Here is a 144179-nt window from a genome sequence, read left to right on the forward strand (position 1 = left end):
CCTGGCCATAGAGAGGCTTTTATTCTCTATTTTGGTTAGGCCAGGGTGTGACTAGGGTGGGCATTCTAGTTTCTTTATTTCTATGTTTTCTGTTTCTATGTTTTGGCCGGGAATGGTTCTCAATCAGGGACAGCTGTCTATCGTTGTCTCTGATTGGGAATCATACTTAGGCAGCCTGTTTTTCCACCTTAGTTGTGGGTAGTTGACTTTGTTAGTGGCCTGTATAGCCCTAGTAAGCTTCACGTTCGTTTTTGTTGGCGACATTCATAATAAAAAGAGCTGTACGCTCACAACGCTGGACTTTGGTCCGGTCATTTCCCTGACGACGTTCGTGACAGAACTACCCACCACAAACGGACCAAGCAGCGTGGTAAGGAGGACTGGACATGGGAGGACATCCTAAATGGGAAAGGATCCTGGACATGGGAGGAGATCCTGGCGGGAAAGGATCGCCTGCCGTGGGAGCAGGTGGAAGCAGCGAGGAAGGCGGAGGCAGCGAGTAAAAGGGCCCAGGATTACACAGGGTCACGGCTGGCACAAAAGACCGGGAGGCCACTCCCCAAAAATGTTTTTGGGGGACACACGAGGAGATTGGCTGAGTCAGGTTGGAGACCTGAGCCAACTCCTCGTGCTTACCGTAGGGAGCGTGGTACTGGTCAGGCACCGTGTTATGCGGTGTCTCCAGTGCGCGTTCACAGCCCGGTGCGCTACATTCCAGCTCCCCGCATCGGCCGAGCTAGAGTGGGCATCCAGCCAGGACGGATGGTGCCGGCTCAGCGCATCTGGCCGCCAGTGCGTCTCTACGGCCCAGGATATCCTGCGCCGGCTCTGTGCACTGTGTCTCCGGTGCATCTGCACAGCCCAGTGCGTCCTGTGCCAGCGCCCTGCCTTTGCCGGGCGAAGATAACCATCCAGCCAGGACGGGTTGTGCAGGCTCTACGCTCGAGACCTCCAGTGCGCCTCAACGGCCCAGTGTATCCGGTGCCTGCTCCAAGAACCAGGCCTCCAGTATGTCTCCCCAGCCTGGTGAGTCCTGTGCCTGCTCCCAGAACCAGGCCTCCTGTATGTCTCCCCAACCTGGTAAGCCTGTGGCAGCTCCACGCACCAGGCTGTCCACACGTCTCCTCACTCCAGTGATGATCCATGGCACGAAGCCTCCAGTGATGGTCCATGGCCCGGAGCCTGCAATGAGGATCCATGGCACGAAGCCTCCAGTATTGATCCGTGGTCCGGAGCCTGCAGCGACGGTCTCCAACTACGGTCTCCAGTCCGGAGCCTCCAGCGACGGCCTCCAGTCCGGAGCCTCCAGCGACGGCCTCCAGTCCGGAGCCTCCAACGACGGTCTCTAGTCCGGAGACTCCAGCGATGGTCTCCAGTCCGGAGCCTCCAGCGACGGCCTCCAGTCCGGAGCCGGCAGCGAGGGTCACCAGTCCGGGGCCTGCAACGAGGGTCCCCAGTCCGGGGCTTGCAACGAGGGTCCCCAGTCCAGAGGCGCCACCAAAGTGGGGGGAGCCAGAAGTGGAGCGGGGTCTGCGTCCCGCACCGGAGCCGCCACCGAAGTAGATGCCCACCCGGACCCTCCCCTATAGAGTCAGGTTTTGCGGCCGGAGTCCGCACCTTGGGGGGGGGGGGGGGGGGGGGGGGGGCTACTGTCAAGCCCTGGCCATAGAGAGGCTTTTATTCTCTATTTTGGTTAGGCCAGGGTGTGACTAGGGTGGGCATTCTAGTTTCTTTATTTCTATGTTTTCTGTTTCTATGTTTTGGACGGGTATGGTTCTCAATCAGGGACAGCTGTCTATCGTTGTCTCTGATTGGGAATCATACTTAGGCAGCCTGTTTTCCACCTTAGTTGTGGGTTGTTGACTTTGTTAGTGGCCTGTATAGCCCTAGTAAGCTTCACGTTCGTTTTTGTTGTTTCTTGTTTTCGGCATTCATAATAAAAAGAGCTGTACGCTCACCACGCTGCACCTTGGTCCGGTCATTTCCCTGACGACGTTCGTGACATGTGAGCATACGAGGCGTTCTATATTATACTACATCAGTCTAATTGAATATGGATGTTTTGTTGGTTGAATGTTCCAGGCGGTTTCAGAATTTTCTTAATCTGGTGAACCGCTTCTTGTGTTGGTTAATGGCATCTGGTTTAGCAGGCTTTGGCGATGTTGGCAGGGATGTTGGGTTTGGGGGGCTGTGACTCTGGCTCATTGAAGGACAACCATCTGGTCATTTCTGCGCTCCACAGCCAGGTGGACAAGCGTCTAGTACACTTTCTTCAGCACCCACTGCTTCGACCTCTTGCAGAGGATTTGTTTGTACAACAAGACTCCTGGAAAAACATGAATACTGATGATGAGGATGTGAAATGAAACCATACAATAAACCATGTTCTTCTGTAAATAAAAAAGGGTACAGCAGACTGGTATGTGTTTTGTTGCACTCAGAGTCAGTAACGGGGCATTGAGATGGGCTGTTAGCAAAGATGTGAAAATGTTGAGGGGGGCTTGACATGTAGACAGTCTAGTCGTGTATTGTTGTGTATGAGAACCTACAGTTGAACTGTTGAGTAGACCTACACTGCCAACAATAGCGTGAATAGGCTAGAAGAGTATACCAACAGCCCCTCTCCCCAATGCCAAAGTACTGAATGCAATGGTGTGAAAGGTTTGAGGAGCACAGTTTAGTGTATTAGTGATTCCCCCCACGCCCAACAGACACCAGTCAGTCACCCACACCATCCCCTCCTTACTAATACCTAATTGTCTCTCATTTAGACTGCATGAACAATCAACTAAGCTTCCATAATAATGACAAAACTACAGCAGAAGTTGTAGCGTACTTGTAAACACACCAACTATGACAACAAGACCATGTTTATGCTTAGCTCCAGTATATTTATTTGCTCATCATGGACTGACTCATGGAAAGATTTAGTAGATTTTAGAAGGTGACTTACACTAGTTCCTGGTGCTGAGCTTGATGTTGCGGCACTGCAGATGTTGATGGGATCAGTCTCTAAATAGAACACATATAGTCACGTTAGCCTCTACGGTAGTTAGTTAGATAACTAATGGTTAGCTAACGTAACCTAACAAAGCTAATGTTAGCTTGCAAAGTTACAAATCGCATCGCCAGATAGCAGCTGGCTAATTACATTGATATCCTTTGGAATGTCTAGCCAGTGTATTATGAAAGCTAGCTAGCAAAATGTTGGTTTAGATAAACAAATGTAACTAGCTAGCTAGTTAGTTAGGTAACGTTAGCTACCTTACCTCAGCATGTCCTATTTTCTTCTGTGATGTTGGCTGATCGGATGCCTTCCTCTTTGAAGTGGAAGGGGAAAATCGATGTAATAGCATCACTTTTCAACGTTCGACGACATGCCAACCCCATCAGTTGAAACTTCAGTTCTGTTTTGAAATCCTCTGGCTGAAAGTGCTGGCTACAAACACAGTAGTTTAGATATACTACATGACCAAAAGTATTTGGACACCTGCTCGTCGACTATCTCATTTCAAAATCATGGGTATTAATATGAAGTTGCTTTGCTGCTATAAAAACCTCCACTCTTCTGGGAAGGCTTTCCACTAGATGTTGGAACATTGATGTGGGGACTTGCTTCTATTTAGCCACAAGAGCATTAGTGAGGTTGGGCACTGATGTTGGGCGATTAGGCCTGGCTCGCAGTCGGCATTCCCATTCATCCCAAAAGTGTTTGATGGAGTTGAGGTCAGGGCTCTGTGTAGGCCAGTCAAGTTCTTCCACACCGATCTTGTCAAACCGTTTCTGTACGGACTTAGCTTTGTGCACAGGGGCATTGTCATGCTGAAACAGGAAAGGGCCTTCCCCTAACTGTTGCCACAAAGTTGGAAACACAGAATCGTCTAGAATGTCATTGTAAAGAACCTTTTCCAGTACACGACACACTGACGTCACACACGGAAGCACGCGATTCTTGGCGGCAGTAAGAACGCTATCGCCATCTTTGCCCATTCAACGTAGCCTATATTTACACTTTTATTACTTCTAACAAGATAACTTTTTGTTGGTTCTTATACGCTTACAATTCTGTTTTGATTCTTTCTTGAACAGCTAAGATTATATTTGGTTGTGATCTTTGCTAAATAACTATTTTGGATGCAGCAAAATGTGTGTGTGAACTAGAATGCTAATGCTCATTGATATAGGATATGTAGCAAAAGCTAGCCAAAGAGCCATTTTACTGGCTGAAGTGTTTTTTGTTTATAATGCAGTTGATCTGCGATGATGACACAAACATTATATTGAGCAGGACATTCATACGAGCCTTAAAATCCAGTTATAATCCATCCAAAAGTAATGTTAAATGCACTCATAAGCAACATGTAAATAGAGGCTTTTTTTGCTGGCATTCTATAAGAACTTCCCATTGTTCTGCCACCAATGTGCGCACATCACCTCGTCCGGCATTGTTTGTGAACACAGAAAGGGGTCTATGCTGTAGCGTTGAACTAAGGGGCCTAGCCCCAACCATGAAAAACAGCCCCAGACCATTATTCCTCCTCCACCAAACTTTACAGTGGGCACTATGCAATTGGGCAGGTAGCATTCTCCTGGCATCTGCCAAACCCAGATTCGTCTGCCGGACTGCCAGATGGTGAAGTGTAATTCATCACTCCAGAGAACGCGTTTCCACTGCTCCAAAGTCCAATGTTGTCGAGCTTTACACCACTCCAGCTAACATTTGGCATTGCGCATGGTGATCTTCGGCTTGTGTGTGGCTGCTTGGCTATGGAAACCCATTTCATGAAGCTCCCAATTAACAGTTATTGTGCTGATGTTGCTTCTAGAGGCAGTTGTTTCCAGAGGCCATTTGGAACTCGGTAATGAGTGTTGCAACCGAGGACAGGTGATTATTACGTTCTACAGCACTTTGTGGTCCCGTTCTGTGAGCTTGTGTGGCCTACCACTTCTGCTGAGCCATTGTTGCTCCTAGATGTTTCCACTTCACAATAACAGCACTTACAGTTTACCGGGGCAGCTCTAGCAGGGCAGAAATTTGATGAAATTTGCTGGAAAGGTGGCATCCTATGACGGTGCCACGTTGAAAGTCACTGAGCTCTTCAGTAAGGCCATTCTACTGCCAATGTTTGTCTATCTCAGATCTCCCCAAGGAGATGTGGGTGTGGAGTCAGGCGCAGGAGAAACAAGTTCCGAAGGAAAAGGGCGTTTATTTAAAACAAGCTCAAAATAACAGAACACCGGACTACAGCAGTAGCAACACAACCCCACTCAGACACAGTCCAGGGAAAAACCACCTGTTCAATATGAACTGAAGAAAACGCAACCCAAACTAACTGACAGTCAAACGAAAACAATCCCGCACAAAAACCCAAAGGAAATGTCGAGATAATACCCCCCTAATTAACCAAAATGAAACCAGGTAAAACACAAAACAGACATAACCAAAAGAAAAGGAAAAAGGATCGGTGGCAGCTAGTAGACCGGTGACGACGACCACCGAGCGCCGCCCGAACAGGGAGAGGAGCCAACTTCGGTGGAAGTCGTGACAGTCTATGGAGATTGCACAGCTGTGTGCTCGATTTTATACACCTGTCAGCAACGGGTGTGGTTGAAATAGCCAAATCCACTAATTTGAAGAGGTGTCCATACTATTTCTCACATACACCTCCACGGGGCAGTCCTCCACATTCTGAAATCACTATGCATTTTGGATTTTGTGGTTTGCTTACAACCAGGAAATGTAGTTGCACATTTCCACTGAGGAACTGCAGAATCTTTGTATTTGCATGTAGTGAGGAAATTCTCAATTTTTATGACACATATGATATATTAATAATATATTAATGGAGATATAAAGTGAACTAGAGCAGCGGTGAAATGTCCTTTTAAGTCAGTATCATTTAATGTCATCTTGGTAAGCAACTCCAGTGTATATTTGGTGTTTTGTTTTAGGTTATTGTCCTGCTGAAAGGTGAATTTGTCTCCCAGTGTCTGTTGGAAAGCAGACTGAACCAGGTTTTTCTCTAGGATTTTGCCTGTGCTTATCTCTATTCCATTTCTTTTTTTTTACTCCCCAGTACTTGCTGATGACAAGCATACCCATAACATGATGCAGCCACCATTATGCTTGAAAATATGAAGAGTGGTACTTAGTGATGTGTTGGATTTGCCCCAAACATAACGCATTCATTGTGAAGTAACTACAATGTTGTTGTTCCTTCCTCAGCTTTCTCCTATCCCAGCCATTAACCTGTCTGGCTCTGGCGTTCCGCTAGCGGAACTCCTCCCACATTCCACTGAAAAGGCAGAGCGTGAAATTCAAAAGATATTTTTTTGAAATATTTAACTTTCACACATTAACAAGTCCAATACAGCAAATGAAAGATACACATCTTGTGAATCCAGTCAACATGTCCGATTTTTAAAATGTTTTACAGCGAAAACACCACATATATTTATGTTAGCTCACCACCAAATACAAAAAAGGACAGACATTTTTCACAGCACAGGTAGCATGCACAAAGCCAACCTAACTAACCAAGAACCAACCAAACTAACCAAGAAACAACTTCATCAGATGACAGTCTTATAACATGTTATACAATAAATCTATGTTTTGTTCGAAAAATGTGCATATTTGAGGTATAAATCAGTTTTACATTGCAGCTACCATCACAGCTACCGTCACAAATAGGACCGAAGCAGCCAGAGTAATTACAGACACCAACGTCAAATACCTAAATACTCATCATAAAACATTTCTGAAAAATCGATGGTGTACAGCAAATTAAAGACAAACATCTTGTGAATCCAGCCAATATTTCCGATTTTTTAAGTGTTTTACAGCAAAAACATAATATAGCATTATATTAGCTTACTACAATAGCCTGCCACACTACCGCATTCATTCATCAAGGCACGTTAGCGATAGCAATAGGCACGTTAGCGATAGCGAATAAACCAGCAAAAGATATAATTTTTGACTAACCTTGATAAGCTTCATCAGATGACAGTCCTATAACATCAAGTTATACATACACTTATGTTTTGTTCGAAAATGTGCATATTTAGAGCTGAAATCAGTGGTTATTGTGCTAACGTTTGTGCTAACGTAGCATCTTTTTCCCACAACGTCCGGATATTTTTCTGACACTTTTTCTGACACACATATTCTGACCAAATAACTATTCATAAACATAACTAAAAAATACATGTTGTATAGGAAATGATAGATACACGAGTTCTTAATGCAATCGCCGTGTTAGAATTCTAAAAATAACTTAATTACGACATCCAGCTTAGGTATAGCGAGAGAGTGCCCAAACTCTGGGCGCAAACGACTAGTTCACATGTACGACAGATATATGAAATAACATCATAGAATGGGTCCTACTTTTGCTGATCTTCCATCAGAATGTTGTACAAGGGGTCCTTTGTCCAGAACAATCGTTGTTTGGTTTTAGAACGGCCTTTTTCCCTCTCGATTTAGCAAGCACACTTGCCAAGTGGCGCGAATCTCTCCATCGTCAACAAACTCAGAGAACGGAACACGGCAAAACTCCCGAAAAAAATTCAATAATCTGATTAAACTATATTGAAAAAACATACTTTACGATGATATTGTCACATGTATCAAATAAAATCAAAGCCGGAGATATTAGTCGTCCATAACGACAGCTTATCAGAAGGCAAATCCAGGTCCCTTCTCGCGCTCTCCAGAAAACAGGAAACTGGTGACACGTCATGCCAAGAGCTATTATTCGAGCCCAGATCAAGTTACACACTCAATTTCTTCTCTCACTGCTTGTCGACATCTAGTGGAAGACGTATGAAGTGCATCTAAACTAATAAATATCAAGGACTTTAATAGGCAGGGCCTAGAACAGTGCATCGATTTCAGATTTTCCACTTCCTGTCAGGAAGTTTGCTGCAAAAGGAGTTCTGTTTTACTCACAGATATAATTCAAACGGTTTTAGAAACTAGAGAGTGTTTTCTATCCAATAGTAATAATAATATGCATATTGTACGAGCAAGAATTGAGTACGAGGCCGTTTAAATTGGGCACGATTTTCCCCCAAAGTGAAAACAGCGCCCTCTGTCCTCAACAGGTTTTAAACTCTGTAACTGTTTTCAAGTCACCATTAGCATCATGGTGAAATCCCTGTGCGGTTTGCTTCCTCTCCGGCAACTGAGTTAATAAGGACACGTGTATCTTTGTAGTGACTGGGTGTATTGATCCACTTTGTGTGCAAAGTATAATAACTTCACCATGCTCAAAGGGATGTTCAATGTCTGCTTTTTTTCACCCATCTACCAATAGGTGCCATTTGCGAAGCATTAGAAAACCTTGCTTGTCTTCGTTGTTGAATCTGTGTTTGAAATTCACAGCTCGACTGAGGGGCCTTACAGATACATTAATGTGTGGTGTACAGAGATGAGGTAGTCATAAAAAAATCATGCTAAAACACTATTACTGCACACAGAGTCCATGCAACATATTATGTGACATGTTAAGCACATTTTTGCTCCTGAACTTAATTTAGCTTGCCATAACAAAGGGGTTGAATACTTATTGACTCAAGACATTTCAGACTTTCATTTTGAATGAATTTGTAAAAATTGGTAAAAACATAATTCCACTTTGACATTATGGTGTGTGTAATTCATTTTAAATTCATGCTGTAACACAACAAAATGTGGAAATTGTTTTATTTTTTAGTTTAACCAGCAATCATACCACACATAAAATCATTCAAATCTGCACCGATTTTCACTAAAAATCCACAAGGAAATAAAGGAATAGCTGATAGGCAGAGGAGAGGCCATGTGCGCCATCGCACATGAAAGAACTTTCAAAACATGAGACACGCAGCTCAAAAAGCTCTCCTATTGATCTTAAGCCATACTCATTTAATTGACTGTATAACGGATTCCCCTCATATTTCTCAAAATAGTAAAAAATAAAATAGTGACTCATTTAAGTCATATTAATTTATTATTTTTGATTAATTGAACGATGTGCTTCGCCATTGTAGAGGTTAGGGTTTAGTTAAATCACTGAGAATCGAATCATGGGAATCAGTAAAACATCATTTTTTTTGCTGTAGCCTTCCTTTCGAATTGTGTTCCTGCAAAACTAATTTTGTAGATACTTTAAGTTGATTTGGACACACGGTTTATGGGACATTGCAACTCAGTAGAAGCTAGCAGTCACCCTGACGTAAAAACTTCTAAAGGAAAGATACACTGAGTATACGAAACATTAGGAACAACTTTGCCATCAGAACAAAACATTAGGGACAACTTTTTCCATCAGAACAGCCTCATTTCGTCGGGGCACTCAACAAGATCATATCAAGTATGCGATCTCGCTAATGATTATTGGGGTAAACAGTGCAGATGAGCAACCCCATGCTTCAGCCATGTAGCCACGATGCTGCATCAGGCTACATGTGATAATGTTTATTGTTAAAATACCACACCTGCCTGCAATATGGACCATGTAAAGGCCATGAAGATATTACTTTTCTTCAATATGTTATTGGGCACATTTCTGGGAGGGGGATATTACATTTTAAAAGGTTTCATATGTTAAGGCTATACACTGAGTGTACAAAACATTAGTAACAGCTTCCTAATATTAAGTTGCACCCCCTTTTTGCCCTCAGAACAGCCTCAATTCATCGGAGCATGGACTAAAATGTTTCGAAAGCGTTCCACAGGGATGCTGGACCATGTTGACTCCAATACTTCCCACAGTTGTCAAGTTGGCCCGATGTCCTTTGGGTGATGGACCATTCTTGATACACATGGGAAACTGTTGAGCTTTAAAAACCCAGCAGCGTTGCAGTTCTTGACACAGTCAAACCGGTACGCCTGGCACTTACTACCATACCCTGTTCAAAGGCACTTAAATATTTTGTCTTGCCCGTTCACCCTCTGAATGGCACACATACAGTGGTTCGTCCTTTAAAAGTTGCAGGGTACTGCGGCGCAGCTTGCATGGTGCCGCAGAATTCTATGGCACGTTATTTAAGTGTGAACCACTGGTACCATTAATGCTAGTTAGTGCTATTTTGACCACCAGAGGGCATCTTTGAGAAGCATTTGATAGCCTTCAATAGTGGCTGTAGTAAAGATTTTATAACTTTTTTTGTAAGAACATAGTAAATGGGACTGATTTTAAGAAATGTTGCTTAATTAATTAATGCTTGATTAATATTATGGTGTTTTTATTCCAAGAAAAACAAAAATCTCTATGGGTTTCCGTTAGGATGGAATGGAAAATATGGCGCTGTACAACGTGACAGTCGGGAGTAGGCTACAGTATTGGGCTATTTAGCTAAAGAATCCCTGTGTCGTTCGCGCGCGGGGGCCAGTTGAGTATAGTCGTAACTGAAATTTTGGTGACCTTATTTGACCTTTTCTGCTGCTTTTGAGACACAGTTCTATCCCTCCTTGGGGCACTACTAGATTGAGTAAATAAAACACTCAACAATCTCATTACAGTAACTATTGGTCACTCTTTGTATTATTATTCTAATATGTATTCATTATAGAATTGTGTCAGTTATTAATGATAAATCTTAGGGATCTGTGGACAACATCCGGTGAAATTGGAGGGCACACAATTCAAATAAATAATCGTAATATTAAACATTCATGAACATACAAGTATCTTATATCATTTAAAAGCTTAGATTCTTGTTAATCTAACTGCATTGTCCGATTTACAATATGCTTACAGCGAAAGCATACCATGCGATTGTCTGAGGATGGCGCCCCACATCAACATATTTTTCAACCAGCACAGGCTTCACAAAATCACAAATAGCAATTAAATAAATCACTTATTTTTGAAAATCTTCCTCTGTTTGCAATCCCAAGGGTCCCAGCTACAACATGAATGGTCATTTTGTTAGATAAAATCCTTCTTGATATCCCAAAAAGTAAGTTTAGTGGAGCCATCGATTTCAGTAATCCACTCGTTCAACATGCAGACAAAGGAATCCAAAAAGCTACAGCTAAACTTCGTCCAAACAAGTCAAACGACGTTTCTATTTAATCCTCAGGTACCCTACAATGTAAATAAACTATAATATTTCATACTGAAAGTAGTATGTTCAATAGGAAAGTAAAATTAGTAAGCCTTCCGCGAGCGCCATCTTCCTCACGCGCCGAAAGACTGATATTGTTCAGGTGGTCTCTTCATAAAAACTCAAAATTCTTGCTCGTTTTTGAAGAAACAAGCCTTAAACCTTGGATAAAGACTGCTGACATCTAGTGGAAGCCATAGGAATTGCAATCTGGGAGCCGGAATTACATAGGAACAATAGCTTTCCATTATAAGAGCCTGGGACCTCAAAAAGAAAGGAGATTCCGGTTGGTTTTTCTTCGGATCTTTGCCATATCAATTCTGTTATAGTCTCAGACATTATTTTACCATTTTTAGAAACGTCTAAGTGTTTTCTATCCAATGCTACCAATTATATGCATATCCTGGCTTCTGGGCCTGAGTAACAGGCAGTATACTTTGGACACGTCAATCAGGCGGAAATTCAGGAAAATAGACCCTAGCTGCACTCTTCCTCCCCTCGCTTCCTATCTCTCCCCATTTTTCAGCTCTAGATGACAAAACCTGCACATAGTCCAATTGTTGCAGGTCTGCCGACTTCCTTCTGGTCACACATTGTATTCCGAGAAATATCCATGAAACCAAAGACATTGCTTTAACTGTGAATGTACTTTATTGCAGATATTTTCCTCAAATAACATGGAGCATACATACGTTATTAAAATGTATTTACATTGGGTCTAATGTGTGTGTGAGAGGGAGGCATGTTTTTCAACTCAGAAAAAAGCACACAGAATTTCCTAAAACTGTACACCTTAAGCAATAGTCTTTTATGATATTACCAATCACACTTCGATTTGATAGATATTTAGAGTAATTATGTAGATATTGAGAATGGATATGAAGGAGTAGATATCTCAAATCCCCCAAAAAATGGAGCAAACATTAAATAAACAAGTAATTACAACTTATTTACATTGTGGATAATGAGTGTGCGTGTTCATGTTTTATTTTTCCTTGTCAGCCACCCATCTCTGCTTTGTCAGTCTTGATAGGCCCAGTGTGTGCACTTCTGGGTGAGGCTGTCAGGCAGTGGTGGAGAGCATGGCAGAACTGAAAGAGAGATGCACAAAGTGACAGTAAGTATACAACTCAACAACATGTCTGTGTGTACATCTGTTAGTGGGAATCCTCAAAGGTTTCTCCCTCCACAGCCAGTGTAGAAGGAACTGGTGCAGCCGGTTAATTAAATACCACAGCAGAGGACAGCTGTGACTGCAGCTGAACTGCTGGGGGTGGCATTTCTAAAAGAGAGAGGGACAATTTTCTTAACTGACAATAATCATACACTCATTCAGTCTTTTTAGTTGTAAGGTGTTAACCGGCGATAGCCTACACCCGCATAGCTAATGTTTTGGCGGTGTCTGAGGTGTAACTCTGTTGGATCTGTCAAAATCGGTAAGCAGCAGCTCATGATCATTGTCACAAAACTACAGCCATCCTACTCGCGTTATAAGTTCAGAACGAGAAAGAGTAGGTTATATATAAATAATCACGCTCAAATTCAAAATCATTCAACTAAATAATGAGGATTTCTATCAGCCTATTCGAGGTGTAGATATCAAATTCCAGTGTTCTAACTTGTAAGCAGGGCTGCATGAGATTTCTGTTAATGCGACTACGTGCAGCCAATGGCAATGTCCGCTTTAGGTATAATGCCAGGAGTCACTTGTGAATTTGACAGCTCTAACACAGTTCCACCTCAGACACCGCCAAGACAACCACTATGTGGATGCCGGCTAAAGCGGACGTGATTGAATAGAGCCACAAGTGAGGGAGAGTGTGCATGTGTGTATACGTGCATGTGATAATTACCTGTATCACCTATCGTGGTTGGCGTTGCCGATGCAAACGACTGCAGCTGTGAAGACTGTGGTTGAGCTAATAAGGGTGTCAGATCTAAAAGAGAGAGGAACAATTTTCTTAAGTTAAAATAATTATACAACAAAACAGAGTGAGTGATTTAGTGAGTGTGTAAACATGTGTTTGATAATTACCTGGACCACATCACACTGCTTCAGGTCTACATGCCTCTGGAAGTTCCAGCATGCCACTCCAGGCCTGGAACAGCTTGGTGGAAAGCGAGCAGGTTAGCAGATCTGAAAAATGGGCATAATATAATTTTAATGACAAAGCCTTGATTACACACTAACCTAAACCGAACAGACTATGGGAGGTGCACAGTAGTACATAGATCCATGACTACATGGAACTCTATTCCACATCAATTAAATCACGAAAGCAGTAAAATTTGATTTAAAAACAGATAAAAATACATCTTATGGAACAGCGGGGACTTTGAAGAGACACATGCATACACACGATAACATACGCACTGTACACACACGTACACAAGGATTTTGTGTTGTAGATATGTGTAGTAGTAGTGGCCTGAGGGCACACACTTAATGTGTTGTGAATGTATTGTAATGTTTTTAAAATTGTATAACTGCCTTAATTTTGCTGGACCTGAAGAAGAGTAACTGCTGTCTTTGCAGCAGCTAATGGGGATCCATAATAAATACAATACAACAAACTAATTACGTGTGTGTGTGCGTGTGCCTGTGCGTGTGCGTGTATGTGTGCGTGTGTGTGTGTGTGTGTGTGTGTGTGTGTGTGTGTGTGTGTGTGTGTGTGTGTGTGTGTGTGTGTGTGTGTGTGTGTGTGTGTGTGTGTGTGTGTGTGTGTGTGTGTATCTGGCAACCCACGCAGCAGACTTCATTTTCCCAACTGCTCATTACACTTGCCCTTGCAATCTGATGTGTGTGTGTTCTATGTTATTATGACTTAGAAGTCTCAACCTCAACCTCAACCTGACCACATCCTTGTAGTAGGCCATTCAGTGATTAGCTTGGGAACAGTGTACAGTGTACAGTACAGTAAAAAGGATATCAAATATTCAGATCTGGATTGACAAGAAGGCTAAATCATGTAAAGTTACAAACCTCTAGGGCTTAGTCTACACTTAAGTGAAATAAAAGATGCAGGACATGAGCTCTAGGACCATACCTCAGGACTACCTGGCCTGACGACTCCTGGCTGTCCCTGTCTCCAGGCCACCTAGTCATGCTGCTGATTCCGTCTTTGCTCTTTCTGTCTGCAGCTATGGAACCCTGACCTGCTCAAGGCTCACCAGAGGTACTAACTTGTCCCAGATCCGCTGTTTGATCCTGTCTCTCTCTACCGGACCTACTGACTCAACCTCTAAATGCTCAGCTATGAAGAGCCAACTGGCATATACTCCTGAGGTGCTGAACTATTGCACCCTCTATAAACCTCTATTATTTGACACTGCTGGTCATCTATGAACAGTTAAAAGTCTTGAAGAATAATCTGGCTAAATGGCTGTACTCTTTTATAATCTCCACCAGCACAGCCAGAAGAGGACTGACCACACCTCAGAGCCTGGTTCCTTTCTAGGTTTCTTCCTAGGTTCCTGCCTTTCTGGGGAGTTTTTCCTGTGCTTCTACGTCTGCATTGCTTGCTCTTTGGGGTTTTAGGCTGGGTATCTGTATAAGCACATTGTGACAACTGCTGATGTAAAAGGAGCTTTATAAAATACATTTGATAGATGGCTTGTATATGCTTCTATTCATGTAAATAACTCTAAATCTAAATATAACATTGAGTTGTCTTACATTTCCTCAATAGGAAGTTGTACCTTAAGCCAACACTTTTTCCTGGTCTTTCCTGCTCGGGACAGGGGGCTTCGGGTTTGGGAATGGAGTGCCTAGAGAATTGGAATATTAATAATTAGTGTCCACATTTATGAATGAATGAAATTCAATATGGGTTAGCTGTGTATCTCATCTGATTGAGAATTGCTGATGATATACAGTATATGTCTATTTTCTTTTGAAAATCTGCCACCAAAGCACACAATTCCATCTAGTGAGAGTGCACATAACCATTAGCTTGTTTTACCAAGTCAAAAATAACATAATTTGGTCAAGGGACCCAACGAATAACAACGACGCTAGCCTACTGCACCCCATATCAATCAACTAGTAGTGACAAGGCTATATTTTTGTCATTCAGTAATACTGTAACGTTACTGTAGCCTACTACACATCACATTATTATCCACCTAGCTAGCTAATGATAGGTTAGCTAGCTCCAAAGAAACAACCAATGAATGACAACAGGCTCTTTACGTTTTTCTTGGAATAGAAACACCATAATATTAATCAAATTAATTAAGCAAGCACCAGTAAAAAGTTTAGACACAGCTACTCATTCCAGGGTTTTTCTTTATTTTTACCATCTCTACATTGTAGAATAATAGCGAAGACATCACAACTATGAAATAACACATATGGAATTAGTTAAGAACAAATTCTTATTTACAAGGACAGCCTTCCCCCTCAGGAATTGAACCCCGGTCTCCCGCGTGCGCGTCATTGCGCGCGACCGGCGTTCAATTCTTCGATGGAAGGAGTAGACTGTCTTGTAAATAAGAATTTGTTCTTAACTGACATGCTTGTCTCAGAGCAGTGCGAAACGGTGCTAAAATAGTTGTAGGCTATTGCTTCAAATCCTACTGCTTTTAAACTTCAATATTCTCTAAAATAAATAAGACCTACACCACTTTTAACAGCACATTACTCAACACTAGTGAGACTCATGTCGTCTACGGTAGGCCTACAGTATATCGAAAAATATGACGTGACTATCCGCAAATAATTACATACAGAGGATTGGAGGATTCTAAATTAAAACCAGAAGCCGCCTCATGGGTCTCCCGGTGGCAGCCGGCACGGGTATCGAACCTGCAACTGCGAACCTTCATCGGTTTGCACTGCGAGAGCCACCATCCACTCTGGAGCCCCCATCCACAAAGTATCAAAATACAGAGAGATGTTGGTAAAGGTATATTGTCCTGCTAATAGCCCATAATGGGCTATTATAATACTGTACGTGGTGTCCAGGTCAGGATAACCAAAACATTTCTATATTAAAGACTATCAGAAACAATGTTGGTACTTATTTTGATCCAAATCCATGAATGAGTGAGTCGCTCAGCTTTATGTACTGTAGGTGCCGTCTATTTGACTGCGCCATCAACTTGATAATATATAACGATATTTTGGAGGTTATTTGGTTTTCAAAAAAATGAAAGTGAGCGATTGTAATCTGAATAAAGGCCAAAATAATATTTGTGAAGGCCAAAACATTTATTTCTGTTTTTAGAGGCAGAGAAATTCTAGAATTCTACCCCTACCCTCCTTCTTGGCAAGTATATTGTCCAGCTACCTGCTAATAGCCATAATGGCGCTGTACAACTTGACCGTGTTGTGTTTGAAAGAGTATTTTCCAGTAAGCAACAATTTGTTTACCTTCATTAGACAACTTTGTTCCAAAATTTCTGTAATTCAGTGATATTTATTCCCATAGTAATTCGTTATGGATCCATAACTAAATAAACATCGTCATTTTGAAAGAGTATTTTCATCATTATTTTATTACCAAAAGCATAAAGATGCCATTATTAGTTACATTGTTTTAGTTGGAACGTGCAGACTGGCACTAAGAACAGCGAGAACATTTCTCTAGTCAGCGCCATTATTAGTGCAATGCCCCTTAACCTGTTTGGGGCTGCAGGGGCAGTATTGAGTAGCCGGATAAAAGGTGCCCATTTCAAACGGCCTCGTACTCAATTCTTGCTCGTACAATATGCATATTATTATTACTATTGGATAGAAAACACTCTCTAGTTTCTAAAACCGTTTGAATTATATCTGTGAGTAAAACAGAACTCATTTTGCAGCAAACTTCCTGACAGGAAGTGGAAAATCTGAAATCGATGCTCTGTTCTAGGGCCTGCCTATAAATGTCCTTGATATTTATCAGTATACATGCACTTCATACGTCTTCCACTAGATGTCGACAGGCAGTGAGAGAAGAAATGAAGTGTATAACTTGATCTGGGGTCGAATAAAAGCTCTTTGTATGACGTGTCACCAGTTTCCTGTTTTCTGAAGAGCGCGTGAAGGGACCTGGTTTTGCCTTCTGTACAGCTGTCGTTATAGACAACTAATATCTCCGGCTTTGATTTTATTTGATACATGTGACAATATCATCGTAAAGTATGTTTTTTCAATATAGTTTTATTCGATTATTGAATTTTTTTGGGGACGTTAGGCGTGGTGCTTTGTCTGCGTATGTTCAGGAAGGAGAGCTTCGCGCCACTTTGCTAGCTTTCCATGCGAATTGACTGGAGAAGAGGACATTTTAAATCCAAACAACGATTGTTCTGGACAAAGGACCCCTTGTACAACATTCTGATGGAAGATCAGCAAAAGTAGGACCCATTTTATGATGTTATTTCATATATCTGTCGTACATGTGAACTAGTAGTTTGCGGCCAGGTTTTGGGCAAAGCTCTCGCCATAACGTAAACTGCATATCGTAATGAAGTTATTTTTAGAATTCTAACACGGCGATTGCATTAAGAACTAGTGTATCTATCATTTCCTATACAACATGTATTTTTTAGTTATGTTTATGAATAGTTATTTGGTCAGAATATGTGTGTCAGAAAAAGTGTCAGAAAAATATCCGGACGTTGTGGGAAAAAGATGCTACGTTAGCACAATGTATAACCACTGATTTCAGCTCTAAATATGCACATTTTTGAACAAAACATAAGTGTATGTATAACCTGATGTTATAGGACTGTCATCTGATGAAGCTTATCAAGGTTAGTCAAAAATGATATATATTTTGCTGGTTTATTCGCTATCGCTAACGTGCCTATTGCTATCGCTAACGTGCCTTGATGAATGAATGCGGTAGTGTGGCAGGCTATTGTAGTAAGCTAATATAATGCTATATTATGTTTTTGCTGTAAAACACTTAAAAAATCGGAAATATTGGCTGGATTCACAAGATCCTTGTCTTTCATTTGCTGTACACCATGTATTTTTCAGAAATGTTTTATGATGAGTATTTAGGTATTTCACGTTGGTGTCTGTAATTACTCTGGCTGCTTCGGTGCTATTTGTGACGGTAGCTGTGATGGTAGCTGCAATGTAAAACTGATTTATAGCTCAAATATGCACATTTTTCGAACAAAACATAGATTTATTGTATAACATGTTATAAGACTGTCATCTGATGAAGTTGTTTCTTGGTTAGTTTGGTTGGTTCTTGGTTAGTTAGGTTGGTTTTGTGCATGCTACCTGTGCTGTGAAAAATGTCTGTCCTTTTTTGTATTTGGTGGTGAGCTAACATAAATATACGTGGTGTTTTCACTGTAAAACATTTTAAAAATCGGACATGTTGGCTGGATTCACAAGATGTTTATCTTTCATTTGCTGTATTGGACTTTCGCGCCCTGCACTTGAAGTGGCTGTTGTCATATTGTGCCCGGCTTCGGGCTTGCAGCCCAAAGAAGTTAAGAAACTTATGACTTAGTTTTGTTAGGATTGGATATTCTTCCAACTGGAAGACACTTGACTGATTACATGTTATTTTACAGCAGTTGCTGTAGGGACCGTAATTTGGCTATCATTATGAATATTTCTGTGGCAGGAGGCCAGGTATTTGAGACAGAATGTTTACATAGGGCTGTTATTTAAATATTAAGAATTAGTGATCTTGCTATAAGAAGAAAGTATGTTGTCAGGAAATAACCCATGTGTTAGTGTGTATGTCCTCAGGAAAAAACAGCACATAAGAAGCCAGAAATAACCAAGGGCATGGGCTGAATTCTGGAGACTGAGTGTACATCAAGATACACCAGGCTGGGGGTATACTTCTTACAGCACCTGCAGTGGTAAAGATCGTCATGTCTCTCTTCGGTGGGTGCATAATTCTCACAAGAAGTAAGGTCCAGCTGAATAATGGGTGAGCTTGAAAACACCATGACAGAGGACGTGGAACCAGAGAGAGCGAGAGAGAGAAAAAGATTAGATTCCACTGTAGACATACTGGGTTGAGTTTGGGGGCTACTTGTTTTATTTGTTAATGCATCATGTGAAAAAGGATAGATATTAGGGTAATTGTACTCTAAACAACATGTTGAAGGAATTGATGTGAAAGCATATACAGTGTTGAATTACTTCAAGAAGAGATAATGTTGATTAAGGTTATGCACATGCTTATCAGTTGAAATAGAGTAGAATTGAAACAAAGTAAAAAATGACATGATTTGGGAACACCTCTCAGAACCTGAGGCCGAAAGGGGAAGACTGGGTGGAAGCATGGGGAAGCGTTTTAGGGCTTTTATTTTTGTGGAGTCCAGCAGAAAAGTATCCTGGAGGCATAGAGTCAGGTGAAGAGAGAGTGGGAATTGTCATGATCTCAGATTTCGGTATTCATGAATATATTTATGCATAACATATCACATTGTCAATACTGTTATGTTTTGTTTTTTGCTTTCCAAGTCTTATGTTTAGAAACCAGAAGGAGAGGGGTTCGCCAGATTCAGCTGGAATGTCAGTTTGTTTTGTGTTGAGTGATGGAAGTAAGAGGGTGTATGGTGTAATCATAGAACAGAGGCCATAAGTCTCAAAGTTTGAATGCCTCACAGAAAAAAGGCAGAAACCTGAACCAGGACCAGAGGTTCCACGTCTGATGATCCAATGTGACCAGGTCCGAGTGTTCCGGAGGAATGGAATGAGCCAAGGTCCCTACAAGGTGGCTCGAACAACGTTAACTGCTGTCCAGGTGAAAGGAAGCAACACGTGGTACTATCTAAACCACTGTACCAAAATCCCGTCGGAAAGGAAGAGACAACCACTAGGTCATGAAGACGCAGAGAATGCTGATACACAAGGTGGGTGTCCAAAGGGAACGGGAACAGAGGAGATCGAGATGCCGGGGAGGAGCCAAGAAATCAGCAGACCAAGTGGAAACCTGGATACGACGAATGCACTGCTTGATGCACCCAGAAGAGAACGAAGGAGAGACCACGCTGGAGAAAAAAACCTGCAAACAACCGACATTCTCTCCTGAGGGGCCAGAGAGTCCAGGGTTGGGGGAGAGAGACATGCCTGCTACTCCTAATGACCGACCTGGTGTGGCAGACCTCCCTGACGGAAGCCCTCTGCAGTGGGACCCCGAAGTACCACCTACAGAATGGGAATGACTCTTCCCTGAAATCAATGTCTTTCCAGATGGAAGCCCAGTCCGGTCAGAGGAGGGAACAGAAGGGGAAGGAACAGAAGGGTAGACCCCACAAGGAGAAGGAAAAGTCTCACAGGCTGAAGAAGAGGGGGATTTCCCCACAATTGACTTTTCAGCTCTTGAATGGTCCCCTTAACAGACAATTGAAGTTAGAACAACAAAAGAATAATGACATTGACATGACAAGAGCAACAGTGAACACTGGTACAGAAACAACAGACTCACGCACAATCAAGAAGTATGGTGAAAGCAGGAAGAGAAGAAATTGTAAAATCACCTCCCACTAGAGACTAGTACACCAACTAAGACAATAGCAAGACCACAAGAAAGTGGGTTGATGCAGAAAATCTGGACATCTGTTAACTGCCATAGTGAAGAAACTACCCCAGAATCAAACAAAGACCAAAAATTTAGAAAAGCAGTAAAGAATGACTTGTATAAGTGGGCTAAGTACACAACAGCTAAACATAGGATGGACAATTGCATTTTGTGTAGCAAATCACCTTTGTCTGATCTTTTGATAGTACCTGAACTTGCATCATTTGAAGAATGTGTTAAATGGAAAATGTTCAATGTATTCAGAGAAAATACTACATTCCTTTGTGTAACATAGAATGCAGTCTGGCATTAGGTAACACTAAAGGCAGAAGTGAATTAAACCTAAATATGTTGGGAGAACATGAATGTGCAACATATGACACAAGAACTGAATTGAATGGTCCTCATAATGATAGGTTTACTATTGTAAAAAGTAAATATGAATGTTTCTACAGCTATGGAGATAATGGGATGGATGTGGGAAACACTATAGTTAATTGTTAAACTATTTGTGTGTTAGAAACTGCAGGAGTTAGTAAATTTGATAAAGGAATGATTGTGAATCACAAAGTTAAATGTGGTAATATAACTCAAGTAACATTATCTCTTGAAATGTTAAAGCTACTTTGTATTAAAGTGTATATTGAATTCACAAGTTCTTGTAAGAGTATTATATTTCTGAGACAATTCTCCACGACATTAGTTATTTAGAATTATTTATTTCTGTTTTTAGAGGGAGAGAAACAAAAAACCTCATGGGTCTCCCAGTCAAGGCCGGCACGTGTATTGAACCAGAATCTAGTAGCAGCACAGCTTGCAGTGTCTTAGACCATGGCGCCATGGCGCCGGTTACTGTACAATGTAACCGGTCAGGAGTGGGATACATTACTACAGTAAGAGCAAAATTATCCTAACAAAATAAAATAATAAAAACCTTAGTGTAACAACAGTTTTGGTAAGTAATAGTGAAGTCGTGAACATTTATCAGTTTCTATTTAGGTTTATGTCGCCCATTCATTGTCACTTAAAGACACTGTATGACCCAAAAGCATAATCAGTGTTCTAATTCCCCTTGCGCTGGTTTGGAGCAATGACGTGTGACGCAGGGTACCATACTAAACCACAAATTACCTCTAAATCCCGCAGCATAATAGCAAAACTTTTAGCAGAGCAAACACTGTACACAATCCATGTCAATTGTCTCAATGCTTAAAAATATATTTTTAACCTGTCTCATCCCCTTGATCCACACTGATTGAAGTGGATTTAACAATTGACGTCAATAATGGTTCTTAGCTTTCACATGGATTCATCTGGTCAGTCTATGTCATGCCACCATCATTACACGCACCTGAGCTTCATGAGACTCACCCGGACTCCATCACCTTCCTGATTATCTCCCCTATGTCTGTGACTCCCTTTGTTTTTTCCCCCAGGTGTTATTGATTCTGTTTGTTTCATGTCTGTATGCTACGCGTGGTTGTGCCATGTTTTTTTGTTGTTTTTTTTGTAACTTCTGATGGTAATGTTCTGTCTGTTGTCGATCATCCAACTACCTCATCCCCATATTTTTTTGCTCCTTTGCACCCCAAAATCTCTACTTGCACATTCATCTTCTGCACATCTATCACTCCAGTGTTTTAATTGCTAATTTGTAATTACTTCGCCCTACAGCCTATTTATTGCCTTACCTCCCTAATCTTACCTCATTTGCACACACTGTATATAGATTTTTTTTCTATTGTGTTATTGACTGTACGTTTGGTTATTCCATGTGTAACTCTGTGTTTGTCTCACTGCTTTGCTTTATCTTGGCCAGGTCGCAGTTGTAAATGAGAACATGTTCTCAACTGGCCTACCTGGTTAAATAAAGGTGAAATAAAAGGAATCATTCTCCAAAGTCGTCCTATATAGTGTGGCCACGTAGGCCTATGTTCCTAGCAGGCCCAGTTATTCAGGAAAGCTTAATTGTCGTTCTGCCTCCTTTCTGATCCATGCGGCTATTCCTCGAATATTACGCTTCAATATACCCTAAATATTTGTAATTTAACTTTTAAAATGTATGTGATTTTATGTGTAGCATAAACGCTACCAGTCACAATGTTTTAATCTGATCAGGCTACTTCAAATGTCTCCTGTAGGCTATCTGCGCACATTCATCCACTCCACGCTAATATAATTCCAGCATCCAATCAGCGCACCCGCCATTCGATGAATGGAATGAGACTGTTACAAAACACAAACGTTTACTGACATTGAGATTGTCAAACCAACCCTTCGATGCTGAATAGGGAGGTGTGTATTGTCTGTGTCGAGCTTGACATACTCTATTTGATTGTAATGTTAACTCAAACCATGATGAAGCGCTCAATGTCGGTAAAGTGTTACTTATTGGTTGTGTGTGTGTGGTGCATAGGCACAGAAAACTATAGGTGGAAAAACAGGCTGAAGTGGTCAAGTCGATATCCACATTTACACTGAGTATACAAAACATTGACGACTGACCAGGTGAATTCAGGTGAAAGATTTGATCCCTTATTGATGTCACTTGTTAAATCCACTTCAATCCGTGTAGATGAAGGGGAGGAGACAGGTTAATTGATGACTTTTAAGCCTTGCGATAATTGAGACATGGATTGTGTATGTGTGCCATTCAGAGGGTGAATTGGTCAAGACAAAATATTTAACTGCCTTTGAACGGGGTATAGGTACCAGGCACATCGGTTTGTATCAAGAACTGCAACGCTAATGGGTTTTTCACTCAACAGTTTCCCGTGTGCATCAAGAATGATCCAGCCAACATGACACAACCGTGGGAAGCATTGGAGTCAACCTGGGCCAGCATCCCTGTGGAACGCTTTCGATGCCTTGAAGAATTGAGGCTGTTCTCATGGAAAAAGCGGGCGGTGCAACTCAATATTAGGAAGGTGTTCCTAATGTTTGGTATACTCAGTGTATAAACAAGATTGCTACAGTTATTTGTGGTGTTTATCATACATTTTGTTATTTTTATGAGGGGGGAGATTTGTGATTTTATTTTTTTACAGTACAAGGGGAGGGTAATGTGAAAATATTTTTTACATTTGGGAGGGAGGTGCATTTATTTTTCAATGACACCGGGAGTTGGGCCTATTATCTGCATTGGGGACTCAAATATATACTTCTGTGTTTTCTGCATTCACCAGAGATGACTCTGCACAGTCAATACAATCCAATTTCTTTTGAGATCATCTTTATGAACCTAATTAAATGTTGATTATACATGTCTAGTAATTTACCTGTGTTATCTAACGTTCTATTATGTGCAGGCACATTGTTTTGTGGATAGGCTCCAGTAATTGTTTTAAAAAGTGTCAGTGAAAACATCTACACAAAAAAGCGAGTGCGTAAAAACATTTCCCCTAAAAAGAGGTAGGAAATCTAGAGACCCACCTACGCCTGTCTCGACGAGCGTGTTGTGTGTGTGGCGATACACAAAATGCAGCGCATCTCGGGAGGAGCGAGTCTATGCCACAGTGTGTTCTGAGCAGTTGAAGCAACATTTTACAATGAGGAGGCTGTTAAATATTTTTTTATTTTACTAGGCAAGTCAGTTAAGAACAAATTTGTATTTTAAGTGAACAGTGGGTTAACTGCCTTGTTCAGGGGCAGAACGACAGATTTTTACCTTGTCAGCTCGGGGATTCGTTCTTGCAACCTTTCGGTTACTAGTTCAACGCTCTAACCACTAGGCTGCCCTGCCGCCACACTTTTGTCCTCCTATAAGAAGCAGCAAAGATTTTCACCACTCTGACCATCACCTGACCCCAGGATGCCCGGGACAAAGAGAGGCCTTGTGGAACCACAAAATACGTTCTTGGGAAACCTTGTCCAGTGTACAAAAGGTAAGCAATGAAACCAGAAGAGAAAGCTAGTTTGGATGATTGTGTTCCTTTTTTTGGTCAAAAATAATTCGTCTTTTTTTCATTTTCTTTTACACGACTTGTCTTTAGTTTGTAAAAAATTATGTTGTTTGTTTTCAAAGTTTATTCCACAATGTATATATATTGTTTTAGTGATGATATGTAACTATTTACAGTTCATACATACAGTACTAGTCAAACGTTTGGACATCTACTCATTCCAGAGTTTTTCTTTATTTTTACTATTTTCTACATCAGCCTGTCTTAAAGTATGGATCGCGACCCAAAGTGTGTCGCTGACCTGTTAGTGGTGCGTCACGACGTGTCAGAGTAAATGTATAATTATTTAATGAATTGATTTGGCCAAGTGCAATTACGGTGTCCGTTCACTGCGCTCTCTGCTTAGCAGCGGTCTGCTGTTTGGCAGCTGCGCGAGTGGGAGAGAGAGATGCACGTGTGCTTCGCGGTTTACCAGATCTTTTTTTCTGGAGTTCTGGAAGTGCTTAGTAATGAGTCAATCAAAACGAACAAATTCATATAACGACACGTCCTAACCAAATATCCACGGTATACGCAGAGACCTAAAGATTTTGCAATTGTTTTAGACGCCATTCCATCAGGTGTTGCTCTGTTATTCAGGAACGTGTCAAGACCTGACCCTCAGAGCCTACCTTCTATTGACCCTGTTGACTCATCAGTAGGAAAGATTTGTTTCTCTTTTGGCCCATTCAACAACAGAGCGATACGAACATTGTTTCAGCAGGATGTTGTATCTATACCTTATGTCATGCCTTATTGGAATGGATTTATTGATAATATCTGTTGGAAAAAAGTTTGGATGTTGCCACACACATACCTACTGGTTAACAAAATTAAGGAGGTTTCCTTTAAAATTATTCATAAATATTACCCTGCCAACCACTATATGAAGAAGTTTAAGGAAAACATAAATTCAAATTGCTCCTTTTGTAATGACCACCCAGAAACAGTGTTGCATCTTTTTCGGCATTTTATACATGTAAGAAAACTGTGGCAAGACATCAGTAGATTTATAATTGAACACATTTATGAAGACTTTACACTATTGTGGAGAGATGTACTGCTTGGATTCTTTACATACGATAAAAATAAGCTGACACATTTTTATGTAATTAATTTCATTATTCTTTTGGCCAAATTTCATATACACAAATGTAAATTTACTAACAAAAAAACACATTTTCTTACCCTACAAAAATAAATTGAACTGTATTTTAAGACTGTTAAATACTCTACTAACAAACAAGCTGTTAGAATTGTAAGTGTATGTATGATGCAGTTGTAGGCTGTTGTAAGGATAATATTGCTTGTTATTTCTCTCTTCAAGTAGAATTAACCCCTCTACTACTTGTTTATCAGACATCAGTAAAACTGCTGCAGCTGATGCATAGAATCCCTAATGCAGAGACTGTCATGGAGTGGGCAGTAGAGTTCATGCATTATATGTGCTGTAAACTCCCTCTCTGAATGATGGCATTTGTGTGTGGTAGTTGGAGGAGTTGGTGGAAAACATTACAATAAAATAAAGTTTCCTTACTAATCGTACTGGATTCCAAGTGTATCAACCAATCACTAATCTTAATTCCAATGAAGCATGATTGTTGTTGCGGACATAGAATAAGCTACTGAATGTAGTGCCGTAATTGTGTAGAACAAAAAACAGACATTTGAGGGATACGTCATCACTGTATTGGACTACATTGTGTGGGGTCACTCACCACACATATCACCAATGGGTTGTGCCAACCCATCTGAATATTTCAGCCATTTAACACCAGAGCCCTCACCACACACCTGTTTCCCTGACCTCTCTTCCCAGAGACCAGCTTCATCCTGGGGAATGCCCGGATCGTGGAGTGGCCTGTAGTCTACAGTAATGATGGATTCTGCAAGCTCTCAGGGTTCCACAGGACGGAGGTTATGCAGAAGAGCAGCACTTGCAGGTAAGGATGGTTGTTGTATAGCAGTATAGTAATCATTTTATTTTCCCCTTTGTAGGTGTAATGTATCTGCTGTTATAGATGACCACTAAACCACTGTAGAATGCTTTCAAAAGGTCCTTCATGAAGTGAAGTAATTCTGAACATCACATTACAAGAGTCACTGAAAACCCCTTGGTATCTGGTGTTCCACTAGTACTGAATGAGGGCCTGTACTGCCTGGTGATCATAGAAATGGTTTCAAATGGAACCAATTACCAAATCCAAATCAAATTTTATTGGTCACATACACATGGTTAGCAGATGTTATTGCGAGTGTAGCGAAATGCTTGTGCTTCTAGTTCCGACAATGCAGCAATCTAACATGTAATTTAACAATTCCACTACATACACACACATCTACAGTTGAAGTCGGAAGTTTACATACACCTTAGCCAAATACATTTAAACTCATTTTTTTTCACAATTGCTGACATTTAATTCCATGTCTTAGGTCAGTTAGGATCACCACTTTATTTAAAAAATGTGAAATGTCAGAATAATAGTAGAGAATGATTTCTTTCAGCTTTATTTTTCTTTCATCACATTCCCAGTGGGTCAGAAGTTTACATACACTCAGTTAGTATTTGGTAGCATTGCCTTTAAATTGTTTAACTTGGGTCAAATGTTTCGGGTAGCCTTCCACAAGCTTCCCACAATAAGATGGGTGAATTTTGGCCCATTCCTCCTGACAGAGCTGGTGTAACTGAGTCAGGTTTATAGGCCTCCTTGCTCGCACACGCCTTTTCAGTTCTGCCCACACATTTTCTATAGGATTGAGGTCAGGGCTTTGTGATGGCCACTCCAATAATTTGACTTTGTTGTCCTTAAGCCATTTTGCCACAACTTTGGAAGTATGCTTGGGGTCATTGTACATTTGGAAGACCCATTTGCGACCAAGCTTTAACTTCCTGACTGATGACTTGAGATGTTGCTTCAATATATCCACATAATTTTCCTGCCTCATGATGCCATCTATTTTGTGAAGTGCACCAGTCCCTCCTGCAGCAAAGCACCCCCACAACATGATGCTGCCAACCCCGTGCTTCACGGTTGGGATGGTGTTCTTCAGCTTGCAAGCATCCCCCTTTTTCCTCCAAACATAACGATGGTCATTATGGCCAAACAGTTCTATTTTTGTTTCATCAGACCAGAGGACATTTCTCCAAAAAGTACGATCTTTATCCCCGTGTGCAGTTGCAAACCGTAGTCTGGATTTTTTATGGCGGTTTTGGAGCAGTGGGTTCTTCCTTGCTGAGCTGCCTATGTATGTCGATATAGGACTCGTTTTACTGTGGATGTAGATACTTTTGTACCCGTTTCCTCCAGAATCTTCACAAGGTCCTTTGCTGTTGTTCTGGGATTGACTCGCATTTTTCGCACCAAAGTACATTCATCTCTAGGAGACAGAACGCGTCTCCTTCCTGAGCGGCATGACGGCTGCGTGTTCCCATGGTGTTTATACTTGCGTACTATTGTTTGTACAGATGAACGTGGTACCTTCAGGCGTTTGGAAATTGCTCCCAAGGATGAACCAGACTTGTGGAGGTCTACAATTTTTTTTCTGTGGTCTTGGCTGATTTTCCCATGATGTCAAGCAAAGAGGCACTGAGTTTGAAGGTAGGCCTTGAAATACATCCACAGGTATACCTGCAATTTACTCAAATGATGTCAATTAGCCTATCAGAAGCTTCTAAAGCCATGACTTAATTTTCTGGAATGTTCCAAGCTGTTTAAAGGCACAGTCAACTTAGTGTATGTAAACTTCTGACCCACTGGAATTATGATAAAGTTAATTATTGTCACGCCCTGACCTTAGTTATCTTTGTTTTCTTTATTATTTTGGTTAGGTCAGGGTGTGACATGGGGGATGTATGTGTTTTTGTCTTGTCTAGGGGTTTTGTATGTTTATGGGGTGTTTACTTGTCTAGGTGTTTGTATGTCTATGGTTGCCTAGATTGGTTCTCAATTAGAGGCAGCTGTTTATCGTTGTCTCTGATTGGGAACCATATTTAGGCAGCCATATTCCGTTGGGTATTTCGTGGGTTATTGTCTATGTGTAAGTTGCCTGTGACTGCACTTATTGATTATATAGCGTTACGTTCGTTTGTTATTTTGATAGTGTGTTTAGTGTTCTTCGTTTCGTTAAATAAATAAGAAGAATGTATGTATATCACGCTGCGCCTTGGTCCTCCTCTTTTCCACATTACGACGAACGTGACAGTTATAAGTGAAATAATCTGTCTGTAAACAATTGTTGGAAAAATTACTTGTGTCATGCACAAAGTAGATGTCCTAACCGACTTGCCAAAACTATAGTTTGTTAACAAGAACTTTGTGTAGTGGTTGAAAAACAAGTTTTAATGACTTCAACATAAGTGTATGTAAACTTCCGACTTCAACTGTAATTAAAGGAATGGAATAAGAATATGTTCATATAAATACATGGATGAGCAATGACAGAGCGGCATAGGCAAGATGCAATAGATGGTATAAAATACAGTATATACATATGAGATGAGTAATGCAAGATATGTAAACATCATTAAAGTGGCATTATTAAAGTGACTAGTGATCCATATATTAAAGTGGCCAATGATTTCAAGTCTGTATGTAGGCAGCAGCCTCTCTGTGTTAGTGATGGCTGTTTAACAGTCTGATGGCCTTGAGATAGAAGCTGTTTTTCAGTCTCTCGGTCCCAGCTTTGATGCACCTGTACTGACCTCGCCTTCTGGATGGTAGTGGGGTAAACAGGCAGTGGCTCGGGTGGTTGTTGTCCTTGATTATCTTTTTGGCCTTCCTGTGACATCGGGTGCTGTAGGTGTCCTGGAGGGCAGGTAGTTTGCCCCCGGTGATGCGTTGTGCAGACCGCACCACCCTCTGGAGAGCCTTGCGGCTGTGGGCGGTGCAGTTGCTGTACCAGCCAGTGATGTAGCCCGACAGGATGCTCTCATTTGTGCCTCTGTAAAAGTTTGTGAGGGTTAACGTTGACAAGTCTGGGACCGAGTGACTGAAAAACAGCTTTTATCTCAATGCCATCAGACTGTTAAATAGCCATCACTAGGCTGTTTCCACCCGGTTATGTAACCCTGCACCTTAGACACCTTTAGTATTTCCTCACAGCTGCCCATGTCCCTTAATGTTTATGATGTGGTTGTTACTGACAAGAAGCACATGGCTGAGCTCTTTAACCTCTAACGCCTCACAAACCCGGATCCGGGATCCCCCCCATCAAAAAAGCTGACTAGCATAGCCTAGCCTAAAGCCACAGGGATATCATATAATAAAATGTTCATGAAATCACAAGTCCAAGACACCAAATGAAAGATACACATCTTGTGAATCCAGCCATCGTTTCTGATTTTTAAAATGTTTTACAGGGAAGACACAATATGTAAATCTATTAGCTAACCACGTTAGCAAAAGACACCACTTTTTTACTCCACCATTTTTTTACTCCATCAGTAGCTATCACAAATTCGACCAAATAAAGATATAAATAGCCACTAACCAAGAAACAACTTCATCAGATGACAGTCTGATAACATATTTATTGTATAGCATATGTTTTGTTAGAAAAATGTGCATATTTCAGGTATAAATCATAGTTTACCATTGCAGCCACCATCACAACTCTCACCAAAGCGACTAGAATAACTACAGAGACCATCGTGTATTACCTAATTACTCATCATAAAACATTTCTTAAAAATACACAGCGTACAGCAGATGAAAGACACAGATTTTCTAAGTGTTTTACAGCGAAAACACAATATAGCGTAATATTAGCTTACCACAATAGCAAACATCACAACAGCATTGATTCAAGGCAAAAATAGCGATAACGTATAAACCACCAAAATATATAAATTTTTTCACTAACCTTCTCAGAATTCTTCAGATGACAGTCCTATAACATCATATTACACAATGCATATAGAGTTTGTTCGAAAATGTGCATATTTAGCGGCACAAATCATGGTTATACAATGTGATTAGTGGCCAAAACTTCAAGCAATCTGTCCGGCGCCATCTTGGAGAGGCACCTATTCTAATCGAAAACTATTCATAAACTTGACTAAAAAATACAAGTTGGACAGCAAATGAAAGACAAATTAGTTCTTAATGCAATCGCTGTGTTACATTTTTAAAATTAACGTTACTTCAAGCATACAGCGTGCGCTAAAGCGAGACCGCACCGAAATTCATGGCGGAATTATTATTTGACATTTGTCAACATAAATACGAATTAACAACATAAAGATTGCTTACTATTTGCCGAGCTTCCATCAGAATCTTGGGCAAGGTGTCCTTTCTCCAGAACAATCGTCTTTTGGTTGAAAGATGTCCTCTTCTCATGTGGAAAAAGCAGCTAACGATAGCCACCCACTGGAGAGGTGCCCAACTAGTGAAAGCGCGTCACAAAGAAATTCAGGAAAATCGCAATAAACTGATATAAACTGCTATAAGTCGGTTTAAATTAACTACCTTATGATGTCTTTAACACCTATAACGAATAAAAACATGACCGGAGATATAGAACTGCTAAAACGAAAGCGTTTGCAGGACGCCATTGTGATGTCCTCTTGCGCCAGATGTCCCGTTGAAAAGAATGGTACTTCCGTTCCATGATCATTTATAGTGGCCCAGATTGCGCAATCCACTCCATTCAAATTCTCCCCGCTTACTGACATCTAGAGGAAGGCGTATGCAGTGCATGTAGCCCGATGGCTTACATGGGGACTTATAAACTGACCTCAGAACAGGGACCTCGATTTCTGAAATCTCACTCCCTGACAGGAAATGTGCTGCAGAATTCTGTTTCACTCAGAGAAATAATTCAAACGGTTTTAGAAACTAGAGAGTGTTTTCTATCCAATAGTAATAATAATATGCATATTGTACGAGCAAGAATTGAGTACGAGGCAGTTTAATTTGGGAACGAATTTTTACAAAGTCGAAATGGCGCCCCCCTAGTGTCAAGAAGTTAATCACCATTTCATTAAGTCAGGATTCCTATTTGACTCAGCCATGCCTCCTTGCCCGTCCAACATTTCTTCATCTCCCACCCCTTCTAATGCGACTATTCTCGATGCTTCTCCCTCCTTTTCCCCCTGCCCCGCTACAAAGTTTCTCCCTGCAGGCAGGCACTGAGTCCGAGGTGGTAAAGGAGCTCCTTAAACTTGACCCCAAAAAAACATCTGGGTCAGAAGGTTTAGACCCTTTCTTCTTTAAGGTTGCTGCCCCTATCATCACAAAGCCTATCTCCATCCTTTTTAACCTGTCTCTCCTTTCTGGGGAGGTTCCCATTGCTTGGAAGGCAGCCACAGTTCATCATTTATTTAAAGGGGGAGATCAAGCTGATCCTAACTGTTATAGGCCTATTTCTATTTTGCCCTGTTCATCAAAAGTGTTGGAAAAACTTGTCAATAATCAACTGACTGGCTTTCTTGATGTCTATAGTATTCTCTCGGGTATGCATTCTGGTTTTCGCTCAGGTTATGGATGTGTCACTGCAACCTTAAAGGTCCTCAATGATGTCACTATTGCCCTTGATTCTAAGCAATATTGTGCTGCTCTTTTTATTGACTTGGCCAAAGCTTTTGATACGGTAGACCATTCCATTCTTGTGCGCCGGCTAAGGAGTATTGGTGTCTCTGAGGGGTCTTTGGCCTGGTTTGCTAACTACCTCAAAGAGTGCAGTGTATAAAGTCAGAAAATCTGCTGTCTCAGCCACTGCCTGTCACCAAGGGAGTACCCCAAGGCTCAATCCTAGGCCCACGCTCTTCTCAATTTATATCAACAACATAGCTCAGGCAGTAGGAAGCTCTCTCATCCATTTATATGCAGATGACACAGTCTTATACTCAGCTGGCCCCTCCCTGGATTTTTGTGTTAAATGCTCTACAACAAAGCTTTCTTAGTGCCCAACAAGCTTTCTCTACCCTTAACCTTGTTCTGAACACCTCCCCACTATTGTGATTACTACCTCTGAGGGTTTAGAGCTTGAGGTAGTCACCTCATACAAGTACTTGGGGGTATGGCTAGACGGTACACTGTCCTTCTCTCAGCACAAATCAAAGCTGCTGGCTAAAGGTAAATCTAGACCTGGTTTCCTCTATCGTAATCGCTCTTTCACCCCAGCTGCCAAAATAACCCTGATTCAGATGACCATCCTACCCATGCTAGATTACGGAGATATCATTTATAGATCAGCAGGTAAGGGTGCTCTCGAGTGGCTAGATGTTCTTTACCATTCTGCCATCAGATTTGCCACCAATGCTCCTTATAGGACACATCACTGCACTCTATACTCCTCTGTAAACTGGTCATCTATGTATACCCGTCGCAAGACGCACTGGTTGATGATTATTTATAAAACCCTTTTAGGCCTCACTCCCCCTCTATCTGAGATATCTACTGCAGCCCTCATCCTCCACATACAACACCTGTTCTGCCAGTCACAATCTGTTAAAACCTCTACCGCTTCTCTCTCCCGGATCCGGGATCCTCCTCATCAAAAAAGCTGACAAGCATAGCCTAGCCTAACGGGACAGGGATATCATATAATATAATTTCATGAAATCACAAGTCCAATACAGCAAATGAAAGATAATCATCTTGTGAATCCAGCCAATATTTCAGATTTTCTAAGTGTTTTACAGCGAAAACACAATATGTATTTATATTAGCTCACCACAATAGCCAAACACACAAAGCCATTTATTCACCGCCAACATAGCTTTCACAAAACCCAGCAATAGAGATAAAATGAATCACTAACCTTTGGACAACTTCATCAGATGACAGTCTTATAACATCATGTTATACAATACATTTATGTTTTGTTCGAAAATGTGAATATTTAGAGCTGCAAATCGTGGTTTTACATTGTGAATACGTAGCCACAATGCACCAAAATGTCCAGAGATATTTTGGACAGTCACCTAATCTAACCAAAGAACTCATCATAAACTTTACTAAAAAATACATGTTGTACAGCAAATGAAAGATACACTGGTTCTTAATGCAACCGCTGTGTTAGATTTTTAAAAATAACTTTAGTACAACATACAGCATGCGATATTGTGAGACAGCGCTCACCTATTCTCCGCCTTGTTGGAGCCAACATATTACACAAAAATACGAAATAACATCATAAATAGTCTCTTACTTTTGATGATCTTCCATCAGAATGTTGTGCAAGGAGTCCTAGTTCCAGAATAAATCGTTGTTTGGTTTTAGAATGTCCATTTCTTCTGTCGAATTAGCAACTTTGGCTAGCCATGTGGAGCTCACGTGTCCAAGAAATCGTTGCGCCTGGAACGAAAAATTCCAAAATTCCCAATAAACGTCGAATAAACTGGTCAAACTCGGTTGAAAATCCTACTTTATGATGTTCTTCTCATATGTATCCAATAAAATCAGAGCCGGAGCAATTCGTCGTGTATACCGAACGCTTTTCAGAAGACAATGTGAGGTTCCCCGGCGCGCAGTTGAAAACTGACTAAAGAGCGGACCTGTCACTCCAAAAGCTCTCATTCGGCCTCACATCAAGCTAGACACCCCATTCAACCTTCTACTGCCTGTTGACATCTAGTGGAAGGCGTATGAAGTGCATACAGATCCATAAATATAAGCCAGTTGAATAGGCAGGCCCTGACACAGAGCCCCATTTTCAGAATTTTCACTTCCTATCTGGAAGTTTGCTGCCAAATGAGTTCTGTTTTACTCACAGATATAATTCAAACAGTTTTAGAAACTTCAGAGTGTTTTCTATCCAATACTAATAATACTATGCATATTGTATGATCTAGAACAGAGTACGAGGCCGTTTAATTTGGGCACGATTTTTTCCCAAAGTGAAAACAGCGCCCCCTATTAAGAAGAAGTTAAATAAAGGTTGAATAAAAATAAGAAAAACGTGGGTATACGACTTACAGTATACCTGCGTATACCCTCCACTGCACCACTGGCCCTTTGTGTTTTGCAAAAAGTGCATTCTCCTAAATGAGTGCACTGGTATTACGGTTGCTGTCCTTTCAGAATAACAAACCTGTCACACACTGAAAGCCTATGGGTTCGCCACTGCGCAAACATGTCTATAATAAACTCAGCAAAAAAGAAACGTCCTGTCATTGTCAACTGCATTTATTTTCAGCAAACTTAACATGTGTAAATATTTGTATGAACATAACAAGATTCAACAACTGAGACATAAACTGAACAAGTTCCACAGACATGTGACTAACATAAATGGAATAATGTGTCCCTGAACAAAGGGGGGGTCAAAATCAAAATTAACAGTCAGTATCTGGTTTGGCCACCAGCTGCATTAAGTACTGCAGTGCATCTCTTCTTCATGGACTGCACCAGATTTGCCAGTTCTTGCTGTGAGATGTTACCTCACTCTTCCACCAAGGCACCTGCAAGTTCCCAGACATTTGTGGGGGGGAATGGCCCTAGCCCTCACCCTCCGATCCAACAGGTCCCAGACGTGCTCAATGGGTTTGAGATCCGGGCTCTTCGCTGGCCCTGGCAGAACACTGACATTCCTGTCTTGCAGGAAATCACGCACAGGTGGAATTGTCATGCTGGAGTGTCATGTCAGGATGAGCCTGCAGGAAGGGTACCACATGAGGGAGGAGGATGTCTTCCCTGTAACGCACAGCGTTGAGATTGCCTGCAATGACAACAAGCTCAGTCCGATGATGCTGTGACACACCGCCACAGACCATGACGGACCCTCCACCTCCAAATTGATCCCGCTCCAGAGTACAGGCCTCGGTGTAACGCTCATTCCTTCGACGATAAACGAGAAACTGACCATCACCCCCGGTGAGACAAAACTGCGACTCGTCAGTGAAGAGCACTTTTTGCCAGTCCTTTCTGGTCCAGCGACAGTGGGTTTGTGCCCATAGGTGACGTTGTTGCCGGTGATGTCTGGTGAGGACGTGCGTTACAACAGGCAGACAAGCCCTCAGTCCAGCCTCTCAGCCTATTGCGGACAGTCTGAGCACTGATGGAGGGATTGTGCATTCCTGGTGTAACTCGGGCAGTTGTTGTTGCCATCCTGTACCTGTCCCGCATGGTGTGATGTTCGGATGTACCGATCCTGTGCAGATGTTGTTACACGTGGTCTGCCACTGCGACGGCAATCAGCTGTCCGTCCTGTCTCCCTGTAGCAATGTCTTTGGCGTCTCACAGTACGGGCATTGCAATTTATTGCCCTGGCCACATCTGCAGTCCTCATGCCTCCTTGCAGCATGTCTAATGCACGTTCACGCAGATGAGCAGGGACCCTGGGCATCTTTCTTTTGGTGTTTTTCAGAGTCAGTAGAAAGGCCTCTTTAGTGTCCTAAGTTTTCATAACTGTGACCTTAATTGCCTACCATCTGTAAGCTGTTAGTGTCTTAACAACCGTTCCACAGGTGCATTAATTGTTTATGGTTCATTGAACAAGCATGGGAAACGGTGTTTAAACCTTTTATAATGAAGATCTGGTAAGTTATTTGGTCCTGAAAAAGGGACGTTTCTTTTTTTTGCTGAGTGTAGATAAGGCAGTTAAGATATTAACGTTTCAGAAATATAATGTAGGCTATATATTTGGCCTGGCAAAACATTGTTTTATGCGTTGACTTAATGGAAGCTGATAATTATTTTTTTAATCCGCTGGTCTCGACTGGTCTCGGGAAGAAATTATAAGACCTAGTCAAGACCAAGTACAAATAAATGTATCCGACACCGAAACAAGACCAAGACACTCAAGATGTGGTCTCGAGACCGGACTTGAGACCGAGACCAGTCTTGAGTACTACAACACTGCCAATTACTGTCCAGTCAGTCCCAGCGTGAGGCCATCCGGGTCTCATTCAAATGTTTAAAAATATGACTCCTAAAGCCAAGGGCTCTTCTTCACTTGATGTTTTCCTGGCCTTCGCGCAGGTCTAAGTGTTTGCTAAGCTAGGGGCTAAAGCCGTACTTAGACAGTGTAGCACCTATTTCTCAATGTCAGAAATGCATATAATAGTAATTTAGAGAGCATCCCAAGAAAACATTCACAAGTGACAAACTCTTTAATCAGTTGCTATAGTATTGTAATGTTGTTCTAAAAGTTGGGTTTGAGGTTTTCTCCAAATTAGCTCTAACTTCAGAAACAATCCCACAATACCCTGTGGTCAGTGTCACATGGTAAATGAAATACAGTCTTCCAGTCATTGCGATAACGCTAGTTAGCATTGGATCGTGAAACTACCTCATTGCCAAAATCCTGAAGTATCCCTTTCAGGGTCATATGTCAGATGACTAATCCTTTTGATTTTATTTGTCACTTTTCTTCCAGTTTTATGTATGGAGAGCTGACGGACAAGAAGACGACAGACAAAGTCAAAGAGACCTTTGGTTCTTATGAGTCCAACTGCTTTGAGGTCCTTCTATACAGGAAGAACAGTGAGTGTTCCAATTTAATTGTTGACATTGTATATGTACTGTAGATTATTGTATAGAAAGGAAAATGTAAAGTGGACCTTATGAGAAAAGCAATTGTTAATACTACATTGTAAAGAATATTTTCTGTCTGCAGGGGTACCAGTGTGGTTCTACATGCAGGTGGCCCCCATCAGAAATGAGAAAGACAAAGTCGTTCTCTTCCTGTGCACCTTCAAAGACATCACTGTCGTCAAGCAGCCCATCGAGTACGAGTCCACTAAGGATAAGGACGAGTCCACTCTAGGTAAGTGTCTCTGTGGCTATTTGCTTGTTATGAAGAGCCAGTTTATGAATTACTGGAGATGGAATGGTCTTGTGGCTGATGTGGTCAGAAGTGGGTGTTTTTCCCCTTTCCTCCTATATGAGTGATGTACAGTGCCTTCGGAAAGAATTCAGACCCCTTGACTTTTTACACATTTTGTTACGTTACAGCCTTATTCTGAAATTGATTAAAACTATTTTTCCTCATCAATCTACAGACTATACCCCATAATGACAAAGCAAAAACTGTTTTTTAGAATGCTTTGCTAATTTATTAAAAACAGAAATATGACATTTATATAGGAACCTTTACCCAGTACATTGTTGAAGCACTTTTGGCATCGATTAAAGCATCTTGGAAGATTAAGTCTTCTTGGGTATGACACTACAAGCTTGGCACACCTGTATTTGGGGAGTGTCTCCCATTCTTCTCTACAGATCCTCTCAAGCTCTGTCTGGTTGGATGGGGAGCGTTGCTGCACAGCTATTTTCAGGTCTCTTCAGAGATGTTCAATTGGGTTCAAGTCCGGGCTCTCGCACATTCAGAGACTTGTCCTGAAGCCACTCCTGCGTTGTCTTGGCTGTGTGCTTAGGGTCATTGCCTGGTGGAAAGTGAACCTTCACCCCAGTCTGAAGTCCTGAGCGCTCTGGAGCAGGTTTTCATCTCTCTGTACTTTGCTCCGTTCATCTTTGCCTCGAACCTGATTAGTCTCACAGTTCCTGCCGCTGAAAAACTTCCCACAACATGATGCTGCCACCACCATGCTCCAATGTAGGGATGGTGCCAGGTTTCCTCCAGACGTGACGCTTGCCATTCAGGCCAAAGAGTTCAATCTTGATTTCATCAGAATAGAGAATCTTGTTTCTCATGGTCTGAGAGTCTTTAGGTGACTTTTGTCAAACTCCAAAAGGGCTGTTATGTGCCTTTTTACTGAGGAGTGGCTTCCGTCTGGCCACTCTACCATAAAGGCCTGATTGGTGGAGTGCTGCAGAGATGGTTGTCCTTCTGGAATGTTCTCCCATATCGACAGAGTAACTCTAGAGCTCTGTCAGAGTGACCATCGGGTTCTTGGTCACCACCCTGACCAAGGCCCTTCTCCCCCGATGGCTCAGTTTGGCCGGGGGGCCAGCTCTAGGAAGAGTCTTGGTAGTTCCAAACTATTTCCATTAAAGAATGATGGAGGCCACTGTGTTCTTGGGGACCTTCAATGCTGCATAAATGTTTTGGTACCCTTCCCCAGATCTGTGACTCGACACAATCTTGTCTCGGAGCTCTACGGACAATTTCTTTGACCTGATTACTTGGTCTTTGCTCTGACATGCACTGTCAACTGTGGGGCCTTATATAGACAGGTATGTGCCTTTCCATATCATGTCCAATTAATTGAATTTACCACAGGTGGACTCCAATAAAGTTTGTAGAAACATCTCAAGGATGATCAATGGAAACAGGATGCACCTGAGCTCAAGTTCGAGTCTCATAGCAAAGGGTCTGAATGCATATGTAAATATTTCTGTTTTTGCAAACATTTCTAGCAACCTGTTTTTGCTTTGTCATTATGGGGTATTGTGTGTAGATTGCTGAGGATTTTTTATTTATTTAATCAATTTTAGAACAATGCTGTAAAGTAACAAAATGTTGAAAAATTCAAGGAGTCTGAATACTTTCCGAAGGCACTGTGTGTTGTTAGGTCTTGGCCCTGGGCTCTGTTCTTGCCAGAGGGCACAGGGGCACATGCTCCCTCAGATTTGTTCTGTTTAAATTAGAGGTCGACCGATTATGATTTTTCTACACCGATACCGATACTGATTATTGCAGGACCAAAAAAGCAGATACAGATTAATCTGACAATTTTTTAAATTTATTTGTAACAATGACAATTACAACAATACTGAATGAACAGTTATTTTAACTTAATATAATACATCAATAAAATAAATTTAACCTCAAATAAATAATGAAACATGTTCAATGTGGTTTAAATAATGCAAAAACAAAGTGTTGGAGAAGAAAGTAAAAGTGCAATATGTGCCATGTAAGAAAGCTAACGTTTAAGTTCCTTGCTCAGAACATGAGAACATATGAAAGCTGGTGGTTCCTTTTAACATGAGTCTTCAATATTCCCAGGTAAGAAGTTTTAGGTTGTAGTTATTATAGGAATTATAGGACTATTTCTCTCTATACGATTTGTATTTCATATACCTTTGACTATTGGATGTTCTTATAGGCACTTTAGTATTGCCAGTCTAACAGTATAGCTTCCATCCCTCTCCTCGCCGCTACCTGGGCTCGAACCAGGACCACATCGACAACAGCCACCCTCGAAGCAGCGTTACCCATGCAGAGCAAGGGGAACAACTACGCTATTAGCGCTCACCCCACTAACTAGCTAGGCATTTCACATCGCTCAGTGCCTACCATCGCTCAGTCAGACTGCTCTATCAAATCATAGACTTAATTATAACATAATAACACACAGAAATACGAGCCTTAGGTCATTAATATGGTCGAATCCAGAAACTATCATCTCGAAAACAAAACGTTTATTCTTTCAGTGAAATACGGAACTGTTCCGTATTTTATCTAACGGCTGGCATCCATAAGTCTAAATATTCCTGTTACATTGCACAACCTTCAATGTTATGTCATAATTACGTAAAATTCTGGCAAATTAGTTCGCAATGAGTCAGGCGGCCCAAACTGTTGCATATACTCTGACTCTGCGTGCAATGAATGCAAGAGAAGTGACACAATTTCACCTGGTTAATATTGCCCGATAACCTGTATTTCTTTTAGCTAAATATGCAGATTTAAAAATATATATATACTATATTGATTTTAAGAAATGCGTTGATGTTTATGGTTAGGTACATGTTGGAGCAACGACGGTCCTTTTTCGCAAATGTGCACTGCATCGATTACATGCAACGCAGGACACGCTAGATAAACTAGTAATATCATCAACCATGTGTAGTTATAACTAGTGATTATGATTGATTGATTGTTTTTTATAAGATAAGTTTAATGCTAGCTAGCAACCTACCTTGGCTTCTTACTGCATTCGCGTAACATGCGGGCTCCTCGTGAGGCAGGTGGTTAGAGCGTTGGACTAGTTAACCGTAAGGTTGCAAGATTGAATCCTTGAGCTGACAAGGTAAAAATCTGTTGTTCTGCCCCTGAACAAGGCAGTTAACCCACCGTTCCTAGGCCGTCATTGAAAATAAGAATGTGTTCTTAACTGACTTGCCTAGTTAAATAAAGGTGTAAAAAAAATAATGTATATATATATATGCAAAATCGGCGTCCAAAATTACCGATTTCCGATTGTTATGAAAACTTGAAATCAGCCCTAATTAATCGGCCATTCCGATTAATGGATCGACCTCTAGTTTAAATTATATACCTGGCCTCCACAATTTACATTTACATTTTACATTTTAGTCATTTAGCAGACGCTCTTATCCAGAGCGACTTACAGTAGAGTGCATACATTTTATTACATTTACATACTGAGACAAGGATATCCCTACCGGCCAAACCCTCCCTAACCCGGACGACGCAATGCCAATTGTGCGTCGCCCCACGGACCTCCCGGTTGCGGCCGGCTGCGACAGAGCCTGGGCGTTAACCCAGAGACTCTGGTGGCGCAGCTAGCACTGCGATGCAGTGCCCTAGACCACTGCGCCACCCGAATCACCCGACCTCAACCCAATTGAGATGGTTTGGGATGAGTTGGACGGCAGAGTTAAGAAAAAGCCACCAACAACTGCTCTGCATATGTGGGAACTCCTTCAAGACTATTGGAAAAGCATTCCAGGTGAAGTTGGTTGAGAGAAGTCCAAGAGTGTGCAAAGCTGTCATCAAGGCAAAGGGTGGCTACTTTGAAGAATCTCAAATATAAAATGCCTTTTGATTTGTTTAACCATTTTTTTTGTTAGTACATAATTCCATATTGGTTATTTCATAGTTTTCATGTCTTCACTATAATTGTACAATGTAGAACATAGTAAAAATAAAGAAAAACCCTTGAATGAGTGTGTCCAAACTTTTGACGGGTTATGTGGATATATACATTTTTTGTAAAATTTGTTGTTGTTTCTCTGTAATACGAATTTGGCTTTTGCTAGCCCAGATAGGTTCCCAATTTCCCAACCGCATAACTAGCTACCAAGAAGCCTTTTTAGGCTATCAATCAAGGTAGAGTAGCTAGCTGGCATGCCTACTGGCAAGGTTGGTAGACTTTAGAAAAGCAAGCAAATACTACATGTACTGAATAAGGCATTCCTTTCAATCTTTTACCCAGATTTTTGCAAAGCTGCAGGGAAGCATATTAAGTTTATTTAAAAACAACCAGCAGTCAGGAGAATACAGACAGCTGATGAGGTATGCTTAGATATGCAGAAACATATTTTTTTTACATAGATTTAAGCATAAAGATGATGGCTCTGGATTGCATGAAAAGCTATTTCATGTGTTTGAAAAATTCAAAATTCTTCAACTTCCAGACGAAGGGCATAGCCCCCATACAGACCACCCCACAGCAATCCTCACATACGTTATGCTCCACAGAATTTTGGGGTGCATTGACTCCCTTGAGTGGGTGTGTTTTCCCTTTGGTCCTCCACTCTTTGAATTCCAAATTTTCCATTATTACTGTATTTGAGTAGAAAGTATTTGATTATCATATAGTTTTTTTCGGGGGTAATGCTTTGACTTGGTTCTTACTATTTGTAGAGTCGTCGCATTGTATTTGGTTGTCATGGTGTTCTTGTTCTGGTCAGGTCGTTTTCTCTTTGTGTTCTCTAAAGCTAGTAGAATGTGCATTAGCCTGTTTTACAAGGCTCTTTTGTGCTGTTAAAGTACAGATTGGGGGCTCTTTACATGGTCAGTGTGGTGTTGCTCTGCCCTGGTGACACAATGAGTTACACAACTCCTAACCGTCTTTTCATCTGGGAGAAGTCAATTGTATCTGTTGCAGTGCCATAGAGAGCAATATAAGAATATAGGCCCATAGGAATAGCCGAACGAACCAGAGGTAACTAATTTCTGTTTTTTAGGACTACAAACTGGTGAGCTTTATTGCGAGGAGGCTGCCAATGTTGCCTGTATGGGTCTCTGCCACCGGTCTCCTTTCACCTTGCTGTACTTTGGGGAAAATAGCTGAATTAATCTCCCTTAGAGACAAAGTGAAAGAGGATCTGAGGTTAGAGACCCTGGAGCTGAGGGCTATTTCAAAGCCCTATTTCTCTCTCTGGTATTTATTTCACCTTAATTTTGGGGCTCCCGAGTGGCACACCTGTCTAAGGCACTGCATCTCAGTGCTAGAGGCGTCACTACAGACCCTGGTTCGTTTCCAGGCTGTATCTTAACCGGACGTGATGGTGAGTCCCATAGGGCAGCGCACAATTGACCCAGCATCGTTCGGGTGAGGTTTTGGCCGGGGTATGCCGTCATTGTAAATAAGAATTTGTTCTTAACTGACTTGCCTAGTTAAATAAAATTTAAATAACTTGTTTTTAACCAAATAAGTCAATTGAGAACCAATTTTAATTTACAATAACAACGTAGCCAAGAGGTATAACATTGCAACAGTGAACAGGAGAACACACAATACCATTTAAAGGTACAAATTCATCAAATATACAACAATAACAAATATTCACAGTGGGTTAGAGCAGAAAAGTCCAAGTCAACACAACATACTTAATAGTCACCAGGTAAATTGATCAGATAGCAGCACAGTTTATGCTTTTTAAGGAGTGTGGTGGGATAATATTGTCAAGTTTAAGGGTCTTTTGCAACTCGTTCCCTGTGTTGGTGACGGAAAACTGGAATGAACGCGACATAGAAGGTGCAGGCTTTGGGAATGGCCAGTGTATTCAGAAAGTATTCAGACCCTTTCCCTTTTTTTATGTTACAGCCTTATTCTAACATTTTTTTTTATCCATCAATTTACACACAATACCCAATAATGACAAAGCTGACAGGTTTTTATAAATTTTTGCAAATGTATGAAAAAATAAAAACAGATACCTTATTTACATCAATATTCAGACCCTTTGCTATGAGACTCGAAACTGAGCTCAGGTGCATCCTGTTTCCATTGATCATCCTTGAGATGTTTCTACAACTTGATTGGAGTCCACCTGTGGTAAATTCAATTGATTGGACATGATTTGGAAAGGAACACACCTGTCTATATAAGGTCCCACAGTTGACAGTGCATGTCAGAGCAAAAACCAAATAAATAAGTCGAAGGAATTGTCCGTAGAGCTCCGAGATAGGATTGTGTCGAGGCACAGACATGAGGAAGGGTACCAAAACATTTCTGCAGGATTGAAGGTCCCCAAGAACACAGTGGCCTCCATCATTCTTAAATGGAAGAAGTTTGGACCCACCAGGACTCTTCCTATAGTAATCGGGGGAGAAGGGCCTTGGTCAGGGAGGTAACCAAGAACCTGATGGTCACTCTGACAGAGCTCCAGAGCTCCTCGGTGGAAATGGGAGAACCTTCCAGAAGGACAACCATCTCTGCAGCACTCCACCAATCAGGCCTTTATGGTAGAGTGGCCAGATGGAAGCCACTCCTCAGTAAAAGGCACATGACAGCCCGCTTGGAGGTTGCCAAAAGGCACCTAAAGGACTCTGACCATGAGAAACAAAATTCTCTGGTATAATGAAACCAAGATTGAACTCTTTGGCCTGAATGCCAAGCATCACATCTGGAGGTAACCTGGCACCATCCCTACGATGAAGCATGGTGGTGGCAACATCATCCTATGGGTATGTTTTTCAGTGGCAGGGACTAGGAGGATCTAGGGAAAGATGAATGCAGCAAAGTACAGAGAGATCCTTGATGAAAACCTGCTTCCAGAATGCTCAGGACCTCCGACTGGGGCTAACATTCACCTTCCAACAGGACAACAACACTAAGCACACAGCCAAGACTGCGCAGGAGTGGCTTTGGGACAAGTCTCTGAATGTCCTTGAGTGACCCAGCCAGAGCCTCAGCTCACAGTTCAGTGCTAAACCAGGGGCTGTAGCAGTTTTTGGTTCTAACTTTCTTAAGCAGACCATGTTTATTTAAAGACTGTGAGGGAAGAGGTTTAAAATAGGACCAATGGCACCTGAAAGGGATTGACTGATCGTGACTGTGACTGTTTTGTCTTGTACTTTTACCCTCCAAGCAATTGTATTTAATCCTGGACAGTATCACACTATTATGGTTTGATCAGGCAGTGAATTAAGATGGCGCCAAAGAACATGGCTGGCGTTTTACATTCTACCTAACCAATTTAGCTATTTTGTTAGATTTTTAGGGTTTTGTGTAACTTCTTTTTTAACTTCTTTTGTACATAAAGTCTGTTCAACGCTGGTCCGACCAATCGGGTTCCACGCTTCAAGATTGCTTCGATCACGTGGACTGGGATATGTTCCGCATTGCGGCGAACAATAACATTGATGAATACGCTGATTCGGTGAGCTGGTTTATTAGCAAGTGCATCGGCGATGTCGTACCCACAGCGTCTATTAACCTCTGTTAGGATTTATGTTTAGCCTGTTAGCATATTGTTTGAAGATGAATATTGTTTTGTTACACACACACACAAACAATACAGATAGGTGTGTAAGGACTGACCAACACAGGCCATAAAAGCTGTGGTCAGTCTGGAGAGGGGAGGGGTGCATCTCTCTAGGCCAACCAGGAGGTTAGATTACTGGACAATACCATATTAGGAACTGTTTCAATGTAGAATCGACAGACACAAGACTGAGCTAATCTACCCAGCAACCAGATGTGGACAAAGAAAAGCGCCAAAGGGCTTGGACAAGTCCGAGGGCCAGCAAAGGCGGGGCAAGTCTAAACCGCTCCCAGCCTCTACTGTGATAGGCCAACAGACGCGTTGGAACTACGTCATCACGGTATAAGAACAGCTGTTTACGTACTTCCTGCCAGTTCCCTGTTTACCCTGCGCGGTGATACAGCGAACCCGTATATACGAAAATTGCATTTGCCATTCATTGTTTGCGGTAAATAAACATAATTAAAGAAAGTTAGCAGACCTTTCTTTTTATTTATCCTGACACCGGATGTGTTACACGCAGCGTTCACACCTCTTGACGCTAGTGGTCATATTTTTTTCCTTTTTTGTTAAATAACGTTCCCAAGGTAAACGGACTATTTCTCAGGTCCAGATCGTAGAATATGCATATAATTTACAGATTATGATAGAAAACACTCCAAAGTTTCCAAAACTGTCAAAATATTGTCTGTGAGTATAACAAAACTGATTCTGCAGGCGAAAACCTGAGGGAATCTAACCCGGAAGTGATTTTTTAAATTTTAAATCTGTGTTTCCTGGCCCGTCTTTCTTCCATTTAAAGGGGTATCAACCAGATTACTTTTCCAATGGCTTCCTCAGGCTGTGACCAGGCTTTAAACATAGTTTCAGGCTTTTATTTTGAAAAATGAGCGAGATTTTTCAAAACTAGTCAGGTGTCCTCTGATTAGTTCCTGCGCGCGAGAGGGGTAGCTCTCCATTTTCTTTCTCTCTTTTATTGAATAGGTTACGGTCCGGTTGAAATATTATCGATTATGTTTGTTAAAAACAACCTGAAGATTGATTATAAAAAACATTTGACATGTTTCTACGAACATTACGGATACTTTTTGGAACTTTCGTCGAACGGAACGAGCCTTTGGTTTTCTGAACATAACACGCAACCCAAATGGTGTTTTTTTGCTATAAAAGTAATATTTATCGAACAAAAAGAACATTTGTTGTGTAACTGGGAGTCTCGTGAGTGCAAACATCCAAAGATTATCAAAGGTAAGCGATTCATTTGATTGCTTTTCTGACTTTCGTGGCCATGCTAATTTGGGGCTAGCTGTTGTAGCATTGATTGATACACTCACAAAAGCTTGGATTGCTTTCGCTGCAAAGCATATTTTCAAAATCTGACACGATAGGTGGATTACTTTTTCCTTTAACGAGTCCGACAAGAAGGATATCCTGCTTTCACTTGAACAGGCCCAGATCCCTGCCTTTTGCGTGAAGAAAAGACGCAGGAGAAGGGGCCGCAGATTGGACAGCCTTCTGTGAATCCGTAGACGAGCGAGTAAACTCCCACTGCCATCCGTTCTTCTTGCTAACGCGCAATCATTGGAAAATAAAATTGATAACCTACGATTAAGATCATCCTACCAATGGAACATTAAAAACTGTAACATCTTATGTTTCACCGAGACGTGGCTGAACGACGATACGGACAATATAGAGCTAGCGGGATTTTCCATGCACCAGCCGAACAGAGACGCTACCTCTGGTAAGACGAGGGGTGGGGGTGTGTGTCTATTTGTCAATAACAGCTGGTGCGCGATGTCTAATATTAACCTGTTTGAGCTGCAGCCCGACACCGGTACACTTATGACAACATCCAGCTCAAGTGCAGGGCGCGAAATTCAAAAGATATTTTTTTTAAATATTTAACTTTCACACATTAACAAGTCCAATACAGCATATGAAAGGTACACATCTTGTGAATCAAGCCAACATGTCCGATTTTTAAAATGTTTTACAGGGAAGACACAATATGTAAATCTATTAGCTAACCACGTTAGCAAAAGACACCACTTTTCTTACTCCATCAGTTTTTTACTCCATCAGTAGCTATCACAAATTCGACCAAATAAAGATATAAATAGCCACTAACCAAGAAACAACTTCATCAGATGACAGTCTGCTAACATATTTATTGTATAGCATATGTTTTGTTAGAAAAATGTGCATATTTCAGGTATAAATCATAGTTTACATTGCAGCTACAGTCAGAAATTGCACCGAAAGCAGACAGAAAATTACAGACACCAACGCCAAATAACAAATACTCATCATAAAACATTTCTGAAAAATACATAGTGTACAGCAATTGAAAGACAGGCATCTTGTGATTCCAGACAATATTTCCGATTTATCAAGTGTTTTACAGCGAAAACACAATATAGCGTTATATTAGCGTAGCCACAATAGCCAGAAACACTTGGGCGCCGACGACCAGTTCACATGCATGACAGATATTAGAAATAGCATCATAAAATGTTTCTTACTTTTGGTGATCTTCCGTCAGAATGTTGGACAAGGTGTCCTTTGTCCAGAACAGTCGTTGTTTGGATCTGGAACGGCAAATTTCCCTCTTGATTTAGCATGGGCACTTGCCAAGTGGCACGGATCTCTCCAACGTCAACAAAGTCAGAGAACGGAACACGGCAAAACTCCCGAAAAAATTTCAATAATCTGATTAAACTATATTGAAAAAACATACTTTACGATGATATGGTCACATGTATCAAATAAAATCTAAACCGGAGATGTTAGTCGTCCATAACGACAGCTAAACAGAAGGCAAATCCATGTCCCCTTTCGCGCGCTCCAGAAACAGGAAATGGACGGTCACGTCATACAAAGAGCTTTAATTCCACCTCAGACCAAGATAAACACGAAATTTCTTCTCTCACCGCCTCTTGACAACCAGGGGAAGGTGTATGAAGTGTACGTAGACTCTTACGTATCATGCCCATGTATAGGCAGGAAGTTGAACAGAGCATCAATTTCTGACATTCCACTTCCTGGTCAGGAAATGTGCTGCAGAATGAGTTCTGTTTCACTCAGAGAAATAATTCAAACGGTTTTAGAAACTAGAAAGTGTTTTCTATCCAATAGTAATAATAATATGCATATTGTACGAGCAAGAATTGAGTACGAGGCCGTTTGAAATGGGCACGATTTAACTGGCTACTCAATACTGCCCCTTGCAGCCATAAGAAGTTAAAGAAGTCTCGAGGTATTGCTCGCTTGAGGTAGAGTACCTTATGATAAGCTGTAGACCACACTATCTACCAAGAGAGTTTATCTATATTATTCGTAGCCGTCTATTTACCACCACAGAACGAAGCTGGCACTAAGACCGCTCTCAACCAACTCTATATGGCCATAAGCAAAGAGGAAAATGCTCACCCAGAAGCGGCGCTCCTAGTGGCCGGGGACTTTAATGCAGGCAAACTTAAATCAATTGGACCAATTTTTTACCAGCATGTCACATGTGCAACCAGAGAAAAAAAAAATCCTAAACCACCTTTACTCCACACACAGAGATTCATACAAAGCTCTCCCCCGCCCTCCAATTGGCAAAAATGACCATAATTCTATCCTCCTGATTCCTGCTTACAAGCAAAAACTAAAGCAGGAAGTACCAGTGACTCGCTCAATACGGACGTGGTCAAATGACGCGGATGCTACACTACAGGACTGTTTTGCTAGCACAGACTGGAATATGTTCCGGGATTCATCCAATGGCATTAAGGAGTACACCACCTCAGTCATCGGCTTCATCAATAAGTGCATCGACGACGTCGTCCCCACAGTGACTGTACGTACCCCAACCAGAAGCCATGGATTACAGGCAACATCCGCATCGAGCTAAAGGCTAGAGCTGCCGCTTTCAAGGAGCAGGAGACTAGTCCGGACGCTTATAAGAAATCCTGCAATACCCTGTCACGTACCGGCTCAAAGCCCGTAACAAAAGGGAGACAACGTGGAGATAAGGAATAACAAAACATATTTATTAACTTCTTCTGGCTGCAAGCCCGAGGCCGGCCACAATATGACAACAGCCACTTCAAGTGCAGGGCGCGAAATTCAAAATATATTTTTTAGAAATATTTAACTTTCACACATTAACAAGTCCAATACAGCATATGAAAGATAAGAGTAATTACAGACACCAACGTCAAATACCTAAATACTCATCATAAAACATTTCTGAAAAATACATGGTGTACAGCAAATGAAAGACAGGCATCTTGTGATTCCAGCCAATATTTCCGATTTCTTAAGTGTTTTACAGCGAAAACACAATATAGCATTATATTAGCTTACCACAATAGCCAGAAACACAAGCCATTTACCAGCAGCAAAAGTTAGCGATCGTAACAAACCAGCAAAAGATATATAATTTATGACTAAACTTGATAAGCTTCATCAGATGACAGTCCTATAACATCAGGTTATACATACACTTATTTTTTGTTCGAAAATGTGCATATTTAGAGCTGAAATCAGTGGTTATACATTGTGCTAACGTAGCATATTTTTCCCACAACGTCCGGATATTTTTATGACACTCACATATTCTGACCAAATAACTATTCATAAACATTACTAAAAAATACATGTTGTATAGGAAATGATAGATACACTAGTTCTTAATGCAATCGCCGTGTTAGAATTCTAAAAATAACTTCATTACGACATGCAGTTTACGTTATGGCGAGAGCGTGCCCAAAATCTGGGCGCAAACTACTAGTTCACATGTTCGACAGATATATGAAATAGCATCATAAAATGGGTCCTACTTTTGATGATCTTCCATCAGAATGTTGTACAAGGGGTCCTTTGTCCAGAACAATCGTTGTTTGGATTTAGAATGTCCTCTTCTCCAGTCAATTAGCACGGAAAGCTAGCAAAGTGGCGCGAAGCTCTCCTTCCTGAACATACGCAGACAAAGCAACACGCCTAACGTCCCGAAAAAATTTCAATAATCTAATAAAACTATATTGAAAAAACATACTTTACGATGATATTGTCACATGTATCAAATAAAATCAAAGCCGGAGATATTAGTCGTCTATAACGACAGCTTATCAGAAGGCAATACCAGGTCACTTCTCGCGCGTTCCAGAAAACAGGAAATCACGTCATGCCAAGAGCTTTTATTCGACCTCAGATCATGTTACACACTCCATTTCTTCTCTCACTGCCTGTTGACATCTAGTGGAAGGCGTATGAAGTGCATGTATACTAATAAATATCAAGCACATTTATAGGCAGGCCCTAGAACAGAGCATCGATTTCAGATTTTCCACTTCCTGTCAGGAAGTTTGCTGCAAAATGAGTTCTGTTTTACTCACAGATATAATTCAAACAGTTTTAGAAACTAGAGAGTGTTTTCTATCCAATAGTAATAATAATATGCATATTGTACGAGCAAGAATTGAGTACGAGGCCGTTTGAAATGGGCACCTTTATCCAAGTTACTCAATACTGCCCCTGCAGCCATAAGAAGTTAATGCAACCGCTGTGTCAGATTTTAAAAAAACTTTACGGAAAAAGCACACCATGCAATAATCTGAGACGGTGCTCAGATATAACAACATTTCTCCGCCATGTTGGAGGCAACAGAAATACGAAATTACATCATAAATATTCCCTTACCTTTGATGATCTTCATCAGAATGCACTCCCAGGAATCCTAGTTCCACAATAAATTGTTGTTTTGTTCGATAATGTCCGGTATTTATGTCCAAGTAGCTACTTTTGCTAGCACGTTTAGTAAAACATATCCAAACACTCGCGCAGGTCCAGGCGAACTCGGACGAAAACTTCAAAAAGTTATTTTACAGGTCGAATACACTGGTCAAACTAAGTAGAGACTCAATCTTTAGGATGTTGTTATCATATATATCCAATAACATAATATCATACAGTGGGGCAAAAAAGTATTTAGTCAGCCACCAATTGTGCAAGTTCTACCACTTAAAAAGATGAAAGAGGCCTGTAATTTTCATCATAGGTACACTTCAACTATGACAGACAAAATTAGAAAAAAAAATCCAGAAAATCACATTGTAGGATTTTTAATGAATTTATTTCCAAATGATGGTGGAAAATAAGTATTTGGTCAATAACAAAAGTTTATCTCAATACTTTGTTATATACCCTTTGTTGGCAATGACAGAGGTCAAACGTTTTCTGTAAGTCTTCACAAGGTTTTCACACACAGTTGCTGGGATTTTGGCCCATTCCTCCATGCAGATCTCCTCTAGAGCAGTGATGTTTTGGGGCTGTTGCTGGGCAACACGGACTTTCAACTCCCTCCAAAGATTTTCTATGGGGTTGAGATCTGGAGACTGGCTAGGCCACTCCAGGACCTTGAAATGCTTCTTACGAAGCCACTCCTTCGTTGCCCGGGCGGTGTGTTTGGGATCATTGTCATGCTGAAAGACCTAGCCACGTTTCATCTTCAATGCCCTTGCAGATGGAAGGAGGTTTTCACTCAAAATCTCACGATACATGGCCCCATTCATTCTTTCCTTTACACGGATCAGTCGTCCTGGTCCCTTTGCAGAAAAACTGCCCCAAAGCATGATGTTTCCACCCCCATACTTCACAGTAGGTATGGTTTTCTTTGGATGCAACTCAGCATTCTTTGTCCTCCAAACACGACGAGTTGAGTTTTTACCAAAAAGTTATATTTTGGTTTCATCTGACATTCTCCCAATCTTCTTCTGGATCATCCAAATGCTCTCTAGCAAACTTCAGACGGGCCTGGACATGTACTGGCTTAAGCAGGGGGACACGTCTGGCACCGCAGGATTTGAGTCCCTGGCGGCGTAGTGTTGTTACTGATGGTAGGCTTTGTTACTTTGGTCCCAGCTCTCTGCAGGTCATTCACTAGGTCCCCCCGTGTGGTTCTGGGATTTTTGCTCAACGTTCTTGTGATCATTTTGACCCCACGGGGTGAGATCTTGCATGGAGCCCCAGATCGAGGGAGATTATCAGTGGTCTTGTATGTCTTCCATTTCCTAATAATTGCTACCACAGTTGATTTCTTCAAACCAAGCTGCTTACCTATTGCAGATTCAGTCTTCCCAGCCTGGTGCAGGTCTACAATTTTGTTTCTGGTGTCCTTTGACAGCTCTTTGGTCTTGGCCATAGTGGAGTTTGGAGTGTGACTGTTTGAGGTTGTGGACAGGTGTCTTTTATACTGATAACAAGTTCAAACAGGTGCCATTAATACAGGTAACGAGTGGAGGACAGAGGAGCCTCTTAAAGAAGAAGTTACAGGTCTGTGAGAGCCAGAAATCTTGCTTGTTTGTAGGTGACCAAATACTTATTTTCCACCATAATTTGCAAATAAATTCATTAAAAATCCTACAATGTGATTTTCTGGATTTTTTAAAATCATTTTGTCTGTCATAGTTGAAGTGTACCTATGATGAAAATTACAGGCCTCTCTCATCTTTTTAAGTGGGAGAACTTGCACAATTGGTGGCTGACTAAATACTTTTTTGCCCCACTGTATATATTCCAACCGGAGAATTCCTCCGTGTCTGTAGAAGTAATGGAACGCAAGGTGATATCATGTGGAATGCGCGTGACCAGGAACGGGCAATCTGCCAGACCACTGACTCATTCCCCTCTCATCCGGCCTCACATCACAGTATAAGCGTCATTCAACGTTCTACAGACTGTTGACATCTAGTGGAAGGCGTAGGAAGTGAAAACAGATCCATATCTTACTGGGATTTGAACAGGCGATGAGTTGAATATCGACCAGCCTCAGAATTTCCACTTCCTGTTTGGAAGTTTGCCTGCCATATGAGTTCTGTTATACTCACATACATAATTCAAACAGTTTTAGAAACTTCAGAGTGTTTTCTATCCAATAGTAATAATACTATTGTCACGAATCCCGCTTCCTGAGTCTGTTTTTGCCTGTGTTCTGTCCTGGAGTGTTTTTCCGGTGTCCTGGAACGCACCCTGTCTGGTTGCCGGACGACGTAGCTAGTTTGGAGATCTCTGATTACCCGCACCTGTATCCCATCAGCTATCTGCACACCTGGTCCTGATCATCATCTCTCCACTTCATAAGCTCTGACCTGACATCCAATCCCTGCCGGATCGTTAGCCATGAACAGTATGTTATGCCAGCGTATCAGCCTCCAGTTTGATAGAGTTTGTTTTGTTGTTTTGTACGTCTTGCTTGCCTTGAACTTACCTCCGTTTGTTCTGTCTACAGTCATTCACCCGGAACACTCACCCCATCCCTGCCTGGTCGTCGGTGGTTTCTGTTACTCCCTTGGATCTGCCTATTCACTCCCATCAACTCACCTCCGCTGCCCGCTCCACCACCTGGATCTTTCTACATTTACGGTTACACTTGTAAATAAATACTCACCTTCGTCCTACTCTCCTTGTCCTGGTCTGCTTCTGGGTTCTACTTTAGAAAGTCGTGACAACTATGCATATATTAGCATCTGGGACAGAGTAGGAGGCAGTTCAATTTGGGCACGCTATTCATCCAAAGTGAAAATGCTGCCCCCTATCCCTAAAAAGTTAACATCGATGGGGCTGTAGTGGAGCGGGTCGAGAGTTTCAAGTTCCTTGGTGTCCACATCACCAACAAACTATCATTGTCCAAACATACCAAGACAGTCGTGAAGAGGGCACGACAAAACCTTTTCCCCCTCAGGAGACTGAAAAGATTTGGCATGGGTCACCAGATCCTCAAAAGGTTCTACAGCTGCAACATCGAGAGTATCCTGACCGGTTGCATCACCGCCTGGTATGGCAACTGCTCGGCATCTTACCATAACGCACTACAGAGGGTAGTGCGAACGGCCCAGTACATCACTTGTGCCAAGCTTTCTGCCATCCAGGACCTATATAATAGGCAGTGTCAGAGGAAAGCCCGTAAAATGTCTCCAGTCACCCAACAGTTATAGACCGTCTTCTCTGCTACCTCACGGCAAGTGGTACCGGAGCGCCAAGTCTAGAACCAAAAGGCTACTCAACAGCTTCTACCCCCAAGCCATAAGACTGCTGAACAATTAGTAAAATCACCACTGGACAATTTACATTGATCCCCCCTTTTGTACACTGCTGCTACTCACTGTTTATTTTCTATGCATAGTCACTTTAATAACTCTACCCACATGTACAAATTACCTCAACTAACCTGTACCCCCGCACACTGACTCAGTACCGGTGCCCCCTGTATATAGTCTCGTTATTGTTATTCTTATTGTGTTACTTTTTATTTTAGTCTACTTGGTAAATATTTTCTTAACTCTTCTTGAACTGCACTTTTGGTTAAGGGCTTGTAAGTAAGTATTTCACGGTAAATTCTACACTTGTTGTATTCGGGGCATGTGGCAAATAAAGTTAGATTTGAATGAGTGTGGGACTGCAGTTCCATATGTATTTATATAATATATATGTCATTTAGCAGATGCTTTTATCCAAAGCAACTTACAATCTTTTGTGCATACATTTTACATACAGGTGGTTCTGGGAAACTACCCCACTATCCTGGCGTTGCAAGTGCCATGCTCTGCCAACTGAGCCACAGAGGACCTGGACCTGTGCTATGCATGCCTTGTCAATCAAATTTAAATTTACATCAGCAGATGTCACAAAGTGCTTATCCAGAAACCCAGCCATAAACCACAAAGACCAATGCAGATGTAGATGCAGAGTGGCTAGGAAAAACTCACTTGGAAGAAATATAGAGAGAAACCAGGCTCTGAGGGGCGTTGAGTCCTTTTCTGGCTGTGCCGGGTGGAGATTATAAAAGTACATGGCCATTAAGCCCAAATCGTTCTTCAAACGTTGATAGATGACGGGCAGGGTCAAATAATAATCACAGTGGTTGTAGAGGGTGCAACAGATCAGTACCTCAGGAATTTATTTCAGTTGGCTTTTCATAGCCGAGCATTCAGAGGTCGAGACAGCAGGTGCGGTAGAGAGAGAGTCGAAAACAGCACATCCGGTGAACAGGTCAGGGTTCCATGGCCGCAGGCAGAACAGTTGAAACTGGATTAGCAGCACGACCAGGTGGACTGGGGACGGGGACAGTCAGGAGTCGTCAGGCCAGGTAGTCCTGAGGCATGGTCTTGGGTTCAGGTTCTCGGAGGGAGGGAGAGGAATTTGAGGGAGCACACAGGACACCAGATAAGACGGGAGAATTACATTGGATAGGACAGACTGCCCCTAGCCCCCTGACACTTAGACTAATGCAGCATAGATACTGGAGACTGAGACAGGGATGGTCGCGGGACACTTTGGCCCCGTCCGACGATACCCCCGGACAGGGCCAAACACGCAGGATATAACACCACCCACTTTGCCAAAGCCCAGCCCGACACCACTAGAGGGATATCAACAGGAAGATCACATCAGTGACTCAACCAGCTCAAGTCGAGTATAGCGAAAAAAGCCTGGCACTACGTGATGCACCCTTCCTAGGGATGGCATGTGAGAGTGCTAGAGATTCCCAGTGGAGAGAGGGGAGCCAGCCAGGCAGAGACAGAAAGGGTGGTTCATCACTCCAGTCCCTTGCCATTCAGCTTCGCAACCCTGGGCCAGAATACACTCAATCATAGGACCTACTGAAGAGAGGAGTTTTCAGTAAAGACTTAAAGGTCAAAACCTAGTCTGCGTCTCTTACATGGTCAGGCAGACCATTCCATAAAAATTTTATTCTATAGGAGAAAGCCCTGCCTCCAGCGGTTTGCTTACAAATTGTAGGAACAATACGGATGCTGTATCTTTGAATCCATAGCTGCTGCTCTTACAACAGATTATTCATTAAGTCATTTATAAATGTGTGATTAACAGCGTACACTTTTAGTTTTCTCCAAGTGGTTTTGAAGCGTATATTATTTATGCACCCTTTCCATATGACCAAGCTGTGCTAAATGTGTCAATGTTTTTGATGTCTGCAGGATGTACCAAGTTTGGACGGCTGACCCGTGCGCTGACACATAATAACCGCAACACCAGTCACCACACGACACCACAGGAGCTCACTCCTATGAGCAGCCATGAGGTCAGCCAACCCAAGCAATCCCGTCTGGCAGAGGTAAATGCTGCGTCATAAATAAATCTGTACACACCAAGGTTATTATAGTAAACTAAAAAATAAACTAAAATGAAAACTAATCATATAAAAAGCAATTCAGTCAACTGAAATAAAATAATTAACAAACCTGTTTGAAAAACAAAAACTACACTAAAACTATTAAAAACCATCATGAATTATGTAAATGATTTACAAATGTTTTTATAAACTTTGGGCAAAAATTGAATGGGGCGTTCAATGGGGTTTTTAAGCTTTTTGGAGGGTATTCAAGCTACTGAGCTGGTGAATAAATGCAGCCATGAGATGGTGATGTTTCAAATAGGCCTAGCTTGTGAATCATTATAGAATAGGAAGAGGCAAAGTGAGAGGCTTGACTCCACCCCTCTGTCTGCACGAAAATACAGCGAGAAGCAGATAATTTTTTTGTGTGGAGGTAAAATTTTGTCAATTTGGTATGTGAGGCTTAATTGATCTAATAGCCATAATGTGTAGGTTGTTACAAATGTACTGATATAAGTGGACGCAATGGCATTCCTGAACTTTGAGAAAAACAATTTTATATCTGAGCTGTGTCTGTTGTTCACACCGGTATCTACTGTACCCTGGAATGCCGCCACCTGAATCCGCCTCCTCAGCCTTTGTGGAAATGTATTTCCGTTGTTAGAACGGTCAGTCCAGTATCTTGCCAGTATTTACATCATCTTTTGTCATTATAACTAGCTGTCACTAGCTAACAGGGGGGAAAATGTCTAGGTAGCTAACTTCTTCCTACATTGGATTGGTGTAAACATACGAATGAGAAAGTTTCCTCCCACCATGTATGGACCCTCATGGTCCAAACACACCAAGACAGGATCTGATGACCCATGCCAAATCTTTTCAGTCTCCTGAGGGGGAAAAGGAACGACAACACCTTTTACCCTTCACCAGTCTCAACGTCAACAGTGAAGAGGCGACTCTGGGAGGCTGGCCTTCTAGGCAGAGTTCTTCTATCCAGTGTCTGTGTTCTTTTGCCCATCTTAATCTTTTATTTCTATTGGCCAGTCTGAGATATGGCTTTTTCTTTGCAACTCTGCCTAGAAGGCCAGCCTCCCAGAGTCCCTGAGTCGGCTCTTCACTGTTGATGTTGAGACTGGTGTTTTGCGGGTACTATTTAATGAAGCTGCCAGTTGAGGACTTACGAGGCGTCTGTTTCTCAAACTAGACACTCTAATGTACTTGTCATCTTGCTCAGTTGTGCACCGGGGCCTCACACTCCTCTTTCTATTCTGGTAAGAGACAGTTTGCGCTGTTCTGTGAAGGGAGAGAACAAAATACACAGGGGATAATGGGGAAGATGGGCGACACCTGGAGAGGGGTGGAGACAATCACAAGACAGGTGAAACAGATCTGGGCGTGACAGGTATTCCATTAAAAATCAGCCGTTTCCAGCTACAATAGTCATTTACAACATTAACAATGTCTACACTGTATTTCTGATAATTTTTATGTTATTTTAATGGACGAATAATTAGCTTTTCTTTCAAAAACAAGGACATTTCTAAGTGACCACAAGCTTTTGAACGGTAGTGTATGTGTTGACTAAATATAAACAGCAAGTGATGTCTGCTAAATAATGAAGTTGATGGCGCAGTCATAAAGCCTCGGCACCTACATAAAGCTGAGTGACTCACTCATTCATGACTTTGGATCAAAATAAATAAGTACCAACATTTTTTTAGATAGTCTTTAATAAAGAAATGTTTTGACTGTCCGCCGCATGACCTCAAACAAAGTTAGAGCACTGATTATGCTTTTGGGTCCCAAGGTGCACCATTTTGTTTCTCTCTGTCGCCCACACGCACATTAAACATTTGGATAAAGCCTTTATTATTATTATTGTTAATATTATTATTAACCCAGCATTATAATTATATAAAAGCAATAATTTTACCACAGACCAGATTTTCCCTAACGAAAAATGACATGAAAAGCGCACATTTGTAAATCCCAAACTCTAAAAGTAATTGGGAAGGTAGATACAAATTATTTGTGACATTGTCGTTACAAAAAAGAATGTAAACAAGATGCTGTGTTTTTATTTACAGTAGTGATGGACAGCTGGAGGCATTTTGAAACAATGTTTTCAAACACTTTTCTTCCCACAAGTGTACTGTACTACTGTTGATAGTGTTTGCGAATAGCGCTGTCCATGACCAAAATCCCCAAGTCTACCAGTATTTTTGAAATGTCTCCAGTTGATTTTCCATTCCTCCTGAAAGCCCTAATCTGCTCACTTCAGTTAATAGAGATCCTGGACATGGTGCTACAGTATGTTGTTACAGCATAATCAAAGTGAGGACAATCACCGATCTGCTGTATACTTATGGCCTGAAATCTGTAATCTGAAAGTCCCACCTTTTCAGTACTCCTCACTCCGCCCCAAACTCCACCTGAAAAAACGCATGGTTGCCAAGAAAACGGTACATTTTGCTAGATTCTTAACATGTGTTCGCAGCATTTGTGTGTTGGAGAGACTTTTAATTCTTAATTGATCTACTGTTTCTATCATAGGCCACTGTAATGGTCAATCACTTTCTCTCTCTCTCTCCATCCCTCTGTGTGTGTTCTCAGGTTCTCCAGCTAAGCTCCGTCATCCTTCCCCAGTACAAACAGGAGGCTCCTAAGAGTCCCTCCCACATTATCCTCTACTGCACCTTCAAGACCACCTGGGACTGGGTCATCCTCGTCCTCACCTTCTACACGGCAATCATGGTGCCCTATAATGTGTCCTTCATGACCAAGCCGAACAACATTGTGTGGCTGGTGCTGGACAGTGTGGTGGATGTCATATTCCTGGTGGACATCGTGCTTGACTTCCACACCACCTTCATGGGGCCTGGTAGGGAGGTAATCTCACACCCCAAGCTGATCAGGAGGTACTACATGAAGATCTGGTTTGTCTTCGACCTGCTGTCCTACATGCCCTACGACATCATCATCACCTTTATGAATGTGGATGAGGTGCGGTAGGCTTGCTCAGGGAAAGGGTTGGGGTGGGGGGGGGATCTTTGAGATAATGTTTTTAAGGACATAATCTAAAGGTACTTCTGGCGGGATGTACAACACAGTCAGTTGTACTTCTACCAATTGGTTGTTAGTTGTGCTCTGAACTTCAAAACTGTGGGCTTCTTTTAAAACCACTTAGGCCGACGAGCTCTTGAGAATGTTTAGTTCTCCCAGAGAAGCAATGATCAATGCTCCTTCAACCCAATCATAAAGAATGTGATTTTCCATCTGATCGAGTATAATTGGATTTTAAGATGAAAAACCTATGGAAAGTGTCACTGCTTTTATAGACTCCAATGATAGGCACTCCATACCATCATTTCTTGAGCATAGGTCATATACCCCCCCATGGACTTACAAGGTGTCGAAAGCATTCCACAGGGATGCTGGCCCATGTTGACTCCAATGCTTCCCACAGTTGTGTCAAGTTGACTGGATGTCCTTTGGGTGGTGGACCATTCTTGATACACACGGGAAACTGTTGAGCATGAAAAATCCAGCAGCGCTGCAGTTCTTGACACAAACCGGTGCACCTGGCACCTACTACCATACACAGTTCAAAGGCACTAAAATATTTTTTGTCTCGTCCCTCTGAATGGCACATATACACATACACAATCCATGTCATTCCTTTTTGAGAATCTGAGGACCCATGCCAAATCTTTTCAGTCTCTTGAGGGGGAATAGGCTTTGTCATGCCCTCTTCACGACTGTCTTGGTGTGTTTGGACCATGATAGTTTGTTTGTTATGTGGACAGCAAGGAACTTGAAGCTCTCTACCTGCTCCACTACAGCCCTGTCGATGAGAATGGAGGCGTGCTCGGTCCTCCTTTTCCTGTAGTCCATAAACATCTCCTTTGTCTTGATCACGTTGAGGGAGAGGTTGTTATCCTGGCACCACACGACCAGGTTTCTGACCTCCCTATAGGCTGTCTCATCGGCAAACTTATTAATGGTGTTGGAGTCGTGCCTGGCCATGCAGTCATGAGTGAACAGGGAGTACAGGATGGGACTTAGCACGCACCCCTGAGAGGCCCCCGTGTTGAGGATCAGCGTGGCGGATGTGCTGTTACCTATCCTTAAAGGAAGTACAGGATCCAGTTGCAGATGGAGGTTAGTGATGAGCTTTGAGGGCACTATGGTGTTGAACGCTGAGCTGTAGTCAATGAACAACATTCTCACATAGGTGTTCTTTTTGTCCAGGTGGGAAAGGGCAGTGTGGAGTGCAATGGAAATTGCATCATCTGTGGATCTGTTGGGGCGGTATGCAAATTGGAGTGGGTCTAGGGTTTCTGGAATAATGGTGTTGATGTGAGCCATGACCAGCCTTTCAAAGCACTTCATGGCTACAGATGTGAGTGCTACGGGTCATTAGTCATTTAGGCAGGTTACCTTAGTGTTCTTGGGAACAGGGACTATGGTGGTCTGCTTGAAACATGTTGGTATTACAGACTCAGTCAGGGAGAGGTTGAAAATGTCAGTGAAGACACTTGTCAGTTGGTCAGAGCATGCTCGGAGTACACGTCCTGGTAATCCGTCTGGCCCTGCGGCCTTGTGAATGTTGACCTGTTTAATGGTCTTACTGACGTTGGCTACGGAGAGCGTGATCACACAGTCGTCCGGAACGGCTGATGCTCTCATACATGTTTCAGTGTTACTTGCCTCGAAGCGAGCATAGAAGTAATTTAGCTCGTCTGGTAGGCTCGTGTCACTGGGCAGCTCGCGGCTGTGCTTCCCTTTGTAGTCTGTAATAGTTTGCAAGCCCTGCCACATCCGACGAACATCGGAGCCGGTGTAGTACGATTCAATCTTAGTTCAGTATTGACACTTTGCCTGTTTGATGGTTTGTCGGAGGGCATGGCAGGATTTCTTATAAGCTTCCAGGTTAGAGTCCCGCTCCTTGAAAGCGGCAGCTCTACCCTTTAGCTCAGTGCGGATGTTGCCTGTAATCCATGGCTTCTGGTTGGGGTACGTACAGTCACTGTGGGGACGACGTCATCGATGCACTTTTTGATGAAGCCAGTGACTGATGTGGTGCACTCCTCAATGCCATCGGAAGAATCCCGGAACATATTCCAATCTGTGCTAGCGAAACAGTCCTGTAGCTTAGCATGTGCTTCATCTCACCACTTTTTTATTGACCGAGTCACTGGTGCTTCCTGCTTTAGTTTTTGCTTGTAAGCAGGAATCTGGAGGATAAATGGAGGGCGAGGGAGAGATTTGTACGCATCTCTGTGTGTGGAGTAAAGGTGGTCTAGAGTTTTTTTCCCCCCTCTCTTTGAACATTTATCATGCTGGTAGAAATTTGGTAAAACGGATTTAAGTTTCCCTGCATTAAAGTCCACTTGGTGCGCCACCTCTGGATGAGCGTTTTCCTGTTTGCTTATGGCCGTATACAGCTCATTGAGTGCAGTCTTAGTACCAGCATCGGTTTGTGGTAGTAAAGACAGCGACGAAGAATATAGATAAACTCTCTTGGTAAATGGTGTGGTCTACAGCTTATCATGAGATACTCTACCTCAGGTGAGCAAAACCTTGAGACTTCCTTAGATTTCGTGCACCAGCTGTTGTTTACAAATATACATAGACCGACACCCCTTGTCTTACCAGAGGCGGATGTTCTATTCTGCCGAAAAAGCGTAAAACCCGCCAGCTGTATATTATTCATGTCGTCGTTCAGTCACGACTCAGTGAAACATAAGATATTACAGTTTTTAATGTCCCGTTGGTAGGATGTACGTGCTCGTATTTAGTCTATTTTATTATCCAATGATTGTACGTTGGCTAATAGGAACAATGGTAAAGGTAGATTACCCACTCTCCGTCAGATCCTTACAATGCACCCAGACATACGTCCCCGATATCTCCGTCTCCATTCTTCTGTGAATGACAGGGACGAGGGCCTTGTCGGGTGTCTGGAGTAAATCCTTTGCGTCTGACTCGTTAAAGAAAAAATCTTCTTCCAGTACAGGGTGAGTAATCGCTGTCCTGATATCTAGAAGCTCTTGTTGGTCATGAGAGACGGTGGCAGAAACGGTATAAAATAAGTTACAAATAACGCAAAAAACGAACACAATAGCACAATTGTTTATGGGACCGTAAAACGGCAGCCATATCCTCCGGCGCCATTAACTACATAGTTTTACTGCTGCTCTTTAATTATTATTATTATTATTTTATTTTTTTAATCAATTTTTTACTGAACACTTATTTTTCTTAACTGCATTGTTTGTTAAGGGGTTGTAAGTAAGCATTTCACTGTAAGGTCTACACCTGTTATGTTCGGCACATGTCAAATAACATTTGATTTGATTTGATGTCTCAGTGGTCTCAAGGCTTAAAAATCCTTCTTTAACCTGTCTCCTCTCCTTCATCTTCACTGATTGATGTGGATTTAACAAGTGACATCAATAAGGGATCATAGCTTTCACATGGTCAGTCTATGTCGTGGAAAGAGCAGGTGTTCTTAATGTTTAGTACACTCAGTGTATGTTTGCTGTACTAATGGCTGAGGTGCCCAGGTGGCTAGAATGGGAGGTTCCCTGCTGTAGCTGGTGTGAAGGGGTGAATTATGTCTTGTATTGATGTCTGTTCAGGATACAATAGGTGAATAGTCTCCTGCTGTATATTCGTTTAGGTTTGTCTGCCTCTCTAGGGTTTCCCAGTATGGGCCTGATCAGTTTGGGGTTAGCATTAGCCTAGCACTAAGGCTATCTGTGAGGTTTGGGTTAGCATTAGCTTAGCGCTAAGGCTGGCTTTGGGGGTTTGGGTTAGCATTAGGCTAATTTAGCGCTCAGGTATAAGGATATAAGAAGCATGATGCCTGGTAAACAGCGTACTACATCCCGATAGCCAATGTCTCAGGAGCAATGATGTAGGCTCCAGAGTGGCGCAGCGGTCTAAGGCACTGCATCTCAGTGCTAAAGGCGTCACTACCGACCCTGGTTCGATCCCGGGCTGTATCATAGGGCGGTGCACAATTGGCCCAGCCTTTTCTGGGTTAGGGGGCGGTTTGGCCGGGGTAGGCCGTCATTGTAAAATAAGAATTTGTTGTTAACTGACTTGCCTAGTTAAATAAAGGTTAAAAAACATTGTTAAACATGTTAAAAAATGTTAAACATGTATTGTAAATGTTTATCAGCACAGCATTATGACAGCATTTTCTAAACTGCAGTGGGGGTTCTTGCTATTATTTTGTAGGTTTCCTATACCATTATCTTCTGTAGAATGCATTTATTAAACCCCTCTTGTACAGTATATTCAAATCTAGATGTGCAGTACTTGAACAAGGATGGCCTCTCTCGCATTGATAGTTAAATGAAGGGCATTGATCATGAGCTGAGCTGGGTTCTCAGGGGAGGCCTTTGATTTTGTGAGAGAAGAGGGGATGAGAGCAGAGATGAGGAGGGGAGGCGATGATGGGGATGGTGACATGTTACTTAGAGCTGTCCACAGCTACAGTACAGCTCCTCCATTGACTTCTTCTTCTTTAATGTACTTTCATGTTGCTGCAATACTTCATCTGATAAAAGCAGCGTATGGAGATGCATGTTTGTAAACATTTCACTATCTCTGGGAAAATTGTATTATTACAGAGACAGTACACAAGCACTTTGGAGAACATGTGCTCTATCAGAAGAGATAAAACTTTGAATGCAAGACGAGCTGTTTGATTCAGAGGCATCAATTTTGTGTGAAGTGAGATATGAAGGCTAAATTACATCTGTATTGAGTTTTTTTGAGGCATTATATTCTGTTTAATGAACTAGTGGGAAAGCTGCAATTATGACTACTTTTATCCTATTCAGCTCCACTCATAGGACAATGTTGTTTAGCCTTAGATTACATTTACTGAGATGGAAATGTATCCATGTTTTTGTACCCCAGGTCCAGTTGGGTTGATTACATCATGCTAATTTGAGGGCGGTTAGGGCTACATGTCAACACATATCATGTAGTTTTGCCCAATGACCCTGACCTGAACTAACCCTTCACCATGTCCCCTGTTCCCTTTCTGTGTCTCTTGCAGGGTATTAGCAGACTGTTCAGTTATTTGAAGGTGGTGCGCCTGCTGCATCTAGGCCGGGTCACCCATAAACTGGAACACTACTTGGAGTATGGAGCAGCTGTACTGGTCTTACTGATGTGTTTGTTTGGCCTGGTGGCACACTGGATGGCCTGCATCTGGTACAGCATTGGACACTATGAGGTCATCCACGAGGTCACCAACACCATCAGGACGGACAGCTGGCTCTATCACTTAGCCATCAACCTCGGCTCGCCGTACTGCTACAATACCAGTGGCTCAGGCCAATGGGAGGGCGGCCCAGGGAAAAACTCTCTGTACATCACCTCTCTGTACTTCACCATGACCAGTCTGACCACCTTCGGGTTCAGCAACATCGCCCCCACCACGGACAGAGAGAAGATCTTCTCTGTGGTCATGATGATGGTGAGATGTAAGTAAATGGGCTTTGTTGTTTTATCTTCTCCATGGTGTTGGTTGGTTGGTTGGGTCATTAGCTGTTCCAGGGACATAACTGATAGTAAAGAGTAGAGCTGGCTGGGCGATATAGAAAAAATCCATATCGCTATAAATCGCATGAATTGATGCGATAACCCTTTAAACTATTACTACTAGTTTGATTGTTGTAGCCATCAATTATCCCATTATCAATCACCCATATTAGCAAACTTATTTGATTTCAAACTTATATTTCTCTAGTATAGGCTTCTTATCGAAATGAATGATATCAGTAAAATGCCTGTGATAAGTGGTCGGTATGGTCTGTGTTGATAACTTTTGGTTTGTCGTCCCAGCTGTAATATGATGGAGAGAATAGATCTCCACGATTACGACAGTGAGCGATTGTGACATGTGTGACTAATGACACACAATACTCCCCATCGTCATTCTGAATAATCTGAATGGCAATCTGAGCAACAGAGATAGAAATAAGAATACTCCAAGTCTCAGAGCGAGTGACGTCACCGATTGAAACGCTATTAGCGCGCACCCCGCTAACTAGCTAGCATTTCACATCGGTTACACCAGCCTAATCTCGGGAGTTGATAGGCTTGAAGTCATAAACAGCTCAATGCTTGAAGCATTGTGAAGAGCTGCTGGCAAACGCACGAAAGTGCTGTTTGAATGAATGTTTACGAGCCTGCTGCTGCCTACCATCGCTCAGACTGCTATATCAAATCATAGACTTAATTATAACATAATAACACACAGAAATACGAGCCTTTGGTCATTAATATGGTCGAATCCGGAAACTATAATTTCGAAAACAAAACGTTTATTCTTTCAGTGAAATAGGGAACCGTTCCTTATTTTATCTAACGGGTGGCATCCCTAAGTCTAAATATTGCTGTTACATTGCACAACCTTCAATGATATGTCATATTTATTATGTAGAATTCTGGCAAATTAATTACGGTCTTTGCTAGGAATAAATGGACTTCACACAGTTCGCAACGAGCCAGGCGGCACAAACTGCTGCATATAACCTGACTGCTTGCACAGGAAGCGCAAGAGAAGTGACACAATTTCCCTAATTATAAGAAATTCATGTTAGCAGGCAATATTAACTAAATATGCAGGTTTAGAAATATATACTTGTGTATTGATTTTAAAGAAAAGGCATTGATGTTTATGGTTAGGTGCAAGGACAGTGCTAAATCATCACCCGTTTGGCGAAGTAGGCTGTGATTCGATGAGAAATTAACAGGCACCGCATCGATTATATGCAACGCAGGACACGCTAGATAAACTAGTAATATCATCAACCATGTGTAGTTAACTAGTCATTATGTGAAGATTGATTGTTTTTTATAAGTTTAATGCTAGCTAGCAACTTACCTTGGCTTCTTGCTGCCCTCACGTAACAGCTAGTCAGCCTGCCAAGCAGGATCCTCGTGGAGTGCAATGTAAGGCAGGTGGTTAGGGCGTTGGTCTAGTAACCGGAAAGTTGCAAAAACGAATCCCCCGAGCTGACAAGGTAAAAATCTGTCGTTCTGCCCCTGAACAAGGCAGTTAACCCACTGTTCCTAGGCCGTCATTGAAATTAAAAAACTGTTCTTAACTGACTTGCCTAGTTAAATAAAGGTTAAAAAAAGGAATACTTTGGAATTTTGACAATGAGTCCTTTTATCTACTTCTCCAGAGTCAGACGAACTTGTGGATACCATTTTTATGTCTCTGCGTGCAGTTTGAAAGAAGTTTGTAACTAGCGCTAGAGCAATTGCTAACTAGCGTTAGCGCAACAACTGGAAGTCTATCTGCTAGCATGCACACTTCCAGTCAATTTATTTTATTTTATTACACCTTTATTTAACTAGGCAAGTCAGTTAAGAACAAATTCTTATTTACAATGGCGGCCTACCCCAGCCAAACCCTAACCTGGACAACGCTGGGTCAGTTGTGCGCCGCCCTATGGGACTCCCAATCACGGCCGGTTGTGATACAGCCTGGAATCAAACCAGGGTCTGTAGTGACGCCTCTAGCACTGAGATGCAGTGCCTTAGACTGCTGTGCTTCTCGGGAGCCCAAATACGTGCGCCGCCCGGGAATCAAACCCAGGTCGCAAGAATGGGAATCTTGCATGATACCACTACGCTAGCTGCGTAAGGTGACTTAACACTTTTTTATGGAAATTAACTTCTTATGGCTGCAAGGCAAAGTGTTGAGTAGCCAGTGAAATCGTGCCCATTTCAAACGGCCTCCTACTCAAATCTTGCTCGTACAATATGAATATTATTATTCTTTTTGGATAGAAAACACTTTCTAGTTTCTAAAAGAGTTGGAATTATTTCTCTGAGTGAAACAGAAGTCCTTCTGCAGCACTTTTCCTGACCAGGAAGTGAAATGTCAGAAATCGATGCTCTTTTCAAATTGATGCCTATACATGGTCTTAACACTTAGGAGTCTGCTGACACTCTATACGCCTTCCTATTGGTGTAAAGAGGATGTCAGAGAAGACATTTTTTTGCTCCTCTTGGTCTGTGGTGGAAAAAAACCTATTTCTTTGACGTGACGGTCCACTTCCGGTACTCTGAAGGAAGTGGGATTGACATCTGTTTTGCCTTGGTAACGAACGGCTAACGTCTCCGGCTCTATTTTTTTTTGATACATGTGACCATATCATCGTAATGTATGTTTTTTCAATATAGTTTAATCAGATTATTGAAACTTTATTCGGGAGTTTTGCCGTGTTCCGTCCTCTGACTGTGTTTACGTTGGAGAAATTTATGCCACTCGGCTAGTGCCAATGCTAATTGAAGAGGGACATTTGCCATTCTGAATCGAAACAACGACTCATCTGGACAGAGGACACGTTCTTCAACATTCTGATGAAAGATTAGCAAAAGTAAGACCCATTTTATGATGTTATTTCATATATCTGTCGTGCATGTGAACTGGCCGTGGGCGCCCAATTATTTCTGTCTATTGTAGCTACGCTAATATAGCGATACATTTTGTTTGCGCTGTAAAACATTTAATAAATCGGAAATATTGTTTGGAATCACAAGATGCCTGTCTTTCAATTGCTGCAGACTATGTATTTTTCAGAAATGTTTTATGATGAGTAATTAGCTATTTTACGTTGGTGTCTGTAAATATTCTGTCTGCTTTCGGTGCAATTTCGGATTGTAGCTGAAATGTAAACTATGGTTTATACATGAAATATGCAAATTTTTCGAACAAAACATATGCTATACAATAAATATGTTATCAGACTGTCATCTGATGAATTTGTTTCTTGGTTAGTGGCTATTTATATCTTTATTTGGTCGAATTTGTGATAGCACCTGATGGAGTAAGAAACTGATGGAATTAGAAAAAGTTGTGTCTTTTGCTAACGTGGTTAGCTAATAGATTTACATATTTTGTCTTCCCTGTAAAACATTTTAAAAATCGGACATGTTGGCTTGATTCACAAGATGTGCACCTTTCATCTGGTGTCTTGGACTTGTTAATGTGTGAAAGTTAAATATTTAAAAAAAATAGATTTTGAATTTCGCGCCCTGCACTTTGAGCTGGATGTTGTCATAAGTGTACCGGTGTCGGGCTGCCCCCGTAAAAGGTTAAAAATATATATTTCTAGCTGACGTTTTGCAGCTGAGTTTAGGCTCTCCTTTCTCTAGGAGTACAGCATGTAGGCTGTGGTAACTTGCATCACAGGGCTAAGTAGGTTGAAAAGACCTGTCTCTTTTGTATACCCCATTTTTATTCATTGTATTCTCCTCCTGCTGAAATTATTTTTGTAATTGAATGCACTCCATGGAAGCATAATGGCATGGTGACATGTTGGGATGGCAACGGGTCAGGGGGACCTAGTGCAATTGTGTGTGTGTAAAAGGGATATTCTGCAGGTGTTTCATAGTAGAGTTGAACCTCTACTGTTACTAACCAAAATAACCAGTTTTTCTCCGTACAAATTACCCAGGAGTTGCTTTTGTACTGATTCTCACACAATTTCCATAATTATCACTGTTCTAATCGTCCCTGTGGGCTATCTCCCTGACTAATTTATTTGTGATTCTTATTTCCCGTCGACCCAAACTGGCAATCACTTTTTTATTATAATTGTTTTATTTCTCAGTGATTTACTCGGTGCTGAAAGCTTGCAGTCTGACTCACAGTGGGGGAAAATTGAATCATGCAGGATGGATTGGACCTCTTAAAACTTCTTCAGGATTGGTGGGTCCCCTGTGGGACGGTTGAGCTAACGTAGGCTAATACGATTAGCATGAGGTTGTAAGTAACAAGAACATTTCCCATGACATAGGCATATCTGATATTGTCAGAAAGCTTAAATTCTTGTTAATCTAACTGCACTGTCCAATTTACAGTAACTATTACGGTGAAATAATACCATGCTTTTGTTTGAGGAGAGTGTTTTGAACATGAAAAGTTATTAATAAACAAATTAGGCACATTTGGGCAGTCTTTATACATAATTTTGAACAGAAATGCAATGGTTAATTGGATCAGTCAAAAACTGTGCACATACACGGCTGCCATCTAGTGGCCAAAATCTAAATTGCACATGGGCTGGAATAATACATTATGGCCTTTCTCTTGCATTTCAAAGATGATGGTACAAAATAAATACAAAAAAACATTTGGCTTTTTCTTTGTATTATCTTTTACCAGATCTAATGTGTTAAATTCTCCTACATTTCCATAAACTTCTAAGTGTTTCCTTAGAATATGCATATCCTTGCTTCAGGGCCTGAGCTACAGTCAGTTAGATTTGGGTATGTCATTTTAGGTGAAAAAAAAAGGGGGCCGATAAGAGGTTAAGTAATACCCATCCCGGATCCGGGAGCATCCTCATCAAAAAAGCTGACTAGCATAGCCTAGCCTAACGGGACAGGGATATAATATAATAAAATTTTCATGAAATCACAAGTCCAATACAGCAAATGAAAGATAAACATCTTGTGAATCCAGCCATCATTTCCGATTTTTAAAATGTTTTACAGCGAAAACACAATATGTATTTCTATTAGCTAACCACAATAGCCAAAGACTGAGCCGCATATTTTCACCATGTTTCTACCGCATAGGTAGCTATCACAAAACCGACCAAATAGAGATATAATTAGTGACTAACCAAGAAACAACTTCATCAGATGACAGTCTTATAACATGTTATACAATAAATTTATGTTTTGTTCGAAAATGTGCATATTTGAGGTATAAATCATAGTTTTACATTGCAGCTACCATCAAAAATATCACCAAAGCAGCCAGAATAATTACAGAGAGCAACGTGAAATACCTAAATACTCATCATAAAACATTTATGAAAAATACATGGTGTACAGCAAATGAAAGATAAACATCTTGTGAATCCAGCCAATATTTCCGATTTTTTAAGTGTTTTACAGCGAAAACACAATATAGCATTATATTAGCTTACCACAATAGCCAAACACACAAACGCATTTATTCACCGCATAGATAGCATTCGCAAAAACCAGCAAAATATATAAAATGAATCACTAACCTTGACCAACTTCATCAGATGACAGTCTTATAACATCAGGTTATACAATACACTTATGTTTTGTTCGAAAATGTGCATATTTAGAGCTGCAAACCATGGTTATACATTGTGAATATGTAGCATCGATTCACCAGAATGTCCAGAGCTATTTTGGACATTCACCTAATCTGACCAAAGAACTCATCATAAACTTTACATAAAAATACTTGTTGTATGGCAAATGAAAGATACACTGGTTCTTAATGCAACCGCCGTGTTAGATTTTTAAAAATAACTTTACCATAACAAACAGCTTGCGTTATTGCGAGACAGCGCCCGCCAAAACGGCGGAGAATAGAATTTCCCACAGAAATACGAAATAACATCATAAATTGTTCTTACTTTTGCTGAGCTTCCATCAGAATCTTGTACAAGGAGTCCTTTGTCCAGAATAAATTGTTGTTTGGTTTTAGAATGTCCTTTTCTCCTGTCGAATTCGCGCCACAATGCTAGCCAATGTTGATGACGTTCCCAGTTTCTCTCGACGCAAAGAACGGAAAACTCCAAAAGTCCCAATAAACGTTGAATAATCTGATAAAACTCGGTTGAAAAAACATACTTTACGATGTTATTATCACATGTATCAAATAAAATCAGAGCCGGAGATATTAGCCGTGTATACCGAACGCTTATCAGAAGACAATATGGAGGTGCTTCGCGCGCCTAGGTAGAGAAAGGAAATTCCTGACCTGCCACTCCAAAAGCTCTTGTTCGACCTCAGATCAAGCTAGACACCCCATTCCACCTTCCACTGCCTGTTGACATCTAGTGGAAGGCGTATGAAGTGCATGCATATCGATAATTATAAGCCAGTTGAATAGGCAGGCCCTGGAACAGAGCCTCGTTTTCAGATTTTTCACTTCCTGTATGGAAGTTTGCTGCAAAATGAGTTCTGTTTTACTCACAGATATAATTCAAACAGTTTTAGAAACTTGAGAGTGTTTTCTAGCCAATAGTAATAATAATATGCATATTGTATGATCTAGAATAGAGTATGAGGCAGTTTAATTTGGGCACGATTTTTTCCAAAGTGAAAACAGCGCCCCCCTATTGACAAGAATTAAGGGATTACAAATCTGTGGCTTAAAAACTAAGGTGTCATTGTACGCTGATGATTCATGTTTTCTTTTAAAACCACAATTAGAGTCTCTCCACGGCCTCTTAGAGGATCTAGATACTTTTGCTATCCTCTCTGGATTAAAACCAAATTATGATAAATGTACCATATTACGTATTGGATCACTAAAAAATGCACATTTTACATTACCATGTAGTTTACCAATTAAATGGTCTGATGGAGATGTGGACATACTCGGTATACAAATCCCAAAAGAAAGAAATGATCTCACTCCAATAAATGTTTATAGAAAGTTAGCAAAAATAGATAAGATCTTGCTACCATGGAAAAGAAAATACCTGTCTATTTGTGGAAAAATCACCCTGATTAACTCTTTAGTCGTATCACAGTTTACCTATTTGCTTATGGTTTTGCCTACAGCTAGTGACATGCTTTTTAAATTATATGAACAAAAAATATTCAATTTTATTTGGAACGGCAAGCCAGATAAAAGTAAAAGGGCCTATTTATATAAAAAATATGAATTCGGAGGGCAGAAATGATTAAATATTAAAACATTAGACCTCTCACTAAAGGCATCAGTCATACAAAAGTTATACTTAAATCCAAACTGGTTCTCTAATAAATTGGTACGAATGTCTCATCCTATGTTCAAGAAGGGCCTTTTCCCTTTTATTCAGATTACACCTGCTCACTTTCGGTTGTTTGAAAAGGAAATAATCTCCAAAATATCTTTATTTTTAAACAATCCTTAGAAAGTTGGTTGCAATTTCAGTTTAATCTACCTGAAAAGACAGAACAAATAATACAACAAATATTGTGGTTAAATTCAAATATACTAATTGATTAAAAAAACTATTTTTCGAAGAAATTTTAAAAAAAGGTATAATTTTAGTGAATGATATCATACAAAGGACTGGTGGAGTTGTCACACATGCAGCTAACACAGACATATGGAAATGTCTGCTCTACCCAACATTACACCCAAATAATTGCAGCATTACCACAAAAATGGAAGAGGCAAGTAGAAGGGGAAAAAAGTAAGGAACTTGTATGGCGGCCCTGTATTAAAGAACATAAATGGTTAAAGAAAAGTGTGATAAATAAAAACATATACCAATTTAATTTAAGGACCAAAAAACTGAGAGCTGTGCCATATAAATTGCAAAATAGTTGGGAAGAGATTTTTGATGTACCCATTCCATGGCACATGGTTTATGAATTGATACGCAAAACAACGCCGGATTCAAAACTTCAAATTTTTCAATTTAAATTACTATACAAAATTCTTGCAACTAATAGAATGTTATATACAGTGGGGAGAACAAGTATTTGATACACTGCCGATTTTGCAGGTGTTCCTACTTACAAAGCATGTAGAGGTCTGTAATTTTTATCATAGGTACACTTCAACTGTGAGAGACGGAATCTAAAACAAAAATCCAGAAAATCACATTGTAGGATTTTTAAGTAATTAATTTGCATTGGACTTTTGTGAAATAGCACACTTACAAATAGAAATCAGACTGGATGGACATCAGAAATAGAGGAAGGACTAAGAACAAACAAGAGAGAACTATTGTAAAGTAGACTGTGTCTGTAAAATGTGTATGTATAAATTGAAGGTAAAAGCCGAAGTGTTTATTAGTTTACTCCAATTGGGGGATCGGTGGTAGGGTTTGCGGGGAATAATAATAAAGGTATATTCTTTTAAAAAGTATGTATGTCTATATAGGTATGTGTATGTATATATGTGTATATGTATGCATGCGTGTATGGATATATATATTTACCAAAAAAAGATATGGGGGATTGGAAATGATGCAGACAATTACATTGATGGAAGCAACATTCTTTCCACAATATTAAGCTGATCCAACCCTTGAAAATTTAAAAAAAATAAATAATTATACTTAATATTATTGTTTGATCTAATCTTAACAGCTAACATTTCAATGGCAATAATAAATAGATATGCCGATAGTGGACAACCTTGTTTTACTCCTCTAGATAGTTTAAAAGTTTCTGAGATGTAGCCATTATTTACTATTTTACACCTAGGGTTACTATACATAACTTTAACCCATTTTATAAGAGATTCCCCAAAATTGAAATATTCTAGGCATTTATATATAAACTCCAGTCTTACTTCATCTAAAGCCTTTTCTGCATCGCAGTGCTAGCTGTGCCACCAGACACTCTGGGTTCGCGCCCAGGCTCTGTCGCAGCCGGCCGCGACCGGGAGGTCCGTGGGGCGACGCACAATTGGCCTAGCGTCGTCCGGGTTAGGGAGGGTTTGGCCGGTAGGGATATCCTTGTCTCATCGCGCACTAGCGACTCCTGTGGCGGGCCGGGCGCAGTGCGCGCTAACCAGGTCGCCAGGTGCACGGTGTTTCCTCTGACACATTGGTGCGGCTGGCTTCCGGGTTGGATGCGCGCTGTGTTAAGAAGCAGTGCGGCTTGGTTGGGTTGTGTGTCGGAGGACGCATGGCTTTCGACCTTCGTCTCTCCCGAGCCCGTACGGGAGTAGTAGCGATGAGACAAGATAGTAACTACTAACAATTGGATACCACGAAATTGGGGAGAAAAGGGGGTAAAAAATGTAAAAAGCCTTTTCAAAATCAGCTATGAAAACCAGGCCTGGTGTCCCCGATATTTCATAGTAATCTATTGTTTCCAGTACTTGTCTTATATTATCTCCAATGTATCGTCCATGTAAAAAACCTGTCTGACTAGGATGAATAATATCTGACAATACTTTTTTAATTCTATGCGCCAAGCATTTTGCATCACAACACTGAAGTGTAAGAGGTCTCCACTTTTTTAAATGGACTGGATCTTTATATATACCACTTGGGTCCTGTTTCAGTAATAATGATATCAGACCTTCTTGTTGCGTGTCTGATAATCTACTATTTATATAGGAGTGGTTAAAACAGGTCCTTTGAGTATATCAAAAAAAGTTTTGTATACTTCCACTAGTATGCCATCCAGCCCTGGAGTTTTCCCATCCTTAAAGGCCCCAATTGCATCAAGCAGTTCCTCCTCTGTAATTTGGCCTTCACATGAGTCTTTCTGTACAGATGTTAATTTTACATTATTATTCGGGAAAAAATCCATACAATTAGTTTCAGTTAATGGAGATGGAGGAGCCTGAAACGAAAACATATTCTTAAAGTACTTTACTTCCTCTTTCAAAATATCATTTGTTGAATCATGCGTGACTCCATCATTTGTAACAAGTTTTAATTTAAAAAAATTGGTAGCATTTCTATATTGAAGATTGAAAAATAATTTGGTGCATTTTTCCCCATATTCCATCCAGTTTGCTTTATTTTTATAATATATTACACTGGATCTTTCTTGAATAAGTTCCTCCATTTCTTTTTGTTTTTCCTCTAACTTATTCTGTGCCTCTATCGTACCGTTTTTATTGCTATCTAACTGTACTGTTAGTCCTTCAATTTCCTTTGTTAATAATATGGACTCTTTTGATCTAAATTGCTTTTGTTTAATAGATGAGTACTGAATTGCATGGCCTCTAAAGACACACTTAAAAGTGTCCCATACAATACGGGGATCTGCTGTACCTATGTTATGTCTGAAAAAGTCAGTTATAAATTCTTCTGTCCTAGTTCTCAACAATTTATCATCTAGTGGGCTTTGATTAAATTTCCAATATCCTCGCCCATGTGGAAATTCTGTAAGAGTAATATATATGCCAATTATGTGATGATCCGACCGCATTCTGTCCCCTATCAACACTTTTTAAACTTTTGGTGCCAGAGAGAATGGTATAAGAAAGTAGTCAAGACGACTAGCTTGATTAAGCCTCCGCCTTGTATATCTTACTAGGTCAGGGTATTTAAGTCTCCATATATCCACTAATTCCAATATATCGATGACATTCATGATTTGCTTAAGTGCCTGAGGGTGATAGTTTGTAGTGTGATTTCCTGTCCGGTCCATAGAGGTATTTAAGACCGTGTTAAAATCTCCCACCATAATAATAGAGTCTAGTGTTGCTTGTAGAGTTGATAAATTCTTATATATATTTTCAAAGAAGCTTGGATCATCATTATTCGGACCGTATAGGTTAATAAGCCATATCTGTTTCTTGTCCAATAACATATTTAAAATAATCCATCTACCTTGAGGATCTGTTTGGACAATTTGCACATTTGGATCAAAATTATTGTTAATTAAAACCATCACCACTTTTGAATTTCTTTGCCCATGGGAGAAATATATTTCGCCCACCCAGTTCTTTTTCCACAAAACTTCATCTAAAACGGTTGAATGGGTTTCCTGTAAACAATAGATATTCTATTCCTTCTCTTTTAGCCAGGTAAATACTGATCGTCTTTTCTTATTATCTGCTAGGCCATTACAATTGTAACTGGCTATACTTATTTCAACACTTACCATAATGACACAACTTTTAATTATTTTTATCAAAATATATGTTTGTAAACGTACCATTAAAAAGTAACATGATGATTGAGTGTCTATATAGCTGTACCATGATATTTGCATTGCTACTAAGTAAACCTCCAATTGGTCCCTACTATTCCACCCGCTAAAAGCCCTCCTCATCCCGAGTTGGGTTGTCATCCCAATGCCTGGCAGAACACCCTCGACCCCCTGTTTCCCATAGCCCTGAAACGACTGGGATCCATCCTTTGAAAAGAGCACACATTGCCATTAACCGAATTGAAGTAGATTAACTGCCAAATGCATTTCCATCGCCCTCACCTCGATTTGTATTATACACTGCTCAAAAAAATAAAGGGAACACTTAAACAACACAATGTAACTCCAAGTCAATCACACTTCTGTGAAATCAAACTGTCCACTTAGGAAGCAACACTGATTGACAATAAATTTCACATGCTGTTGTGCAAATGGAATAGACAACAGGTGGAAATTATAGGCAATTAGCAAGACACCCCCAATAAAGGAGTGGTTCTGCAGGTGGTGACCACAGACCACTTCTCAGTTCCTATGCTTCCTGGCTGATGTTTTGGTCACTTTTGAATGCTGGCGGTGCTTTCACTCTAGTGGTAGCATGAGACGGAGTCTACAACCCACACAAGTGGCTCAGGTAGTGCAGCTCATCCAGGATGGCACATCAATGCGAGCTGTGGCAAGAAGGTTTGCTGTGTCTGTCAGCGTAGTGTCCAGAGCATGGAGGCGCTACCAGGAGACAGGCCAGTACATCAGGAGACGTGGATGAGGCCGTAGAAGGGCAACAACCCAGCAGCAGGACCGCTACCTCCGCCTTTGTGCAAGGAGGAGCAGGAGGAGCACTGCCAGAGCCCTGCAAAATGACCTCCAGCAGGCCACAAATGTGCATGTGTCTGCTCAAACGGTCAGAAACAGACTCCATGAGGGTGGTATGAGGGCCCGACGTCCACAGGTGGGGGTTGTGCTTACAGCCCAACACCGTGCAGGACGTTTGGCATTTGCCAGAGAACACCAAGATTGGCAAATTCGCCACTGGCGCCCTGTGCTCTTCACAGATGAAAGTAGGTTCACACTGAGCACATGTGACAGACGTGACAGAGTCTGGAGACGCCGTGGAGAACGTTCTGCTGCCTGCAACATCCTCCAGCATGACCGATTTGGCGGTGGGTCAGTCATGGTATGGGGTGGCATTACTTTGGGGGCCGCACAGCCCTCCATGTGCTCGCCAGAGGTAGCCTGACTGCCATTAGGTACCGAGATGAGATCCTCAGACCCCTTGTGAGACCATATGCTGGTGCGGTTGGCCCTGGGTTCCTCCTAATGCAAGACAATGCTAGACCTCATGTGGCTGGAGTGTGTCAGCAGTTCCTGCAAGAGGAAGGCATTGATGCTATGGACTGGCCCGCCCGTTCCCCAGACCTGAATCCAATTGAGCACATCTGGGACATCATGTCTCGCTCCATCCACCAACGCCACGTTGCACCACAGACTGTCCAGGAGTTGGCGGATGCTTTAGTCCAGGTCTGGGAGGAGATCCCTCAGGAGACCATCCGCCACCTCATCAGGAGCATGCCCAGGCGTTGTAGGGAGGTCATACAGGCACGTGGAGGCCACACACACTACTGAGCCTCATTTTGACTTGTTTTAAGGACATTACATCAAAGTTGGATCAGCCTGTAGTGTGGTTTTCCACTTTAATTTTGAGTGGGACTCCAAATCCAGACCTCCATGGGTTGATACATTTGATTTCCATTGATAATTTTTGTGTGATTTTGTTGTCAGCACATTCAACTATGTAAAGAAAAAAGTATTTAATAAGAATATTTCATTCATTCAGACCTAGGATGTGTTATTTTAGTGTTCCCTTAATTTTTTTGAGCAGTGTATATAGCTGTGGATCATCCTCTATTGTTCCTAACATATTTTACTCCTTCGCAACAGTTGTGGGATACACCCACACACACTCAACCCTTACCACCCACACAACCATAAGCTCACATTCTCAACAATTGCACCATCCCAGAGCCCAACTCAAGATAGGTCTTGATTTACAAATGCACTTACAGTTGCAGCTGCATGACAAGGCCTGCAAGACCATGCAAAAAATGAGAGATTTTATTAACCATTGTCAAATCCTAGATGATGAAGGTCAAATGTACACCTTTTCCCTTTCTTTTGCATTTCAAAGATGATGGTACAAAATAAATACAAACAAAATGTTGGCTTTTTCTTTGTGTTATATTTGACCAGATCTAATGTGTTATATTCTCCTACATTCCTTTCACATTTCCATAAACGTCTAAGTGTTCCCTTAGAATATGCATATCCTTGCTTCAGGGCCTGAGCTACAGTCAGTTAGATTTGGGTATGTCATTTTAGGTGATAAAAAAAAAAAAGGGTCCGATAAGAGGTTAAGTATAATTGCAGACAGTGTGAGTTGGGGTCTGGCACTCTGGCTGCATTTGAACCTTTATTCATAGGGCTGATACAGGATGTACCTTCTCGCCATTATTCAAGGACCGGTAAGTATTGCCTTCAGAAGTATGAACAGTGATTAATTTGTAAATTTGGAGGTGCCAGAACAAAAAGTGAGCCAGAGATGAAAGTGACCTGGTTGGGCTCTGAGGTATCAGAACGGATGAAAAAAAAAGTCACCATCATAATAAAGCATTGCATGCATTATCATCGCTTTTGCGTACTGGCACAGAGCAGAAGCGTAAAGGTGATTGCAGAAGTATACACACATGGGAAAGAAATGCATTTAATGCAATTATACATAATTTTAGATGACTGGAGACTCGAGCAGAATCTTTTTTATACCTCACAAATGATCAAAATGACTGGCTACTTTGACGCTGACAAACTGAGAATACGAGAGCAATAAAAACAAAATTTTCTTGAATCCATCAATAACCTTTCTTTCTCACTTTCGTTCATTTTATTCATTTATATTATTTATTTATTTCTGTAATTCTTCCTCCAATATGATAATGAGGGGTGTCAAGCAAACGTATGAGGGTGGTATCTAACACACCATTGGTTGATCAATGCCAAGGCGCGTTAATTGATTGCATTTGACTGGGCTGCTGTTAAGGGAATTAAATAATTCCTTTATGTACTCTTTAATTAAAATCAATCTGTCTATTTATAAGAATTTGTAAGATACTTATTAACATAAAATAGACAGGATACAGTCTTATTAAAATTAGATAATAGTATTTATTCTCGGAGCACGCTCCCATTTAACCATGAACAACAGTTTATATACAAGATATGACGTCATTGGTTACAGAATAAATCTCCTCCTCTTGACCAAGATAAAACAGGTTCAAAAGTTCATTCCAACTCCCCAGCGCACACACATGACACACAATATAATTTATTCTCCTGAAGGCTCACTGTAATTTATTACCACTTTAGCAGACAACTCAAGATAATGGAAGACCTAAAAAGTTACTCACTGCCTTATCTAATAATCTCAGGGCTAAATTGGGTCAGTTCAACCATAGTTTAACGACCCTTTTTGCTTACTTTATAACCCACAGCACAAACCTCTCTAACTAAGTTGGAATGGTGTTTTTATCCTCATTGTTCATACTACCTAATCCCTTCCTTATGAATTAACATTATTAATCAGATATAATAATAATACCGTGCAGAGTTCAATTAGTTATAGTTTTATCTAAATGTAGACAAAGTTTTAGTCATTATTCATAAAATTCCTAACAGTTGCGTTCAGTATGCCAGAAGGATGTATCACTATCCAGGTCCATGTCACAGCATGCAATGGCCTGATGACAATAAATGCATTATGTACCTTTTATCACCAAAAGCCATGTTAGCATTTACTGCACATGTTGCTGAACAATTCAACCTTTTTGTTAGTGTCATTGATATATGGAATTTCGCATACAATATTCAGCTCCCGAGGGGCGCAGCGGTCTAAGGGACTGCATCTCAGTGCAAGAGGCGTCACTACAGTCCCTGATTTGAATCTAGGCTGAATCACATCCGGCCGTGATTGGGAGTCCCATAGGGTGGCGCACAATTGGCCCAGCGTCGTCCGGGTTTGGCCGGGGAAGGCCGTCATTGTAAATAAGAATTTGTTCTTAACTGACTTGCCTAGTTAAATAAAGGTTAAATAAATAAAAAAGTAATTAAAAATAAGCATTGACTAATACCTCTAGGGTAGGGGTAGGACACCAGGTGTGTTGAATTTTGGCACTGAACTGATCAATTAGTTTAGTTGGTCAGAGCTGCGTTCAGTACATAAAAACATAATAGAACTTTTAATTGAACGGAAATGGTGCTGTACTGAACGACTAGTTGAAAAACAGGGAAGGGTTGGGTTGTGGGTTCAAAATACACTGCTGCCCTTTTAATTACATCACTTATTGCTTCAAGCCACACCCCGGCACACCCACCGAACGGATCAAACGTATCTCAAAGTTTGTTCAAGAACGTACAATAATGTTTTGGGAAAACGTGATGTTCAGTACAAACTGTTCCTCAAAGTAGCAAACATTCAAGCGAACGGAATGCACCCCTTGTGTGGTGCCTAGTTGACACAAAATCCTTCAGTACCTGCAGAACGTCTGGAACAGGGTTTCCTACCCCTGCTCTAGGGTCCTGTGGTAAAAGGACTACTGTGCAAGGTATTGGGAAACATCTTTCTTCTTGGGCCCATATTCAAATCAAATCAAACTTTATTTGTCACATGCGCCGAATACAACAAGTGTAGACTTTACCGTGAAATGCTTACTTACAAGCCCTTAACCAACAATGCAGTTCCAGAAGAGTTAAGAAAATATTTACCTAAGAATAACAATAACAAGGCTTTATACAGGGGGCACCTGTACCGAGTCAGTGTGCGAGGGTACAGGTTAGTTGAGGTAATTTGTACATGTAGGTGGGGGTGAAGTGACTATATATAGATAATAAACAGCAAGTAGCAGCAGTGTACAAGAGGGGGGGGGGATCAGTGTAAATTGTCCGGTGGCGATTTTATTAATTGTTCAGCAGTCTTATGGCTTGGGGGTAGAAGCTGTTGAGGAGCCTTTTGGTTCTCGACTTGAGAAAGCAGTCTATAACTTGGGTGACTGGAGTCTCTGACAATTTTATGGGCTTTCCTCAGACACTGCCTATTATATAGGTCCTGGATTGCAGGAAGCTTTGGCCCCAGTGATGTACTGGGCCGTTCGCACTACCCTCGGTAGCGCCTTACGGTCAGATGCCGAGCAGTTACCATACCATGATGCAACCAGTCAGGATGCTCTCGATGGTGCAGCTGTAGAACCTTTTGAGGATCTGGGGACCCATGCCAAATCTTTTCAGTCTCCTGAGGGGGAAAAGGTTTTGTCATGCCCTCTTCACGACTGTCTTGGTATGTTTGGACCATGATAGTTTGTTGGTGATGTGGACACCAAGGAACTTGAAACTCTCGACCCGCTCCATTACAGCCCCGTCGATGTTAATGGAGATCTGTTCGGACCGCATTTTCCTGTAGTCCACGATCAGCTCCTTTGTCTTGCTCACATTGAGGGAGAGGTTGTTGTCCTGGCACCACACTGCCGGTTCTCTGACCTCCCTATAGGCCGTCTCATTGTTGTCGGTGATCAGGTTTACCACTGTTGTGTCGTCAGCAAACTTAATGATGGTGTTGGAAAAATGAAGGAGAAGAAGACACTGAGACAGAGATATATATAATATCATAATATTTTGTTTCACTTTCTTAGCTAGCGAATGCAGCTAGATAGTTTATCCTACTAAAACACCTGGCTCAAACAGCGAGAGGGATGCTATATTAGTTTGCCGGCTATGGATATCCAACACTGGAATTCTTCCAAGTGTCATGACGTGGCCCTTTCTGGGTATAGAGCGTGGCATCCCCCTCTCTCTCCCTCCTACACCTAGGTTCTGTTATCTCAGGTCATAAATTCCTGGAGGAGATTGCAGTATAGAGAGAGTTTCACAGTAGAGCAAAGGAACTTCTTCTACATCACAGAACTTGAGAACTGAACAATATCCATGTTTTGGAGAATGTGTAAACGGTCAGTGGAGAAGCCAGCTACGACCCGGTCTGTTTTGTTTCATGTTTGTGACCTCATGAAAGACAATACAGCCACATTACCATAACTCTGTTTATACAGGTGCCTCCGTTATGAGGTTTGCGTCTAATTATTGTATAAAATGAATGAGTAAAGATGAAACTATTTGTGAAATGATGTAATGATGTTAACCTCTTTCAGCTAGGGGGCACTGTTTTTATGTTTAGAAAAATAACGTTCCCAATGTAAACAGACTATTTCTCAGGCCCAGATGCTAGAATATGCATATAATTGACAGATTAGGATAGAAAACACTCTAAAATTTCCAAAACTGTCAAAATATTGGCGAAAACCTGAGGAAATCCAACCCGGAAGTGCCTTTTATTTGGAAAAATCACTGTTTCATTGCCTGCCCATCCTCCATTTAAATGGGTACCACCAGATTCATTTTCCAATGGCTTCCTCAGGCTGTGACCAGGCTTTAGACATAGTTTCAAGCTTTTATTTTGAAAAATGAGCGAGATTTATCAAAATGCGTCAGGTGTCCTTTGATTAGTTCATGCGCTGGAGAGTTGTAGCTCGACATATTCTTTCTCTGTAGTATTGAATAGTTTACCGTCCGGTTGAAATATTATCGATTTTGTATGTTAAAAACAACCTGAGGATTGATTATAAAAAACGTTTGACATGTTTCTACGAACATTACGGATACTTTTTAGAATTTTCGTCTGCCCTTCAGGACCGGCACGAGCCTGTGGATTTCTGAACATAACGCGCAAACCAAATGGAGGTTTTTGGTTATAAAAATAACCTTTATCGAACAAAAATAACATTTATTGTGTAACTGGGAGTCTCGTGAGTGCAAACATCCGAAGATCATCAAAGGTAAGCGATTAATTTTATTGCTTTTCTGACTTTCATGACCAAGCTAATTTGCGGCTAGCTGTTCTTACTGTTTTGTCTAGTGATTGATAAACTCACAAACGCTTGGATTGCTTTCGCTGTAAAGCATATTTTCAAAATCTGACACGATAGGTGCATTAACAACAAGCTAAGATGTGTTTTGGTATATTTCACTTGTGATTTCATGATTATAAATATTTTTAGTATTTTTTTTTATTTGGCGCTCTGCAATTCAGCGGTTGTTTACGAAAATGATCCCGCTAAAGGGATCCGTGCGTCAAGAAGTTAATGTGAGAGAATTGTATTCCCTCTTCGGGCTTGATGTCCCGCTAGCGTGCCACTATGATAACATCCGGTGAAATTGAGTGCGAAATTCAAAATACAAAAATCATAATATTAAACATTCATGAAAATACAAGTGTCATACATCATTCTTTAGCTTAGCCTGTTTGGGGTGCAGCCCGACACCGGTACACTTATGACAACATCCAGCTCAAGTGCAGGGCGCGAAATTCAAAAGATATTTTTTTAAAATATTTAACTTTCACACATTAACAAGTCCAAGACACCAGATGAAAGGTACACATCTTGTGAATCAAGCCAACATGTCCGATTTTTAAAATGTTTTACAGGGAAGACACAATATGTAAATCTATTAGCTAACCACGTTAGCAAAAGACACCACTATTCTTACTCCATCAGTTTTTTACTCCATCAGTAGCTATCACAAATTCGACCAAATAAAGATATAAATAGCCACTAACCAAGAAACAACTTCATCAGATGACAGTCTGCTAACATATTTATTGTATAGCATATGTTTTGTTCGAAAAATTTGCATATTTCAGGTATAAATCATAGTTTACATTTCAGCTACAATCAGAAATTGCACCGAAAGCAGCCATAATATTTACAGACACGAACGTCAAATACCTAATTACTCATCATAAAACATTTCTGAAAAATACATAGTGTACAGCAATTGAAAGACAGGCATCTTGTGATTCCAGACAATATTTCCGATTTATTAAATGTTTTACAGCGAAAACAAAATGTAGCGTTATATTAGCGTAGCCACAATAGCCAGAAACACTTGGGCGCCCACGACCAGTTCACATGCACGACAGATATTAGAAATAACATCATAAAATGTTTCTTACTTTTGGTGATCTTCCGTCAGAATGTTGGACAAGGTGTCCTTTGTCCAGAACAGTCGTTGTTTTGATCTGGAACGGCAAATATCCCTCTTCATTTAGCATGGGCACTTGCCAAGTGGCACGGATCACTCCAACGTCAACAAAGTCAGAGAACGGAACACGGCAAAACTCCCGAAAACATTTCAATAATCTGATTAAACTATATTGAAAAAACATACGTTACGATGATATGGTCACATGTATCAAATAAAATCTAAGACGGAGATGTTAGTCGTCCATAACAACAGCTAAACAGAAGGCAAATTCATGTCCTCTTTCGCGCGCTCCAGAAACAGGAAATGGACGGTCACGTCAAACAAAGAGCTTTAATTCCACCTCAGACCAAGATAAACACTAAATTTTTTCTCTCACCACCTCTTGACAACCAGGGGAAGGTGTATGAAGTGTATGTAGACTCTTACGTATCACGCCCATGTATTGGCATGAAGTTGAACAGAGCATCGATTTCTGACATTCCACTTCCTGGTCAGGAAGTGTGCTGCAGAATGACTTCTGTTTCACTCAGAGAAATAATTCAAACGGTTTTAGAAACTAGAGAGTGTTTTCTATCCAATAGTAATAATAATATGCATATTGTACGAGCAAGAATTGAGTACGAGGCCGTTTGAAATGGGCATGATTTAACTGGCTACTCAATACTGCCCCTTGCAGCCATAACAGGTTAAAATCTGGGTAATCAAACCACTTTGTCCGATTTACAATAGGCCTTACGGCGACAGCATAGCATTTGATTGTCAGAGGACAGCGCCCCGCACAAACCCGCATAAAAATATTTTTCAAACCAGCAGAGGTGTCACAAAAATCAGAAATAGCGATATAATAAATCACTTATCTTTGAAGATCTTCCTCTGTTTGCAATCCCAAGGGTCCCAGCTACACAACAAATGGTAGTTTTGTTCGATAAAGTCCTTCTTTATATCCCAAAAAAGTCTGTTTAGTTGGCGCGTTTGATTCAGTAATCCACCCACTCGTTCAACGTGCAGACAAAGGAATCCCAAAAGTTACAGGTAAACTTCGTCCAAACAAGTCAAACAACGTTTCTAATCAATCCTCAGGTACCCTAATATGTAAATAAACGATAACATTTAAGACAGAATGTAGTATGTTCAATACCGGAGATAAGTGCGCGCCCTCATTCACGTGCGCCATAGAGTCCTAATGAGGGACACCTTGGAAAAACTACAACTACTTGTTCATTTTTCAAAAAACAAGCCTGAAACCTTTTATAAATACTGTTGACATCCAGTGGAAGTCATAGGTACTGCAATCTGGGTCCTTTCTGGTTGTAAATTCAATAGGCCAACATAGGAATGGCCTGGGAGCTAAGAAATGTAATAAAATTCCGGGTGGATTTTCCTCAGGTTTTCGCCTGCCATATCAGTTCTGTTATACTCACAGACATTATTTTAACAGTTTTAGAAACTTCAGAGTGTTTTCTATCCAATTATTTATGCATATCCTAGCTTCTGGGCCTTTCACCTTTATTTAACCAGGTAGGCAAGTTGAGAACAAGTTCTCATTTACAATTGCGACCTGGCCAAGATAAAGCAAAGCAGTTCGACACATACAACAACACAGAGTTACACATGGAGTAAAACAAACATACAGTAGAAAAATAAGTCTATATACAACGTGAGCAAATGAGGTGAGATAAGGGAGGTAAAGGCAAAGAAAGGCCATGGTGGCGAAGTAAATACAATATAGCAAGTAAAACACTGGAATGGTAGATTTGCAGTGAAAGAATGTGCAAAGTAGAGATAGAAATAATGGGGTGCTGCAAAGGAGCAAAATAAATAAATAAATAAATAAATACAGTATGGGGAGAGGTAGTTGTTTGTGCTAAATTATAGATGGGCTATGTACAGGTGCAGTAATCTGTGAGCTGCTCCTACAGTTGGTGCTTAGCTAGTGAGGGAGATAAGTGTTTCCAGTTTCAGAGATTTTTGTAGTTCGTTCCAGTCATTGGCAGCAGAGAACTGGAAGGAGAGGCAGCCAAAGGAAGAATTGGTTTTGGGGGTGACCAGAGAGAAAAAGCTGCTGGAGCGCGTGCTGCTATGGTGACCAGCGAGCTGAGATATGGGGGGACTTTACCTAGCTGGGTCTTGTAGATGACCTGGAGCCAGTGGGTTTGGCGACGAGTATGAAGCGAGGGCCAGCCAACGAGAGCGTACAGGTCGCAGTGGTGGGTAGTATATGGGGCTTTGGTGACAAAACGGATGGCACTGTGATAGACTGCATCCAATTTATTGAGTAGGGTATTGGAGGCTATTTTGTAAATGACATCGCCGAAGTCGAGGATCGGTAGGATGGTCAGTTTTACGAGGGTATGTTTGGCAGTATGAGTGAAGGATGCTTTGTTGCGAAAGAGGAAGCCAATTCTAGATTTAACTTTGGATTGGAGATGTTTGATGTGAGTCTGGAAGGAGAGTTTACAGTCTAACCAGACACCTAGGTATTTGTAGTTGTCCACATATTCTAAGTCAGAACCGTCCAGAGTAGTGATGTTCGACGGCGGGCAGGTGCATGCAGCGATCGGTTGAAGAGCATGCATTTAGTTTTACTTGTATTTAAGAGCAATTGGAGGCCACGAAAGGAGAGTTGAATGGCAGTGAAGCTCGCCTGGAGGGTTGTTAACACAGTGTCCAAAGAAGGGCCAGAAGTATACAGAATGGTGTCGTCTGCGTAGAGGTGGATCAGAGACTCACCAGCAGCAAAAGCGACATCATTGATGTATACAGAGAAGAGAGTCGGTCCAAGAATTGAACCCTGTGGCACCCCCATAGAGACTGCCAGAGGCCCGGACAACAGGCCCTCCGATTTGACGCAATGAACTCTATCAGAGAAGTAGTTGGTGAACCAGGCGAGGCAATCATTTGAGAAACCAAGGCTATCGAGTCTGCCTGATGAGGATGTGGTGATTGACAGAGTCGAAAGCCTTGGCCAGGTCAATGAATACGGCTGCACAGTATTGTTTCTTATCGATGGCGGTTATGATATCGTTTAGTTCCTTGAGCGTGGCTGAGGTGCACCCATGACCAGCTCTGAAACCAGATTGCATAGCGGAGAAGGTATGGTGGGATTCGAAATGGTCGGTAATCTGTTTGTTGACTTGGCTTTCAAAGACCTTAGAAAGGCAGGGTAGGATAGATATAGGTCTGTAGCAGTTTGGGTCTAGAGTGTCCCCCCCTTTGAAGAGGGGGATGACCGCAGCTGCTTTCCAATCTTTGGGAATCTCAGACGACACGAGAGGTTGAACAGGCTAGTAATAGGGGTTGCAACAATTTCGGCATATAATTTTAGAAAGAAAGGGTCCAGATTGTCTAGCCCGGCTGATTTGTAGGGGTCCAGATTTTGCATCTCTTTCAGAACATCAGCTGACTTGATTTGGGAGAAGGAGAAATGGGGAAGGCTTGGGCGAGTTGCTGTGGAGGGTGCAGTGCTGTTGACCGGGGTAGGGGTAGCCAGGTGGAAAGCATGGCCAACCGTAGAAAAATGCTTATTGAAATGTTCAATTATAGTGGATTTATCAGTGGTGACAGTGTTTTCATATCCTCAGTGTGGTGGGCAGCTGGGAGGAGGTGTTCTTATTCTCCATGGATTTTACAGTGTCCCAGAACTTTTTTGAGTTTGTGTTGCAGGAAGCAAATTTCTGCATGAAAAAGCTAGCCTTGGCTTTTCTAACTGCCTGTGTATATTGGTTTCTAGCTTCCCTGAAAAGTTGCATATCACGGGGGCTGTTCGATGCTAATGCAGAACGCCATAGGATGTTTTTGTGTTGGTTAAGGGCAGTCAGGTCTGGAGAGAACCAAGGGCTATATCTGTTCCTGGTTCTAAATTTCTTGAATGGGGCATGCTTGATGGTGAGGAAGGCATTTAAAAAAAAATAACCAGGCATCCTCTATTGACGGGATGAAATCAATATCCTTCCAGGATACCCCGGCCAGGTTGATTAGAAAGGCCTAGAAAGATACTCAACTCGTCTAAAGAAGGCCAGTTTTATTGCTTCTTTAATCAGTACAACAGTTTTCAGCTGTGCTAACATCATTGCAAAAGGGTTTTCTAATGATCAATTAGCCTTTTTAAAATGATAAACTTGGATTAGCTAACACAACGTGCCATTGGAACACAGGAGTGATGGTTGCTGATAATGGGCCTCTGTACGCCTATGTAGATATTCCATTACAAATCAGCTGTTTCCAGCTACAATAGTCATTTACAACATTAACAATGTCTACATTGTATTTCTGATCAATTTGATGTTATTTTAATGGACAAAAAAAAAGTGATTTTCTTTCAAAAACAAGGACATTTCTAAGTGGCTCTGAACTTTTGAACGGTATGTACATGACTTTATCTCATATGTCCTAATGTTAGAACATTTCCTTATGGTGCTACAAGAGGAACATTATCTACAGGGGAAGCATCCTTTTATGAATGCCTCTTTTCTCTCTCTGACCACATCTGATTTAACCAATATGTTTGATCGATTTCTTTATCGTTTATAGGTGAATAAAGGTGGATTCTGGAAAGCAGAATTTAAAGAGGAGTCTGATGATAATATGTGCCAATGTTTATTATACAATAGAGTTGATGCCATTACGGCTATCATTGAAAGTAAGTATATTGTTTACAGAAAACTGTTTCTTCTGTTTTTGTTGGGATTTATTAAATAATTGACTTCTGTTCAAGCTTTGAACTTATTTATTAGCTTTATCAAGCCAGGTATCGGGGTAACGTTATCCTCTCAAGTGAAAACGCTCAAGGAAAACATTTGATTGTCTATCATATTCTCCCTCTGTGTCGCAGATGCAACGCAGTCTATGAAGTTGGCTTACTGGTAAACCTCTTTTTAGGGGGTTGTCAATATAGTACTTTTATCTGTTGGTTTGCTGTAGACTGTAGTACTTAGAGATAGTCCCTTCTTTGTTACATCTAATAAATGTATGGAGTTAATGTTATTTTCCATAGTGAAGGAAATTGATTGTACTCTAGAATTAATGTAGTTAAGATATTAATGAAATTACATTTTGGAACCCGTCCAGATCATAAAGCAATCGTCTATATGGCGGGTCCAATATTTAACATGGTCTTTGTAAGGATTATTAATGTAAATAAAATCCAATTCGAATTTCCCCATAAATAGACTTGCATAGTTGGGAGCTAATGGAGTTCCCATTGCTGTTCCAAAAGTCTGTAGATAGTAATATGAATAAAATATATATGTTTTTTTAGTAAGCACTAATTGTGCAAGCGCAATTATATAATTTGTAGGCACATCGCTTAAGCAGTTGGAGAGGAAGAATTTGAGGGCTTCCATCATTAAGTATATTGGTATATAGCAATGAGTCATCAAGAGTGAATTACCAATCTCCTTCACTAATAGCTGGCATAGAAAATCAGAAATAAGGCCATGCTTATAAATAAAGTCTTCCTCATCATAAACGGCACTGACCGAGAATGACTAACAAAATCAATGGAGTTCCCATGGAGGTCAGGGCCCTGGGCACTTTCTCTGTGTGCTCTGTCTGTATTTGGCTAGGATTACTATTTTTTTATAACCACATTTTGATATTGCACCTGGTGTATTCTAATATTCTTACTCTCAGTAGTATGTTGAGACCCCGACTAAGTTCCGGGTGCTACCTAGCGACGGGGGCCCTAAGCGACCACTTATGTTGCTTATTCCTGGAACCGGCCCTGCCTGTCATTACCACTCACTTCAGCTCATTTCATCTTATGACAACTGTATTCCTTTCTTCTCCAGCTTTTCTGTACGCCACCATCTTTGGAAATGTGACCACCATCTTCCAGCAGATGTACACCAACACCAACCGCAAACACAAGATGCTGACCAATGTGAGGGACTTCCTCAAGCTCTACCAGGTGCCCAATGGGCCGAGTGAGAGGTTGATGGACTCCATCGTCTCCACATGGTCCATATCCAAGGGCATCGACACTGAGATGGTGAGCCATGGCCCTGAGCTTGGACCCCAGAGTGATAACATCTAACACTAGGGCTGCCTGGGGTTAGAGCACAGGAGGGCTTTGTGTGGTTAAAGCACAGGAGGGCTGCATGGGGTTAGAGCAGGGGTTGTTAAACTTTTTCAGCCTCGGACCCAAATTAGAAATTCTGTGTTTTTCCCGGACCCAAGCTTATTAAAACATGCAACTACACGTAAATATCGGTACATTTAATTATGCCCTTATGCCTAAAACAAATGCAATATAGACAAAACAAATAACAATGAAATTCTCATATAAATAACAATGATTGTTTATTTTCCCCCGTTAATGTGTGGAAGTTAAATATTTCAGAAAAATATTTTTGGAATTTCGCGCGCTGCGAAGGTTGCACGCAGCGGAATGTTGTGGGTGTTCCGCTAGCGGAACCCCGGGGCGAGAAAGGTTAAGATTGGCCCTGAATGTATACAATTTATACACTCCCTATTGTGTGTGACTGTGATTAATTTGAATACATATTTGATAACATTTCTTATATTAGGGATTGTTAATTCTATTTAGTAATAAGTACTATAGTTGAGGAGTTTTTAATTAAAGAGAGCAACAGTGTGAATGTATGTCCCTATGTAAACGCATATCCTGATTTGAACTGTACTAATCTATTTGATAAAATTACTAAACCGGTATATTCAATCTTTGACAATAATTGCCAAATCCGTATATTTAACCACAACGTTGAATTTAACATTGGGTATTGTGGGATTCAGATACGGGGAACGGGATACAATTTGTACTTTCCCCACCGGGTGTGGCCGTAATAAAAATAATAGAAAATTAGTTGGGACTAATTTTAAGTCTTAAAGATATAGTCATACTCCAGGAGATAAATAAAAACCCTACCATGGAGCATCAAGAGGTAGAAAAAGTATTGAAAACATTAAAGTCTATTCTGGAGAAAGATTGGAAGGAACGAGGGGAAAAATTATACAGAGAATGGACAGAAGAGGGCAGTATTGCCCCGCCCAACGGGCTCCCAGTCGACGGGGAGCCTGGTTGAATGCTGGTGACATAACGAAAAACATAAAACCAATTCGGATTAGAGAGAATAAGGAGAATCCTCACTGGGGGAAAGCTTGGACCTTTGAATTGTAATATTTTCTGGGAATTGTCTCAGTGCCGGAGTTTGCGAATACAAACAATTATAATAATATGCTTGTTGGCGGGGAAACTCAATCATTTCAATAGCGTTGGTGGTTCAGCGGGAAAGTTTTTGCCTTCAACGCGGGAGACTGGGGTTCGTATCTCAGCCTTGACATCGATAGACTAAAATTCATTCTGATTGTAATTCAAATATTTATAGGTTTTGCCCGGAAAGATACGGTTGTTAGTGTTTGTTCAAGATATGAACTGAACGTTTTAATAGTTTGTTTAGGTTGAATTGAGAGACTAATTAATTCAAAATAATGGCGAAGCAATTTCTATGTAATACATTGTGTTTCCCAAATGATCTGCTGGAATAACCTATTGGGAATGGAGTCGTATTTTTAAAATGCTGTATCATAGAAGAGAAAGTTACCTGAACCTGATGAATTCTAAGGAATAACGGAGAGATACGATAAAGTTTTGTGCCATCAGGATGTTATATTTTTTATGAATCGACTGACATACGATATAAATTTAGCAAAGAACATGGTACGTTTAAATTTTGGGGTATAGAAAGTTGGGAAGTTCGGTTGGTTTTACTTTTTCGATAGAATTTAAAGCAGAACTCAATCTGAATAGGGGATATATCTTTGACAAGAGGCTGGTTGACTTGCTGCGTCATTACGTTGAATACACAATAACGTTCCTCAAATTATGACAGAGAAAATTGGTTGTGTCATTTAGAGGGAGAATGCGTGCATTATAGCTTTGAGTCACTTTTCAAAAGTGGCTAAAAGTTCCAAATACATTTTTTTTAAAGTAGCTGAATATCGTCAGGATAGTCTGAAAAGATGCTGCAGCTAGCAACAGAATTGCTAGGCGTTTCATTGGGCTATATTTGGCTATAGGATAGGGAGGTAAGAATAGTTGAATCGTAAAAAGTTGTGGTTATTTCCAGGGTATTGGTTTTTGGTTAGGTAACACCAGGGAATTCGAACAAGAAGTAAACGTATTCTAAACATTATCTGTTTTCATTATGGGGAACAATGAAAGGCCCGCAAAGTGGTATGGCTGGCTGGGAGTGTTTTAAAGGGACAGTGCACGTTTATCACAGTTGTGTGAGTGTAATGGCAGGGTATAAAGTATTTTGGGGAGACAATTTGGAGAAAGACTGAATGAGTTACATGAAACATCGAGGAAATTTGATTGAGATAACTATTGATTGAGATAACCTTAATTAACCTATATAAGGACTTTAGAAATTGCCACCATAGACATGTTTTTCTAAAAATCCATGAGTTTAGATAAAGCCAAACAGTGAGACATTTAGTTAAAATTTGGAAACAACACAGTTGTTACAGACAGATAGGGGAAAAGGCAGACAGAGGAGCCCTCCCCGCACTGCTGAGACCTTGAAGGTTTGAGAGCAGAGAGGGGAGTTTTGGAAGGGGCGCCAGGACATGGATAACAGATTGGGTAGATAACAGTTACTGAATGGAGACAAAAGGGAGAATTGGACATGTGGAGAATGAAAGGGGCGCTCCTACATGATAATGTCAGAACATAAGGATATTTTACTAATCTTACCTAAGTCATTATTTAGAGTAGGTAAGGTTGTTACCTGGGCAGAGCCAGGTATCAAAAGGGGGATGGGTAAATTGTGGTCTAGGATAGGATGGGGCCTATTGGATAATAAACTAATTAAAAGAAATTCTAGCTAACAAATAGGCATAGAAGTTAAAGATATAATCAGTTAGAACAAATGAGAAACTGTTTGTTAACCAAACCTGTATGTCCAAGATTTTATGCACTACAGGTGAATTACAGGAGAAGGTGATTCACTCAATCCAGTCCCTGAAGAGAATAGGTGGAATGCAGCCCCGTTGGGAGGGGCCATACCAAGTACTCCTTGTGACTGCATTCACAGTGAGAATAGCTGAAAGAGCTACCTGGGGGCATATCACACTTGTAAGAGGGTAAGACACACTGACACTGTCGAACAATCACAGGGGTAGGAGCAGAACCAGAACCAACAGGGTACTGGGGGCCAACTCCTACTGAAGATTCCCTTATACCCGACCTTTCCCCGCTGTGAGCGTTCATAGAAGTGAAAGTGTGCCTTGGCCTCTGGCTGATGATGTGTTCTCTGGGAGAGGGTGGGGCTTTATAGGACTGCTGGTCATCCTGAGCTGTCTGATTGGGATACGATGGGGATGGTTACCATCACAGTACTGCCAAAACCACCACCAGTTCCAACAGGCCAAGGCCAGGTTCAGCCGAACTCCTCCACCACTTCAAGACCAAGTCCCACACCATCACCTAGGCTCTCCAATCCGGTACAGGTAATAAATGTATAAGACATCTCAGATAGTGACCAATTGGGGACTGAAACTGGTTATGAGGGAAGGGAGAATATGTGGTTGGCCTATATGACGTATACAGCCAAAACACTTAACAGAAAAGACTGTGTGATCTGTGGACATGCTAGACTTGTTCTGGCCACTCACCCATTTGCCCTAAGCAATGGGAAAGGTTGGATGTGCATATTGGAAAGTTTCTACCATAATAAGCCAAATTCAACCCTGTGTAAAACTCTGAGTCTTGTGTTCCCAGAAATCCCTCCCCAGAAGGCACCATGGGGGGTTAAGGCATATGGGGGAAATTACAGCTGTATTACTGGTACAGGTAGGGGTATAAATTATGGGAGGCTCCCTAATGCTGACTGCATCACTAATGTCACTATTAATGTCACCTGGCCCGTTGAAGGGCTGAACCAAACTAGAGGTGTTGCTGATGTATGGTGGATGTGTGGACCTGCCAGGCGGTTGACCCCTATTTTGAAAGGAGACTGGCAGGGCACATGTGTTTTGGCCAGTCTGATAACACCATTGACTATTATTGAGGTTACAGCTAACCAACTCCTGGGATCTGCACATGACACAGAGGCTCGGGACCAACCCAGGAGACGGCAGAAACGTGACGCTCCTTGGTCCGAGGGTACAGATAACATCCACACCAACATGTTGGGGGTCCCAATAGGGGTCCCCCACGAATTCCAGGCATTAAACAGGAATGATGGCCTGTGGAATTTGTTGCCCATTATTGGTCCAGCTATTGTGGATGCTAAGCAAACTGCCTGGATCAATTATATCTCCTATAATCAACAACGATTTGTTAACTACACCCACACCGCACTTACGGGGATGGCTGAACAATTGGATGCCACCTCTCGAACCGCTAGACAAAATAGTCTAGCACTAGACATGATTCTGGCCAACCAGGGAGGTGTTTGTACAATGTTTGGAGAACAATGTTGCACGTTTATCCCTAACAATACCAGTCCGGAAGGGAGCATTTCAAAAGCTCTGAGCGGGTTGGAAAAGTTATCTGTGGAGATGAAGGGTCTTGCCGGTCTGGAGGAGGGGGGGCTGTTCTCCTGGCTGGGTGGCTGGTTTGGTGAGTACACTGCATTGATGGTTACTGGATTTCTGACCCTAATAGTTGTATTTCTTATATTAATGTGCTGTGCTGCATGTATTATCCCCTGTTTGAGGAAAACTTTTACAGATGTTGCGCACGCTGCAGTTATGATGCCACTGCTTGCTCACGGGGGGGGATGCTGAGACTGCCTTGACAGAGGATGATCCATGGTTTGCTATAAAAGAATAAAAAATAAAATAGCTTATTTTTAGTTTAATTCATTGCTTTTTGTTTCACAATATATCCTTGTAATCTTTTACCTTGAATGTTGTCCTACCTAATGTCAAGGTTTAAATTTCCTGGGTGGGAGGTAGCCAACCTAGTACCTGTTAGGTGTAGCAGGGTGGACTAGATGTTTATTTTTATTTTTTATGCAATAAAGGTGTGTTTCTTTTAATCTTTGTATTCTGAGTGTGACACCCTTAGGGTGTCAAAAGGAGGAGTCGAAATGCAACTTAGCGTATATCATTTGTTGATTTTTTCTTTGTTGATAAAAAAAAAATATATACAATAATAATAATAATAAAATTAATTAATTAATTTATAATAAACTTTTGACTATTTTCATGAAATACTATTAACATATTACTATACTGTGACCGCTGAAGTAAAGGGTAATGAGTGACACCCTAGGGGTGTCAAAAGGGGGACTCCTAAAAATCCCTATGTTATCTAATATGTTACTAGGGTGATGAGAACGTGTTCTGAATGGTCATTAAAGGTTTAAAGTTTCTGGGTTTATCAACAACCTAGTATGTATGTATCGATCATTGAACTTGATGGTTTCTGTTTTAATTTACACCCCTTTTGGGGTGTAAAAAGGGGGATTGTTAGGATTGGTGTTTATTGCACTATAACCTAATGCTATATCACATGTGATATAATATTAGCAACTGTTAGCCTGGGCGTCTGTGTGTGTGCTGGAAGTAACAGTTAGCCCCAGATAAGTGTGCTGGGAAGTTGTGGTTAGCCTTGAGCGAGAACAGTGTGCTTTGTATGCAGGTGCAAATAGCTCAGACAATGTTGCAGAGCTGTATGACCTCAGCCTCTGGGGTGAAGGAGCGTAATCTACACAGCAACAGCGCCGGGACACCAAAGAGCGCCAAGAGGCTGGGACTAGCCTGAGCGCCGGCGATAGGCTGAGCAAAGTTTAAACCACGCTCAGCCTCTACTGTGATAGGCCAACAGACGGGTTGGAACTAGTCTGTCACAGTATAAGAACAGCTGTTTACTTACATCCTGCCAGTTCTCTGTTCTATCCTGTGAGGTGATACAGAGAACCCGTATATATGATAATTGCATTTACCATTTATCGCTTGAGTTTAATAAAAATACTTAAAGTATATTCGGTGACTCTGAATCACATTTTGTCCTGATACCAGATTGAATTGACGCAAATCCCTTATATAGGTCTGTCCCCGACTAAAAATCTTTGTCGATCGAAAGTCATCTGTTCTTTCGATTGGTCTAAAAAAAATTCTGGTTTAATTTTGCATATATAGATACACCCTATGCGTTTTAATAAAATCAACTATATGCATTAAGCTTGTCTGATGCTTAAAGCTTATGGTTTGATGAAATAAGTCAAATGCCTCAAGAAGGCGCCAGAAAAAAACTTAGCCTGAACCAACTATTCTCTCCCGTCCCTGCTGGCTTTTGCAGATTCTGCCATTACTCTCTTGAAATTGCAGATAATAGGCTACACGAGGAGTTGGCAACCTTTCTCTTGTTGAATGCCAATTTATCTTACCATTTCTACCAATCTGCGTACCAGTTATGGTTTTCATGTGCACATTTTTGTGAAACAGTCATTTAATTCATAATAACATATTCATATCTCAAAATCATTGTTGTGGTAAATCAAAAGTCTATATAATATATACTGTTTACAGGAAACTCACTCTACATCCTTAGATGAAGTTGCATGGAAAAAGGAATGGGGTGGTGAAATCATTTTCTGTCATTGTCACACCCTGGCCTCTGTTATATTGATTTTCTTTATTAGTTTAGTTAGGTCAGGGTGTGACATGGGGGATGTTTGTGTGTTTTGTCTAGTTTAGGGTGTGTGTATTGTTTAGGGGGTTTTGTAGTAGGTATGGGGTAGTGTTCAGTGTAGGTGTTTAGGAAAGTCTATGGTTGCCTGATTTGGTTCTCAATCAGAGACAGCTGTTTATTGTTGTCTCTGATTGGGAGCCATATTTAAGGCAGCCATAGGCTTTAGGTGTTTGTGGGTAATTGTCTATGTTGTACGTTTGTAGCTTGTGTTTGCACTTACGTCTATAGCTTCACGATCATTTGTTGTTTTGTTTTGTAAAAGTGTTCGTTTTCGTGTTTCGTCATCTTTAATAAAAGAAGATGTCTTCATATCCCGCTGCGCCTTGGTCCGCTTATTATGACGATCGTGACAGTCATGGACAAAGGAACTCAAAGGGTGTGATGATATTAATTAACAAAAATAATCAGGAATGATTCGCAAGGAAGGTGGATCCTTTTGAATATGAAAGTGGACGAAAAAGAGATTTGGCTCGTTAATCTAATATATGGTCCAAATCAGGATGATCCACACTTCTTCGAAAAAATGTATACCAATTTATTGAACTTACAGGCAACAAATGATCTAATCATTATGGTAGGAGACTATAACACAGTGTTAATCACTCTACAAACTATCATCACCGTGCCCTTAAGGAAATCACAAATATTATGCACACATTAGAAATAGTGGATATTTGGAGACTAAAAAACCCCGACCTAGTGAGATATACATGGAGGAGACTTAATCAAGCTAGTCGTCTTGACTACTTTCTTGTCTCTTTCTCTCTTGCATCAAAGGTTAACCTCTAACGCCTACCAAACCCGGATCCGGGATCCCCCCCATCACAAAAGCTGACTAGCATAGCCTAGCCTAAAGCCACAGGGATATCATATAATAAAATGTTCATGAAATCACAAGTCCAAGACACCAAATGAAAGAAACACATCTTGTGAATAAAGCCATCATTTCTGATTTTTTAAATGTTTTACAGGGAAGACAAAATATGTAAATCTATTAGCTAACCACGTTAGCAAAAGACACCACTTCCATACTCCACCATTTTCTTACTGCATCAGTAGCTATCACAAATTCGACCAAATAAAGATATAAATAGCCACTAACCAAGAAACAACCTCATCAGATGACAGTCTGATAACATATTTATTGTATAGCATAGGTTTTGTTAGAAAAATGTGCATATTTCAGGTATAAATCATAGTTTACCATTGCAGCCCCCATCACAACTCTCACTAAAATGACTAGAATAACTACAGAGAGCAACGTGTATTAGCTAATTACTCATCATAAAACATTTCTTAAAAATACACAGCGTACAGCAATTGAAAGACACAGATCTTGTGAATCCAGACAATATTTCAGATTTTCTAAGTGTTTTACAGCGAAAACACAATATAGCGTTATATTAGCTTAGCACAGTAGCAAACCAAACAACAGCATTGATTCCAGCCAAACATAGCGATAACGTATTCACCACCAAAATATATTAATTTTCACTAACCTTCTCAGAATTCTTCAGATGACAGTCCTGTAACATCATATTACACAATGCATATAGAGTTTGTTCGAAAATGTGCATATTTAGCGGCACAAATCGTGCTTATACAATGAGAAAAGTTGCCAAGCTGACCAGAAAATTTCGGGCGCCATCTTGGAGAGTCACCTAGTCTAATCAATAAATAATCATAAACTTGACTAAAAAATACAGGGTGGACAGCAATTGAAAGACAAATTAGTTCTTAATGCAATCGCTGAATTACATTTTTAAAATTAACCTTACTGCGCAATACAGGGTGCAATACAGGGTGCGATAGCGCAAGGCTACACGGCAAATAATGGCGTCTTATGCATTTTACTTTTTCAACAGAACAACGAATTATCAGCATAAATAGTACTTACTATTAGCTGAACTCCCATCAGAATCTTGGGAAAGGTGTCCGTTGGCCAAAAGAATCGTTGCTGGGTTGGAGAATGTTTCCTTCCACGTTGCAATTAGCAGTACACAATGGCATTCGAGAGAGAGATACCCAACTCAATACAACGTCAGAAAATGAAATGCCCGAAAATCGCAATATACTGACATAAACTGATATAAATCGGTTTAAAATAACAAGATTATGATGTCTTTAAAGCCTATATCGAATAAAAACAGAGCCGGATATATCTAGTTTCTAAAACCAGAGCTTCTAAAAAGACATGCCAAGACCCTTTCTGCGTCAGCGCGAAGATCCAAAAGGGTGGACACCTCGATTCCAATCAATTTATCAACTTTGGGACCTACGTAGAGACTCCATTTCAACTCTCCCTATTCGCTAACAACCAGGGGAAGGCGTATGCAGTGCATCTCAACCAATAGAGGACAGGCAAATTAATACACAGGTCTGGGAACAGCCAGAAAAATTCTGCACTCTGACATACACATAGGAAAATTGCTCTAAGTCGAGTTCTGTTTCACCCACAGATATAATTCAAACGATTTTAGAAACTAGAGAGTGTTTTCTATCCAATAGTAATAATAATATGCATATTGTACGAGCAAGAATTGAGTACGAGGCAGTTTAATTTGGATACGAATTTGTGCTATGTCGAAATGGCACCCCCCTAGTGGCAAGAAGTTAACCTGTCTGGCTCTGGCGTTCCGCTAGCGGAACTCCTCCCACATTCCACTGAAAAGGCAGAGTGCGAAATTCAAAATATATTTTTTTGAAATATTTAACTTTCACACATTAACAAGTCCAATACAGCAAATGAAAGATAAACATGTTGTGAATCCAGCCAACATGTCCGATTTTTAAAATGTTTTACAGCGAAAACACCACGTATATTTATGTTAGCTCACCACCAAATACAAAAAAGGACAGACATTTTTCACAGCACAGGTAGCATGCACAAAACCAACCTAACTAACCAAGAATCAACCAAACTAACCAAGAAACAACTTCATCAGATGACAGTCTTATAACATGTTATACAATAAATCTATGTTTTGTTCGAAAAATGTGCATATTTGAGGTATAAATCAGTTTTACATTGCAGCTACCATCACAGCTACCGTCACAAATAGCACCGAAGCAGCCAGAGTAATTACAGACACCAACGTGAAATACCTAAATACTCATCATAAAACATTTCTGGAAAATACATGGTGTACAGCAAATGAAAGACAAGCATCTTGTGAATCCAGCCAATATTTCCGATTTCTTAAGTGTTTTACAGCGAAAACACAATATAGCATTATATTAGCTTACCACAATAGCCAGAAACACAAGCCATTTACCAGCAGCAAAAGTTAGCGATCGTAACAAACCAGCAAAAGATAAATAATTTTTGACTAACCTTGATAAGCTTCATCCGATGACAGTCCTATAACATCAGGTTATACATACACTTATGTTTTGTTCGAAAATGTGCATATTTAGAGCTGAAATCAGTGGTTATACATTGTGCTAACGTAGCATCTTTTTCCCAGAATGTCCGGATATTTTTATGACACTCACCTATTCTGACCAAATAACTATTCATAAACGTTACTAAAAAATACATGTTGTATAGGAAATGATAGATACACTAGTTCTTAATGCAATCGCCGTGTTAGAATTCCAAAAAAAACTTCATTACGACATCCAGCTTAGTTATAGCGAGAGAGTGCCCAAAATCTGGGCGCAAACTAATAATACACATGTTCGACAGATATAAATAGCATCATAAAATGGGTCCTACTTTTGATGATCTTCCATCAGAATGTTGTACAAGGGGTCCTTTGTCGGGAACAATCGTTGTTTGGTTTTAGAATGTCCTCTTCTCCAGTCAATTAGCACGGAAAGCTAGCAAAGTGGCGCGAAGCTCTCCTTCGTGAACAAACGCAGACAAAGCAACACGCCTAACGTCCCGAAAAAATTTCAATAATCTAATAAAACTATATTGAAAAAACATACTTTACGATGATATTGTCACATTTATCAAATAAAATCAAAGCCGGAGATATTAGTCGTCTATAACGACAGCTTTTCAGAAGGCAATACCAGGTCCCTTCTCGCGCGTTCCAGAAAACAGGAAATTGGTGTCACGTCATGCCAAGAGCTTTTATTCGACCTCAGATCATGTTATACACTCCATTTCTTCTCTCACTGCCTGTTGACATCTAGTGGAAGGCGTATGAAGTGCATGTATACTAATACATATCAAGCACATTTATAGGCAGGCCCTAGAACAGAGCATCGATTTCAGATTTTCCACTTCCTGTCAGGAAGTTTGCTGCAAAATGAGTTCTGTTTTACTCACAGATATAATTCAAACGGTTTTAGAAACTAGAGAGTGTTTCCTATCCAATAGTAATAATAATATGCATATTGTACGAGCAAGAATTGAGTACGAGGCCGTTTGAAATGGGCACATTTTATCCAGGCTACTCAATACTGCCCCTGCAGCCCAAAGAGGTTAACACTTTATTGGTTACTACATGATTCCACATGTGTTATATCATAGTTTTGATGTCTTCACTATTATTCCACAATATAAAAAATAGTAAAAATAAAGAAAAACCCTTGAATGAGTAGGTATGTCCAAACTTTTGACTGGGACTGTATTTATGTATATATATTTTTCTAATTATTTATAACAAAATACACAAGGAAGGGGTAACATTAAAGTGTTAGAACATGAAGGACAAACGATACAGCACCAAGACACTATCAAACATGTATCAGTCTTTCCGCAACAGAGCCATCCTTATGTGTGAGGGTGCGTGTGCATGATAGATAAAAAATACAATTAATTCCATTCCCCACCCCCAAGAACTCCCCAATGCACCAGATTTCACAGAAGTGTGATTGACTTGGAGTTACATTGTGTTGTTTATTAAACAAATCAAAATATATTTTATGTTTTAGATTCTTCAAAGTAGCCACCCTTTGCCGTGATAACAGCATTGCACACTCTTGGCATTCCCTCAACCAGCTTCACCTGGAATGCTTTTCCAACAGTCTTGAAGGAGTTCCCACATATGCTGAGCACTTGTTGGCTGCTTTTCCTTCACTCTGTGGTCCAACTCATCCCCAACCATCTCAATTGGGTTGAGGTCAGGTGATTGTGGAGGCCAGGTCATCTGATGTAGCACTCCGTCACTCTCCCTCTTGGTCAAATAACCCTTACACAACCTGGAGGTGTGTTGGGTCAATGTTCTGTTGAAAAACAAATGATAGTCCCACTAAGCGCAAACCAGATGGGATGGCCTATCACTGCAGGATGCTGTGGTAGCCATGCAGGTTAAGTGTGCCTTGAATTCCAAATAAATCACTGACAGTGTCACCAGCAAAGCACCCCCACACCATCACACTACCTTCTCCATGCTTCACGGTGTGAACCACACATGCAGAGATCATCCGTTCACCTATTCTGCGTCTCACAAAGACACGGCGGTTAGAACAAAAATCTCAAATTTGGACTCACCAGACCAAAGGACAGATTTCCACCGGTCTAATGTCCATTGCTCATGTTTCTTGGCCCAAGCAAGTCTCTTCTTATTATTGGTGTCCTTTAGTAGTGGTTTTAGTAGTGACAGCAATTTGACCATGAAGGCCTGATTCACTCAGTCTCTTCTGAAGAGTTGATTTTGAGATGTGTCTGTTACTTGAATTCTGTGAAGCATTTATTTGGGCTGCAATCTGAGGCTGGTAACTCTAATTAACTCATCCTCTGCAGCAGAGGTAACTCTGGGTCTTCCTTTCCTGTGTCGGTCATCATGAGAGCCAGTTTCATCATTGCGCTTTATGGTTTTTGCGACTGCACTTGAAGAAATAAAGTTCTTGAAATTGTCCAGATTGATTGACCTTCATGTCTTAAAATAATGCTGCACTATCGTTTCTATTCACTTATTTGAGCTGTTCTTGCCATAATATGGACTTTGTCTTGGTCCAAATAGGGCTATCTTCTGTATACCACCCCTACCTTGTCACAACACAACTGATTGGCTCAAACGCTTGAAGAAGGAAAGAAATTCCACAAATTAACTTTTAACAAAGCACACCGGTTAATTTAAATGCATCCCAGGTGACTACATCATCAAGCTGGTTGAGAGAATGCCAAGAATGTGCAAAGCTGTCATCAAGGCAAAGGGTGGCTATTTGAAGAATCTCAAATATAAAATACATTTTGATTTATTTAACACTTTTTTGGTTATTACATGATTCCATATGTGTAATTACATAGTTTTTATGTATTTACTATTATTCTACAATGTAGAAAATAGTAAAAATGAAGAAAAACCCTTGAATAAGTAGGTGTGTCTGAACTTTTGACTGGTACTGTATATACAGTTGAAGTCAGAAGTTTACATACACTTAGTTTGGAGTCATTAACTCGTTTTTCAACCACTCCACAAATGTCTTGTTAACCTCTCGGATCCGGGATCCTCCTCATCAAAAGAGCTGACTAGCATAGCCTAGCCTAACGGGACAGGGATATCATATAATATAATTTTCATGAAATCACAAGTCCAATACAACAAATGAAAGATAAACATTTTGTGAATCCAGCCATCATTTCCGATTTTTAAAATGTTTTACAGCAAAAACACAATATGTATTTCTATTAGCTAACCACAATAGCCAAACTCACAACCGCATATTTTCACCATGTTTCCACCGCATAGGTAGCTTTCACAAAACCGACAAAATAGAGATAAAATTAGTCACTAACCAAGAAACAACTTCATCAGATGACAGTCTTATAACATGTTATACAATACATTTATGTTTTGTTCGAAAATGTGCATATTTGAGGTATAAATCATAGTTTTACATTGCAGCCACAATCACAAATATCACCAAAGCAGCCAGAATAATTACAGAGAGCAACGTGAAATACCTAAATACTCATCATAAAACATTTATGAAAAATACATGGTGTACAGCAAATGAAAGATAAACATCTTGTGAATCCAGCCAATATTTCCGTTTTTTTTTTTTTACAGCGAAAACACAATATATATTTCTATTAGCTCACTACAGTAGCCAGACACACAACGCAATTTACTCCCCGCAAAAATAGCTTGCACAAAACCGACAAAATAGAGATAAAATTAATCACTAACCTTGAACAAATTCATCAGATGACTGTCTTATAACATCATGTTATACAATACAATTATGTTTTGTTCAAAAATGTGCATATTTATAGCTACAAATCCTGGTTATACATTGTGAATACGTAGCATCGATTCACCAGAATCTCCGGAGATATTTTGGACACTCACCTAATCTGACCAAAGAACTCATCATAAACTTTACATAAAAATACTTGTTGTATGGCAAATGAAAGATACACTGGTTCTTAATTTTTTAAGTGTTTTACAGCAAAAACACAATATATATTTCTATTCGCTCACTACAGTAGTGTGGGGTTTTATAAGGTTTTTTGACATGCTTAACTAACTATAAGCTAGTAGGGCTTCTTATGCATTAAAGTTTGAATTACTGACTCATGTGAACCTGTATTTTCCATTAGTCTCTACTCTTACCAGTGCTCAGGGCCTAACCATGAATAGCAGCCTGAAATGTGTGTGTGTTAAAGAGAGCGCTGTACTGTGTGAAATATGTGTGTATGCAACAAATGTATCTGAGCTAACCATGAATAGCAGTCTGAAATGTGTGTGTGTTAAAAAGGGCGCTTTACTGTGATGTGTGACCGAGACTGTGCTAATCTTAGAGAGACACAGGAGGGGGTGAATCATGAGACTGCTGACTGTGGTGTACAATGGACAATAACAGATAAGCTATACACACGAAGAACATATGTGAGGTTCTGAGTAATACTATAACACACGTGATTGAATATTAGCAACTGTATTATATGTGATTGAATACTATAACAAACGTGATTAGCAACTGTATTAAATGTGATTGGATATTGACAAACTGTTGGTCTGGGCGCCTGGATGTCTGTGTGTGTGTGCTGGAAGTAACAGTTAGCTCAGATAAGAGTGCTGGGAAGCTGTAGTTAGCCTTGAGCGAGAACAGTGGACATTGTATACAGGTGCAGATATCTCAGACAATGTTATAAAACTGTCTGACCCCAGTCTCTGGGGTGAGGGAGCGTAATCTACACAGCAACAGCGACAGGACACCAGAGAGCGCAAAGAGGCTGGGACCAGCTTATGTGCCAACACCAACGATAGGCTGGGTGAGTCTAAACCACGCCCAGTCTCTACTCTGACAGGCCGGCTCGGAAGCGGGAACTAATCTCTGTCACGAGTATAATATACTATCTTTGTCAGAAACAAATCAGTTCTCTGTCTTATCCTGCGTGATGAAACATTGAACCCGTATATACGGAAATTGTATTTGCCATTTATTAACTTTTGAATTAAACAATTATTTTAACCAAGTTCAGGTGTGCTACTGTTCCTATCTCAGTTGAACTTTCACAACCCTAACAGTAGCCAAACACACAACGCAATTTACTCCCCGACAAAATAGAGATAAAATTAATCACTAACCTTGAACAAATTCATCAGATGACAGTCTTATAACATTAAAGGCCGAAACACCCACTGATTCGAAGGCACACTACTGAGGATGTGTCCCAACATTGACATCTTAACCCAGTCTAAGAAATAAACCTCCCATGCCACTCTGTCAACATCACGGCAAATCTCATGTGAGTGCATACCATCTATTGGCACAATGGACAGTTTTAACATCTCGTCCCGTGTTTTATGATTCTATGTTATACAATACAATTATGTTTTGTTCAAAAATGTGCATATTTAGAGTTACAAATCCTGATTATACATTGTGAATACGTAGCATCGATTCACCAGAATCTCCGGAGATATTTTGGACACTCACCTAATCTGACCAAAGAACTCATCATAAACTTTACATAAAAATATTTGTTGTATGGCAAATGAAAGATACACTGGTTCTTAATGCAACCGCTGTGTTAGATTTAAAAAAATAACTTTACCATAACATACAGCTTGCGTTATTGTGAGACAGCGCTCACCAAAACGGCGGAGAATAGGAGTCAACATTTTACACAGAAATACGAAATAACATCATAAATGTTTTCTTACTTTTGCTATCCAGTGCCGCCTGAGCAGGCGAGTGCGGGGAGGAGAAACAGGGCGTACAGGGCTCTGGAGACGCACAGGAAGCCTGGTGCGTGGTGTTGGCACTGGTGGTACTGGGCTGGGGACTCGCACCTGGGGACACGCACCTCAAGGCGAGTGCGGGGTGCTGGAACTGTAGGCCTGGTTCATGGCGCCGGCACCGGAAGACTGTTGCGAGGGGCTGCCACAGGAGAGCTAGTACGTGGGTCTGCCACAGGAGGTGCAGGACTAGGGAGGCGCACAGGAGGCCTGGTGCGTGGGACAGGCACTGTCATTACCAGACGGTTAGCACGCACCTCAGGACGAGTATGGAGAGCTGACTCAGGTAACATCAAATCCCGGACACGCTCCGTCGGGCGGATGTCGTGTCTCATGCACCAACACAGCAACTCCCTCATTTCACTTTCCTCCAATTTCCCCATTAATTCCTTCACAGTCTCTGTTTCACTCCCCTTGCTCACCTCCAATTCCACCCCGACTGGCTCTGGTTCCATCTTCGGCTCCTCACGATAAGCACGGGAAGTTGGCACAGGTCCCCTACCTGAACTCGCCACAATCCCCGTGTGCCCACCCAAGAAATGTTTGGGGCTGTCCTTGGTCCAGAATAAATCGTTGTTTGGTTTTAGAATGTCCTTTTCTTCTGTCGAATTCGCGCCACAATGCTAGCCAATGTTGATGACGTTCCCATTTTCTCTCGACGCAAAGAACGGAAAACTCCAAAAGTTCCAATAAACGTTGAATAATCTGATAAAACTCGGTTGAAAAAACCTACTTTACGATGTTATTATCACATGTATCAAATAAAATCAGAGCCGGAGATATTCGCCGTGTAAACCGAACGCTTATCAGAAGACAATATCGAGGTGCTTCGTGCGCCTTGGTAGAGAAAGGAAATTCCTGACCTGCCACTCCAAAAGCTCTTGTTCGACCTCAGATCAAGCTAGACACCCCATTCCACCTTCCACTGCCTGTTGACTTCTAGTGGAAGGCGTATGAAGTGCATGTATATCGATAAATATATATATATATATATTTCAGAATTTTCATTTCCTGTCTGGAAGTTTGCTGCCAAATGAGTTCTGTTTTACTCACAGATATAATTCAAACAGTTTTAGAAACTTGAGAGTGAAATGGATGTTGTGTGAAAAATGAAGTGAAAAATCTGAAAACGATGCTCTGTTCCAGGGCCTGCCTATTCAATTGCCTAATATTTATCGATATGCATGCACTTCATACGCCTTCCACTAGATGTCAACAGGCGGTGGAATGGGGTGTCTAGCTTGATCTGAGGCCGAACAAGAGCTTTTGGAGTGGCAGGTCTGGAAATGTCTTTGTCTTCTCTGGCGTGCGAAGTACGTCGACATTGGCTTCTGAAAAGCGTTCGGTATACACGGCGGATATCTCCGGCTCTGATTTTAACTAACTACTATTGCTTCCTGAAGTTCTCCCCAGCCAGCTGATTGGTTGACTCCATGGCTAATTGATGATTGGAGAGCTGACCCCGCCCCCTCGTCAAGAAGCAGCTGACTCTAATTACTATTGCCACCTGAAGATATAAAAGCCAGTGTTCTGTTCAGAAGAGAGATCATTAGAGAGAGAGAGAGAGGATAGGCAGGGTGAGATCATTGAAGGCTGAGGAATGCAGAGAATGAGAGATTGTGAGAGAGATATATGCTGAGAGAGGAGGCTGATGGCTTTGGGGTAATTTACTGTGTTAGTTGTTGTTGGTAGCAGCTTTGCAATGTTCTGTGTTTGTCGCTTGGGCAGAGCTTCTTTAGTGACCTGAGTTAGTTTTCTCAGTTTTGTTGTGAAGTGGATTGTTTGTTGTTCTGTTTCATTTGTTCCCAGGTGGGAAGGGGAAGGCACCTAGGGAGTGCTTAGGCAAGAGGTATATACTATACCCGTAGTATATTCACTGTCTAGGCACACTAGGTAAGACCTGGGCGGACCACCCCCTGTATTTTGGTTAGGGCACCAGGTGGTGTTAAGATAGGTAAGTAGTGGGTAGGCAGGTTAGATAGGAGAGGGGGAGCTTTGATATTTACTTTCTTTGCTTTGGTTCCGTCCAGCCCCTTTTCCCCATATTACCCCATAAGGAAATAAATCCTAATAAGCGGTCAAATCTGCCTTTTTGTCGTCCTTCCTCACACCTACAATTCATACCTATTTCACTTCACAGGGAGTTGAGTTGCAGCAGGGTGTTGCGTTCCCTCTTCACAGAGGCGTGCGTAACATTTCGTATTTCTGTGGAAAATGTTGATTCCTATTCTCTGCCGTTTTGGCGGGCGCTGTCTCGCAATAACGCAAGCTGTTTGTTATGGTAAAGTTATTTTAAAAAATCTAACACGGCGGTTGCATTAACTTCTCTGGGATATGTGGGACGATAGCGTCCCACTTGGCCAAAAGCCAGAAAAAAATGTAGCGCGCCAAATTCAAATATATTACTATAAAAATCAATCTTTCAGGAAATCACACATGAAAGACACCAAATTAGAGCTACGCATGTTGTGAATCCAGCCAACATGTCTGATTTCAAAAAGGATTTACGGCGAAAGCACACCAAACGATTATTTTAGCTCAGTACAGCCATTTTCCCAGCAAAAGATAGGAGCCACAAAAAGCAGAAAGAGATAAAATTAATCACAAACATTTTTTGATCTTCATCAGATGACACTCATAGGACATCATGTTACACAATACATGTATGTTTTGTTCAATAATGTGCATATTTATATCCACAAATCTCGGTTTACATTGGCGCCATGTTCAGAAATGCCTCCAAAATATCCGGAGAAATTGCAGAGAGCCACGTCAAATAACAGAAATACTCATCATAAACTTTGAAAGATACATGTTTTACATAGAAATAAAGATACACTTGTTCTTAATGCAACCGCTGTGTCAGATTAAAAAAAAAAAAAAAACGTAAAAAGCACACCATGCAATAATCTGAGACGGCGCTCTAAAATAACAACATTTCTCCGCCATGTGGTAGTCAACAGAAATACGAAACTACATCATAAATATTCCCTTACCTTTGATGATCTTCATCAGAATGCACTCCCAGGAATCCTAGTTCCACAATAAATTGTTGTTTTGTTCGATAATGTCCATTACTTATGTCTAAGTAGCTACTTTTGCTAGCATGTTTAGTGCACATGTCCAAACGCTCGCGCAGATGCAGGCGAACTTGGACGAAAACTTCAAAAAGTTATATAACAGGTCGAATAAACTGGTCAAACTAAGTAGAGAATCAATCTTCAAGATGTTATCATAACTATCCAATAACGTTCCAACCGGAGAATTCCTTTGTGTCTCTAGAAGTTATGGAAAGCAAGACGATATCGTTTGGAACGCGCATGACCAGGAACTGGCATTCTGCCAGACCGATGACTGAAACACCTCCCATCCGGCCCCACATCACACTAGAGGCTTCATTCCACGTTCTACAGACTGTTGACATCTAGTGGAAGGTGTAGGAAGTGCAAACAGATCCATATCTTACAGGGAATTGAATAGGCGATGAGTTGAACATTGACCAGTCTCAGAATTCTCACTTCCTGTTTGGATTTTTTTCTCAGGTTTTTGCCTGCCATATGAGTTCTGTTATACTCAGACATCATTTAAACAGTTTTAGAAACTTCAGAGTGTTTTATATCCAATAGTAATAATAATATGCATATATTAGCATCTGGGGCAGAGTAGGAGGCAGTTCACTATGGGCACGCAATTCATCCAAAAGTGAAAATGCTGCCCCCTATCACAAATAAGTTAATCTATGTTTGAACCGACCCAGCTATAACTCTGTGGAGATAAGAGAAGACAGGGAGAGCCCCTCCAGGTTTTCAATATCTGGGGGGGGCTGGAACTGTCAGCTGAGTGGTAATAAACTGTGGTGAGACTTCAGGGGATAATCCAAATATAGTATGTATGTGTGTAGTTTAAGAGAAGATATAAAAGGAATGTTTTTGTATATGCACGTGAGAGCTCTCGCCAATAAAATTGTATCTGACTAATTGTGAGATGGGAATGCTGTCTGTTTCATTTAAACCAGAACTTTACAACCTCTGGGGTTCAGACCTAAAAAGATAATTGCAATTTATGAACATTAATTACAAAATTATATAACACATTTAAAATCTGTTTTTCACAATTCCTGACATTTAATCCTAGTACAAATTCCCTGTTTTAGGTCAGTTAGGATCACCACTTTAATTTAAAGGCACAGTCAACTTAGTGTATGTAAACTTCTGACCCACTGGAATTGTGATATAGTGAATTATAAGTGAAATAATCTGTCTGTAAACAACTGTTGGAAAAATGACTTGTGTCATGCACAAAGTAGTTGTCCTAACCGACTTGCCAAAACTATAGTTTGTTAACTTCTTGTCAATACGGGGGCGCTGTTTTCACTTTGGAAAAAATCGTGCCCAAATGAAACGGCCTCGTACTCTGTTCTAGATCATACACTATGCATATTATTACTATTGGATAGAAAACACTCAAGTTTCTAAAACTGTTTGAATTATATCTGTGAGTAAAACAGAACTCATTTGGCAGCAAACTTCCATATAGGAAGTGAAAAATCTGAAAACGAGGCTCTGTTTCAGGGCCTGCCTATTCAACTGGCTTTTATTTATCGATATGCATGCACTTCATACGCCTTCCACTAGATGTCAACAAGCAGTGGAAGGTGGAATGGGGTGTCTAGCTTGATCTGAGGCCGAACAAGAGCTTTTGGAGTGACAGGTCCGGTATTTGCTTTGTCTTCGACGGCGCGCTGGGGAGCTCGACATTGTCTTCTGAAAAGCGTTCGGTATACACGGCGAATATCTCCGGCTCTGATTTTATTTGATACATGTGATAATAACATCATAAAGTAGGTTTTTTCAACCGAGTTTTATCAGTTTATTCAACGTTTATTGGGACTTTTGGAGTTTTCCGTTCTTTGCGCCAAGAGAGGATGGGAATGTTAGCAACCTTGGCTAGAATTGTGGTGCGAATTCGACAGAAGACATGGACATTCTAAAACCAAACAACGATTTATTCTGGAAATAGGACTCCTTGTACAACATTCTGAAAAAGTGCCACCTGAGACGCCCGTCTGTCTTGAGCCGTCAGAGCCGCCCGTCTGTCCTGAGCCGCTAGAGCCGCCCGCCAGTCAGGAGCCGCTAGAGCCGCCCGCCAGTCAGGAGCCCGCCAGAGCCGCCCGCCAGTCAGGAGCCCGCCAGAGCCGCCCGCCAGTCAGGAGCCCGCCAGAGCCGCCCGCCAGTCAGGAGCCGCCAGAGCCGCCCGCCAGTCAGGAGCCGCCAGAGCCGCCCGCCAGTCAGGAGCCGCCAGAGCCGCCCGCCAGTCAGGAGCCGCCAGAGCCGCCCGCCAGTCAGGAGGCGCCAGAGCCGCCCGCCAGTCAGGAGGCGCCAGAGCCGCCCGCCAGTCAGGAGCCGCCAGAGCCGCCCGCCAGTCAGGAGCTGCCCCTCAGTCCTGAGCTGCCCGCCAGTCAGGAGCTGCCCTTCAGTCCGGAGCTGCCCCTCAGTCCGGAGCTGCCCCTCAGTCCTGAGTGACCCCTCAGTCCTGAGTGACCCCTCAGTCCTGAGTGACCCCTCAGTCCTGAGTGACCCCTCAGTCCGGAGCTGCCTTTCAGTCCGGAGCTGCCTTTCAGTCCGGAGCTACCCCTCAGTCCTGAGCTACCCCTCAGTCCTGAGCTACCCCTCAGTCCGGAGCTGCCCTTCAGTCCGGAGCTGCCCCTCAGTCCAGAGCTGCCCTCCGTCCAGTGGCGCTCTCTACAATGGTCTTCAGTCCGGGACCCCCTGCGAGGGTCCCCACTCCAGAGGCGCCACCAAAGCGGGTAATGACTATGGTGGAGTGGGGTCCACATCCTGCACCCGAGCCGTCGCCGTAAGAAGGCCCACCCGGACCCTCCCCTTCTGTGTCAGGTTTTGCGGCCAGAGTCCGCACCTTTGGGGGGGGGGGGGGGGGTACTGTCACGCCCTGGCCTTAGTTATCTTTGTTTTCTTTATTATTTTGATTAGGTCAGGGTGTGACATGGGGGATTTATGGGTTTTGTCTTGTCTAGGAGTTTGTATGTTTATGGGGTGTTTTTTAGTCTAGGTGTTTGTATGTCTATGGTTGCCTAGATTGGTTCTCAATTAGAGGCAGCTGTTTATCATTGTCTCTGATTGGGAGCCATATTTAGGCAGCCATATTCTTTAGGAATTTCGTGGGTTATTGTCTATGTGTAGTGTTTTGTGTTCAGCACTATTTTCTATATAGCGTCACGTTCAATTTGTTGTTTGGTTAACTTCTTTGGGCTGCAAGCCCGAAGCCGGGCACAATATGACAACAGCCACTTCAAGTGCAGGGCGCGAAATTCAAAATATATTTTTTAGAAATATTTAACTTTCACACATTAACAAGTCCAATACAGCAAATGAAAGATAAACATCTTGTGAATCCAGCCAACATGTCCGATTTTTAAAATGTTTTACAGCGAAAACACCACGTATATTTATGTTAGCTCACCACCAAATACAAAAAAGGACAGACATTTTTCACAGCACAGGTAGCATGCACAAAACCAACCTAACTAACCAAGAACCAACCAAACTAACCAAGAAACAACTTCATCAGATGACAGTCTTATAACATGTTATACAATAAATCTATGTTTTGTTCGAAAAATGTGCATATTTGAGGTATAAATCAGTTTTACATTGCAGCTACCATCACAGCTACCGTCAGAAATAGCACCGAAGCAGCCAGAGTAATTACAGACACCAACGTGAAATACCTAAATACTCATCATAAAACATTTCTGAAAAATACATGGTGTACAGCAAATGAAAGACAGGCATCTTGTGATTCCAGCCAATATTTAATATAATATTGTGGCTACGCTAATATAACGCTATATTGTGTTTTCGCTGTAAAACACTTGATAAATCGGAAATATTGTCTGGAATCACAAGATGCCTGTCTTTCAATTGCTGTACACTATGTATTTTTCAGAAATGTTTTATGATGAGTAATTAGGTATTTGACGTTGGTGTCTGTAAATATTATGGCTGCTTTCGGTGCAATTTCTGATTGTAGCTGAAATGTAAACTATGATTTATACCTGAAATATGCAAATATTTCGAACAAAACATATGCTATACAATAAATATGTTATCAGACTGTCATCTGATGAAGTTGTTTCTTGGTTAGTGGCTATTTATATCTTTATTTGGTCGAATTTGTGATAGCTACTGATGGAGTAAGAAAAGTGGTGTCTTTTGCTAACGTGGTTAGCTAATAGATTTACATATTGTGTCTTCCCTGTAAAACATTTTAAAAATCGGACATGTTGGCTGGATTCACAAGATGTGTACCTTTCATATGCTGTATTGGACTTGTTAATGTGTGAAAGTTAAATATTTAAAAAAAAAATCTTTTGAATTTCGCGCCCTGCACTTGAAGTGGCTGTTGTCATATTGTGCCCGGCTTCGGGCTTGCAGCCCAAAGAAGTTAATTGACATCATTCGAGTCAATTGGAGGTGTACCTGTGGATGTATTTCAAGGTCTACCTTCAAACTCAGTGCCTCTTTGCTTGACATCATGGGGAAATCAGCCAAGACATCAGAAAAACAATTGTAGACCTCAGCAAGTCTGGTTCATCCTTGGGAGCAATTTCCAAACCCCTGAAGGTACCACATTCATCTGTACAAACAATAGTATGCAAATATAAACACCATGGGACCACGTAGCTGTCATACCACTCAGGAAGGAGACGCGTTCTGTCTCCTAGAGATGAACGTACTGTGGTGCGAAAAGTGCAAATCAATCCCAGAACAACAGCAAAGGACCTTGTGAAGATGCTGGAGGAAACGGGTACAAAAGTATCTATATCCACAGTAAAACAAGTCCTATATCGACATAACCTGAAAGGCCGCTCATCAAGGAGCAAAGCCAGACTACCGTTTACAACTGCACATGGGGACAAATCGTAATTTTGGGAGAAATGTCCTCTGGTCTGATGAAACACAAATGGAACTGTTTGGCCATAATGACCATCGTTATGTTTGGAGGAAAAGGGGGAGGCTTTGTCATTATGGGGCAGTGTGTGTAGATTGATGAAGATAACAATTGATTTCATACATTTTATTATAAGGCTGTAACGTAACAAAATGTGGAAAAATGGAAGGGGCCTGAATACTTTCCGAATGCACTGTACACCCCTTTGGGGGAAACCCTTTACATAAATACTGCATAGTTACTTCGCCCCCACCTAGATGTACAGATTACCTCAACTAGCCTGTACCCCTGCACACTGACTCGGTACCGGTGCCCCCTATATAGCCTCGTTATTCTTATTCTTAGTATGTTACTTTATATTTTACTTTTTATTTTAGCCCACTTGGTAAATATGTTCTTCCTGAACTGAACAAGAGCACCTCCTCCCAGCTGCCCACTGCACTGAGGCTAGGTAACACGGTCACCACCGATAAATCCATGATAATCGAAAACTTCAACAAGCATTTCTCAACGGCTGGCCATGCCTTCCACCTGGCTACTCCAACCTCGGCCAACAGCTCCGCCCCCCCCCCCCCCCCCCCCCCCCCCGCAGCTACTCGCCCAAGCGTCCCCAGCTTCTCCTTTACCCAAATCCAGATAGCAGATGTTCTGAAAGAGCTGCAAATCCTGGACCCATACAAATCAGCTGGGCTTGACAATCTAGACCCTCTATTTCTGAAACTCTCCGCCGCCATTGTCGCAACCCCTATTACCAGCCTGTTCAACCTCTCTTTCATATCGTCTGAGATCCCCAAGGATTGGAAAGCTGCCGCGGTCATCCACCTCTTCAAAGGGGGAGACACCCTGGACCCAAACTGTTACAGACCTATATCCTTCCTGCCCTGCCTGTCTAAGGTCTTCGAAAGCCAAGTTAATAAACAGATCACTGACCATCTCGAATTCCACCGTACCTTCTCCGCTGTGCAATCCGGTTTCCGAGCCGGTCACGGGTGTACCTCAGCCATGCTCAAGGTAAACGATATCATAACCGCCATCGATAAAAGACAGTAATGTGCAGCCGTCTTCATCGACCTGGCCAAGGCTTTCGACACTGTCAATTACCATATTCTTATCGGCAGACTCAGTAGCCTCGGTTTTTCTGATGACTCCCTTGCCTGGTTTACCAACTACTTTGCAGACAGAGTTCAGTGTGTCAAATCGGAGGGCATGTTGTCCGGTCCTCTGGCAGTCTTTATGGGGGTACCACAGGGTTCAATTCTCGGGCCGACTCTTTTCTCTGTATATATCAATGATGTTGCTCTTGCTGCGGGCGATTCCCTGATCCACCTCTACGCAGACGACACCATTCTGTATACTTCTGGCCCTTCCTTGGACACTGTGCTATCTAACCTCCAAACGAGCTTCAATGCCATACAACACTCCTTCCGTGTCCTCCGTCTGCTCTTAAACGCTAGTAAAACCAAATGCATGCTTTTCAACCGTTCGCTGCCTGCACCCGCCCGCCCGACTAGCATCACCACCCTGGACGGTTCCGACCTAGAATATGTGGACATCTATAAATACCTGGGGTGTCTGGCTAGACTGTAAACTCTCCTTCCAGACTCATATTAAACGTCTCCAATCCAAAATCAAATCAAGAAACAGCTTTCTATTTCGCAACAAAGCCTCCTTCACTCACGCCGCTAAACTTACCCTAGTAAAACTGACTATCCTACCGATCCTCGACTTCGGCGATGTCATCTACAAAATAGCTTCCAATACTCTACTCAGCAAACTAGATGCAGTTTATCATAGTGCCATCCGTTTTGTTACTAAAACACCTTATACCACCCACCACTGCGACCTGTATGCTCTGGTCGGCTGGCCCTCGCTACATATTCGTCGCCAGACCCACTGGCTCCAGGTCATCTATAAGTCCATGCTAGGTAAAGCTCCGCCTTATCTCAGTTCACTGGTCACGATAACAACACCCACCTGTAGCACGCGCTCCAGCAGGTATATCTCACTGATCATCCCAAAAGCCCACACCTCATTTGGCCGCCTTTCCTTCCAGTTCTCTGCTGCCTGTGACTGGAACGAATTGCAAAAATCGCTGAAGTTGGAGACTTTTATTTCCCTCACCAACTTTAAACATCTGCTATCTGAGCAGCTAACAGATCGCTGCAGCTGTACATAGTCCATCTGTAAACAGCCCACCCAATTTACCTACCTCATCCCCTTACTGTTTTTATTTATTTACTTTTCTGCTCTTTTGCACACCAGTATCTCTACTTGCACATGATCATCTGATGATTTATCACTCCAGTGTTAATCTGCTACATTGTAATTATTCGCTCCTATGGCCTATTTATTGCCTACCTCCTCATGCCTTTTGCACACAATGTATATAGACTCATTTTTTCCCCCCTACTGTGTTATTGACTTGTTTATTGTTTACTCCATGTGTAAGTCTGTGTTGTCTGTTCACACTGCTATGCTTTATCTTGGCCAGGTCGCAGTTGTAAATGAGAACTTGTTCTCAACTAGCCTACCTGGTTAAATAAAGGTGAAATTAATAAATAAATAATAAGGGCTTGTAAGTAAGCATTTCACAGTAAAGTCTACACTTGTTGTATTCGGCGCATGTGGCAAATAAAATTTGATTTGATTTGAATACTTATGTAAATGGGATATTTCATTATTTTTTACATTTCGAAAAAGATGTTTATGTTTTGTCATTATGGGGTATTGTGTGCAGATTGATGAGGGGGGAAAACGATTTAATCAATTTTAGAACAAGGCTGTAACATAACAAAATGTGGAAAAAGTCAAGGGGTCTGAACATTTTCTGAATGTATTGTAAATGCACAGTTGTTACCTATTTCCTCTGTTGTTGCAGTCGGCCACATAAAATAATGATTTAAAAATAGTCGTAATTGTTTGTAATGGAAAAAGTACACATTTGCAGACTCTAAACTTGTAGTACTTTTGTTAACAATTTGTCCACAATTCGTAGATTTCTCAATCACTCTTTGACTGACAACATAGCAGAGCTCATCTTATTCGGCTATTGCCATGCACCTGCAAAAAAGATAGCACGTACCTTTTGAATTTGACTTTACACACAACAAGAGAGCTTAATTGGAGTCTATTTCTTCGGAGCCCAGACCTATATCTGTCACGTTCTGACCATAGTTCTTGTGTGTTTTACTTGTTTTAGTGTTGGTCAGGACGTGAGCTGGGTGGGCATTCTATGTTGTGTGTCTAGTTTGTCTGTTTCTATGTTTGTCCTAATATGGTTCTCAATCAGAGGCAGGTGTTTTGTGTTGTCTCTGATTGGGAATCATATTTAGGTGGCTTTGTGTTGGGGTTTGTAGGTGGTTGTTTCCTGTCTTTGTGTTCGTTTCACCAGAGAGGACGGTTTGCCACGTTTGTTATTTTTGTATTTTGTAAGTGTTCACTTTATTCGTCTTTATTAAATCATGTTGAGCACAAACTACGCTGCGTCTTGGTCCGATCCCTGCTACACCTCCTCTTCTCGTGAAGAGGAGGAAGGCTGCCGTTACAATATCAAATAACTTAACTTCTACTTGGTCACAATCCCGGATCCGGGAGCACCCTCATCAGTAAAAAAGCTGACTAGCATAGCCTAGCATAGCGCCACAAGTAAATACACAACTTTTTTTTCCCACCATTTTTTTACTGCATAGGTAGCTATCACAAATTCGACCAAATAAAGATATAAATAGTCACTAACCAAGAAACAACTTCATCAGATGACAGTCTGATAACATATTTATTGTATAGCATATGTTTTGTTCGAAAAATGTGCATATTTCAGGTATAAATCATAGTTTTACATTGCAGCCACCATCACAACTCTCACCAAAGCAACTAGAATAACTACAGAGAGTAACGTGAATTACCTAAATACTCATCATAAAACATTTATGAAAAATACACAGTGTACAGCAAATGAAAGACAAAGATCTTGTGAATCCAGCCAATATTTCAGATTTTTTAAGTGTTTTACAGCGAAAACACAATATAGCATTATATTAGATTACTACAATAGCCAACCACACAACAGCATTGATTCAAGCCAACAGTAGCGATAACAAATAAACCAGCAAATGATATTAATTTTTTCACTAACCTTCTCAAACTTCTTCAGATGACAGTCCTATAACATCAAATTACACAATACATATATGGTTTGTTCGAAAATGTGCATATTTAGCGGCACAAATCGTGGTTATACAATATGAATAGTAGCCAAAATGCAAACAAAATGTCGGGAGAAATCTTGGGAGAGGCACCTAATCTAATCAATAACTAATCATAAACTTGACTAAAAAATACAGGTTGGACAGCAAATGAAAGATACATTAGTTCTTAATGCAACCGCTGTGTTAGATTTTTAAAATTAACGTTACTACGACATACAGCGTGCGTTAAAGCGAGACCGCACCGAAATTAATGGCGGAATAGTAGGTCAACATTTTTCAACAGAACAACGAATTAACTTCATAAATAGTTCTTACTTTTTGATGAGCTTCCATCAGAATCTTGGGCAAGTTGTCCTTTGTCCAGAATCATCGTTGCTCGGTTGTAGATTGCCGTCATCAACTTAGGAATTAGCAGCAAACATTAGCTATGTGGCCCAGACGTGCCCAACTCACTATAACGCAGCACAAAGAAATATCCGAAAATCGCAATATACTGATATAAACTGATATAACTCGGTTTAAAATAACTACATTATGATGTCTTTAACACCTATATCGAATAAAATCAGAGCCGGATATATCTAAGGCCTATAACGAGAGCTTTTCAGAATGCCATCCTGAGGTCTGTCTTGCGCCATGACGAACGTTGAAAAGAGTGCACCCCACGTTCCAAGACCATTTATATGGCCTCAGATCTGCCTAGCAACTCCATTCCAATTCTCACTGCTTGCTGACATCTAGGGGAAGGCGTATGCAGTGCATGTCGACCAATAGAATACATGCAAATTAATAAACTGACCCTGGAACAGATTGCCTGATTTCAGATTTCTCACTTCCTGACAGGAAGTTTGCTCCAACTTGAGTTCTGTTTTACTCACAGATATAATTCAAACGGTTTTAGAAACTAGAGAGTGTTTTCTATCCAATAGTAATAATAATATGCATATTGTACGAGCAAGAATTGAGTACGAGGCAGTTTAATTTGGGAACGAATTTTTACAAAGTGAAAACAGCACCCCCTATTGAGAAAAGGTTAACTGGCTGAGGTAGGCTATGAGGCTTAACAGCCTAATAGAAGTAGGATTTTTTTTTATATTAGCCTATTTACAATTGCAACTGGTCAAAAATGAAGCTCGGCCCCAGTGATATACTAGCGCCTTATGGTCAGATGCCGAGAAGTTGCCATACCAGGTGGTGATGCAACCGGTCAGGATGCTCTCGAGTGCAGCTGTAGAACTTTTTGAAGATCTGGGTACCGGAGCGCCAAGTCTAGGACCAAAAGGCTCCTTAACAGCTTCTACCCCCAAGCCATAAGACTGCTGAACAACTAATCAAATGGCCAGTAATAGTTAGTATATTAAATTTTACGCAAATCATGAATGCTTTTACAAAGATTACTTTCCAAATAAACGTTATATTTCCATGGAAATACATGGGTAGCCATGAGAAAGACACATCAATATGACAACAAAAACAAAATATTGTAGTGCTCTCTCAAAAGAACACAGACACTGGACAGAGGAACTCTGCCTAGAAGGCCAGCAGCCAGATCGGTAAAAATGTTAGGTTAAATTGTAAGCTTCCCCAAACTTGAAACTCACAAACTTAAAACTCTTGCGCCGCCTAGGAATAGACCATTGTGAACAGAGCGCACATTTCGTTGTAACCTATTGGATAATTACAACGTGTGTGTGTGAGAGAGAGAGATAACGAAAAGGGTGTTATAACTAAGATTGTGCCTATTAAAACTGAACACAAATGGACAGCTATGCAATCCATTGCGGAAAAAAGCACTCACCTCAATCCAGCACCAGCAGGTGGAAAGCACCACTCGCCGTGCTCAGCACTGTGTTGCTTGCTAGACTAATGAGTACACCTAGGCCTACGTGTTTGACACGGGCAGGAGCAGGCCTGCGAGCTGAGGGCGAGAGAATGCCATGTTCCTTATTTTATATTGTTCCCATTCCCCTTTCGCCAACTTTAAATAGAAGTGTAAAAAACTGTTAGGTTCTAAATCAACCTATTAAAACTCTCACAGACGAATAGTAAAGCTTAAACCAAGTACCCGCAAAACAACTGTCTCAACGTCAACAGTGAAGAGGCGACTCCGGGATGCTGGCCTTCTAGGTAGAGTTGCAACGATAAAGCCATAGCTCAGACTGGCCAATAAAAAGAAAAGATTAAGATGGGCAAAAGAACACAGACATTGGACAGAGGAACTATGCCTAGAAGGCCAGCATCCCGGAGTCGCCTCTTCACTGTTGACATTGAGACTGGTTTTTTGCTGGTACTATTTAATGAAGCTGCCAGTTGAGGACTTGGAAGGCGTCTGTTAATCATATTTTCAAGGTCTCCGTCTGAATTCACCCGCCGACGTTCCTCTGCACTGCCACGTGCACCTTTTTCTCCCCGCTGGCACAATTGTATTAGCTGCTGTCTGATTCAAACTATAATCCGTTAAATGAAGAGTTGATGCACTGCACACTTTTTTAATAGCATCATTTTTAATATCAAGTCAAAAGGCTCAAGTCCAAGTTAAGTCATGAGTCATTGGTGTTAAAGTTAAAGTCGAGTTGCAAGTCTTTTGATTTTGTCAAGTCGTCGTTTGTAAAATCATCATCTTTGTGACAGAGTCCACACCTCTGGTCTCCACTAACCAAATATGGTTAGATTTGGAGGGGGACTGTGTCGCACGGCCTGCTGCTGGCTTTTGTCTTAGCCCCTTCTATAGCCCCCAATATAATATGCTGTAATAGACTGTACATGGGATACATATTAGCTCTTTGAGAACTTTTCAACCTGTCTCTGCTAAAGTGTGGTGGGAAATACTCAGTAGGGTCTCTACTAACCAAATATGTGTCGTTTTGGATGGGGACCATGTCGTTACATATCCATCAGCACTTCGTTCTCCAATTTCTCCATAGTCCCCAATGTAATAGACTGTACATGGGATACATATTGGCTTGTAGAGAGAACTTTCCTACCTGTCTCAGCTGAAGTGGGATGGAAAATATTCAGTAGGCTCTATAACCAAATATGGTTCAATACATTTTTGAATATTGTTGAATTTCGTTTTAATGTCTGGATTCCCTGGTTCCGTCCGCGTTCTCCGCAATGGAGATTTTATAGGGCCCTATGGATGGATGGATAGATCGACAGATAGGCAGGAAGAAAGGTGCTTTTTTAAATGTTTGCATATTTCTCTCTCAGGTTCCTTTCTTGTTTGCAGAGTCAGAGTTTTGTATGTAATTATAAATGTTGTACCATTGTGTGTCCCTGCAGGTGATTTTCTGTAAGATCAGTGACATGAAGGAGGAGGAGTGCCAGCGGCAGAAGAATGAGGTGCAGCTGACCATCCCCCAGAACCACCAGGTCAGGAAGCTCTTCTAGAAGCAGAAAGAAGTGGACCTGGAGAAGAACCAGCTCCTAATGGAGCACCACCCGCATCCTATCCCTCGCAGTCTAATGCTCTCCCACTCCAGCCTGCAGCACTCCCTGCCCCTCAACATCCAATGGCCCGGGCCCCACTCCTTCCTGCTGGGGCTCCAGAACGGGTCTCCCTCTTCAGGTTGCAGCAGCAGTGTGGTCACTGTGTCCCAGGTCATGCCCAGGCACAGCTTCCTAGTCTATGCTGGCGCGGGGGCAGGCCCTAAACAGAACAACAGAAAGGTCCTGGAGCAGCTTAACCCTGCTGTGGGGGAGCCACCTCTGGTCCACCACAAGGGGTGCAGCAGCCCTGATATGGTGAAGCCTCCTGCTGCCAGGGGCTGGGGGAGCCTCAAAAACATGACTGCCCCACCTCCAGAGATCAGAAAGGAGAGACTGAACAATGTAGCTAAAGCCATCTCCGTGGAGAGGCTCTCTCAGGAAGTCAGGGGTCAGAAGATGGGGCTTAGAGGAGGAGAACAACCCCCTCCATAAGACAGACTCCTGCGACAGCGGCATCACCAAGAGTAAGCTAAAGCCGGCCCTGCAGGCTGCACTGTCGGAGACCCGGTTAGAGCCCCCGGGGTGACCTCCAGACTCTGGAGGGCCGGCTAAGGGCCCTGGAGACACAGGTGGCTCAGATCCTCAAGCCACTGACCTCTACAGAGAAGAGGCCGTCTCTACCTCTGGCCGCCACCTCCAAAATGAAACATCAGGATATCTTCACTGTCTCCAGACCCGTTTCTCCTGACTCAGTGGATGACGATGGACACATCTGAAGAGGATATAACACCACTGTTCCACGTACCTTAACTTTTGCAAACAAACTTTTAACTACATTTTTAAATACTGGGCATGTTCTGGCACATTGATACCATGTTCAGTAAACAGTAGCTATCGATGTGTAGGTTAGGCTACACACCATTAGCTAGCTAAGACTCACCAGCCAACTTGGCTTGCAAAAACAAGTCAAATGGCCAAACCAAGCTCACTGTTAAATTTTTTCAAGAGACCACGTATAGAAGAGGAATGTAGGACCATTTGCCAAGTTATTTGACATCAGTGATTTCACCACAGACCCCCTCTATATCAATCACTGATTGCATTAATCTAATGCCTTAACATTTAAGTCATTTAGCAGACACTCTTATCCAGAGCGATTTACACTAGTGAGTGTACAGTATATATTTTCAGAATTTGAGAATCGAACCCACAACCCTGGCATTTGCAGGTGCCATGCTCTACCAACTGAGCCACATAGGAGAGAGTTTCAATACATTCAGATACATTTCTTAAAGGTGATTTCGATTAAATCATTAACCTTAAAGACAGGGCTGTAAATTAAACATTTTCATTGGTAGTACCGATGCTGGTGCTCCGAAGTAAAAAAAATAAAAATAAAGTTAGGATCACCACAAAATTTAGGAGCACCAGAAAAATAGATGTATTTATTGATTGGGCCTATATCGATTCTAGCTCCTTTTGAAGCACATATTGTGCTTTAGAAACTAATACTTAACCTTTCATTGCTACCCATCCCGGATTCCTGAGCATCCTCATCAAAATAGCTGACTAGCCTAACACGACAGGGATATCATATAATATAATTTTCATGAAATCACAAGTCCAATACAGCAAATGAAAGATAAACATCTTGTGAATCCAGCCATCATTTCCGATTTTTAAAATGATTTACAGCGAAAACACTATGTATTTCTATTAGCTAACCACAATAGCAAAAGACTCAACCGCATATTTTCACAATTTTTTTACCGCATAGGTAGCTATCACAAAACCGACCAAATAGAGATATAATTAGTCACTAACCAAGAAACAACTTCATCAGATGACAGTCTTATAACATGTTATACAATAAATTTATGTTTTGTTCGAAAATGTGCATATTTGAGGTATAAATCATAGTTTTACATTGCAGCTACCATCAAAAATATCACCAAAGCAGCCAGAATAATTACAGAGAGTAACGTGAAATAACTAAATACTCATCATAAAACATTTATGAAAAATACATGGTGTACAGCAAATGAAAGATAAACATCTTGTGAATCCAGCCAATATTTCCGATTTTAAGTGTTTTACAGCGAAAACACAATATAGCATTATATTAGCTTACCACAATAGCCAAGCACACAAATGCATTTATTAGCAGCAAAAGGTAGCGATCGCAAAAACCAGCAAAAGATATAAAATGAATCACTAACCTTGACCAACTTCATCAGATGACAGTCTTATAACATCAGGTTATACAATACATCTATGTTTTGTTCGAAAATTTGCATATTTAGAGCTGCAAACCGTGGTTATACATTGTGAATATGTAGCATCGATTCACCAAATTGTCCGGAGCTATTTTGGACACTCACCTAATCTGACCAAAGAACTCATCATAAACTTTACTAAAAAATACATGTTGGACAGCAAATGAAAGATACACTAGTTCTTAATGCAACCGCCGTGTTAGATTTTTAAAAATAACTTTACCATAACAAACAGCTTACGTTATAGCGAGACAGCGCCCGCCAAAACGCGGATAATAGGACTCAACATTTTCCACAGAAATATGAAATAACATTATAAATTGTTCTTACTTTTGCTGAGCTTCCATCAGAATCTTGTACAAGGAGTCCTTTGTCCAGAATAAATCGTTGTTTGGTTTTAGAATATCCTTCTCTCCTGTCGAATTCGCTCCACAAGGCTAGCCAATGTTGATGACGTTCCCAATTTCTCTCAACGCAGAGAACGGAAAACTCCAAAAGTCCCATTAAACGTTGAATAAACTGATGAAACTCGGTTGAAAAAACCTACTTTATGATGTTTTTCTAATATGTATCAAATAAAAACAAAGCCGGAGATATTAGCCGTGTATACCGAACGCTTATCATAAGACAATATGGAGGTGCTTCCCGCGTCTAGGTAGAGAAAGGAAATTCTGGACACGTCATTCCAAGAGCTCTTGTTCGACCTCAGATCAAGCTAGACACCCCATTCCACCTTCCACTGCCTGTTGACATCTAGTGGAAGGCGTATGCAGTGCATGCATATCCATAAATATAAGGCAATTCAATAGGCAGGCCCTGGAACAGAGCATCGTTTTCAGATTTTTCACTTCCTATCTGGAAGTTTGCTGCAAAATGAGTTCTGTTTTACTCACAGATATAATTCAAACAGTTTTAGAAACTTGAGAGTGTTTTCTATCCAATAGTAATATGCATATTGTACGATCTAGAATAGAGTACGAGGCAGTTTAATTTTGGCACGATTTTTTCCAAAGTGGAAACAGCGCCCCCATATTGACAAGAAGTTAACCCTGAAAAGATTTGTTTATTATAAAAAGCTACAATGTTGATACCAAAACCTGACAATAAAATGTGTCATTCCTCGAATATTAGGTTTCTACATTGTGTAAAACCGCTACCTATTGAGATGCATTACAGTGAAAATTCAGTGTCAAGTTTGTGAGTGATGACATGCAAAAGATCAGTGATTCATTCATTAAGGCCTAATATAATAAAATCTGATTGTCCTCCATATTGCTGGGTGTGTTATTCTGTTAATTTGAAGAAAAAAAAATCCCAAAGCATGTGTGTTAAGACCTAAACTAAATTATGAATTGTTTTTGTGAAAGTGGATGTATTAGGGATGTATTACTCATTGAGGCATTTAGGCTATATCACTGTGCTTATATAGAAATATGCAGTGGCGGATTTAGGAATAGGTGACATGGGCATCTTGCCGGGGGCGGCACGGGGCAGCCGCACAAAAAAAATCGGAATGGTGACATTTGCGCGATCGGTTTTATATCGTTCATTTGCACGTCACGTCAATAATATAATGTCACCGTGTGGGACTGTGGGTCAATTAACCTTGTTGGCGTGGGCGCCCTGATTCTAGTTTGTGAGCTAGGCAGGCTACTGCCTGGGAAGGTCTCCCACTCAAAAGTACGAGGTGGGCGGGGGTAGGTTGACCTCAGATCTCCCCACTGGAAGCCCGAGGTAGGGGGAGCGGGGGAATCTATCAAATAGCACACCTCTAACTGAAGGGGGGTTCGCCCAAGGAGCCATACAAGCTAGAACCGCCACTGGCTATATGAACCATGACACTGCCTATTTCGATTGCTCGTTTGGCAAACAAGACATAATACAGATTCTTATTCACAGTCAACACACACATATATTTTAGAATGTATAGTATGATGGAATTTAACATCATTAAATAGAGAGAGAAAATTACAAAATAAAAAAACACCTGTGTGTGATTGTACTTTTTTTTTTTTACAATGCCCTTGTGCTCATTTTTGATAATTGTATCATATACGTACTTAAAATGCAGCCGTAGGATGGATCAAGAGATATATATCAAGAGGATGGAGAGAGAGACAGAGAGAGACCGTAGGTCTGAGTTGTCTGAATAGAAGGGTGGTAGGTGTGAAGGGTCTTTATTTGGAGCTGCAAAGTAAACAGAACAAGTTTAGAATTGTATTTCACTGCTGTATGTAGGATACTTATTTTATTTATTTATTTAAACTTTTTTAACTGAGCATTAATTAAACCTGTTGAGGACAGAGGGCGCTGTTTTCACTTTGGGGGAAAATCGTTCCCAATTTAAACGGCCTCGTACTCAATTCTTGCTCGTACAATATGCATATTATTATTACTATTGGATAGAAAACACTCTCTAGTTTCTAAAACCGTTTGAATTATATCTGTGAGTAAAACAGAACTCATTTTGCAGCAAACTTCCTGACAGGAAGTGGAAAATCTGAAATCGATGCTCTGTTCTAGGGCCTGCCTATAAATGTCCTCTATATTTATTAGTATACATGCACTTCATACGTCTTCCACTAGATGTCGACAGGCAGTGAGAGAAGAAATGGAGTGTATAACTTGATCTGGGGTCGAATAAAAGCTCTTGGCATGACGTGTCACCAGTTTCCTGTTTTCTGGAGCGCGCGAGAAGGGACCTGGTATTGCCTTCTGAAAAGCTGTCGTTATAGACGACTAATATCTCCGGCTTTGATTTTATTTGATAAATGTGACAATATCATCGTAAAGTATGTTTTTTCAATATAGTTTTATTAGATTATTGAAATTTATTCGGGACGTTAGGCGTGCTGCGTTGTGTGCCTTTGTTCAGGAAGGAGAGCTTCGCGCTACTTTGCTAGCTTTCCGTGCTAATTGACTGGAGAAGAGGACATTCTAAAACCAAACAACGATTGTTCTGGACAAAGGACCCCTTGTACAACATTCTGATGGAAGATCATCAAAAGTAGGACCCATTTTATGATGCTATTTCATATATCTGTCGAACATGTGAAATAGTAGTTTGCGCCCAGATTTTGGGCACTCTCTCCCTATAACTAAGCTGGATGTCGTAATGAAGTTATTTTTAGAATTCTAACACGGCGATTGCATTAAGAACTAGTGTATCTATCATTTCCTATACAACATGTATTTTCTAGTAACGTTTATGAATAGTTATTTGGTCAGAATAGGTGAGTGTCATAAAAATATCCGCACATTCTGGGAAAAAGATGCTACGTTAGCACAATGTATAACCACTGATTTCAGCTCTAAATATGCACATTTTCGAACAAAACATAAGTGTATGTATAACCTGATGTTATAGGACTGTCATCTGATGAAGGTTAGTGAAAATTAATATATTTTGCTGGTTTATTCGCTATCGCTAACGTGCCTATTGCTATCGCTAACATGCCTTGATGAATGAATGCGGTAGTGTGGTAGGCTATTGTAGTAAGCTAATATAATGCTATATTGTGTTTTCGCTGTAAAACACTTAAGAAATCGGAAATATTGGCTGGATTCACAAGATGTTTGTCTTTCATTTGCTGTACACCATCGATTTTTCAGAAATGTTTTATGATGAGTATTTAGGTATTTGACGTTGGTGTCTGTAATTACTCTGGCTGCTTCGGTGCTATTTCTGACGGTAGCTGTGATGGTAGCTGCAATGTAAAACTGATTTATATATAGTATGACGTAAAGGTAACGTAAGGGTAATGGCGGACTGAAGGGATTTATGTAGAGCACCTCAAGATAAAACATAATATTCGAAATATCTGCTAAATTAGACTAAAATATTAGCACTACTTAATCTGGTGAGTGATAACCTTCAATCTGGACAATAACACAAAACAAATCCTAAAACTAGAGACATTTATCGACAAATATTACGAAAACAGGCAACAACCAAACATGACGGAGAGTAAGACAGGGGAACCGATTACAAAACGAAAACGTGACTCTTCTACAGACACTGATGATTTAATATTCTCACCACCGGGAATGGTAAAGGTCAAAACCGATCTGTTAAAATCAATAAATGACAAACTGGGTATACTTGAATTAGTTAGTAAGGATATAAAAGAGTTGAAGGCAAGCCTAGAGATGAGTGATGAAAAAGCTGCGACATTGGAGAAGCAAACACACGCGCTAAAAGGGACAGTCAATAAGATTGAAACCGAAATGAATGGAATTAAAAAGGAGAACACCGTTCTGAAGGAAACCTTACTAGACATACAAACTAGATCCATGAGAGAGAATTTGGTACTTACAGGTATCCAAGAAAAAGAAGGAGAAGTTCCTGAATCTATAGTTAGAGAGTTCCTCCTTACAGCGCTTCAGATTCCACGCGAAGTTATCGACAAAATCCAACTTGAACGCGTTCACCGCTTCGGACAGAGAGGGCAGAGGTACGAACGCCCAATCGTTGCCAAATTTGCTTCATTTAAAGATAAAATAATGGTTAAAAGCCTGGGTAAAAGACTTGCTGGGACCAAAATTGGCATGAATGATCAGTTTCCGAAGGAAATTGCAGAACGGCGCAAAGTTCTGTATCCAATTTTCAAAGAAAATAGATTAAAAGCGAAACGAGTAGCTCTCGTCGTTGATAAACTATATATTGATAACCAGTTGTTCAGAGACACAAAGACTACTCCATGGTTATTTTAAAAATTACAAAGTTCTCATAGACGAGGGAAATAAACACAATTCAAGCCCGGTTACTGATTGTAACAATACAATAAAAAATATAGCTTTTCTATAAATCTTCACATATAACTAATTGAACACACAAGCACTAATTCAACATAGTGAAGATAAAAACTAAGTAAACAGAAGGCACAGTATGTGTGGATGGTATGGTTTGTGTTTATTTTTTATTTTATTTGTTATGTTTGGAAAGTTGAGTGAGTGAGTAATGAAATGGTTGCATATCCCAGAGCCAATGTATTGCTGTGAGCCGGGTATGAGAGGGCTTTCAATGTTGTTCAGATGATGGATATACTGTTATAATGAATTATACGTCTTATTTATTTATTGTCCTATCATGGAGAACTACATTTTTTTTATTTATTTTTTTATAAATTATATCTAATTATTTATTATCCTATTTTAATGGTACGGTCCATGGCACTATACCCTAGACACCCACCTGAATGACCCAGATACTAAGGAGAAGTCCCTAACTGTTTTATGTGCCCGCTGTAAGCGGTCTGTATGCAGCTAAAATGAGGTCAGAGACCAAGAGCAGCACTGCCCCCTCAAGATTCTGAGCCTGCTTGGCAGGGTTGGTCCTGCAAAGCCAAGCCCCATAAAGGGAGAGCATAATATACAAGGAAATTCTCAAAGCTGCTAATGAGAACCTTGACGACCTTGTACCTAGCCGGTGGGGATTCCGGTGGGGTGCCCCCACCCAGGCAGTGGCAGTGCTGGCAACACTAGCTGCAGTAACCCATGGGGAGGGGGTCACACTCGGACATTCAGAGAGGGGGTATATTATTGTGGCCCTGGCGGCACAAAATCAAAGTCGGACTGCATGGAGATGCGTGGGGACATGGTCATGACGGGTGGCCGTATTGTGGGTGTTTCAGGAATAAGGTGTACATTTGACCTCCATTATCTAGGATATGACAATGGTAAATAAATCTCTCAATTTTTGCTAATTTTTTGTGCGGTCTTGCAGGCCTTCTCATGCAGCTGCAACTGCAAGTGCATTTGTAAATCATGACCCATCTTGAGTTGGGCTCTGGGATGGTGCAATTGTTGAGAAAGTGAGCTTATGGTTGTGTGGGGGTAAGGGCTGAGTGTGTGTGGGTGTATGTGTGTATCCCACAACTGTTGCGAAGGAAGAAGTAAAAGATGTTAGGGACAATAGAGGATGATCCACAGATATATATAATACAAATCGAGGTGAGGGCAATGGAAATGCATATGGCAATTGATCTTCTTCAATTCGGTAAATGGCACTGTATGCTCTTTTCAAAGAATGGATCCCAGTCGGTTCAGGGCTATGGGATACAGGGGGTCGAGGGTGGTCTGCCGGGCATTGGGATGACAAGCCATCTCGAGATGAGGCCTTTTAGCGGGTGGAATAGTAGGGACCAATTGGAGGTTTACTTAGTAGAAATGCAAATATCATGGTACAACTATATAGACACTCAATCATTATGTTACTTTTTAATAGTACGTTTACAAAAATATATTCTGATTAAAAGAATGAAAGGTGTGTCTCATTATGGTAAGTGGTGAAATAAGTATAGCCAGTTACAATTGTAATGGCTTAGCAGATAATAAGAAAAGACGATCAGTATTTACCTGGCTAAAAGAGAAGGATTATAATATCTATTGTTTACAGGAAACCCATTCAACAGTTTTAGATGAAGTTTTGTGGAAAAAGAACTGGGGGGGCAAAATATATTTCTCCCATGGGCAAAGAAATTCAAAAGGGGTGATGGTTTTAATTAACAATAATTTTGATCCAAATGTGCAAATTGTCCAAACAGATCCTCAAGGTAGATGGATTATTTTAAATATGTTATTGGACAATAAACAAATATGGCTTGTTAACCTATACGGTCCGAATAATGATGATCCAAGCTTCTTTGAAAATATATATAAGAATTTATCAACTCTACAAGCAACACTAGACTCTATTATTATAGTGGGAGATTTTAATACGGTCTTAAATACCTCTATAGACCGGAAAGGAAATCACACTACAAACTATCACCCTCAGGCACTTAAGGAAATCATGAATGTCATGGATATATTGGAATTAGTGGATATATGGAGACTTAAATACCCTGATTTAGTGAGATATACATGGCGGAGGCTGAATCAAGCTAGTCGTCTTGACTACTTTCTTATACCATTCTCTCTGGCACCAAAAGTTAAAAAAGTGTTGATAGGGGACAGAATGCGGTCGGATCATCACATAATTGGCATATATATTTCTCTTACAGAATTTCCACGTGGGCGAGGATATTGGAAATTTAATCAAAGTCTACTAGATGATAAATTGTTTAGAACTAGGACAGAAGATTTTATAACTGACTTTTTCAGACATAACATAGGTACAGCAGATCCCCTTATTGTATGGGACACTTTTAAGTGTGCCTTTAGAGGCCATGCAATTCAGTACTCATCTATAAAACAAAGGGAATTTAGATCAAAAGAGTCCATATTAACAAAGGAAATTGAAGGACTAACAGTACAGTTAGATAGCAATAAAAACGGTACCATAGAGGCACAGAATAAGTTAGAGGAAAAACAAAAAGAAATGGAGGAACTTATTCAAGAAAGATCCAGTGTAATATATTATAAAAATAAAGCGAACTGGATGGAATATGGGGAAAAATGCACCAAATTCTTTTTCAATCTTCAATATAGAAATGCTACCAAAAAAAATGTATTAAAACTTGTTACAAATGATGGAGTCACGCATGATTCACCAAATGATATTTTGAAAGAGGAAGTAAAGTACTTTAAGAATATGTTTTCGTTTCAGGCTCCTCCATCTCCACTAACTGAAACTAATTGTATGGATTTTTTTCCTATTAATAATGTAAAATTAACATCTGTACAGAAAGACTCATGTGAAGGCCAAATTACAGAGGAGGAACTGCTTGATGCAATTGGGGCCTTTAAGGATGGGAAAACTCCAGGGCTGGATGGCATACCAGTGGAAGTATACAAAACTTTTTTTGATATACTCAAAGGACCATTATTAGCTTGTTTTAACCACTCCTATATAAATGGTAGATTATCAGACACGCAACAAGAAGGTCTGATATCGTTATTACTGAAACAGGACCCAAGTGGTATATATAAAGATCCAGTCCAATTAAAAAATTGGAGACCTCTTACACTTCAGTGTTGTGATGCAAAAATGCTTGGCGCATAGAATAAAAAAAGTTTTGTCAGATATTATTCATCCTAATCAGACAGGTTTTTTACATGGACGATACATTGGAGATAATATAAGGCAAGTACTGGAAACAATAGAACACTATGAAATATCGGGGACACCAGGTCTGGTTTTCATAGCTGATTTTGAAAAGGCTTTTGATAAAGTACGACTGGAGTTTATATATAAATGCCTAGAATATTTCAATTTTGGGGAATCTCTTATAAAATGGGTTAAAATTATGTATAGTAACCCTAGGTGTAAAATAGTAAATAATGGCTACATCTCAGAAAGTTTTAAACTATCTAGAGGAGTAAAACAAGGTTGTCCACTATCGGCATATCTATTTATTATTGCCATCGAAATGTTAGCTGTTAAAATTAGATCAAACATTAATATTAATGGATTAGAAATCCGTGGCTTAAAAACTAAGGTGTCATTGTACGCTGATGATTCATGTTTTCTTTTAAAACCACAACTAGAGTCTCTCCACGGCCTCATAGAGGATCTAGATACCTTTGCTATCCTCTCTGGATTAAAACCAAATTATGATAAATGTACCATATTACGTATTGGATCACTAAAAAATACACATTTTATATTGCCATGTAGTTTACCAATTAAATGGTCTGACGGAGATGTGGACATACTCGGTATAAAAATCCCAAAAGAAAGAAATGATCTCACTCCAATAAATTTTTATAGAAAGTTAGCAAAAATAGATAAGATCTTGCTACCATGGAAAGGAAAATACTTGTCTATTTGTGGAAAAATCACCCTGATTAACTCTTTAGTCATATCACAGTTTACCTATTTGCTTATGGTTTTGCCTACACCTAGTGACCTGCTTTTTAAATTATATGAACAAAAAATATTCCATTTTATTTGGAACGGCAAGCCAGATAAAATTAAAAGGGCCTATTTATATAACGAATATGAATTCGGAGGGCAGAAATTATTAAATATTAAAGCATTAGACCTCTCACTAAAGGCATCAGTCATACAAAAGTTATACTTAAATCCAAACTGGTTCTCTAGTAAATTGGTACGAATGTCTCATCCTATGTTCAAGAAGGGCCTTTTTCCCTTTATTCAGATTACACCTGCTCACTTTCGGTTGTTTGAAAAGGAAATAATCTCCAAAATATCCTTATTTTTTAAACAAGCCTTAGAAAGTTGGTTGCAATTTCAGTTTAATCCACCTGAAAGGACGGAACAAATAGTACAACAAATATTGTGGTTAAATTCAAATATAGTAATTGATAAAAAAACTGTATTTATCGAAGAAATGTTTAAAAAAGGTATAATTTTTGTGAATGATATCATAAATAGGACTGGTGGAGTTATGTCACACATGCAGCTAACACAGACATATGGAAATGTCTGCTCTACCCAAAATTACAACCAATTAATTGCAGCATTACCACAAAAATGGAAGAGGCAAGTAGAAGGGGAAAAAAGTAAGGAACTTGTATGTCGGCCCTGTATTAAAGAACATAAATGGTTAAAGAAAAGTGTGATAAATAAAAACATATACCAATTTCATTTAAGGACCAAAAAACTGACAGCTGTGCCATATAAATTGCAAAATAGTTGGGAAGAGATTTTCGATGTACCCATTCCATGGCACATGGTTTATGAATTGATACGCAAAACAACGCCGGATTCAAAACTTCGAATTTTTCAATTTAAATTACTGTACAAAATTCTTGCAACTAATAGAATGTTATATATATGGGGTATACAATCTTCCCAGCTCTGCAGATTCTGTTGTGAGGAGGCAGAGTCATTAGATCATTTATTTTGGTATTGTCCATATGTAGCTCGTTTTTGGTCACAGGTCCAGGAATGGCTGAAGAATTGCAACATTTGCCTAGAACTAACGCTACAGATAGCAATACTGGGGGATTTGAAAAGCCATAGTCAATCAATCAATAATATAATAATTATTTTAGCAAAAATGTTTATTTTTAATTTACAATCTGTAGAAGCTATGAGAATAGGAAGGTTCAAATCTTTTGTGAAACATCACAGCACAGTTGAAAAATATATGGCAAATAAAAATCCGAAATGGATGATGTTGGAAGATAGATGGGAAGGGTTGAGTGGAACTGAAGGGTGGGACTAATAACAAGATAAACAATGTAGGGCATACGGGATCTGTGAAATGTGTATAGGTGCGGAGCTTTTGTGAAATAGCACAGTTACAAGTGGAAATAAAATTGGATGGACAACAGAAATAGAGGAAGGACTAAGAACAAACAAGAGAGAACTATTATAAAGTAGTCTGTGTCTGTAAAATAGGTATAAGATGTATAAATTGAAGGTAAAAGCAGAAGTGTTTATTAGTTTACTCCAATTGGGGGAGCGGTGGTAGGGTTGCGGGGAATAATAATAAAGGTATATTCTTTAAAAAAGTATGTATGTCTATATAGGTATGTGTATGTATATATGTATATATGTATGCATGCGTGTATGGATATATATATTTACCCCAAAAAAATATGGGGGATTGGAAATGATGCAGACAATTACATTGGAAGCAACATTCTTTCCGCAATATTAAGCTGATCCACCCCTAAAAAACAAAACAAAAAAAAAACTGATTTATACCTCAAATATGCACATTTTTCGAACAAAACATAGATTTATTGTATAACATGTTATAAGACTGTCATCTGATGAAGTTGTTTCTTGGTTAGTTTGGTTGGTTCTTGGTTAGTTAGGTTGGCTTTGTGCATGCTACCTGTGCTGTGAAAAATGTCTGTCCTTTTTTGTATTTGGTGGTGAGCTAACAAATATATGTGGTGTTTTCGCTGTAAAACATTTTAAAAATCGGACATGTTGACTGGATTCACAAGATGTGTATCTTTCATTTGCTGTATTGGACTTGTTAATGTGTGAAAGTTAAATATTTCTCAAAAATATTTTTTGAATTTCGCGCTCTGCCTTTTCAGTGGAATGTGGGAGGAGTTCCGCTAGTGGAACCCCGGTGCCAGACAGGTTAAGATGTAAGATGTACTACAGGTGGTGTACAAAGATGTAAAGAATGTGAATGTGATAATAAGATGACCATTGGATAGATACACATTCACTGTGGATGGGAGCATTGCTGTCTTGTTGTCCACATTCATCCATTGTTTGCTCCACAATATATAAAAGTGTCTTTAGACAGGCTTTGAAAAGACAAGTTGAACTAGCTCTGTTAGGCAGGGGTGTCAAACTCATTCCACAGAGGGCCGAGTGTCTGCGGTTTGTTTTTTAATTTCAATTAACACCTAGACAATCTAACCAGGTGAGGGGAGTTCCTTAGTAATTCGTGACCTTCATTTATCAATCAAGGGTGGAGCAAAAACCTGCAGACACTTGGACCTCCCATGGTAGGAGTTTGGCACATGTGGATTAAAGTAATTAACCACTCAAACTAGTTTAATCAGGTGTGTAGATGTTGCCCAGAACAAAACCCTGCGCCCACCATGAAGTTCCATAGACTATAGCCTAGCTCGCTAGCTAGCTAAACTCAGCAAAAAAAGAAACGTCCCTTTTTCAGGACCCTGTCTTTCAAAGATAATTCGTAAAAATCCAAATAACTTCACAGGTCTTCATTTTAAAGGGTTAAAACACTGTTTGTTTTCCAAGATGGCGTAGCAGTCAGACGTCTTTTGTCCTCGTTTTGTCCTCGTCTTGTCATGTCTCGTGTATATAGCACTTTTGAATGCTGGCGGTGCTTTCACTCTAGTGGTAGCATGAGACAGAGTCTACAACCCACACAAGTGGCTCAGGTAGTGCAGCTCATCCAGGATGGCACATCAATGCGAGCTGTGGCAAGAAGGTTTGCTGTGTTTGTCAGCGTAGTGTCCAGAGCATGGAGGCGCTACCAGGAGACAGGCCAGTACATCAGGAGACGTGGAGGAGGCCGTAGGAGGGCAACAACCCAGCAGCAGGACCGCTACCTCCGCCTTTGTGCAAGGAGGAGCACTGCCAGAGATAGTGCTCATGCTACCACTAGAGTGAAAGCACCGCCAGCATTCAAAAGTGACCAAAACATCAGCCAGGAAGCATAGGAACTGAGAAGTGGTCTGTGGTCACCACCTGCAGAACCACTCCTTTATTAGGGGTGTCTTGCTAATTGCCTATAATTTCCACCTTTTGTCTATTCCATTTGCACAGCAGCATGTGAAATTTATTGTCAATCAGTGTTGCTTCCTAAGTGGACAGTTTGATTTCACAGAAGTGTGATTGACTTGGAGTTACATTGTGTTGTTTAAGTGTTCCCTTTATTTTTTTGAGCAGTGTACCTTTTTTCTTCGCATATATTTTTTTTATATTTTTCTTAACCTCAACTTCAACATACTCTCCTGCAATCCACCTCACCCAATGTGGTATGGATCTCTTATTTACTTTTGAACCGGAACCCCAACAGAAGCTAGCCAGCTAAATAGCTACTAGCTAGTAGTCAGCTAGCCACTGCTAGCGGTCATCAGCTACCTTTAGCCCGGACAACTCTCGCCAGACTCAAACCAGAGCAAATCAGAATTATTTTTCTCCATATCTCCGGATTCCTACCGCAAGCTCTGAATCTTTTCACCTGGATCATCGCAGCTAGCTAGCTAATGTCTCTGTCCCGAAACAAGAACCAATTAGCCTGGAGCTAGACTTTGCTAAGTCCATCTCCCGGCTAGCCGAAGAGGTCCACCAGCCACTCCTTGGGCTACAATACCTATTTTGCCAATTGGCCTGGACCCCCGCAGACCCATCACGACTGGACTACCGACGTAATTCGCCCAAGGTTTTTTTTCAATCTGGCTCCTCCGTCGCGACGTCCCCTGAATGCCCAACTGCTAGCCTGCTAGCCGTCTAGATAATATCGGACTGTTAGCTTAAGAGGCCCATCGGACAAATTCTTTGGCCACTATACCTATTTTGCCAATTGGCCTGGACCCTTTTCCGCACGGAGCCCTGCTGATCCACGACGACTGGTCTGCCGACGTAACAGCACGAGGGGGCTACAACAACAGACTTCTTCCATCGCGACGTCCCTCTAAGGCCCTTCTGCTAGCTTGCTAGCCCCGGCCCGCTAGCTGCCTGAATCGCCGTGTCTCCGGCCCGCCAAGCCACTCACTGGACCCCTATGATCACTCAGCTACGCATGCCTCTCCCTAATGTCAATCTACCTTTCTGTTTTGGTTAGTAATTATTGCCTTATTTCACTGTAGAGCCTCTAGCCCTGATCAATACGCCTTAGTTAACCCTTTACTTCCACCTCCCACACATGCAGTGACCTCACCTGGTTTAAATTATGTTTCTAGAGAAAATATCTCTCTCATCGTCACTCAATGCATAGGCTTACCTTCACTGTATTCACATCCTACCCTACCTCTGTCTGTACATTATGCCTTGAATCTATTCTACCGTGCCCAGAAACCTGCTCCTTTTACTCTCTGTTCCGAACGTACTAGACGACCAGTTCTTATAGCCTTTAGCCGTACCCTTATCCTACTCCTCCTCTGTTCCTCTGGTGATGTAGAGGTTAATCCAGGCCCTGCAGTGCCTAGCTCCACTCCCATTCCCCAGGCGCTCTCATTTGTTGACTTTTGTAACCGTAAAAGCCTTGGTTTCATGCATGTTAACATTAGAAGCCTCCTCCCTAAGTTTGTTTTATTCACTGCCCTAGCACACTCTGCCAACCCGGATGTCCTAGCCATGTCTGAATCCTGGCTTAGGAAGACTACCAAAACCCCTGAAATTTCCATCCCTAACTATAACATTTTCCGACAAGATAGAGTTGCAATCTACTGCAGAGATAGCCTGCAGAGTTCTGTCTTACTATCCAGGTCTGTGCCCAAACAATTTCAGCTTCTACTTTTAAAAATTCACCTTTTCAGAAACAAGTCTCTCACCTTTGCCACTTTCTATAGACCACCTTCTGCCCCCAGCTGTGCCCTGGACACCATATGTGAATTGATTGCCCCCCATCTATCTTCAGAGCTCGTGCTGCTAGGTGACCTAAACTGGGACATTCTTAACTTCTAGTTCCTCCCAAACCCGGATCCGGGAGCACCCCCACCAGTAAAAAAGCTGACTAGCATAGCGTCACAAGTAAATACTAGCATCTAAATATCATTAAATCACAAGTCCAAGACACCAGATGAAAGATACACTTCTTGTGAATCCAGCCACCATTTCTGATTTTTAAAATGTTTTACAGGGAAGACACAATATGTAAATCTATTAGCTAACCACGTTAGCAAAAGACACAATTTTTCTTACTCCACCATTTTTTCACTCCATCAGTAGCTATCACCAATTCGACCAAATAAAGATATAAATAGCCACTAACCAAGAAAAAACTTCATCAGATGACAGTCTGATAACATATTTATTGTATAGCATATGTTTTGTTAGAAAAATGTGCATATTTCAGGTATAAATCATAGTTTACCATTGCAGCCACCATCACAAATCTCCCCAAAGCGACTAGAATAACTACAGAGAGCAACGTGTATTACCTAATTACTCATCATAAAACATTTCTTAAAAATACACAGCGTACAGCAATTGAAAGACACAGATCTTGTGAATCCAGACAATATTTCAGATTTTCTAAGTGTTTTACAGCGAAAACACAATATATCGTTATATTAGCTTACCACAATAGCAAACCAGACAACAGCATTGATTCCAGCCAAACATAGTGATAACGTATTCACCACCAAAATAAATTAATTTTTCACTAACCTTCTCAGAATTCTTCAGATGACAGTCCTGTAACATCATATTACACAACGCATATAGGTTTAGTTCGAAAATGTGCATATTTAGCAGCACAAATCGTGGTTATACAATGTGATCAGTGGCAACAGGTCATGCATTCTGGCCGGTGCCATCTTGGAAAGGCACCTAATCTAATCAATAAATAATCGTAAACTTGACTAAAAAATACAGGTTGGACATCAAATGAAAGATGCATTAGTTATTAATGCAACCGCTGAGTTAGATTTTTAAAATTAACGTTACTAGACATACAGTGTGCGTTACAGCCAGACTAGTGCCGCAATAATGGCGGACAAATCCGTTTACATTTTTCCACATAAATACGGAATAACATCATAAATAGCTCTTACTTTTGGACGAGCTTCCATCAGAATCTTGTGCAAGTGGTCCTTTGTCCAAAATAATCGTTGCTTGGTTGTAAAACGTCGTCTTCAACTTCGGAATTAGCAGCTAAGAATAGCTATGTGGCCACAACATGCCCAAATCCTCAAAACGCAATACTAAGGAAATTCAGAAAATAGCAATATACTCGCATAAACTGATATAACTCTGTTTAAAATAACTTCGTTATGATGTTTCTAACACCTATATCGAATTAAATTACAGACGGATATATCTAAGGTCGATAACTGAGCGTTTCAAAATGCCATCCTGAGGTCCTGCTTTGCGCAATGACGAACGTCGAAAAGAGAGCTCCCCTCGTTCCTTGGCCTTTTATAAACTCTGAGAACTACGTAGAAACTCCATTCCACTTCTCATTGGTTACTGACATCCAGGGGAAGGCGGGTGCAGTTCATGTCGACCCATAGGATACATACAGAGCTTTAAACTGATCTGAGAACAGAGCCTCGTTTTCAGACCTTCGCAGTTCCTGTCATGGATTTCGCTGCAGAAAGAGTTCTGGTTCACCCACAGACATAATTCAAACGGTTTTAGAAACTAGAGATTGTTTTCTATCCAATAGTAATAATAATATGCATATTGTACGAGCAAGAATTGAGTACGAGGCAGTTTAATTTGGAGACCAATTTTTCCAAGATCGAAATAGCACCCCCCATAGGCTCAAGAGGTTAACACCCCGGCCATCCTACAATCTAAGCTTGATGCCCTCAATCTCACACAAATGATCAATGAACCTACCAGGTACAACCCCAAATCCATAAACACGGGCACCCTCATAGATATCATCCTAACCAACTTGCCCTCCAAATACACCTCTGCTGTCTTCAACCAGGAGCTCAGTGATCACTGCCTCATTGCCTGCATCCGTAATGGGTCTGCGGTCAAACGACCATCCCTCATCACTGTCAAAAGCACATAAACATCCTGTGGCGTACTGCATTAGCATCGAATAGCAACATTTCAGGGAAATTAGGAACCAATATACACAGGCAGTTAGGAAAGCAAAGGTTAGCTTTTTCAAACAGAAATTTGCATCCTGTAGCACAAACTCCAAAAAGTTCTGGGACACTGTACATTTTATGGAGAATAAGAGCACCTCCTCCCAGCTGCCCACTGCACTGAGGCTAGGAAACACTGTCACCACCGATAAATCCGCGATAATTTTGAATAACAATTAGCGTGCTTTCCACCTGGCTACCCCTACCCCGGTCAACAGCCCTGTACCCCCCACAGCAACTTGCCCAAGCCTACCCCATTTCTCCTGCATCCAAATCAAGATAGCTGATGTTCTGAAAGAGATGCAAAATCTGGACCCCTACAAATCAGCTGGGCTAGACAATCTGGACCCTCTCTTTCTAAAATTATCCGCCGGAATTGTTGCAACCCCTAATACTATCCTGTTCAACCTCTCTTTTGTATTGTCTGAGATCCCCAAAGATTGGAAAGCAGCTGCGGTCATCCCCCTCTTCAAAGGGGGAGACGCTCTAGACCCAAACTGATACAGACCTATATCTATCCTACGCTATTCAATCGATCACTGCCCGCACCTGCCCGCCCGTCCAGCATCACTACTCTGGACGGCTCTGACTTAGAATACGTGGACAACTACAAATACCTAGGTGTCTGGTTAGACTGTAAACTCTCCTTTCAGACTCACATTAAGCATCTCCAATCCAAAATGAAATATAGAATTGGCTTCCTATATCGCAACGAAGCATCCTTCACTCATGCTGCCAAACATACGCTCGTAAAACTAACCATCCTACCGATCCTCGACTTCGGCGATGTCATCTATAAAATTGCCTCCAACACTCTACTCAACAAATTGGATGCAGTCTATCACAGTGCCATCCGTTTTGTCACCAAAGCCCCATACACTACCCACCACTGCGACCTGTACGCTCTCGTTGGTTGGCCCTCGCTTCATACTCGTCGCCAAACCCACTGGCTACAGGTTATCTACAAGTCTCTGCTAGGTAAAGTCCCGCCTTATCTCAGCTCACTGGTCACCATAGCAGCACCCACTCGTAGCACGCGCTCCAGCAGGTATATCTCACTGGTCACCACCAAAGCCAATTCCTCCTTTGGTCGCCTTTCCTTCCAGTTATCTGCTGCCAATGACTGGAACGAACTGCAAAAATCACTGAAGCTGGAGACTCATATCTCCCTCACTAGCTTTAAGCTCCAGCTGTCAGAGCAGCTTACAGATCACTGCACCTGTACATAGCCCATCTGTAAACAGCCCATCTATCTACCTCATCCCCATGCTGTATTTATTTATTTATCTTGCTCCTTTGCACCCCAGTATCTCTACTTGCACATTCATCTTCTGCACATCTACCGTTCCAGTGTTTAATTGCTATATTGTAATTACTTCGCCACCATGGCCTATTTACTGCCTTACCTCCCTTATCTTACCTCATTTGCACTCACTGTATATAGAATTTTTTGTTTTCTTTTTTTTCTACTGTATTATTGACTGTTTGTTTTGTTTATTCCATGTGTAACTCTGTGTTGTTGTATGTGTCGAATTGCTATGCTTTATCTTGGCCAGGTCGCAGTTGCAAGTGAGAACTTGTTCTCAACTAGCCTACCTGGTTAAATAAAGGTGAAATAAAATAAAATAAAAATGACTGTAATAATCATCATGGAAAGGCCTTGGAAGTGCCATAAGTGTAAGCCAACATAATCCATTATTTTACATTAACCTGTTTAACCTAGTAATAAATGCATTATGAAGAAAATTGTGTAATTTAGGCTCCACGAAATATGAAATGCGTTATGAAGAAAATCGTGTACTATTGCCTACACCGAAAAACTACCTTTCTAATTACAAGTGCGCCAGTTTCCCAAAGTATTAAGCAAAATCAAGCACAGAAAACAGCATTGGCATTAATAAAACAATTTTTCCCACGAATTAAGTCGCATGTAAATGTGTCTTTTCTCACCAATTCTGTCCAGCAAGTCTAAAACAGTGCATATAGGCATACAACAGCCTTGAACATATAGGCATACAACAGCCATAAAACAGGGTTAAATAAAGACAACATTTCTGTATATTCATAACGTTGAATTAGCCATAAAGAAGAACAAAAATGAAATATAGGCTATAGCATCTATGGTTATTGCAAAGGCTTGTGTTAGCCTACTGGTTAAATTTGTGTCTTTTTGCACAAATTAAGTAGCACATAAATTTGTGTCTTTTCTCGCGAATTAAGCCACACAAAAATGCACGAAATTTGCTGAAATGCATTATGTACAGATATGCACGAATTGAATGTGAGATTATGACACTGCCTATTTCAATTGCTCATTTAGCAAACAAGACATAATACAGTGCCTTATTCACAGTCAACACACATATATTTTATAGTAGTAATATATTGGAACAGAATTAAATATACATTTTTCCCCCCCAAATTGATTACACCCGTGGGTTATTGTAAAACATATATTTTTTAAACAATGCCCTTGTGCTCATTTTTGATAATTGTATGTGCATTATAAACCCGAGACTGTCTTATATTAGATGGTCTATATCATTCAAAAGGTCTGGACTGCATGGAACTTTATATTGAGATTTGGAAAAAATCCTAGCTCCATTCCCTTCCTCAAATACACATGCTGTTAATTAGTCTCTTCATTGATAATTTGACAATTAATATAGGCTATTAATAATATTGTCACACATAAGACTATTCTCAATGTAATATTGTCTCAATTTAGTTTACATCAGAGAGAATACAGTATTCGGCATGTGTCAAAAAGTGATTGATGAGATATTTTATGTCTCACGTGGTTATGCCCATATATGTACATCCTGTCCGGAAGTTCTCACGCTATTGAGTGACTGTTTATGTAACCTGATAGTGCAGCTGTTCCTTTGAAGTAAAGCCTGTGTTTGCACTGAAGCTGTCATGGTGATTGATGTGTAGTGACCTTGTTGAACTGTGGAATGTGTTTGAACATTTGAAAGAGTAGGGCAATGTTGTAGTGAACTTATGGCTCTGCTGTTTAGGGATCTTTATATTGAGAGAGTGAAACTCTATACCATAGAGTAGGAGAAGAATAGGAGAAAAGGAGAAGAATATACAGACCAGACCTTGGGAGTGGACTACAGGCTTGAAGACTGGCATGTGTTTCGCAAGGTGGTGTGTCCCGAACTGAGAGTTTTCGCAAAGGGGTATAGCTGCGAGGCCCATTGGGAAGGTGCCCCTGACTCCTCAGGAAGAATATTTCATAGGGTGAAAATACTGTACAAAGAAAGAATGGACTTCCATGTGGGTGCGTGGAATTCTATATCAGCAACGAGAAAGTCCGCAACGGTAACATCCGTGATGGTGGACTGACCGGGGATTTTAGGTTGCGTATGCTTATTCCTTTTAAAAGTTGGGATATAATGGAATTGAAAATGTTAGTTAGTGGATGCTCTTTTTGTACAGAGCCAATGCAGGCAGAGTATTGTTAAACTAAGGAAGTGCATTATACATATGAATCCTAAGGATCATGATTCAAAGGAACCCCCAGAAGGGTCATCCCCTGAAAAAACGAAGTATGTGTCTGTTACGTTAACCACGCCCCGATACCAGAGGAATGGTTCAACAATAAAAGGGGGTGACCATAACGCCTATGGTTCTTCATTTCAGCATATAGCATGGATATTCATATACCATATAAGGACTCCGATATGACATAGTTACGAGGCCCTAAGGACTCTATGCCTCACAGCCCTTCTTTCTACTCCCCCCAGGCATGCCCCCCGACACCCCCTACATGTACACAGCATGAGGATGTGTTTGATGGGGTGGTCAGTCCTAATTTTGTGTACACCATCAAGGCCTCTGTAGCCGCACTTTTAGATGTGGTGATTGGAGAGTATATAAGAGAAAAATGCCACGGTTGTGAGATCAATCACCCCAGCCAACGACGACATCCTTGTTTATATGACCCACCCAAGTACTTCTTCTTCAACCACTTTGAGGAACTGGTGAAAAGACTGTGGTTCAGACCTTTTATACCATTGATGGTCAGAGCCCTGGTGTCTATGGGTCTTGTGCCATCTATTCCTAGGCTTTATGGTGTAACAGAGGCTTTCCTACATGAACTGAAGGAGGCGATCTTCATTCATGAGAAACTCAAAGAAATCAGGCAAGCGCTGGTGGACGACAACAAATATTAGGAAACTTTGGTGGCTGATGTGGTAACTTTCTGGCTCAATAAACCCCAAGCGAACGTGTAACAATATATATTTTTTATTTAGATAAAGCAATGGGTAACTATTTGCATACGATGTTAGAGAGAATAAATAAAACATTTATTTTGAGAGAATGTACAAATGTTATGCACCAAATTATTGAAAGTAGAGTTAACAATGTATCACTCTACACATCCAACAATACCGGGGTTAATGCAGAGCGTGTGTTAAAAATGGATCAAATCATGAAGACATACGGGGGAGACTCTACAATGGTCACAAATGGTCTCACGTCTTGTGGATGATTCTGAAGAACTATAAACATCCTTGTCTAAGATTTTAGTTTATTTGTTTGAACCATCATTTAATTGTAACATGTATCATATTTTTTGTTTATATACTTATATAACGGATGTAT

General features: G+C 41.0%; 1 protein-coding gene across 1 annotated transcript; it reads left to right on the top strand.

Moving 5' to 3' along the window:
- The first annotated feature begins 24393 nt into the window (after positions 1–24393).
- LOC120023244 (potassium voltage-gated channel subfamily H member 5-like) lies at positions 24394–121128 on the top strand. Its single transcript, XM_038967289.1, has 9 exons — positions 24394–24466; positions 26343–26466; positions 36845–36951; positions 37085–37234; positions 55818–55954; positions 58568–58957; positions 64032–64461; positions 89539–89738; positions 121021–121128. Exons 1-9 carry the CDS (start codon positions 24394–24396, stop codon positions 121126–121128), a joined length of 1719 nt encoding a protein of 572 aa, XP_038823217.1.
- Positions 121129–144179: the final 23051 nt, after the last annotated feature.

Source organism: Salvelinus namaycush, chromosome 28 (genome assembly GCF_016432855.1).
Source record: "Salvelinus namaycush isolate Seneca chromosome 28, SaNama_1.0, whole genome shotgun sequence".
In the NCBI taxonomy this organism is placed as follows: Eukaryota; Metazoa; Chordata; class Actinopteri; order Salmoniformes; family Salmonidae; genus Salvelinus; species Salvelinus namaycush.

Bases quoted from the DNA above. Each gene is read 5' to 3' on its own strand.
- LOC120023244 (XM_038967289.1), top strand. From the start codon at position 24,394: ATGCCCGGGACAAAGAGAGGCCTTGTGGAACCACAAAATACGTTCTTG. The intron at 24,467-26,342 runs GTAAGCAATGAA...CTCTCTTCCCAG, and splicing joins CCTTGTCCAGTGTACAAAAG to AGACCAGCTTCATCCTGGGG. The intron at 36,952-37,084 runs GTGAGTGTTCCA...TTCTGTCTGCAG, and splicing joins CCTTCTATACAGGAAGAACA to GGGTACCAGTGTGGTTCTAC.